The sequence below is a fragment of the Nuphar pumila genome, chromosome 5 (assembly GCF_984573655.1).
Source record: "Nuphar pumila chromosome 5, dmNupPumi1.hap1.1, whole genome shotgun sequence".
Classification (NCBI taxonomy): Eukaryota; Viridiplantae; Streptophyta; class Magnoliopsida; order Nymphaeales; family Nymphaeaceae; genus Nuphar; species Nuphar pumila.
The window spans coordinates 3,986,621-4,124,603 of NC_143253.1; the positions used below are offsets into that span (position 1 = coordinate 3,986,621).

Sequence of the window (137,983 nt, forward strand, 5' to 3'; positions counted from 1 at the left end):
CAAATCTTTTGAACTTGTGCACTCGGATTTATGCTGCGATGCCACAGATCGCTCTCCGACTCAAAGCACGAAGTATCCAGCGATGACAACAAATCCTTTCCTTATCTATTGATAATTTGTATCGCTGTAATCAGCGATGGCAAACAATCGCTGTATTTGTCTTCGCCAATACTTTGCGCGCTATTCTTTCGAGGCGAAGACAAATACAACGATTGCGAAGACAAAGATCTCTGTAATAGTAATTTCAATTGAAATAATTGCATTTTTGGAAAAATGAGAAGCTTGACTTTTGAACCAAGATATGCGTTTACAAACAAATCTTTTGAACTTGTGCATCGGATTTATGCTGCGATGCCACATATCGCTCTCCGACTCAAAGCACGAAGTATCCAGCGATGGCAACAAATCCTTTCCTTATCTATTGATAATTTGCATCGCTGTAATCAGCGATGACAAACAATCGCTGTATTTATCTTCGCCAATACTTTGCGCGCTATTCTTTCGAGGCGAAGACAAATACAGCGATTGCGAAGACAAAGATCTCTGTAATAGTAATTTCAATTATAATCATTGCATTTTTGGAAAAATGAGAAGCTTGACTTTTGAACAAAGATCTACGTTTACAAACAAATCTTTTGAACTTGTGCACTCGGATTTATGCTGCGATGCCACAGATCGCTCTCCGACTCAAAGCACGAAGTATCCAGCGATGACAACAAATCCTTTCCTTATCTATTGATAATTTGCATCGCTGTAATCAGCGATGGCAAACAATCGCTGTATTTGTCTTCGTCAATACTTTGAGCGCTATTCTTTCGAGGCGAAGATAAATACAGCGATTGCGAAGACAAAGATCTCTGTAATAGTAATTTCAATTATAATCATTGCATTTTTGGAAAAATGAGAAGCTTGACTTTTGAACAAAGATCTGCGTTTACAAACAAATCTTTTGAACTTGTGCACTCGAATTTATGCTGCGATGCCACAGATCGCTCTCCGACTCAAAGCACGAAGTATCCAGCGATGGCAACAAATCCTTTCCTTATCTATTGATAATTTGCATCGCTGTAATCAGCGATGGCAAACAATCGCTGTATTTGTCTTCGCCAATACTTTGCGCGCTATTCTTTCGAGGCGAAGATAAATACAGCGATTGCGAAGACAAAGATCTCTGTAATAGTAATTTCAATTGTAATCATTGCATTTTTGGAAAAATGAGAAGCTTGACTTTTGAACAAATATCTGCGTTTACAAACAAATCTTTTGAACTTGTGCACTCGAATTTATGCTGCGATGCCACAGATCGCTCTCCGACTCAAAGCACGAAGTATCCAGCGATGGCAACAAATCCTTTCCTTATCTATTGATAATTTGCATCGCTGTAATCAGCGATGGCAAACAATCGCTGTATTTGTCTTCGCAAATACTTTGCGCGCTATTCTTTCGAGGCGAAGACAAATACAGCGATTGCGAAGACAAAGATCTCTGTAATAGTAATTTCAATTGTAATCATTGCATTTTTAGAAAAATGAGAAGCTTGACTTTTGAACAAAGATCTACGTTTACAAACAAATCTTTTGAACTTGTGCACTCGGATTTATGCTGCGATGCCACAGATCGCTCTCCGACTCAAAGCACGAAGTATCCAGCGATGACAACAAATCCTTTCCTTATCTATTGATAATTTGTATCGTTGTAATCAGCGATGGCAAACAATCGCTGTATTTGTCTTCGCCAATACTTTGCGCGCTATTCTTTCGAGGCGAAGACAAATACAGCGATTGCGAAGACAAAGATCTCTGTAATAGTAATTTCAATTGAAATAATTGCATTTTTGAAAAAATGAGAAGCTTGACTTTTGAACAAAGATCTGCGTTTACAAACAAATCTTTTGAACTTGTGCATCAGATTTATGCTGCGATGCCACAAATCGCTCTCCGACTCAAAGCACGAAGTATCCAGCGATGGCAACAAATCCTTTCCATATCTATTGATAATTTGCATCGCTGTAATCAGCGATGGCAAACAATCGCTGTATTTATCTTCGCCAATACTTTGCGCGCTATTCTTTCGAGGCGAAGACAAATACAGCGATTGCGAAGACAAAGATCTCTGTAATAGTAATTTCTATTGTAATCATTGCATTTTTGGAAAAATGAGAAGCTTGACTTTTGAACAAAGATCTACGTTTACAAACAAATCTTTTGAACTTGTGCACTCGGATTTATGCTGCGATGCCACAGATCGCTCTCCGACTCAAAGCACGAAGTATCCAGCGATGACAACAAATCCTTTCCTTATCTATTGATAATTTGCATCGCTGTAATCAGCGATGGCAAACAATCGATGTATTTGTCTTCGCCAATACTTTGCGCGCTATTCTTTCGAGGCGAAGACAAATACAGCGATTGCGAAGACAAAGATCTCTGTAATAGTAATTTCAATTATAATCATTGCATTTTTGGAGAAATGAGAAGCTTGACTTTTGAACAAAGATCTACGTTTACAAACAAATCTTTTGAACTTGTGCACTCAGATTTATGCTGCGATGCCACAGATCGCTCTCCGACTCAAAGCACGAAGTATCCAGCAATGACAACAAATTTTTTCCTTATCTATTGATAATTTGCATCGCTGTAATCAGCGATGGCAAACAATCGTTGTATTTGTCTTCGTCAATACTTTGCGCGCTATTCTTTCGAGGCGACGACACCCGTAGTATCTAAGGGAGGATTTGCTTACTATGTTATTTTTTTTTATGATTAGTCAAGATTTTGTTGGATATACTACCTTAAACATAAGCATGAAGTCTTTGCATCGTTTAAGACATATCATATGATGATTAAAAATCAATTTAATGATAATTTAAAAATCTTTAGAGTTGATTCCGGAGGAGAGTATCTTTCAAATGATTTTAAAAACTATCTTGAAAACCATAGAATAGTTCATCATAGATCTTGTCCAAAAACACCACAACAAAACAGTCTAGCTGAAAGAAAACGCAGGTATATTATTGAAACAACTAGAACTTTACTCATTTCTCAAAACATTCCAAAAAGTTTTTGGGCCGAGGCGGCTCTTACATCCGTTTATCTTATAAATCACTTTTCTTCAAAAAATCTAAACAAAACTTCAGCTTTTAAAATTTTATACCAAAAGGAACCCGACTAAAATAGGTTAAGAATCTTTGGATGTAAATGTTTTGTTCTTACTGACAAAAATGACAAACTCTCACCAAAAGTCATTCCTTATGCATTTCTTGGATATTCTGAAACTCAAAAAAGATTTAGATGCTATGATGTTAAGAACCACAAACTATACGTTTCTAGGAATGTGACTTTCTTAGATAACGTTAGTGGTTTTGAGAAGGATGAATCCCATAAAGAGAATATGGATTACTCTTTCTTGTTTAAGTTACTATCTAGAAATGATGATATTTTTAGTGATGATGAACTCAATTAGTTTAGTAAAAAAGAAAATATAGATGAAGGCAACCATCCTTCTTATCAACCTACTAATCCTCCCATAGAGGAAAGTTTATTTATTACCGAGACCCAAAGTCGAAAAGATGTAATAATAAAGAATTAAAAAGTAAAAGAATTTCACGTTACCGCAACTCATTATACAATTACAACAAATGTATAGCGTGATAAAAAAGAAAATCTAGGATTTATTCCGAGTCACTGGACGAATCTAATGAAATTTCGTAGACTTGTCTCTCACTTTTTATTTGTGGACCGTCTATCCTGGGTGGCCTCCACATTGCGAAACCTTGTCTAAGAAGACTGGTCATCATGTCCACCACTGCATTCAATTGGGTCCCCATAGTGCTTACTTCTGTCCTTAATTTCTTATTCTCCCTCTCAATAAGTTCGAACCTTGCGGCAGAGTCAGTCTTCTCTTTTGGAGCAAGAGTTCGGTTTTCCTCGTGATTTGTTACTGATGGACTAGTCGTATTAACCTGATCGAGGCGACGTTTTGGTTGTAGAGGTTGGGCTACAACATGAGAAGGGACAGTTGGGAGGCATGGGTTGACAATTTTCTCAATCTTCCAATTTCGCCGCATTGGTTCCCAATAGCTTTCGAAATAGAAGGGATCAAATTGTCGTCCTTCATGATCATACGGTACGGCAGGGACACCACCTGAGTTCCAATTAAATAATTCGACCCTGTACCGATCGCTCCAATTCACGTGTCTGCCCCCACCATTATTCATCTTCCTTCTCACCTCCAAAGGCTTATTTGGGATAGACTGCCCCAAGCCAGATTGTAGGAGAACTCGACTACCTTGCTGCATCTCGGCTTCAAAATTACAGAATAGCCACAAATCGCGGCCAGACAATCTGGCAGCCTCCGCAACAACGTCTTCATTATCGTCCTCCCCATCTCCATAAGGTCTCCACAAAACCTGTACATTGATAATTCTTTTTAATAACGAATGACAAATATATTAAAATTTATTTACGCATGATATGACAACAACGATATGCACTACGGAAGACAATCCTACAGCGATGTATACTTAAGAATGCTGAACATTACAACGACTTATAATACTCAATGGTAAATGCTGACGCGATTGTAAACAATTTTAGAACGTTTACCTCGTTTAATTGCAGCCCATCTAAAATGGACTTAGCATTATAAACTGCGACGTTTATTCTGGCCCAGCGACCGATCTTTGGAAAACCACAAATCGGAGGGCCACACCGTGGACGCAATGGGATAATATGTTCCAACACCCAGGCCTAACAAAAAAAATATTATTAGCAACGCCACAGACTGCAATGAGATTTGTCTACAAATACTAAGTATGTAATCAATAAATACCTGAACAAATGGCCAAAATCCGCCAACTGTTTTCGTACCATTACTCGCACGGTGGAGTTGGCTGTACAGGTGTGCGAGCATAGCGGCACCCTAGGCATAGTTGTCGACTTCATCTAAGTCTGTCAGGTACTGCAGCCACATGGAACTTATTCTCGAACCAGAACAATCGGAAAATAATGTAAGAGCAAAAAAATATAGAAGGAAGCCGCGCAACTCTTGGTCAGCTGTTTCAGATGCACAAGTAGCGGAGTGGCCTTCCCATTTATTACGGAAAACTGAGACCTTCATTGATGTGGAATTGCTTCCACCAGAAATACATTGACTCCATTCGTCCATCGACATTCCTAGAAGGGCAGTGCAGTTTTCCCTTGCGTTATAGTTTGAATGTCGTAATAGGACAACACTGCCATCGCACTTAAGGCCAGTGATCCTCGCCACATCTTCTAGAGTCATGGTGATCTCAAAAGAATCAAACTGGAATGTGTTAGTCTTATCATTCCACTTATTTACTAGGTGAGTCATGGTATTCCAGCAAGTTTCAAAATATTGCTGGTCCAAAAGGCCACCGAAGTGCATATTTCGTAGTCGGTCCTTCTGATATGCACTCAGTTGACCATACCAAGACAGAACTACAGGCCATTGACAGCGACCTCCGAGCTTTTCACCTGGTGCTCTACTTCTCCTGTGACCTCCCTGTAACACAAAATAACATATTATTCATACAAATTATAAATTACTTCCATTTGTACTTATAAATACTATTATACTAACCGCTATAAATAATATCGGTTGCAGACATACTATCGTAGTAATCGCTATAAATATCAATACCTAACACAGTAATCACTATACCAAAATCGCTAAACATATTATTAAATCTTCGCAGACAGGACGGATATATTTACCTTGGTCACTATTTTCTGTTGTTCTTGCTCCAACCTGGGACTTTCTGGTGGGTCCACTGCCTCGAACTGGCTTTCAATCTCCATCTCTACCGGCTCCACCGTCGCCTTCCTTTCTCTCGCCTTCATTTCTCTCGCCTTCCTTTTCTCATCCTCCTTCTGCTTCCTTTCTCTGTCCCTATTCTCCTCCTCCTCCTTCTGCTTCCTTTCTCTCTCCTTTTCCGCCTGCTCCTTCTGATTCCTTTCTCTCTCGCGTTTCTCCTCCTCCTTCTCCTTCCTTTCTCTCTCCCTTTTGTCCTCCTCCTCCTTCTGCTTCCTTTCTCTCTCCCTTTTCTCCTCCTCCTCCTTCTCCTTCCTTTCTCTCTACCTTTTCTCCTCCTCCTCCTTATGCTTCCTTTCTCTCTGCCTTTTCTCCTCCTTCTCCTTCCTTTCTCTCTCCCTTTTCTCCTCCTCCTCCTTCTTCTTCCTTTCTCTCTGCCTTTTCTCCTCCTCCTTCTCCTTCTCCTTCTTTTCTCTCTCCCTTTTCTCCTCCTGCATCCTTTCTCTCTCCTTTTTCGCATCCTTCTCCTTCTCCTTCCTTTCTCTCTCCTTTATCTCCTCCTCCTTCTGCTTCCTTTGTCTCTCCCTTTTCGCCTCTTCCTCCTGCTTCTTCCTTTCCCTTTCCTTTTCTTCCTCCTCCTTCTCCTTTAGCCGCCTTTCTTTCTCCTCGATTTCTTGTTTCCTTCTTTGCAACAGTTCTTCCACATGCTTCTTCCTTTCCCTTTCCTTTTCTTCCTCCTTCTCCTTCCGCCGCCTTTCTTTCTCTTGCAGTTGTTGTTTCCTTCTTTCCTGCAATTCTTCCTCCTGCTTCTTCCTTTCTCTTTCCTTCTCTACCTCCTCCTCCTTCTCCTTCCGTTGCCTTTCCTTATTTTCCTCATTCTCCTTCTGCTGCCTTTGCATTTCCTTAGCTTCCTCGAACTCCAACTCCCTCCTTCGCCTTTCCTTTTCTTCCTCAAATTGAGGAATATTCTGTTCCTTCTCTTCCTCCTCCTTATTCATTTGCCTTCGCCTCTCCTCCGCCTCCTTGTGTCGCATTGCTCTACTCTCCAAGTTTCTCCTACGAGCCTCCGCCATCATATTGCTAAACTTCATTTCCCACTCCTCTGCCTTCTTCTTCCTCTTTTCCATCTGCTGTGCGTTAATCCTCCACCTTCTATTTATATTCTCTTCAATATTTCTGGCCTTTGCCTTCTCTTCGTCATCCTTGTTCTGCATCTTTCGTTCTTCAGAGTTCTTCCTTTGGTCCGTAGCCTCGATATCTGATGGATAATCCTCCGCAAAATACGATTCCAAGGCTTTTCCCTGTCTTCATCGTTCTCAATCTTAAGTATATTTTGGTATCTTTCAAAAATTTTAGATAGATGGGACTGGCGGATCACTTCTCTAATAGACAACCCATAGAACGACGGGGTATCTCTAATCTGATGAGGCGCAGACATTGCTAACCTGCACAACACAATACACGATCATCATCATTAGAAATCGTCGGAATATTTGGGTTCATAATACAAATCCTTGTATAAGAACCAATCTTCAGATTGAAGAAAGAAAACTTACACGAAACTCACCGAAACGATGGGAATTTGGATATTCCAACTGTAGAGTAAGCAACAGTAACAACTAATACGCAACAGAAGGTGGCAACGATGCTGCGACTGCGCGTAAGATGGAAACAGATGCTCTGGTAAAAAGGAAAGGATGCTCCGGCAACTCGAGATGAAAGCAAAGAATCTTCGGTAGAGTGCTTAGAGCGAGAAAGGATTTTTTTGAACTATTTGTATCATACAACATAACGCTTGCTACATACGCAAACTCTGCGAAACGTTTTCCCACGATATCGATGGAGGGTAGTTTTGTCATTTTCACGAACCGGCGATTCAGTTTTCTAGAAGGAGGGCATTTATGTCCGTCCGAGGAAGAGGGACCGACGATTCGTTTTCTAGAAGGAGGGCATTTATTTCTGTAAATTTTCAGCGATATCTATTGTCATTTCATTCCCCATTTTAACTTCAACGATACATTACAACCACCTGCGGAACATTTTCCCGCGATATCGATGGAGGGCAGTTTTGTCATTTTCACGAACAGACGATTCAGTTTTCTAGAAGGAGGGCATCTAAATGACGATGTCCTTAGATGACGGGAAAACGTCATCTAAAAAAAATGAGGGCATCTAGTAGTAGTAAAAAGATTTAAATAATCATCTTCGGGGCACTTAAGTCTTTACAACCACTCCTTTTCAAGAACCGTCATTTTTTTTTGCACCAATGGAGGAGCGGGTACTTAAGTCTTTGCAATCGCATCAAACTCCAACGCTAATTAATGGTGACAAACATGGGGATACGAGACACACATGATTACATACGTGGTGCTCTTTGGGACCCCCGATCATGAGATGTAGCTAACTGCCCTGTTCGGGGGGGGGGGAACATATAACCTGCTTTGAACTTTTTCTTTTTAAAGGAAAAATTAGAGAGAGAGGGGTAAGGGAGAGAAGAGCACTTCAAAGTGGAACGACTTTGGGATTCATGAACATAGGACAAGATGAATAAAGGATCGAGTAATTAGAGATGCTTTGCTCTTCAATCAACGGCAAAATTTTCTTCTTCAGCATCTTCTCTATCACTTGAAGATTCTTCGCTTGATTCTTCAGCCATGAATGCAGGACACTTACGCTCAGTCTTGAACTTGGCGGCTCGATGCTTCTCCAAATTCTTTTTCAACATCTCCATTCTTTCCATGTAAGTCCTATGAGCCAAACTTGTCATTAGCAATAAGAATCAAACTAAAACACAACAATCGCATTCCGGCTCACCTTTGCTCCAGAGAATTTGCCACCTCTCTCCATTCCGCAGCATCGAACTGTCAAACACGCGAATCTTGTCAACATACTCTGCATGTGTTTGTGATAATGTGTCCGCATTTGTGTAACTAAATTGCGTTGATGATACCTCTTCTTCTTCCAAGTGATCATCAAATTCCTGTAGGTCCTATTGAATTACCTTCTAGAATTCTTTGTACTCATCTCTGCGTTGAAGAATGATTTGCTCATATCAGATATAATCAGAAAAATATGCATCGACTTTTGTACAGGGTACACTGTATGACCACATTCTGGAATGCATCTTGATGATCTTTTATCAAAAATAGTTACATAACTTCCATGATATGGTATTTTCTCAAAAAGTCGGAACACACACACACACACACACACACACACACAGAGAGCACGTCTGATTGACATCTGACACTGTTATCTCTCTCCCCTTTTTCGCTAAACCAGATTTTTCTGTCCCATAGTCAAATATAAGGATCCATGAAAATTGTTAATGCAATAACAGCCTATGAAAACAAAACCAGGTTTCTCATATATCAAGCAATGGTGTACTGGACTAACTTCAGTTCATTACAAGGAGTTTATAATAGCTAATTTGCTACAATGGTTCAATACAACAATATTTTTTTAAGAATAAATGTTGCTTCTGTCAATTTGTCCTATTCATTAGTTAAAAAGAGTGTTAACATAAGCATGATGCTGACGTAACCTGAATGAGGAGATCATGTGAGACTCTTATACGTGTAGTCCGATATTGTCATCAAGATACATGGTACATAAAAAGGTTAACACATTAAAACCACAACATGCATCACAGGCTAATGCAACACACACAAGCACCAAACTCTTAGCGAAAGTTTAATAGTGTTAATTTATCAGTTAGTTCATCTTCAGCAAAGAAGGATGAAGTTTGATGCCACCTCTCCAAACCCTTGGGAAATGACACCCAACATTCATCTAGACCACAAATGAATCATATCCAGCAAAAAGCACAGTTCAATGAATTTTTACACTGCAGAAGTTTCCTAATACTTGAAAAAAGATGCAGTATAAGAAAAACTACTACTACACAAGACTTACTTGATGTCAAGTTTAACAGGTTCAATACCAGGAGCACGGGGATCAGCATCCTTGTTATAAAAAAACCCTTCAGGAAGAGCTCCCTTAGCTTGCTCGACTTCTGAACCATGAACAGTTCTTGACACAGTACCAAGCGGCTGGCTGGGTATGCCCCCTTTCCCTTCATTTGTATCTGATATACCAAGAATGGCCTCCTTGCCAGCCGAACTTGATAGTATGGGGGCTTTATTTGAAAACAGAGATGCTTTCTTTCCATCTACCGAAGGTGATTGGACATCCACTGGCTTGACTGACAATTGTGGAGTTACAGAGTCATTCTTACCTCATGCCGCCTGCCGCCAGACATTCAAAAATTAGGATGCAGAACTATAACAAACTGCTGAAGTGTGTGCTCAATGAAGGTGTGATTACAAGAATTTTAAAAGAAATGAACAGTACATCCCTATCAAAAGGAAATTGTCAACCAGAAGGAAAGGCAATAGGAAGATATACAATATCATTTCAGGTCATTCAGATTTAGAATGCATAGAAACATTCAACCATATTAATTTGATAGAAATAATATTTCAAAAATAAGAAAAGGGGGGGGGGGGGGGAGAACAGAGAGAGGACTTCTAGCCGGCAGTCAAGAAAAGAAAACCAGCTACCAAGTACAACCTTTTTTCTCTTCTTTTCTTTTTCTTTTACCTTCATTAAGCATAGAGTTTCCAATATATTATACCCTCTGAAAAAAGAACCATACATTTAAAAGTAATGACTAATGAGTAAATACTCAATTGAATTAATAGTTTAATATCCATCCTCAGATCGTACATTGTTTCTAAATACAGCAAAGCTTATCCTTCGAAAACTAAATGTCTACTTTCAACCCCTCCTTTAGGGTGGACTTGCTCACATAGAAAGAGTGCTGCTCCATGGACCCACCTCATCAAAACACAGCATTGCAAACAGGGAAAAATAACAGTCAATACCTTCTTCTGCCAGATCTGGTCGGGTTTTCATCTGAATCCTAAACAATTTTGAATCTGATCAACAGGTGAAACCCAATCCTGTGAAAAATGGTATCAAGTAAAAGACCAAAATCTAAACAGATTTGGATTCGATAGGGGCTCTCACTGTAAGTGCCCAAGGCCAAATTCAAATACAATTAGGCTACACCCAGTCATGTTTGTTGGGTAATGTACAAATACAAACCAAGTGCGGCCCGTCTATATCCCCAATCCAGAGGAAATACTGTAACCACTTTGAAGTCTTTCACATAAATTTTCTATAACCCTGAAAGAAACATTTGAACCACAACATAATCTACATAGAATGAAGATTAAGCTAACATTTTCAGCTATTGGGTCAAATTTGACATATGGAGTAGCCCGATCTTTGACGGTCTTGATTCCACAGCCTGAAGTGGATATTAACGAGCTCAACAGCGAAGGCATCTTTTTAGCCCAAATAAATTCTGAAATGCCAGGATGGTTCCATGTATTAATTGAAATTACTTGTTATTCATAAATGTATTAAACTACCCTAGGCTTATTAAACCTCTCTCTCTCATGTGTATGGCCTTTCGCTTGCTGGACCCATAACCCATCCATTCTGATATCATTGAACTCATGCTTGATTCTTTGTAGTAATGAGTGAAAACAGGAACACCTAGAAACTACAGACCTCGTACCCAGAAAAAGAAGGAAAAGGAAGTTATAATTGTTCTGAACACTCACAAGACCATTTAATTGAGCGCTAAAAGGAACACAACAAGCACCGGTTTATGTTTACAAATATGCAGGATGAACCATGAGCTATGCTACAGACACTTGGCATGTTTCCTCCTGCATTGTCATGATATGACACAGACACACCAGGACCCCTCAAGGACACAGTCAACATTGCATGATTAACTTTATCTGTTTTCTTTTATGGTATTGATTACTTATTCTGTATTATTCACTTGTGTTTTTTTTTCTTTCAAAATTTGACATCAATTACATTACATTTCAATTTCAACTAAGTTTTATTATTTAATGCTTTTAATTATAGTGGTTTATATTTATTGTTAAAGAGTTTGCACTTGAGATAATATTTATATTTTATTGCTTTAGCTTAAGAATTTTACACACACACACACACGTGTTTGTTTGCACAGTGCCCCCAAGTCTTAATTTTGAAGTGTCATGTTGTACCAAGCATACCCACATTGTGTTCAGTTCCAGTATCCATGTGACATAGACCATGAGAGCAAATACTTATGAAAAGATGTTTTGCTAACTAAATAAAAACAAGATATCAAAGATCATGAAAATCAGTGTGTCAAAGAAACTTGAAAACAAGCCTCAAATTCACACTTAAAAAAATCTGATTGGTTCTAAGAAGTGTCCCATGTGTGATACAATTCCAATGAAGAGCATACCAGTGTTTGGACGCTTGGTATCCCGCATATCAAAGAAGTCAGCAGGGAGTGAGGAAGATGGTCGGGTTTTAGAAGCCTCCTCAGCTACAGCTGAGGTAGTCTTCACATTACTAACAGAAGCAGAACCAGGAGCATGAGCAGCACAAGCTTTAAGATTGTTAACAGCCTAAAATTAATAAATTCTTCTTTCAGCATTTGGTCACAACTTCAAGTGCGTTCAGTGCATAGAGTGACAATGACAATCAAATGAAAACAAGCAGGCAATCTGCAATCTTATGCATATGGTGTAGGAACAAACATAACCAATATTAACAAAATCATCATGTAGTTGACATCTCTCTCTCTCTCTCTCTCTCTCTCTCTCTCTCTCTCTCTCTCTCTCTCACACACACACACACACACACTAACGCGTGCAGACATATATGAGAAAATCTATTGTGGTTCTGAACTACGATATCTTATGAGTGTGTACTCTCTTGTTTGATTTTATCTAGCCACCTATGTCACATAGGTGCGGGTGCGGATGAGGCACTTTAAAAAAACTTGGGTGCGGGGAGGATATATATATATATATATATATATATATATATATATATATATATATATATATATATATATAATTTTTAACAGTTTTAAGTTAACACTACATGTATGTGTGTGCATTCATGTATTTATATATATAATATAGATAAAACTGGACTTGATTAGGGTTAACTGAATCTACTTTTGGACAGAAATGAACCTCATTGTGATTGACTTCACCAACACAAAGGAAGCTATGTCCAAGTGTCCCTGGGTGTGGGTGCAACGCGGGTGCAGTGCCTGTAAGAAGAGTCTGTGTTACATAGCCAACCACCAAACATTAGTTCTAACCTTACAAATGTGCATGACTATTTACTATCTTATTAGGTTCATTGATCACAAAATGTCTGATAAAAAATCAACAGCTTATCATTCATGATGACAAGCATGGTTTAGAAATGGCCCAAAACACCATGTTGAAGTCAACTTTAACACACAATTATAGTAAATAGGATATGCCAAACATGATCAAAGCCTTGGTTATTTTTCAAGAGTTTATCTATGTAAATCAAGATACATATATATATATATATATATATATATATATATATATATATATATATATATATATTACTAATGAAGGTAAGGAACTAATGAGCTAGAAATCATAGGTGCAAGTTGTATCGACTCAATCTAACCACATAGATGTGTTCAACATGGTTTGTGTGCTAAGGATCAAGCCTTGGATCTTGCTTTTTTGATGTAAAGATGTGATCTTTTGAGTTATGAAATTTTGGCACATTGAGGGCCGTTGATTTTTGGACCCCTTTAAAAACCTAATTATTTGTTGTAATCACATGATTGAAAACAAGTTTCCTACTAAACAAACCATGTAGATCACATCCGTAACATTTGATCTAAAAAAATTTGAAAATTTTTGAAGAAAAAAGTGATTTTTACTGATTAGTTTCTTGCCTTCATTAGTAGCCATTATTTACACACACACACACACACACACACACACACACAGAGACATATATGAGAAAATCTATTGTGGTTCTGAACTACGATATCTTATGAGTGTGTACTCTCTTGTTTGATTTTATCTAGCCACCTATGTCACATAGGTGCGGGTGCGGATGAGGCACTTTAAAAAAACTTGGGTGCAGGGAGGATATATATATATAATTTTTAACAGTTTTAAGTTAACACTACATGTATGTGTGTGCATTCATGTATTTATATATATAATATAGATAAAACTGGACTTGATTAGGGTTAACTGAATCTACTTTTGGACAGAAATGAACCTCATTGTGATTGACTTCACCAACACAAAGGAAGCTATGTCCAAGTGTCCCTGGGTGCGGGTGCAGTGCCTGTAAGAAGAGTCTGTGTTACATAGCCAACCACCAAACATTAGTTCTAACCTTACAAATGTGCATGACTATTTACTATCTTATTAGGTTCATTGATCACAAAATGTCTGATAAAAAATCAACAGCTTATCATTCATGATGACAAGCATGGTTTAGAAATGGCCCAAAACACCATGTTGAAGTCAACTTTAACACACGATTATAGTAAATAGGACATGCCAAACATGATCAAAGCCTTGGTTATTTTTCAAGAGTTTATCTATGTAAATCAAGATATATATATATATATATATATATATATATATATATATATATATATATTACTAATGAATGTAAGGAACTAATGAGCTAGAAATCATAGGTGCAAGTTGTATCGACTCAATCTAACCACATAGATGTGTTCAGCATGGTTTGTGTGCTAAGGATCAAGCCTTGGATCTTGCTTTTCTGATGTAAAAATGTGATATTTTGAGTTATGAAAATTTGGCACATTGAGGGCCGTTGATTTTTGGACCCCTTTAAAAACCTAATTATTTGTTGTAATCACATGATTGAAAACAAATTTCCTACTAAACAAACCATGTAGATCACATCCGTAACATTTGATCTAAAAAAATTTGAATTTTTTTGAAGAAAAAAGTGATTTTTACTGATTAGTTTCTTGCCTTCATTAGTAGCCATTATTTACACACACACACACACACACACACACATATATATATATATATATAGAGAGAGAGAGAGTTACCAGAAGCGCCTAGGTGTATGGGGAAGCATGCTTCGGAAGTGTAAAACGTCGCGCTTCCGAAACGTGTGAGGAAGCATCCCCCTTTTTTAGGAAGCGCGCTTCCCCCTCACTTCCCCCATTTTTTTCATTTTTTTTCGCTTCCGGTTCGCTTCCTAAGTCGCTTCCGAGACGGTTCATAATTTTCTTCTAAGTGGTCCCACGCTTTCCCGCTTCCTAAATTTTTGAAAGTGCCTTGCTTCCCGCTCCCGCTTCCTCGACTGGTAACTCTGATATATATACATATACATATACATATACATATACATATACATATACATATATATATATATATATAGAGAGAGAGAGAACTGAACATATTAGGCCCCATTTCTCACTTTGCCCCGTTCTTCCCTATAGGTTTTAACTTTTAAGTATTTTATGATAGATCTGAACAGTTAGATGTGTTTAGCATGATCGATTTAGTGGGAATCGACTCTTGGATCATGCTTTTTCGATGAAAAAAATATGTTTTTATGAGCCGAGAAAATTGATACCTTCATAGCCATTGATTTTGGATCACCAACACTAAACAAAACGTATAGATCACATCTACGGTGTTAGACGTGAGAAAAAATACTTAAAACTATGATTTTTGAAGGGGCCTAACAAGACCTAATGAAAAAGGGGGCCTAAGGAATGCATTACTCATATATATAGACACACACAATTTTCTAACCTCAAGGGTACCATACTCTCTAGTGGAATGAGTTGATTTTTCAAAGGTTTTCACTGATGGTTTTGCCAATTTAACTGTACAAATGTGAATTTATGGTCCTTTAATGCATAACATGCATTAGATCTGTTAAGATATATGTACGTATTAGTCAAGAGGGCATTCATTATATTCCCCATGCTGTAGATCAAAATCTTTTTTGGAGGTAGGTCCATTGATCTTATTGAAGAGAAAACCCAATGCTTATATTTTTGAGAGATTGATGCATTAGATTTAAGATCAAGGCATTTATGTCTCAGTAGTGTTCAACTATTTCTAGTGAAAGAAAGATACTTGAGTTCAATAACTTGCAGCTAGAAACTCACTTCTTGATGTTTACGAGATATTTGGTGTGCAGGCCAAGCAGATTCAGATTTCAAAAGAACATTACAGACTCTACATACTGGTTGATCAAGTTCACTGTACCTGCAAGAAGTCTCAAAACTAAATAAGAAAGGAGTCCTTTCAATCGTGGACAACTTCATTGTAATATCAGATTAAAATATTCTAATTTAAACAGTTAAAAGATCATTTTTGACATAATACCTGAAACAACACATGCTATTGAGATCCCCTCGACTTAAAGAAAAAAGGAGCAGAACCTGAAAAAGAAAACATTTTAAAAGTTGGTTATTTCTAAGAGAGAAAATCTCAACAAGTAGGAACCACATTTCTTAAAGCCACCATCCCTAATTATGGAACTCTCTGTGAAGCAACCCATTTCTTGCTGAGCTCTTATCTCAGCCGAGTAAAATATGAACCCATTCAAGATAATCTATCTTGACGAAGAAATCAAAGATTATTTTTTTTCAAAAATGTGAAATGCAGCCATGCATTAACTGAGGTATGGAAAGAAGAATAAAGAACACAAAAGCTGTTTTAATCAGTTTAACCTTCAAAATCAAGCAGCTGCTCTAACGAATGAACCATGGTACTCCAGTGACTAGTAAATAGTGGAATATTGCAAAAGGGGGTCCATATAGTACAACTAACAAAGATAGTTCTATAATGATGATAAATGCCAGAACTGCATGTCCTATTATAATTGTATATTCAAGTTACAACTTACAACTGGGTTGCATTAATTTCAATCTGTTATAATTATATTCAAGTAATAGTATGTCCTTGCAACTCCTCAGTCAAAAGAAAACCACATCCTTTCGATCAATCAGTTCTCAGATGATGCAAATGACAAGTTGTTTTAACTCCTGTTTTCTGTTAAGAAATTCAAAAGGGGAAACACCAAAAGGTCAACGGAAATAGAGGTTCTTGTAATATTAAGTTTTATCACCTCATTCTGGCATGATCTATATAGATATTGAGATAAGTATTTTTTGTTCTGCAGACATCGGGAAGAGTTTTTCTGCAACAGAAGGGACAATTGCAACCATCAAAGGTTACCACATATAAATGAGGGTACTGATTCCGTTGATTCTTTATAATGCTGCACTTTATTCATAAACACAGGAACGTGCTCTAGTGAAATCTTTGTACGGGCATTGGTCTCAGATTCTCAATATTGTGTATTCTTCACTGATTATGCAGCAAGAGTTACCTAAGAGCCATCAAACTTTACAGAAGGCCAAATATGGATATGTTAGTGGGACTGTGGATTGAAGACAAAAACAAATGCATTCCCAAGTGGTAGAGCTAGCAATATCGAATCCTGCTGGATGAAACAACTCCATCTCCGCCACTATGATCATCCTTCACACTCTTATTGTTGTTAATTTTACACAAGGGTCAACTTTTCCCCAGTACGTACCTAATGTTCTTTTATATAACAATTTGGATTACAAAATATGTGTGTAGCCTTCTCCTGCTTATTCCACCTCCCAAAATTCAACACATCAAGCATGGCAGCCAGGTTTTCACATCTAGCTGCTCAATCTCCAAGTCAAGGCTAGCAGCAATACCTAGAGCAACACAAATAGAAGACATTTTAACAACAGGAGAGAAAATCTCTTCAAAGTCAATACCTTGCTTTTGACCAAAGCCTTTCACAATCAATCTAGCTTTGTATTTTGATTGAGAACATTGTTCTTAAGTCTTCAACCTGAAAACCCACTTGTTCTTCAAGGCCTTTCTGCCTTCTGGTAGTTCAACCAAATCATAAGTGTGGTTCTTCTGCAATGCATCTATCTCATCGTGCATAGTTATTAGCCATTGCTCTTTCTGCTCACACTCTTGTGCTTCCTGGTAACTCTTTGGTTCACCTGCATCAGTAAGCATCACATACTCATGTGGAGAATACCTTCTGGAAGGTTGTGACTCTCTGGAAGATCTTCTCAGTTGGGGTTCTGGAAGAGGTTGTTCTCTAACTTCTTTCTGCTCAACATGGCCTGCAGGTAAATCAACATCCGCCTCTGCATCATCTTCCTGCATTGTTCTTCCTTCAACTTGTGCCACTGGAGGAGTAACTGGATCTAAGTGGATAGATCCACCTGCAGAAGTCTGAATTGACACCTCTTTTTGATATCTTCAAGTGTCTGGTCTTCAAAGAATACCACGTCTTTGGATCTGAATATCTTCTGCTTCTCTAGATCCCATAGCCTGTAGCCGAATTCGGCATCGCCATATCCCAAAAAAATGCATTGCCTCGTCTTATCATCAAGCTTGGACCTCTCCTCCTTGGGGATATGTGTAAATGCCCTGCATCCAAATACCCTCAGGTGCTTATAAGACACATCATTTCCTGACCATACCCTATATGCAACATCATTTGCTAAGACATGAGCAAGAGACAAGTTGATCACATCAACTGTTGTCCTTAAGGCCTCGCCCCAAAATTTCTTTGGCAGCTTAGACTGTGCAAGCATACACCTGATTCTTTCTGCAATTGTACGATTCATCCTTTCTGCAATTGTATTGTATTGTGGGGTACCTAGAACTGTCAACTCATGGCGAATTCCATGAATTTTACAATATTCATGGAATGGACCTGTGTACTCGCCACCATTATCTGACCTGATGCATTTTAGTTGTTTTCCTGTTTCTCTCTCAACCATAGCATGGAATTGCTTGAATACATCAAGAACCTGATCATTGGTTTTCAGAGGGTATGCTCAAACCTTCCTGGAGAAATCATCTATAAAAGTAACAAAATAAAGTGCACCACTGAAAGTTTTCACATCAGTAAAACCATTAACAGTTTTTGTTCTTAGAGAACCACAAACATCAGTATAAACTCGCTCCAGAATGTGAGATTTTCTATGAAAGGCATTTCTAACAAAGGATACTCTATGTTGCTTACTAGCTAAGCAATGAACACACGGGTTTAGACGTGCACCTTTTAACTCTGGGAGTTGCTCCCTCTTAGCAAGAATCTGCAAGCCCTTTTCACTCACGTGGCCTAATCGACTGTGCCACAAATCAATAGAAGAGTCCTCAGTTGTATTCAACTGCCCCTTGCATACCTTGCCTTGCATCTTGTAAAGAGTACAACATCTCTTTCCTCTGGCCTGAACCAATGACCCGTTGCTGAGTTTCCACTGTCTTTGGCTAAAAACACTGTTTTTGCCCTCTTCATCAAGCTTTCCTACTGAAAACAAATTCAACCTAAGTCTGGAACATGTCTGACATCCTTGAGCACCAACATGTACCCAAGACTGGTCTGGAGATGAATATTTCCAATACCTACAATTTCTGATGTTCTTGTGTTTCCCATTCGGACAACACCAAAATTACCGGTCCTGTATGTACTGAAATATTCTCTCCGTGGTGTGGCATGGTACGAGGCTCCTGTGTCTATGACCCAATCTATATCCTGACATACACAAATACATGGATCATTAGTAGTAGACAAAATCATAAGCTCACCTTCAGCTGTGGCTGTGGTATCTTCTTTGGTTTCTGATGATTCTGTCTCTTTCTCTTTTTTTTTATTTTTCTTTGGCTATTTGCACTGATTCTGGAAGTGCCCTTTCTTTCTACAATTGTAGCAAGTGGTGTCCTTCCTTGACCTGGACTTGCTCCTATATCTGCGGTCATTTTTCCTGTCATTTGACCGACCACTGCCTTTGGATGAACTCACCATCAATCCTTCACCAGAATCCTCATTCGGTGATGGTCTTCTCCTAATTTCATTGGAAATAAGCGTACCTGTGACCTCTTCCATATCCAATGTTTCTTTTCCATAAATTATGGTTGTCACAAGATGCTCATAAGATGATGACAATGAGATTAGTAATAACAAAGTTTTATCCTCATATTCAAGTTTAACATCCAGACTAAACAAACCAGCAATAATCTTATTAAACACACTAAGATGGTCAAGAATGGGAGTACCTTCCTTCATACGAAGACTATAAAGTTGTTTCTTGAGGTGTAACTTGTTGGACAAGTTCTTGGTCATATAGAGGCTCTCTAGCCACAACCACAATCCCGCTGCTGTCCTCTCTTCCATCACGTTACACATGACTTCATCTGATAGACACAACTCAATCACACTAGCAGCCCTCAAGTCAATATCATCCCATTCATCATCGGTCGTGCTTTCTAGCTTATTCGCCTTCCTGACAAGAGCCTTGTGCAACCATTGCTGTGCAAGTAAAGCTTTCACCCTTCTTTGCCATAAGGAAAAGTTTCATTTACCATCAAACCTCTCCACCTCAAACTTAGAGCTAACTGACTTAGAAGACATGATTTTCCACGAACCTGCTCTGATACCACTTGTAGAGAAATTAAGATAACAAAAAATATGCGGAAGCAATATAGGATCTAACAAAGGCACAATCAAATCACAACACAAGGGTTTACGTGGTTCGGTCAACACGACCTACATCCAAGGGGCACGGAGAGAATAATCCACTATAATGAAAGTAGAAAGTACAATGTAGAGAGTACAACGTCCAATAGCTTGCCCAAAGATAAAGATAATAACAACAAAGAAATCACAGGAAGAAATGAATACAAGATTACCTCTCGGGTGCACAACCCGAGTCAAAGCCCACACCACAACCAACACCTCTCTCTGAGGATCAATGCGTGGTGACAAACCTTCTTCCTTCCTTTTCTTCTTTCTACTCTCTCTCTCTTACTTCTTCTTTCTCTGCACACTGCACACAGCCACTCTACCCTTCTCCCTCCAGCACACAGCCTCTGCACCCCTATTTATAGATGGCATAGAGTCTTCTAGATATGAACCTTCTAGAAGTGAGCCTTCTAGACTCATCCCAGAAACCGAAGGGGTTTTAACCCTTCAACTTCCTGCATTAATGGGAGTTAGGTGGCTATTTCACTTCCCCACATCATTAATGAGGGGGATAGGGCTGACCCTTCAACTTCTCCTGCATTAATCAGAAGTGGGTGGCTATTCCACTTCCCCACACCATTAATGAGGGATAAGGCTGGACCCAACAAGCACCATTGCACTTTTGTTTCTTAGGGTCAGTTTAAAGGAGTGCAGGTGGAGACATTGAGGAAGCAGTTCTTTAGGCGTATGATCTTGGAGATTGAGTAGTGAAGAAACATACCTCCAAATTCATGGAATATCATCTCGAGCTGAAGAGGAGTTCCAAACGCCCCCGAGAGAGAGAGAGAGAGACCTCGACGCATTTAGGGAAACTTAAAACAGTTATAACAATTTATGAATCCACTCCCAATTTTTGGCATATTTTCAGATATACGCTTGACGTTTAAAAGTTTGTGTTCCACCGCCACTAGGCTAAAAAAAATCGCAGCTTCACTCAACGACGGGGCAAGGCGGGGGACAAGGTCTCCACCCCCGCCCCACCTCAAGATTAGCCATCCCCGCACAGGGATGGATTTTAACCTCCACCCCCGTCTTCATCCCCGTTTCATATCCTCCATCCCCGATTCAAACAGGGATGGGCGGGGGTGGGGAAAAGTGTACGTCCATCCCCACCTCCATCACCGTTTCATACCCTTTATCCCCGGTCCAAACGGGGCGAGGCGGGGCGGGGGCCGCTTTCCCCCGGTCCACTGCCATCCCTACGTACCGGTAGGGGTAGGGATGGCAGTGGACCAGGGCGGGGGACAAGGTCTCCACTCCTGGCCCGTTTCAAAATCCGAATCTCCATCCCTGCCTCCATCTATGCATGGGGATGGATTTTAGCCTCCATCCCGGTTTCATGTCCTTTATCCCCTGTTCAAATGGGAGCAAGGCAGGGCGGGGTTAGGCGGGGATTGGGACGAAGATGGGGTGGGGAAAAGCGTAAGTCCATCCCTGCATCCGTCCCCGCATGAGGATAAATTTTAACTTTCATCCCCGCCTCCATCCCTGTTTCATGCCCTTCATCCCCAGTTCAAATGGGGTGAGGCGGGGCAGAGCCCCGTTGTCTTCCGGTCCACTGCCATCCCTTGGTAGGGGTGGGCAACCGACTCTCCGGCCCGTCATGGGGCATGATTTTAGGCTGAGGCTCATTAGGCACAGAGACGAAACCCAGCCCGTTATATAAGTGAGCCAAGCTCGGCCCAATGGGCCTGAGTTATTTATTAAATTTTTTAATTAGATAAAATTTTTATAAATTAACTTTTACATTTAATTTATTTTTTATTAATTTTAAGAATTGATAGCTATTATTAGTTATTAATTTTATATTTTTATTTAAATTATTTTTTGTATTTTAAAAATTAATGTATTAATTTTATTAAAAAATAACCTACAAGCCCGGACTCAACCTACTTCACATTAGCCTATTGGGCTAATGGGCCGGGTTTTGACTCATCCCATTAGTAAACAGGTCTGGCCGGCCTGGCCCGATGCCCACCCCTAGGTAACCGGAAACTGGCATTATTACACTTTAATCTATGGCACAATAAAACCACATTTTAATTAAACGCATGTCACAGGGCAGTTAGGGTTCAATAGCGTAGTTGGAACGGGCCTCGACTGTCAGACGGGCAGTCAGGTTCGATTCCCTCGGGCGTTATTCTCTCTGCCTAAGCTGAAGCCGATGGCTCCTTTCGGGTCAAGGGGTGCACATCATTTTGGTGGCATGTCATTAGTTGATACTTTCAAACATTATGACATGATTGCACTTCATGTATTAACATATAAACATAATTTTTTATTGATTAAAAATTTAAAAGCCCATGTTTTCATGGAGTGAGGATCATGTTAGAGACACGCAGTTACTGTCAGAAGTAGAAGCAGTGGCCGAGCCAAGAATCTAAAATAAGGTGAGCACAAATTTATAGTAAAAAAATCAAATCAAAACCTTAAATTTCAACACAAAAAATTCCAAACAAATATGCAAACATTCAATATATATATATATATATATATATATATATATATATATATATATATATATATATATATATATTCAATTAATCAAAATTCCGTTCATATTTCATGTGCATATCAGTCCAAGACAAATCAAAACTAAAAACAAAAACAATTTTTGTTCTAAACAGAAAATTTCCTATGAAACCGAAATTTACTCATAATGATCAAGTGAGTAATTCAGTCCGAAACAATGACATTCACAGCAAAATAGAATAAATCCAACCGTACACACGGGCAGAACAATGCAAACAGACAAAAAAAAATCAGGGAAAAGGGGGGAGGTCAGCCAAGGGGGAAAGAGGACGCTTAGCTCTGGCGACGTTCGCTGGCCAAACTCCACAGTCCTTAGCCTTCGACTCGGCACCGGCTGAACCAACGGCCTCACAGCTGGCCGACTTCCCAGATAGCGGCATCCACGGAGGTAGCAACCACATGAGGCACCAATAAGAGAGAGAGAGAGAGACAGAGAGACAGAGAGAGAGAGGCGCTCGACTCCTATGTCTTCTTCAGATCAAGGCGTTTCACGAAGGAGAATGGCTCCAAAGCAAATAACAAAACTTCTTTTTCTCACAGTGGGGAGGCGTACAAGTGCACCCCAGTTGGATCTCGCAAGTGGTCCTTAGGTCCAGATCCAACCCAAGTTGGATTCAGCTTAGCTGGGCTAGCCAAACTAGTTAAAATTTATATATATATATATATATATATATATATATATATATATATATATATATATATATATATATATATATATATATATATATATATATATATATGTATATAAAACTACCCAGACAACCCACAACACCTGTTGTTGACCTAAATAAATCCTAACGGCCAACGAAACTAAACCTAATAAAAATAAAAATTATAAAAGCGTAAAATAAATCTAATCTAGTCAAAATTTGAGACCCGGATTCCCCACACGTGGAGTGAACTCAAGGTCGCTGCATCAGCTGTCCCGTTGCCCGCCCCCTCAGCACAACAGTTTAAGGGCTTGTTTCTTAATCGTTCATCTTTCTAAACAACACAAATATCATTCTCGGAAAAATGTTGGCATGTAAGACCTGGCGACAAATTCATTTTGTCCAAAGAAATCTTTGGCTAAGTATCAGTGTATAAATGTGAAACTCATAAAAAACATCAAGCAAATACAAAAAATATAAGACATACAAATTTATTTTTATCACATTAATGTCAAGATAATTTTGCATATTAAAAAAGGTGATAATTTGAAAATATCACGTATTTTTCGGGGAATGTTTCTGGTCTTTGATAATGTCACGATAAATTCACTATATTTTCCAAACAACACTGGTACTCGTGACATGGTTTCCAGACCATGTGAAACTAAGGGTGCAGATGGATTGTATTCGGTCAAAACCACTTGTCTAAATCCAACACTTCGTTTTTTCTTAATGTATATATTGAAATAGGACCTGGACATGCATTCAGACTAGATCATAGACGTATCTTATCTGACCATTTGAAATTCACACACCAATTCAAAATTTCCTGTCAGGTCTATATATTTGGATCTGAAATAAATCTGACCTGACCATTTGAAATTCACAAACAAATCTCGTTGGGTCTGCATTTGTATCCAAACTGAATCTAATCTATCTGCATTTTTTTTACATGTAAAATGCTTCATCCTAACTTTTTTTTTTCTAACTAGATCCAGCTTTACCATGTAAAACTTGGATCAACATCCAATTCTACTTCACTGAATATCTGGTTCAAATACGAGTCCACGTTCGAACTTACTGTGCAACAGATTCGGGTTCGGATCGATCCGTTTGCACCCTACATCGTGAACACACGCCCATACAATGTGTACTGAAGATTATAACAAGGCACGTCGATTTATGTTTCGAGAACACAAGAGATCACATTGTGCCAACCCACAAAGATTTTTGGCTCATATGTTGAGTCAATGGTAGCACAGGGCCGTGGGCCCCACCGCACCTTTCTTTGCCTAAAAAAAGACAGGCTAGAACTAGAAGGTCACCTCGAGGCTTGAGGCTCTCAATATCCTGACATTAATCTGTAGATTGATTCTTCTTGAAACAATATCTTCAGGGACCAACAGGAACTCAAATATTCTCTAGTGAGGTGATTATAAATGTGATCGCTTGCTCTTGAAGAAGAACTAAGAAATTATTTTTGTGGTAGTACTTGCAATTAGATTGCTTTCAAGAAAGAAATATTCTGTTTTTTCCTTTTTGAGATTCGGTTCATAGACTTTCCTTTTCATTTACTTTTGCACCACTTGATATTGGATTCGTCAAGGAGATTTGTGAGTTTCAATGCTCCACCATCCTTTTGTGCCTTGTTGAGAATCTTGATATGGGTGGTTGTTTAATTGCGAAGAAAAAGAGATATTTTTTTCTTTAGAAATCATTTCTAGTAGTAGTTTTCTGTCTTCTTTTGTTTCAGTTTTCTGATCATTTGAAGGTTGCCCAATTTTAGCTTTTGGAATACTGGAATTTTGTCTTATTTGTTGTTCTATAAACGTTGTCAAAGGGGGTCTTGTTCTTGTCTGCATATATCTATTCCTAATGTATACTGATCTTTCATCTGAATTAGTGCTTTATTTGCAGGTGAACCAGATATAGTTTTTGGCTTCTTCTTTCGTAGTGTTTGTGTAGAATTGAATTCCAGAACTGATTCTGAGATGAAGATTGTCTGATGTTCTTTTCTTGCTGCTATACATCTTCTGTTTATGTATGGAAGTTCTCCTATGCGAAGCTTCTAGAGTTGCATCTTGTTTTCACATTAATTTCTGTTAAACTGAAATTTGGTGGATTTGGAGTGCAGGTATTTTGAATTTTATGTGTGAATCTGTTAGTATGAACATGTCCACTAAAATCTCTTGAATTGGATCTTACTCCAATCTCTGCTAGAAATTTGTGGCTAGGTTACCTTGATTACATAGTAAATGGAGCACAAAACTGTGCCGACTGCCTGAAGTGGGGATCTTTCTGAATAAGATGGTTGTTGGGGAAGCCAAATCTTTTGATGATGGACTGTTGCCTGATCATGAAACTGCTAACAGTTTTTGTGGGTCATCATCAGAAGACCTTCTGCTGGATCAATTCTTGAAGAACACAAGAACTTGTACCCACACACATGCATGTAACCCTCCCGGACCCGATTCCATGCACAGACATACATGTTATCATACACACACCCAAGTTTTCGCCACAGGAGGGGAGAGTGTGACAGAAAAGAAGCAAAACCCTGTGACCAAGTTAAGGAAGACCTCAGGGAACAAAGAAGCAGTGAAGAAGTATAGGGAGAAGAAGAAAGCACACACTGCTTACTTGGAAGAGGAGGTCAAGAAACTGAGGGCTCTGAACCAGCAGTTAATTGGAAAATTGCAGAGTCAGGCAGTGCTGGAGGCAGAGGTGTTGAGGCTAAAAACTTTACTGCTAGAATTAAAGGGTAGGATTGATACTGAACTTGGCATTCTTCCTTTTGAAAGGACTTGCACAAGCAACTTCAAGGAGGGAGGTTGCAGCCTGCAACTTGCTGATGCAGATCGAACAGCGAATGCGGGCCTGCAAGACAGAATATGTGGACCTCTCATCGCCAGTTGTGCAGCTAACACAAATGGAGATATTGCACATTGTTTGGGGAATACTGGAGCTCACCATGACCAGATGATTCCAAGTTATTTCTGTGGGGATTAGAGGTCTTGACTGCATCTTAAGACCAATTAGTAACTGGTGCATAATGCCTTATACATGTCGACAATAACAGGGTTTTACTTGCTCACAGTTGTCAGGGGGAATTGTAAATCTGAGCACGTTCAAGCTGAATTATAGTTTGCAGAAATGGATGTTCTACGAGGTAACAATTACCCCTTTCTGTGGACAAAAGCTGATGTAGTAAGAATGATCTTGCAAAACTGAGTTTTGCGCATACCTTTTCTTCTTTTTCATAACCAATCTTGGGGATACCCCTTGGGATAGGAGCCCGAAACCCCTTGGTTATGATAGTGTGACCTAACCATCAAGCTTTCTCATTCAACCTGAATCTTTGTGAGTACTTGAGTTCATTGTTCAAAGTGGAACTTGCATACTAGTCTCATATCAACCCAACTATAAATCAATGATCTGTGGTTATAGATGTGATCTGGTTTTTACAGTTGACCCTAAATTGTTACATTACCCAAACACATCATATCACATCTGCTTCACTTTGCATTTTTTGTTAATTATAAATTTATATTCGACTAAGGAGGGTTGACTTGGGACTCCCATCCCATCAAGCATACAAGGTTTGGTATGGCCAACTTAGATTAACTGGGTCAGGGATGATTTGGTGCCATATATAGTCAATCTTAAAAAACAATTTAAGTTCTGTCACAGCAGGTGCCAAGTTTTTTTTTTAATTTGCTATGACTAGCATTTCAAGCTTGAAATCAAGTTTTTTTCAATAGAAGTGTCCATCTTTCTTATCAGTTCTCTAAATTAGTGCCACAAATTGCACTGTAAAAAAGTGTGTTTATTTCAATAATATTGCGTTAAGAACATCCTTGGCTTTCATGACCGAAATGATCCCTTTTTTTTGTCTTGGTCAAAAAGAAATTGAGATGAGAATTAAGAACATGATATGTTCAAAATAGGTGATATTTTAATATCAATGTGTATTTGAGAATGCACCATTCAAAAATATCCTGATAAAATAGCGATATGTTTGCTTGGTCATTTATGATATTATTCCAGACAGGGTGCGCTGTTGATCATCCTTTTAATCCTCTTTGTGCATGTCACGTTTAAGGTCATCCAACGGTGATTGGACACTGGTTGGTTGCACGCATACATCATGGTATTTGTTTTAATAAAGTGACATTGACTTCAAAACACGGAAAATGATAGTATTGTAAAAAAAATGATATGTTTTCACAAAAAAACTACAATTTGTCAAAATCCACCTGATGTCCAAGATCACAAATAGCCAACTTCTTTAGAGTCTTTTTACCTTTCACATGTGCAAAACTCACAAAGTTTGCACAATATATCGCTCTACTCATCAGGTAATGCAAACACCCAATTAAAAGAAGGTCCACACTTTTTTTCAAACATCACGAAGTTCACATAATAATATTTGTGAACATCCTGTTAAACCCAAAATCTAACTAACCTCGAAACTTCGTAAACATCTGACCAAGTTTGCATATATAATATTAATTTCGCATAAAAAATCTATGAACTTCTTGTTAAACTTAACCTCGTAACCTCGCAAATATCCTACTTAATCCGCATATGTTTCACAAAATTCGCATAAAAATATTTGAGAACCTCTTGTTAAACTAAACATCATAACTTCGCAAATATTGAACTGAAGTCGCATATATGTAGTGATCAATACATATACCTCATGAAGGTCTCACTCCTAAACGATTGAGTACAAAAATCAATTTTCTGCACCCCAAGGCTATTTTGGCATAAACTAGGGTTCTTTGTGGTCTTCAACATGTTTCTTACAGATGACTTTTCGAGTAACTATTTTCGATGATTCATCGACATTTCATCGTCGAGTATTTCAAGATCATCGACGATGATTTTTTCTGATTAACACATCTTTAATGGTCGAACCCATTATTTTTTTAAAACAACGGCATGAATTAGTTATTTTTTTGAATTGATATGAGTTAGTTATTTTGTAAAAGAATTGCATGGTGTTCAAGTTATCTTTGCATGTTCAATATCCTATTACATTTGTTTCAATGATTTGTATGTCTATATTATCTAGTTTGGTTGTTTATATGTTGTGTATCTTGTATGATAAGCATGGTTTGTTAGGATCATTGTTTGTTTGTTTTTTGTTACAATTCAGGTTTTTGCATTGTCAATAAAATATTTATTTTGGTTTTTGCTATGCTTTTTCAATAGCCTATGTCTTGTGTTTCTATTGTTTGTCTGTTTACCTATATTTCATGTCTTGTTATTGTAAGAAATTCTGAAATTGTTTAATACAATATGGCCACTAATAAGACTATGTGAGAAGGGTTCACACTTATATCATCTTCTAGTGTTAGAGCACAACAGAAGAAACCAAAGAAGAAAATTTATGAACCGGATCATCCTATGTACTATAAAGCATGGTGTAAGCTTGACACATGGATAGAGAGGGAGCCATATCCAATGCCAAGAATCTAGGTGTCCAACATTTTCGATAAAAAATGCACCATCCTTCTATAAGCTAAAAAATTTGTACTCAAACAAACGCCTTCAATGTTTGTCAAACAACAACTAATAATTTTAAAGTAGTCCATATTTAAGGCATAGTGTGTAAAAAATATTGAAGGGTTTGTGGTCACATGCTTGTCTCCCATTGCAAAAGCATCTAAGGAGGGGAAGGGTGACTCAGTGGTAAAGAAGAGTGACTCATTTGCTCACTTGGATGTTGTTGTTAACCTCAATGCATGGATAGATTATGCTAGAGATATGATCACCTACAGTCATAGTGGTGAGATAAAGATAAAGAGTGTGGATAATAGAGGTGAAGGGTCATGTATAAGGGCGAAGGAGGTACCTCACCAGGGGGAAGATGCAGACCCTAAGGCTAAGGTTAATGTGGACCCTCCTCAGGAAGTGGATATGAGCGAGGGTCCTTTGGTTGGATTAGATATTCAGGGTGATGTTTAGGCTGGGTTGGAGAATGCATTGGGCGACTATAAGGGGGGATCATCCTCAGGACGCTGAAGATGAAGTCCTGAAGGAGAAAGTGCAAGTTTCAAGGAAGAGGACGCAGCATAGGAACAAGGTTTGGTACTCGTAGACAAGTACTTTATTTATTATCAATTTTACATTTGATCATTGATTAAATTATCATATATGTATGTGTATCTAAAGCATGTTTTTAGGATAATTAGTTTGATTCTTTCAGTTCAATGTGCAAATTGCTCATCTGCATAATATGTTGACCTTGTGAAATTTTATAACTTGAATGCCCTCTCCTTCATGTTCATTTTCCAAAGAACCCAGTGGTAGTTACCTAAATTGATAGGAATTAAGAGTTTCAACATAAATTGAGTTTAAGGTCATTATGCACATGAAAATTTAAGTTTTGTAAGTATACAAAGTTGTCCAACGTATACTTTGTCAGCTTCAAAGAATTGATACGACAACTCATTGCTCTTTAGTTGCAACCGTTTGTGGTGAACAAAAAAACTTTGTGAGTTTTTATTAGTCGGTAGAAAAATGACAGAATCCTTGCTTTTTCAGACTCACAAAAAATTATGGGTAAGGTAAAGGGTTCTTGCAGTTTTGTTTATCTTTTCATGTCATCATTGTGGACCGCTTGGAATCTTTCTATAAATCTTGCTAGATGCTAAATAGTCAAAATATGTGGTACATTTATGTTAAATTAAAATGAGTCTATATACGAATGTAACAAAAGAACAACTATACAAATAAGCTAAACTAATACTCACTTCACTTGCCAACAAAGTTTCTTTGCCAAATTCATACTCTTTCAGCTCTTTTGTGTTTTGTTGCACAACTTCTCCTTCTTTATTAACATGTTTTCATCACCAATTAAAATTGTATATAAACGCATACATGTATAATAGAACAATTATATACAAATGATTTGGGACATTGATTATACCTCAGGCACCACAATTGGTTCCTTGCTTAGAGGTAAGAATGAAGGTTCAATTCCCTTTCTGCCATGTTTTTCTATATGTTTATACATAAAAAATATACCTATCTTATACATATAAGACATAAGATATTGAAACAATTTATTAAAAAATAATATATAAATACAAAGAAGCAATTCATTAAACAACTCTTGATAATTCTTATATTTTGCAGAGTATACGTACTCTAACATAACTAAAGACCATTCATATATACTAAAGACGAACCACACAATATATCATTCATTTAATGAAAATAGCATGTGAGAAAAGATCATCCATATATGCTTTATAAATTAAATTAACATAATTAACTACAACAACCACTTTGAAAACCTTATTCAATGTTTGTGCATAGTAAACTTAGCCCCATTACACCAACACAAAAACACTTCATATTAACTAAAGACAAACAAACAAACATAAATCATCTACAACATAAACAAATATATATATATATATATATATATATACCCTAAACGGTAAATCCGATGGCAAATATTAAATAAAGCACAAAGAAACATACAAAAATATCTACAACAACAACCAAATACAAATATGCATGGGGCTATTAAATGTTCACATCTATAAACAAAGAAACATGTTTGGAATGAAATAATACAAATATGCAAGGGACTCTGGAACTCACTTTTCGACCTAACCTGAGAAGTCGATGCAAAGGATACTGAAACTTCATCAGAATGCAAAAAAAAAATTTAATGAAAATCACCAGAATTTCACGAAAATCACCACAAGGGGAGAAAAAAAGTGTTGATGGTTCTAGAGGGAAAAGGGTTTGGGTTCTTCCATAAATAAATTAGAAAAAAAAAAACAACATGAACAAAAACGACTTTATGCATGATTCAGCAAGCATGTGAATGTAAGTAAATTCGCATGCAAAAATTTGTGCATATCGTCCTTATTTGTGGATCTCCTTGAGTTGCTTAATTGAAATCTACATGTTTTTATGCAAACTTCAAAAATAGTGAAATATTTGCATTCTTAGTCAGATATTTCTGAAGTTTAGATGTTAGTCAGATTTTGGGTTTAACAGAATGTTCATAAATATTACTATGCGAACTTCGTGATGTGTGCAAAAAAATTGTACAAACCTTTTAAAAGGGAGTTTGCGATACCTGACGAGAGTGATATATTGCATGGACTTCATGAGTTTCACACATGCAAAGGGTAAAAAGGTCCTAACAAAGTTGGCTATTTACGATCTTAGATGTCGGGCAAATTTTGACAAATTATAGGATATTTGAAGAAATGCATCATTTTTGTCGTACATTGTTGTCATTTTTTGTTCAAAGTATTCTCCTTTTGTCTTTGCAAGTTATGAATGATCAAAGCCTTCTGAGAGTAGAGAACCTCAAAGGTCAATAAATATTTAGTTAATGCTTCATTAAGCATCACCTTAATATTTAAGAAATAAAAAATGCATCCCTCAACAAATAGTGGATGGCACTTCTACCTCGTATAGATGGTCTTTGATGTTAGCTACTTAGCCATCCTAACTTTTTAAGTTATTATCCTTATAGACATGCTTAGTTCATCAACCTTCAAGACAAATTATTGTTCCAATGTTCTTTTTGAGCGTTTACAATGTGAATAATTTGCTTGCCATCAGCATTTAGTTAGTCTGTCATTATGAATATATAACCATAAATAATAATATTCCAACAAATACCATTAGGAATCTAGGATGTGTTTGGATATAGAGACCAAAATCAAACACGTGTGAGGCTAAATGTGGGAGAAGCTTTTAGTTTCTGCCTGAGCAGATAAGGCTTGGTGGTTGCGTTCTCAACATCGAGTTTCACCAGCCCATTAAGTGACACATTTCTCGGTGAGGGTTTATTATTAAAAAAAATGTGGCAAGCAGTCGTACGGACAATGACGTAGCATCCAAGCTTCATCCAATACATCTCTTAGCAAATAGATAAAAAGCTTGCACATTATATGGTGCAACCGACTATGGGGTGGGTTCGCGAACACCCTCTAATGTAAGATTTGAATGTGAAAGCAACTACTACAAAACAAAATCTGAAAAACAAATTTTTTGATTAAATACACAAACAAATAAGATTTAATAAATTTTCTAAAGTACCTATATTCAATCACAAAATATGTATATATATATATATATATATATAGAGAGAGAGAGAGAGAGAGAAATTCTCAAGTTTTGAAATTCAACGTGCTATAAGAATGCCTTGGATAAAGCATACATAAGCATAAAACTTTCAAAAATTGTATCTTTCAAATTCAACAACACAATAAGCAAAGCACACTTCTATTAAAGCCTATGTCTATGCACAAAACACGGTCAGCCTTAACAAGGTTCGGAAATCAGATTTAGTCACTTGAGCAACACCTAAACAGGTTTGTATTCAACTCACAGAAAACTGATTTAACATGCAATGGATAAACACCAATTACTATTTGATGCAACCGAACGAAAAAATCTCAACATGCAAAAAACTCGACATTAAATATGAAAATAGGGCAGAACTTAATCAGATGTAAACGATTATGATTTAATCATTCAATCAACGTTGGCACTATAGAATTTGATTTCAGGAACAATAACAACGATTTGGATTTTAATCATACTGATTTTTGCAATACAAAGCTAACATCGATTTCATCAAGTTTCCAGCATAAACTTTATCAAACAATGTTCAATCAGGTCTCCTTCTCCACCCAGATTGGTAAATAAATTCCAGCAAACATGTTGTAGCAAACAACCAAGATGCTAATCAGAAAAAAAAATCAGTTTGACGATTAAGAATGATGCAACATGTAAAAAAAATTCAGTTCAACCCTATAAATTTTGATTGAAGCAAACCAACACCAAGCTGAACTTCGCGGTAGTCCAGTCCACTCCAAGGAGACTTTGGGTCAGCTCCATGGTAAATGATATGCACAACAACTTCAAGATGACGTTTTGAACTGTTGTTGAGAATAAACGACAACAGCTACAAGACGTCTTAGTAGATTGACAACCAATGACGAACCAAAAAAAGAAGGTGTGAAGGAGTCATCCTCCACACACTCAGCTTCAACCTCCGCACCCCAGATCCAGGTGCAGATTGACACAGCAGCTCCAAGATATCACCAACATCAAATGAAGAAAACGTTGAAGAAGGGTGGATGACCTCTTCTTTCTCAACCCCATTGTTTCAGCTTGATCATAGGTTCACTCTCAAGATTAAGACCTCCATGTTCATTCTTTCATAATTTTTTTCAAAGTTTAGAAAATAGCTAAAGACCTCTCTATATGTTTTTTAGGTTGTTTTTAAAGGGAAGGAGAAGGTAGCCCTTGCTCCCATTGGTGGAAGCATGGATAGTACTTTTGTCCTACTCTCCTCCTTCCTAGGCCAATAGGTCCTTCTAACAATGTAGAGTGTGGCTCATTTGATAGGCCATCTCTCTTTTGGCTACTTAAAAGCTGGTGACGTAATTACTTTTAGATTAGACACTCCAAAAGGCTACCTCCGTTTGGGCCAATGAGGATGATCCACTTGTGAGTGAATTGGATCTTCTAAAAACAAAATTAAAATGGATCAAGGTTCAGATCCATTGCTGAAAAAATTAAAACCTATCCAAAATACTCTTACACCTTCTAGTACCCAAAATGGATCCTAACGGGTACTAGAACTATTCAGATCTATAGAATTTGACTCCTACTAAAAAATATATATATTTTTTTCTAATTCCAAAAATTCTCACATTCAAAACTAAATTATCTAAATAAATTTATGAGATATTTATAACAAGAAATCTAAAAAAAGAAAGTAGAAAGATAAGAATACCCTTATACCATGTTTTGGCCTGAATAGGTCGTTTTGGATTTGGGTATGTGAGGGTATGTCTTCTCGAAGCGGGTCCTCAATGGTGGATCATCCTTCAACTCCTCGCATGTGTCAGAATGATCAAGATGTGTTGTATCATTCCCACTTGCTCGAAAGGCTTTATCCTCGAAGTTGGGTGTTCACTAAGCAAGTCTCCATGGTACTTCTCCAAGTGTTTGAAATTGAACATGCCCAAGGTCCTGAAGCGAGTTGGTAACTTCACCCTTTAAGCATTATCATTAATTACATGAGTAACTTGAAGATGACCAATACGCCTATGAGATAGTTTTCCATGGATATCATTAGGCGTGCATTACTTAGTTAAAGTAACCCAAACAAAGTCATTGGGTTCCAAAGTTACCTTTCACTGCTTCTTATCCTAATGAGTTTTATACTTACCAATACTTTGTTGTAACTTTTATGCACTGCTCATGAATGTTATGGAGAGAAGAAATATAATCTTGAACAAAAATTAAAATTAGACCCACAATAGGAATATGGACTAAATTCGCAGGAGAATAAGCATTAGACTTATATAAAATAGAAATTGATTGTAACTAGTGGATCTGTTGACATATTTATTAAATGCAAAGTTAGCTTGTGCAATGATATTTGGTCATGACTTAGATTTATTTTTAACTAAAGCTCTCAATAGGTTTCTTAAGGACCTATTAACTACTTCAGTTTGGTCATCTGTTTGTGGATGGTGAACTGTGATAAAATGCAATGAAGTACCTAACTTTTTCAGCAATTATCGCAAAAAATGTCTTACACATTTAACATCTCTATCTGAGGTGATGGTTTTTTTAATACCATGTAACTTATAAACCTCTTTGAAAAATAAATCAACTATGTGAGAGGCATTCATGGTTTTCCTACATGGTATAAATCTAGCTGTTTTAGTGTATCTATCCATAATAACAAAAATATAATCTAACCCATGAGATGTTTTGGCTAATCCTAGGACAAAATCCATGGTTATGTCATGTCATGTTTTTTAAGGTATAGCTAAGGGTAAATATAATTCTGCATTGATTACACTACCCTTAGTTATATGACATGTATGACATTTCTCAACAAATCTAGTAATATCTCTATGCATATAGGGCTAAAAATATGTTGATGACACTAATTTTATAGTCTTATCTCTACCAAAATTACCTTCATTATGTAAATTAGAGATAATGCTATATCTAAGTGAACAATCAGGTATGCAAAGCAAATTACCCTTGAACAAAAATCCATCAATAATAAAAAATTCATCATGCTTTCAATCATTTACTTCACTAACAATTTTGAAAAAAAAAAATCATCGCTAGCATATAAAGAAGCAAATTCTTCAAAACCCCAAACAAATATTTTCATTATAGTTAGCAAGAAAATTTTTCTACTTAATGCATGAGCTACTACATTGTCTTTTCTCGCTTTGCACTTAAGAACAAAATTAAGTGCTTGCAAATACTCGACCCACTTAGCTCTACGCGCATTCAACTTATGTTAGCAGTTTATGAATTTTAATGCTTCATAATCGGTATGCAATATAAACTTCTTATGAATGAGGTAATGTTTCCAATGCATCAAGGCTCTAATGATAGCAATAAATTCTTTGTCATAGGTACTATATTTCAATTTGGCCTCATTAAGTTTTTCACTAAAGTAAGCAATGAGTTTGCCTTCTTAATTCAAGACAATATGTATACCAACTCTTGATGCGTCACAAGACAACTCAAACACAAGCTCAAAACTATTAAAGCTAAGATAGAAGTAGACATAGTTGAGCTTTTAACAACTCAAAAGATTTTTGGGCTTCACGATTCTACTGAAAAGTTTTTTCCTTTATGCAATATGTCAAGGGAGCAACTATGCTACTAAAATATGGTATGAATCTTCTATAAAATGATTCTAGCCAATGAAAGCAACTGACAACTGTGATAGATTTTGTCACTGGTCAATCTCTAATGGACTCTACCTTAAAAGGGTCAACATAAATACCCTTCATGAATATGATATATCCTAAAAACAAAACCTCGATAGCTAAGAACATGCATTTATCAAATGATGCATAAAAATGCTCCTACCTAAGCATGTAAAAAACTAACCTCAAATTATGCAAATGCTTATGCTCACTCTTGTTATAAATGATTATGTCATCAAAATAAACTACCAAAAAAATTCTTATGTATGGCCTAAAAATTTGGTTCATGATTTGCATGAAAGTGCAGGGGCATTGGACAACCCAAAGAACATCATGAGTCATTCATATAGACCATCACGGGTCTTGAATGCAGCTTTTCTCTCATCTCCTTGCCTAACTCTAATATGATGATAACTGCTCCTCAAATGTAGCTTAGAAATTTTTTTTGACTCCATCAACTGGTCTAACAGGTAATCTGGCCTAGGGATGAAAAACCTATATTTTGAGTGTATTCTTATCAATGGTACAACTATCGATGTACATTCTCTAAATATTATTCTTCTTCAATACTAACAATGCAGAGACAACACGTGAGCTATGACTTTTTCTAACATATCCATTTTCTAACAACTCTTCTACTTGACTTTTTAACTCCTCACACTCAGTAGGACTCATCCTATAATGAGGTAAATGGGGTAAAGACGTTCCTGAATGCAAATTTATATGATGTTTGACATCTCTAAGGGATGGTGGCCTTGGTAAAAGTTTTCAGGAAAAACATCTTTGAATTTTTTCAACAATGGTGAGACTCTAGGGTCTACTGGCTGAAACTAAGACTCACTCAAAGTGAGGTCTACTGCCAAAAGAAAATAATAGGTCTGGGTATGAGCTAAGGCTTACTTCAATTCATCCCTAGCTATCAATGCAGTAGACAATTTAAACTTAGGTGCAACAAGCTTAGATGCACTAGGTTTAAATGTAATAGGGTTGGGTTTGGGTGTGGATGATATAGATAACAATACTAATGGTGGCAAATCCCTAGAAGGTAACAAAGTGATTTTTCTAACTTCAAATGAAAATGAGTACGTGTTTGTCCTACCATTATGAACAACCGACCTATCGAACTACCAAGGTCTCCCTAAAATAAGGTGACTAGCATTAATAGGAAGGACATCACACCAAACCTGATCAAAGTAGGAGTTTTCTACAAAAAACTTCACTAGACACTGACTATCCATATTAACATCTACACCCTTTTGCAAACATGATATCTGGTAGGGTCTAGGATGCTTCTTAGTGTTTAACTTTAACTTGGGCATTGCCTCTACTGAAATGACATTCTTGCAACACCCATAATTAATGATAAACCTACATATCTTACCATTTATGGTGCACACAAACTAAAAAATATGGTGCTTAAGCCACCTATAGCCTAGGTCCTACCTAGGGGCTAAGCAAATCTTCTTAAAGATGAGAGCCTCTCCTCTATCAGGTAGTAATTGATCATCTACTTCTTCATCAATAGCATTTATCTCTTCATCATAGTGAAGCTCTAGCTTAGGGTCAAAACTAGGTTATTCTTCCTCACACACTTCCTCTATGAATAAGGCCTTGCTCTTACACTCGGTAGACTTGTGTCCTATCTTTCCACAAGTATAGCACTTAATGGGTTGCTAGAACTGGACGATGCAACTTGAGATGACCCTTGAGTACCCTGACTTGGGTTCCTAGATCAGGAACTCACATGTGAGGGTCTATAAGGAGGGACAAACTTGCTAGCTTGTGCATTAAGTGCATGACTAGCGGTCTTCATAGTTTGACTTACTCTACCTATGGTCTTCCTTTAAGAGGATCTCTCCCATTGCTTAGCTCATTTATGAGCTTCATACAAGGTCAAACACTTTACAAAGTTTAGCATGTCCTGCAATGGGTAGTTCAAACCTCCTATGTACTTAGACACTAATTGTTTTTTGCTCTCTAATATCATTCCTACCAACTAGGTCATGAAACAACTTAGTATACTGATCAACTAACTTTGTAGTCTGCTTGAGGTTTTAGTACCTCTGGTACAACTTTCTATGACAGTTATGGAAAAAGAACTGAGTATGAAGTTTATATTTTATATGCTCTCACATGATTATGGGGCTTCTACCCCGATGGACTCGGGTCTGCTTAAGCTACCTCCACGACTAGGCCTACCCTCTTGTGTTCAAGGACCTCCTTAAACTCTAACATATCCTTAATCTTGCCCAACCAATCTAAGAATTCCTCAAAAATGCTAGAACCATAAAACTCTGTGATTTCAAACTTGATTTCGGCTTCCCAATTGGTTTTTCTAGGCGCATCATGGGATCTACTCAAATGGGTTCAAGTAGGGATATCAAACTCATTGTCATAATCAAACCGACTATGGTCTTGAGATTTGTGTGATCCTTGAAAATGGTTCCTATTGCCCTGCTAAAAGTGCCTAATTTGCTCTTGGTCATGCTAATTGTCTTGGTTCAACTCATGAACCAAACGAATCTCTAGCATCGTCCATCGTTGTTCACAGGTCTTTAATCCTCATGCCTATGATCCCTAGCATCATTGGCATCATCAAAACCACTTCGATCATGACCACCCTATCGCCAAGCCATAGCAAACTATGTGTAAGATCGATGTGTAGGACACCTACCCTACGCTCTGATACCAATAATGGTGCAACCGATTACGGTCGTCAGTTCGTGAACTCATATATAGAGAGACGGATTCTCAAGTTCTGAAATTCAACATGCTATAACAATATATTTTGGATAAGTATACATAGGCATAAAACTTTCAAAAATTTGCATCTTTCAAATTAAGCAACACAATTACCAAAACAGACATCTATTAAAACCTATCTCTATGCACGAAATGCGGTCAGCCTTAACAGGGTTCGGGGTTCGGAAATCAGATTTAGTCACTTAAGCAAGACCTAAACAAGTTTGTATTCAACTAATAGAAAACTGATTTAACATGCAATGGATTGACACCAATTGCTATTTGATGCAACCAAACGAAAAAAATTCAACATGCGAAAAACTCGACTCTAAATATGAAAATAGATCAGAACTTAATCATATGCAAAAGATTATGATTTAATCACTCAATCAACGTTGGCACTATGGAATTTGAATTCAAGAACAATAACAACGATTTGGATTTTAGTCAAACCAATTTTTTTAATACAAAGCTAAAATTGATTTCATCAAGTTTTCAACATAAACTTCATCAAACCATGTTCAATCAAATCTCAGGTCTCTTTCTCCACCCAGATCAGTAAATAAATTCCAGCCAACACGTTGCAACAAACAAACAAGATGCTAATAAAAAAATATTTTAGTTTGACGATTAAGAATGATGCAACATTTAAAAAGAAATCTAGTTCAACACATTCATAAATTTTGATTGAAGCAAATCAACACCAAGCTCAACTTCACGATAGTTTAGTCTACTCCAAGGAGACTTTGGGTCAGCTCTAAGGTATATGATACACACAACAACTTCAAGATGATGTTTTGAACTGATGTTGAGAAGAAACGGCAACAACTCCAAGATGTCTCAATGGATTGATGAACAATGACAAAACACAAAAGAAGAAGCTGTGAAGGAGTCATCCTCCATTCACTCGGCTTCGACCTCCACACACTAGATTCAGCTACAAATTGACACGACAACTCTACAACACCACCAACTGACACCAAATAAAGAAAATGTGGGAGAAGGGTGGACAACCTCTTCTTTTTCAACCCCACGATTCCAACTTGATCATAGGTTCACTCTCAAGATTCATACTTCCATGTTCATTCTTTCAGAATGTTTTATAAAGTTTAGAAAATAGCAAAAGGCTTCTCCATACATTTGTGGGGTTGTTTTTAAAGGGAAGAAGGTAGATCTTGCTCCTATTATGGGAGGCCACCTCCCATGAGGCTCAATAGGAAGCAAGGAGAATACTTTTGTCTTACTCTCCTCCTTCCTAAGCCAATGGAGACATTCTAACAATATAAAGGGTAGCTCATTTGAGAGGTCACCTTATTTTTTGGCCATTAGAAAACTAGTGAGGTAGTCAAAAAAAGCCACCCCCAATTGGGCCAAAGAGCAAGATCCACTTGTGAGGTGGATTGGATCTTCTAAAAACAAAATTAAAATGGATCAAGGTCTAAATCCATCACTAAAAAAATTGAAACTTTATCCAAAATACCCTATATTGTGCAAAATGAATCCTAACGCATACTAAAACTATTTGAATCCATAGAATCCAACTCATACTAAAAAAATATAAAATTTATTTTTGTAATTCAAAAAATTCTCACATTTGAAACTAAATTATATAAATAAATTTATGAGATATTTATGACAAAAAATCTCAAAAAAAGAAGTAAAAGACAAAAATACACTTGTACCCCAATTTGGCCCGAATGGGTTATTTTGAATTTGGGTGCATAAAGGTATGTCTCCTAGAGTGGGTCTTCAATGGTGGATCATCCTCCAACCCCTAGCATGTATTGGAATGATCAGATGTGGTGCATCATTATCTCTCTTTTTCAAGCCATATATTTACTTCATTCAGTGAGCAAACTTTTTATCTAATCATGCATTATAACATATCTTCAGCCAGTGGCGTAGGGGGGGGGGGGGGGGGGGGGGAACAGGGGCGTAGGAAAAAAAACTGATTTGATTGTGGGGGGTTCGGGGGCAGCACCCTCGAAATTCTTTTTTTTTTTAGATAAAATAAAAAATGGCTACAATTATTAATAAAAATCTATTTCATATGGACAAATCAAACTATTTGCTGCAGTCAGGGCTGGGCTAGGACTGGGCTTTTACAAAAAAAAAACTGTTTCGGGAGGCAGGCCCAGTCCTGCCCCCCCCCCCCCCCCCAGCTCCGCCTATGTCTTCAGCTTCCCACGAGAATTAGTGGGGCCTTGTTAGTCCAGAGGATATCTTTTTGCCATGAGTGATAAAATAGGAGAGAGAGAGAGAGAGAGAGACTAAATGGTTTTTGCATCAACGATTGAGGAATAAAAGAACAAATATCTTAAATAAATAAATAAATTACAAAAGTACAGTTCAAAAAGCCAAATCTTTAATGCTATAAAAATCCTAAAAGCATTCTCACGAAGCGCCAGCCCTCCGGAGTGGCTATTGTGCAGTATGGAAATTTTAATAATACGTTCATACCATCATAAAGCATATAAGCCAACCTTCCAAAATTGCTGGTCTGGACAATAACTGCGACCAGCAAAAGTTATTGCCAAGAAAATGCATTCAGATGTCGCCATTTTCTTTTAGGTCACTCGTGTCCCTGGAAAGTGGCCCGAGGCCCTTGTCATCATCTCTGGACTACGGGCTATCAATGGATCGGATTCAGTTGGATCCAATTTTGACTCGTTATCCATTTTTTCCTAGCATGATTTGCATTAAATAAACAGGAGCTGATGAGACAACAGGCCACAACCAGAACGTGATTGTCTAGTGTTCAGAGTCCAGAATACATGGGAGAGCGCTCATCGAATCTGGAGACATTCAATCAGAACCAGATCCAAGTACAAGTACTGGATCCACATCCAGTTAAAGATTCTAAAGCCCTGGCTCTTGCCTGCTCAAATCGCGTATCAAATCAAGTACTTTCTCCCTATTAAAAAAAACAAAACCTTGTTATCAAATCAATGCCAAAAACTCGTTATCAAATCAATGCCAAAAACTCCTGTTATCAAGAAAATCCCCCCAAGGAAAAAATCTCACAATATTTTGAAAATTTTGGTTCCTCTTAAGAAAACCCCAAGGAAAACATTGTTGTATAACATAATACATAGCAAATAAATACAAGTGTAAACAAAAATAAAAACATTTAATTCAAAATGCCATAAAATCCACCGAGGTGGTATCCCATATGGTAAGCAAGCACATCCAATGTTCTATGAAAGGCTCTTGGGCGTCTTCCACGCCCCCACATGCCTTGACCACTAACCAGAGTTCAAATCTCCATTTTCTTAATTGCCAAACCAAATGATGCATTCCAGTGGAATCCACGTCAGGAAAACATTTCAGGAAAAAAAATCTAAGATCACTCGTGCGGATGAAACAAATGACAATCTGCATGCGATATACATCACATATCCGAAGTATGCATGTGCACGTTTTCAACAACCCCACAAGGCAAAACAGATTTCACCGGATTGGAGCCACCAAAAGTTGAGACTCAACAGCAGTTTCTTAGAGCAGTAATATGGTGACCAACAAGTAGGACCCAGAAACCAAGTCCTCCCAGTCATGCTGCTGCTTATACTAAATCAATAGTATTCCTGGAATCAACAGAAAAGATGGAGAAGAGACCAATCACGACTGACATGATGGCAAAGAGAAGTGTGAGACCTTTGCCCTTCAAAACCTGCCAGGTGATCATTTTCCTTTCGAAGAAACAGTGTGTTTGGCAAGTGGTGCAAAGCGCAAAGCCAATCATGCAAGCACCGCTAGGGAAATAAGACCTGTCTACCCATGATCAGCAGCCAATAAACTTGTCTCACCACCAGAAAAAAAAAACATTCAGACACTTCACAATAATTCCTGGATTCTGTGACTTTTGAAGCAGAAGATTACAAATCAAGCAAATTCTATGATCACGGAAAAGGACTAACCCTGCATCCTGACATCAATTGCTTACTGAGCAGTAAACACCACAACATGGCCAAGTATGAAAAGCCTTACCCAAGATAGCATTAGGCGGCAGTTCTACAAGCACCAGCTTTTGCAAGTCCGCAACAGTACGACCTAATCTGCTCTCTCGAAACAAAATTTTCAGAGCCAAATCGGAAAATAGACTACAGATGGCCTAATGAAAAGGGGTGCTGCAAGCAAATCAAACAGAAAATACATCCATAGACAATCCATGAATCATACTTTCAGCTCCTAAATCATCCCTTCCTTTCATAAGCTTCGTGCCACCTTCTCATATAAATCCTGAGGCCAATTCTGGGTCATATGGTTTGCCACAAAGTTCGCAATCTGGAATATATGAGCAGAAAGATAAATCACATTGGTCAGTTGATTCCAAAGCATTAAAGAATTCACATGGCAATACATCATAATAAGAAATATGAAACTTCTAGCGAAAACAAGTAAAATGACATAACAATCCTGTCAGAGGATTTCAAGAACTTAGATGGCTATGCTTGGCAAAGGAGTTCCTCAAATTTATTTTCGTTTATATCCTGCCTATATAAAATCTCTAAAAACTCCACAGTTCATGACAACTATCAAACATGCAAAGGCCCATAAGCATATGTCAAACAATTTAAGGGTTTCAACATATCATACAAGGGACTATTACAAAGTTGAATTTCATAAAGCACACAAGTGCATAACAGTAAGAACCCAGGACCAGGATAATTCATGAAAGCAAATGTAAAGCATTACCTTAGCCTTCAAAGCACGAAGCATACCATCTGTATCTGACACATTGTCCAGACAAGTGAGGGCTACCTTTAATAAATCAGGCACACATGCTTCAACAAAAGGAGATAAATTTTGAAATACATCAGTTGTAGTATATGGAACTCGCGGATCTAATGGAAGAAATTGAAGCTTCGCAATCTCCCTAAGAGCATCTGAATGATGACCATTTCTAGCTAATTTATGAATAAATAATATTGCTTCCAACTGCCGTAATACCAACTGCTGCTCGGAAATATGGTCCCTTTCCTGGATGCTACATTTGTAATCAAGACGTAAATTAGACCTGATAACAAAGCTTAAGGCCAAAACACTTCACAAATAATTATTGAATATATTATTCATCAAGACATGCTTGGCAAGCACACAAATCTTCCAGAACAATTATTTGAATGTTTTATCCACGGAACCATGTATAACAAAAACACAAATTCCAAAGGTAGGACCATCAATTGGACAAATGAAAAGACATATTTAAGCAATTTGAGAACAGACAAAAAGACGACTAACAGAAAACGGCTTGTACCCAAAGCATATGAAGAGCAAAAGATTAGCGTGGATAAGGGAAAAGAATACCTTGAAAAGAACCACTTATATTGAATTTCTGTGTTATAAACACATCCTTCAAATAAACAGATTATGACTCTGAATTAGCCCATCATTTTAAGTTAGTGGTCAATCTTGCACAACAGAACTGGTTACAATTGTTGATTCCAAAAAGGACACTACTTTCCACAAAAGGATTTAACTTCATTGATATTGCAGTTGATATTACATACTCATGTTAAGTGGTTACTATCACTTGAGTTTGTGTGCATGTGTGTATAGGGCTTAACTTTGGTACCCTTGGGGGGTACCATATTCTCTAGTAGTCTCTTACATTTTCTAATGTCAGTATTGAATGTTACATAAATCTAACCAGTGAGATGTGATCTCCATAGACTTTTTTAGCATATAACATGCACCAATAAAAAGATTTTTATGAATAGATGAAGTTTTTAAAAGAATCTAAAAACCAACAGCCCACAATGACCACAATTCTTGTGGAAAATAGAACAATTTTTACATATAAACAATTAGATCCAAAGTATGTTTCTTACTAAAATAAAATAATGGAAAACACATCTACATAGTCTGATTGACTAAATAAAACCTGCAATCATAATTTTCTACTAAAGAGTCCAGTAGATATAGAATATTTTATTCCTAGAGACTGTGTCACATGGATATGGATGTGGGAATGGAACATGATGCAGATACACTTGGTACGATATAGCAGTTATAAAAAATTATGATATAGGTGTGAAAGTACTTCAACAAGATACTATGATCAAGACTTCAATATTCTTGATAAAGAATGGCACACATGCACAATAAGAACACTTGTGCATAAAAGCACAAATTCACAAATGCACAAAAAGCATAAAAATAAATACAACAACTACGCCTTCATCCCAAAACAATTGGGGTCGGCGATATGAAGCAACAAAGAAAATCATTCTGGGTATTCCACATGAATCCTTCTCCTCCAATCATTTCTATCCAATGCCATGTCCTCGGTGAGGTTCAAAGCATTCATATCCTTTCCTATCATCTTCATCCAAGTCTTCCTAGGCCTACCCCGACCTCTTTTAACTAACATATTTTTCCATTTCTCCATCCTTCTAACTGGAGCATCATTAGGCATTCGCCGAATATGCCCAAACCACCGTAAATGATTCTCTCTCATCTTATTTTCAATGGGTGCAACACCTACCTTCTTACGTATCTCCTCGTTCCGAATCTTATCTTTTATTGTATTTCCACACATCCATCTAAGCATATGCATCTCAGCTACACTCATTTTTTGAATATGATGTCTCTTGACAGCCCAACATTCCGTACCATATAGTAAAGCGGGCCTAATAGTCGTCCTATAAAACTTTCGCTTCAACCGCAATGGCATTCTACGATCGCACAACACTCCAGTTGCACTTTTCCATTTCATCTACCCAACATTTATCCTATGATTTACATCTCCATCAATTTCTCCATACTTTTGAATGATAGATCCCAAATATTTGAAACAATCATCCACCGGTATTTCTTGCTCACCAAGCTTCACTACACTCCTATCACTACTTCGTTGCTTACTAAACTGACATTCCATATATTCTGTCTTACTCTTACTCAACTTAAAATCTCTTGTTTCCAATGTATGTCTCCATAATTCTAAATTAGCATTAACCTCAGCTCTAGACTCATCAATCAAAACAATATCATCAGCAAACAACATACACCACGGCACATTTTCTTGAATTGATCTCGTAAGCTCATCCATCACTATAGCAAATAGGAAAGGGCTTAAAGCAGATCCTTGATGTAACCCAACCGTTATAGGAAAATTGGTTGTCACCCCTCCGCAAGTGCGGACATTGGTTACTACTCCTTTATACATATCCTTAATTATACTAATGTACTTGAGAGAAACACCTTTCCTCATCATTGTCCACCAGAGAACGTCCCTAGGTACTCTATCGTATGCCTTCTCCAAATCAATAAAAACCATATGCAAATCTTTGTTCCTCTCTCTATTTCTCTCAATAAGTTGTCTAAGAAGATGTATAGCTTCCATAGTTGATCTTCCAGGCATAAAACCAAATTGATTCTTTGATATCATGACAATCTTCCTCAACCTAGACTCAATCACCCTCTCCCAAAGTTTCATAGTATGACTCATGAGTTTTATAACACGATAGTTTGTGCAATCTTGTATATCACCATTATTCTTATATAGAGGCACCAAAGCACTTTTCCTCCACTCATTAGGCATCTTATTTGTCAGTCAAATCTTGTTAAAAAGATTTGTCAACCATTCTAAACCTTTCCCTCCCAAGCATTTCAATGCCTCGATAAGTATACCATCTGGGCCAACTGCCCTTCTTGATTTCATTTTCTTTAAAGTCTCTGCAATTTCTTTCTTTTGAATCTTGCACATGAAGTCACGATTCATCTCATGAAAAGGAATAGACAAGTTTCCAAGATCCTGAGCATGACTTCCATTAAATAGCTTATCAAAATAATCTTTCCATCTCTCCTTAATTTCCTCATCTTTGACTAAAACCCTTTGTGTTTTATCTTTGATACATCTAACCATACCAAGATCCCTCGATTTCCTATCTCTCATCTTAGCAAGCCTATAAATATCCTTCTCACCCTCTTTGGTATCCAACTTGTCATAAACCTCCTTATATACCTTATCCCTCGCGTTTCAAACTACTTTTTTTCTCAAAATTCTCATTATCACGACTCTTAGATTTCTATAACACTCTCTTTTAACCTTAATATCTAATTTGACATCCTCGTTCCACCATGATGTATTCTTACCTAACGGTGCACCGCCTTTAGACTCACCCAATACCTCCTTAACCACCTTTCTCATGCCACCCGCTATCTTATTCCACATTGATTCTGAAATCTCCTCGAGACACCAATCAGCTTCCTTAACTACTTGCTCTACAAACATTCTTTGTTTAGCTCCTTTCAGTGCCCACCACTTAATTCTATGATCTATCCTATGTCTATCCCTTTTGCGGCATAAAAAGCATAAAAATAAATAATCAAACTTTATTAGGAACTTGGGCTTTGACCCAAAGCCAAGAAAAAATGAGGGGAATGCCCCTTTTTATAGAGGAATGGATGCCTTGGAGGGGCTCCACTTCTAGTCGTTGCAGCCCCTCCAATGGTCATAAATGTGACCGTTGGAAGGGGCCCAACGACTAGATGGTGGGCCCTTCCAACGTGTACACCACCTTTTACAAAAAGAAAGAAGAGAAAAATAAAAGAAAAAGAAAAGAAATAAAAGAAAAGTAATTACAAACATGGGTATACATTATTAAAAACAAATCCGATGTCTTCAATATTTTTAAAGAGTTTCATGTTCTTATTCAAAATCAATTTCAACACAATATAGCTATATTTAGATCCGATAATGGAGGAGAATACATTTCTAGAGATTTTCAAAATTACTTTAAATTAAATAGAATTTTACATCAACGTTTTTGTCCTAAAACTCCGCAACAAAATGGTCTTGCAGAAAGAAAACATAGACATTTAATTGAAACCACAAGAACAATTCTTGTCTCTAAAAATGTTCCTAAAATTTTTGGGCTGAAGCTCTTCTTACCGCAACATATCTTATCAATCGTATGCCCACTTCTCCATTAAAGAATGTATCACCTTTTGAAAAATTGTTCAAAATTACTCTCGTTTTTAATAGACTAAGAATCTATGGATGTAAATGTTTTGTGCTTGTTCAAGGACAAGACAAATTATCACCAAAGGCTCTTGAATGTGTATTTATTAGCTATGGTGAAAATCAAAAAAGGTTATAGATGTTATGATCTTCAAAACAATAAACTCTATGTGTCAAGAAATGTAAACTTTCTTGAGGATCAAAATGGTTTTGATATTCACACATCTAAAGAAGACATTGATTATTCCTTCCTATTTGATTTAGCTCCTACAATTGAGTCCTTAGATACAACTATTTGTGATAATACTTGTGATGGGACTTCACGTCATAATGACATACCTCAACATGATGAGGTTTTTCAAAATGAAAACCCTAATGATTTAAATGTACATACCCGGCGGTTAGGAAATGAACATCAACCGGCCCTTGAAAATTATTCTCAAAACTTAGAAGAACCTATTCATGACAACCAACCTAGAAGGTCTTCTCGTAGTAGTAGGTCACCACAAAAATTTGTATCTTATGAATCCTTTTCACCCAATTATATAACTTGCCTAATGATGATACATTCGTATCATGAGCCTACTTCTTATAAAGAAGCTAAGGATCATCCTCATTGGATTGAAGCAATGGGAATTGAATTAGAGGCTCTTAACAAAGCCCAAACTTAGAGCATTATTCGTCAACCATTAGAAAAAAAGGTTATTGGGTGTAGATGGGTATATAAAGTCAAAACCAAATGTGATGGAACCCTTGAAAGATACAAAGCTCGTTTGGTTGCAAAAGGTTACGCCCAAGAATATGGGATAGATTATGAAGAGACCTTTGCTCCAGTTGCTAGAATGACTAGTGTACGAACGTTAATTGCCTTAGCCTCTATTAAACATTGGTCGATTTATCAACTTGATGTTAAAAATGTCTTTTTAAATGAAACTTTATGTGAAGAAGTCCTTATGGATCCTCCGCCAGATCTTGAAATTGGTAAATGAAATATTTTAAAATTAAACAAAGCTCTCTATGGTCTCAAACAAGCACCAAAAAGCTTGATATGATCCTTTTAGCAAAGTAGTTCTTTATAATAGGTTTTCTTCTTGTTATACCGATATTGCTTTGTTTGTTAAACTTCTAATGAAAAGATAACAATTTTGTTTCTTTATGTTGATGACATGATTGTCATAGGTAATGACAAAAAAGGTATTGATCTTATTAAAAATATTTTGAAAGAAAATTTTGATATGTCTGACCTTGGTTTTCTAAGATATTTTTTAGGTATTGAAGTTGCATATTCCCCTAAAAGGTATGTCCTCTCCCAAATGAAGCTTGCCTCCGATATCAGTGCCCGGTCTGGGCTCATGGATAACAAAAAAGTGGAGACTCCAGAAATGATCAACGCCAAGATGAGAGCCAGCGATGGCACTCCTTTAGAAGATCTCACGCCTTATCGTCACTTGATTGGGTCACTAACATATTTATCTATCACCGGGCCGGATATTTCTCATGCAGTTCATAGTGCAAGACAATTCCAGACTGCTCCTACCATTCACATGGTTGCAATCATGAGAATAATCAGATATTTGAAAAACACCATAACTAAAGGATTATTCTTATCTTCTTCTTCACCTCTTACTTTACTTAGTTATACTGACTCTGATTGGGGTGGTAACCCCGATGATCGTATTTCCACCACAGGTTATTGTGTGTGTTTTGGAGTCACTTATTTCATGAAGGTGTAAGAAGCAGCAGAAAGTATCCCTCTCTTTTACAGAGGCAGAATATCGTGTGATGGCCACAACCACCACTGAGATAGTATGGTTAAGAAGTTTGCTTAAAGATATGGGCGTTTCATTCTCAACTCCTTCGAAGTTGTGCTGCGACAACAAGAGTTCTATCTACATTGCCTGCAATCACACCTTCCATGAACGAACCAAGCACATTGAGATGGACTGCCATTATGTTCGTGATGAGTTCCTCTGAGGCACTATTCACTTGCCATATGTTCCTACCGAATACCAGTTGGCGGACTTCTTCACCAAAGCTTTGCCATCACCTCGCTTTTACTTTCTTCTCAGCAAACTCTCGGTGATCTCCCCGTGTGTTTGAGGGGGGGTGTTAAAATATATATATATATATATATATATATATATATATATATATATATATATATATATATATATCTCCTTTGTAATACCCACTAGGGGTAAAATAGTCATTTTACCCACTTCACGCCATGTACATTTTTCCCCTTTCTTTTTTCCTTTTCTCTTTTCTTTTCCTTTTCTCTTTTCTTTTCCTTTTCCTTTTCTTTTTCCTTTTTCCTTAGAAATGCCCCCCTTGAGGGACGTTGGAGCCTCCAACGGTCACATTTGTGACCGTTGAAAGGGCTCCAATGTCCCTTAGGAGCCCTTCCAAGGGTCCTCTTCTTGTGCCTATAAATAAAGGGGTTCACCCCCATTGTATGCATGCTTCTTTGAAGCCCTCTTGAGTGGAATATATTCTTTCACTTTATTTTATGTGTTTTTACCATGGTTGCCAGTTGAGGAAGCGGGAAGCGAGGCACTTTCAAAATTTTAGGAAGCGGGAAGCGTGGGACCACTTAGGAGCAATTCAGAAATCATCTCGGAAGCGAACCGGAAGCGACCTAGGAAGCGAGGGGTAAGCCAAAAAAATTAAAAATAAAAAATACAAAAAAAATTGAAAAAAATGGGGGAAGCGCGCTTCCCATTTAAAAGTGGTGCTTCCCCGCACGTTTCGGAAGCGCAACGTTTCGCGCTTCCCCTTTTACTTAGGCACTTCCGGTAACTCTGGTTTTTACCACTTTTGTAGTTTGTTGTATTTTTGCCCAATTAGTGGCTACTTGTGTATGTGCGTGTTTTGCTCTTTGAGATATCGCTTCACTCATTTGGCACTTCATTACATATGTCCGTGCAGGTCATTGGGTTCGAGCAGTGCAAGGAGTTGTATCCGACGAACCCTGATTTTCAGCAGGTCTAGGAAGGGTGCCTCTCCTCTGCTAGCACAGCCAACCCACGTTTCAGTTTACATAATGGTTATCTCTTTCGAGGTAATAAGCTATGTGTGCATACATTCTCTCTTAGACTTCAATTGATTTCTGAGTTACATGAAGGGGGGCTAGCTAGGCATTTTGGACATGATAAGACGTTCGCACTGTTAGATGAACGATATTTTTGGCCCAAAATGTGCAAAGACATCAAGTTTGTTCAAAGTTGTTGAGTATGTCAAGTGTCAAAGGGTCGACGTCAGAATAGTGGTTTGTATACTTCGTTGGCCATCCTTGAGCGGCCTTGGGAACATGTTTTCATGGATTTTATTATGGGTCTTCCCAGAACCTCGCGTCGTTTTGATTCCATCTTAGTTGTGGCTGACCGATTTTCCAAAATGGCTATCTTTGTCCCGTTTAAGTGAACCATTGCCGCCTCATTAGTAGCATCATACTACTTCAAGGATGTGGCCCGCTTTCATGGATTACCTCACACGATCACCTCAGATCGTGACACTCGCTTCATGAGCCATTTTTTGGTAATCCTTATGGGCTTTATTGAAAACCAAGATCCAGTTCAGCAGTGCCTACCACCCATAAACAGATGGCCAAACCGAAGTTGTAAACCGTACATTATGCAACCTATTGAGGAGTCTAGTTGGTGAAATGTAAAAACTTGGGACCTAGTCTTGCCGCAAGCCGAGTTCGCTTACAATAGTTTCATCAACCGGTCTACAGGCAAGTCTCCTTTTCAAGTGGTTTATGGGCGGTCACCAACCCATGTAGTAGATCTAGCACCTGTGTCTAATCTCCCAGACGTGTTTGATGTCGTTGTGTACATGCGTGATATACATAGACAAGTCTGCGCCAAACTTGTTGAGAGTTACGAAGCTTACAAAGCTTTCGTGGACCAGGGTCGTCGAGATGTCTAGTTTCAAGTTGGTCAGTTAGTATGGGTTTACCTGTGTCCTGAGCATTTCCCATTAGGTACTTATGGTAAATTGAGTCCTAAGAAATACGGCTCTTTCAAGATCATCCGGCGATTGGGCTTAAATGCTTACCTCCTTGAACTGCTCGAAGATTGGCACGTTTCGTCTATCTTTAATGTGTCTGATCTATATGCTTACTGTGGAGACAACAAGTCGTCAGAGCTGACTTCTTCCCAGCCAGGGGAGAATGATGCAGAGCAGGACCAGATCGGGCATGTACCACGTGACCCAAGCACGGCCAGGGAACCCAACCCACAAGGGATGGGTGATCGGACCCAGAAGCTGAATCTGATAGTAGGTAAGGTGACCCGATGCAGAGACGTGACCCTGCACACCTACTCCAAACGAGGGAAGGCTCGGATCGTCCCAGATCCATCTGCAGAGTGAAGATGTCTCGGGTCCAGAACTGGACCTGAGACCCGGGTCCACTTACATCCTTAAATACCCTATTCTAGGGTTGCGTGTGGCAAACGTGGTTCAAATTTCAGCAGCCTTCTTTGATATTGCTTTTCTGCCGTTTTCCCTTTTGATTTCTTCATTTCGTTCATTGTTTTCTTCTGATTGTTTCATTTTATTGTTCGGTTGAAGTTTCATTGAAATAAAAACCAACACCGTCATTTCCGGTGATCTTTCTTCTTATTTCTGAACATCGCACGACCGTGAGGGTCGTGCCCTCATCTGCTGAAGCCAAGAACGTGAAAGTCGAATCACTCGCTGCATCATAGTGATATTATGCTTAGATGACAAACAATATCCCCTTCAACACTACACCAATTAGACATCCATTCCAGATCTACAAATATCAACAGCATTTATACTTAAAAGAAAATACAGAATAACTCAGCTATTAATTATCATGTTGAGAATATCAATTTAACTTTTGGGTTTACTTATATCAACTCCATTGTTTCCATATTTGTGTTACCAATAGTTACATTACTTACATCAACAAAGATATGATCCACCCTAGTTCCATATAGTAGGCAATACAAAAAACAAAAGAAAAAAAAAAGAGACAGAGAAGGGGAAATGGGTCAAATACCTGAACTCAGGCATGTACTTGTATGCCTCCAAAATATCATTACCAGCATGAATAAGACCTGCAGTACGGCTGTCACCATCCAATCTACCGCGAAACAAAGCACAAATAGCTTCAGAAAGGCACTTGTTTATTGTCTCCAATGCTGTCCCAAAAGCTCCAACCCTTTTTTGAATTTCCACAGACTGTAATAATTGAAAAGAAAGAATTACGACGTCCCTGAAAAAGAATCCCTATAGCCAACTAAAAAAAGGGCAGCAAACTCGAGATACTAAAAATTAAAGGTGAGAGAAACATAATATTGATTCTATATTCCAAATTGTTGAAATATATGATATACCTTCTTGTACATTACATTCTTATTAGGCGTATTTGTCTTCTTATCCTACGACATTGTAGTCTCTTTCTGAGTTTACATGTCCCTTTAGTCTATGGCTACATAAACGCATTTATATCTTTCATCCCTTTATTTTATGCACTTTGTTGTATATTTTTGTGAAAAACATGACAGAAAGGAATGAAGACCCAAACCTTTCTTGTGCCAGAAGTTGCAAATATAAACAACACTTCTCTTATTGCATGCCTGGATTGCCAACACCTAATCAATTACCAAACATAGCCAAAATAAAAGCGAAAGCACTGCATGAAAATTTTCTATTATACCTAGGTTTGATGTAGAAAAACAATGTGCACATGCATTTAGAATTGATTAATTAAAAAAGGAAAAAAGAAAAACTCGTTATTCACATCAATGTGCACCTGTTTGGTTTTAATCTAATGAAGTATAGTATGCAAACATCTAATTTCACACAACGGACATTATGGATATTTGCATTTTTTTATGTCCTTCTTTGTAAATGTTAAATACAGGAACTGGATCTAGAAAAAAAGAAAGTAAAGGTGCAACAAGATTGATCCTTAGTGATCATAGAGGCCATTCTCCTTTGCCTGCTTATTTCCCTAGGTTAAACCAGATATGTGCTCATATGGTTAAGAGGCACTGACTATGCAACGTCAGTGGTATATTTTGTAAGAACTAAAATTACCCAACCTTGTAACAACTGATCTTTACAACAAAACCGGTTGTGTTTAAGTTGGTGATTATCCTCTTAACATGAGACAATGATGACATGGATAACTCACTGGTTATTAGCCACCAATGGGATGTTTGTGGCTTAAAAAATACACGATTATTCATTTATCCATGTTGTCCAAGAACTATGTAAGTCTTTGTGGGTCAACGGTTTGCACTCAGCACCAGCGTTCAACTGATGATTTTCAGAATTCAGACCTACTTTGGCTTGTAACAAAGTCTTTGGCCACCTATTGATGCTAGGTCAAAAGATTTATCCTGCTTTAGTTAGAGAATATTCAGAGAAGCATGCAGGCATGTTATGTTATTGAAGATACCAATAGGAGAAAGAAGCTAATTTGCTTCTATGCCAAAAAAGGGAAAAAAATAACACAAGGACAGGGAACTATACCACCCTACAGACAGCCACCCAGATAAAGCTTCCAATTTAATCCTTCACAAGAAGTTACTTACTTTGTCATAAAGCCCAGACTCCTGACATTGGTGAGCAGCTTCAAGCAAAAATTTCTGTTGTGTAACCCTATCACTAAAAAATCGTCGTAATGCACCTTCTTCTCCATAACCTCTTGCACCAAGCATAAAAGCAATACCTCCATCCCGTAGCAAGATCTCAGTAAGAAGCTGTTTTAACATCACGTTTCTTTGTCTTTGCTGATCTATATTACCACGTCCAACCCATGACATGCGACCACCACCCATTGCAGCAGCAGCTTGACCATAATACTCCAAGGCCAATGGAAGATTACCTTGATGAAGATATAGAGAACCATTCTGTCGAATGATGCTAGCAACCTCAGCAAATGCATCCATCACTCCAAGTTTATGCCTCATGCTAGTATCTTCAGAAAGGACCCCATGATCTGCTAGCGAGATTGAAATATGTACAGCATCTATATTGTATCCCTCATCTCCAATTTCCTTAAACAGGTATGATACTGCTGGAAGCAGTTGAATGCTTAAAAACAATACATATGGGTAAACTAGAGGATCCTTTCCATTTTTAGTGTAGTATGATGGTTCAAACTTGTTCAGGTACACTTGCAAATCTTCTAACGTGTATGGCACCAAGTTATCATTTGGTACTGCAGAAGAGAGACTGCCTGGACCATCTCGTACCGCTGAGAGCATGAACCACAAGAAATCATCTATAGTTGTGAAAAGTGATGGAAGATCCCGAAGCAACCTATCAACTTGACGACGACATCCGGAGACTATAGCATAAAGGAGCAACTTTTTTTTATCATAACCAGGTCGACCAGCTCGATCTCCTATTCTTAACATCTTTTCACATTCCTCTGATGCAGCAGCTGAAGTTTCAGGAGAAACAAAACCTCCAGTCATGATCCATTCAGCAAGCTGGCAAAAAAAATAGAAGTAAAAAATGGATTTTTTACAGGAGCAGAATAAAAATATATGACCTTACTCAAATAATAATACCTGAGAGGTGAACTGATAAGAAACTCTGGAAGACTGAGCAATGTTTCTCGCTTCATCATAATAGCCAGTTCTCAAGCAAAAGTAAATCTGAAAATTGTCATACAGAATACAAATTACAGTCAATTTCAAACAATCGGCTCAAGATAGAGACAATTGAATGTTCTCACTGAAGTAAGTAAATGCGAAGATGCCGAATGATCTCCATGATTTGTTTTTTTTACCCTTTGCTTCCAAATTCACTGAAACTGAAAGAATGCCTGTTCAATCAAGATTTTCTTACAGAATATGCAAGCAATTGGCAATGTTCATAGCTCAGACTTTGGTGTTCATCTTTCTGAAAAAAATGGACTTAGGATCTGATTTTCACTATTTTGTTACTTACATAGACTTCCCCATGGCCATGTCATCAAGATGGGTCTTTACTCTTTTTAATCTTTATTTAAGTACTTTTATTTCCATTAAAATTTACTGAATTTCATCACTTGCATATTGTTTTGAAATTGTTCAGGTGCAGCTATTCCATGATCTGTTTGATGAAAGGCTTAGAAAAAGTAAGAGGCTTCCATTGCCTTGCATGTTAGTATCAAGAAGAAGCAAAGGAGAGAGAGGAGGAAGAAGAAGAGAGAACAATATTGCAGTCTGCAAAAGGACATCCAACCATGTCCAAAGAGTGGGAACATCCTGAAGTAATTTCACCAATGTTTTTGTAGGGGTGCGGGGGTGCGGCAGGGGCAAAAATGTAATATATATAAGGGGGGTCCAGGGGTTCCCCCCGGCGTGGTCAGCGGGCGGGGGTCCAGGGGGGGCGCCCCTGGCGGGGGGTTATAGGGGGGCAGCCCCCCCCCCCCCCCCCCCCGAACTTTTTTTTAAATTCCACAGCCCATTTCATAGGGCAAAATTTAAAAAAAAAAAACCAAAAAAAATGGACCATCTGCAGCCCATTTCATAGGGAAAAATTTAAAAAAAATGGACCAAAATGACCCTGGGTGCGGTCAACGCACCCAGGGTCGGGTTGACCGCACCCGCGTCGAGTCGCATCGACGCGGGTGCGGCACCCTGCTAGCCGAGTCCCTGTGACACACTGCCCTTGACATCAACCATTCTTAAATTACTACCCCCCCCCCAAAACTGTAGAAGGATTTTAGAAAACCAGTTTGCTTTTAAATACCAATGTCCAGATACGTTGAGAGCTTTAGCAAATAGATCAACCACTCGATTTTCTCCATTTGTAATGGTTGTAGTTTACTTTCAACATGCTCACAAACAAAAATGTTGATCTATTTCAATGTGCTTCTTTTTACCATGTTGCACAAGATAAGTTGGTATGGTGATTGCATTTCTATTATCACAATAAAAAAGAAGAGATATTTCCACTTTCTGGTGTACTTCACACACGCACGTAGGCATACATATTATATATAGAGAGAGAGATGCATAAGTTTTAGCTACAACAGTAGTTATTCAAAGAAAACTTAAGCAGATCTCAATGAAGAATGGTGATCAGAGGAAAGAATGTCCATCACCAAGACAGCAAATGATGATCCTAAGAATGTTTAACCTTGACAAAGCATACACAGTCCATAATCCACACAAATTTTCAGAAAGCTACAGGATCCCTGTAGAAAAGCTTTTTGCATGTTTCCAGCCTAGGCCTTTTTTCTTGCAGCATTCTTGGACCAAGGAACTTGTATAGAAAAGTTCCTTCTCTAAATAGCATTTTCTTCTTCCCAATGTATTAGTAACAGAATGTCCCTCTACTAACAATGAAATTTCTTTTCCAAGGGATGGCCGATCCCTTCAATTTATGATGCAACATGACATATCTTAATGGTTGGACCTATTCTAAGCCATATGATATTCTACCTTTTGGTAACTATAGAATAAATCCTTAAATCATTGATGAAGAAACAAATTTCCCAGCAATGTTTAGGGGTAAAGCTATGTAACATGGGTATTTCTACCAAACCCCTGTACGTGTCATGCCATGTCGACACTGTTACTGATTCTGGATACTTCCAGGTACGGGTCAACTAAGTTTTGAATCTAAACCAACAAATTTATCCATTTTATGTTTCTTGTTAACTTGTGATCAACTTGCAGGTTCAAAAGTGCCCTATGTAAACTATATAGTTTTTTATTAAATTGCTAGTTAATTATATGTCTATGACATGTTTCAGTTTTTCAGTTCATGATCAACAGTCTATAACTTCATAGTATATACCTAAAAGATTTTGCAAGATGTAGCATAATTGTTTAGTTGTGTGTGTTTGTAACTTTGTATCAAGGTTGCCAGGAAGGGAAACAGAAACAAGAAACGTGTTGGGAAACGAAAATGGGAAAAGAGACTTTCTAAAGTTTACGTGAGAAATGTGATATTATATATATATAGTGTGTGTGTAGCAAAAGTGCAAATGTCAACAATATGGAAGAAGAATATTATAAGTTTACATAAACTTTACTTTTTTACTAATATTATGATCTATGTCACAGGGATTCGGCCAGACAGGTGCCGCACCCGCGTCGACGCGACGCGGGTGCTGGTGCGGGTGCGGCACCCAATGCGGTCAACCCGACCCTGGGTGCAGTCAACGCACTCAGGGTCATTTTGGTCCATTTTTTGGATTTTTTTTAAATTGCCTTATGAAATGGGCTGCGGAATTTAAAAATCCCCCTTTTGGATGCTTACAAATCTCTACAAAGAAAACCGATATAGAAATCCCACTCTATAGTGTTCAGTGTTTGTGAAAGTGATGTTTTACAACCCGTACATAATTCACTGTGTACTGCTTGTTTGGGGTTTTAAAGCCCCCTTCATATATTTCTTCTTTTTACTCAAGAAATACCATGGGTGACACTAAACAAAGTACAACATTTTCATTGACAAGAGATCCTTTAAAAAAAAAAAGAAACCCATGAAACGGATTAAAACCAAGGAGAAGCAAAAGAGAAAAAAATAATAGAGAAAACAAAGATGGAGAAGAAGAAAGAATGAACAAGTAGGAAATTAAAGAGTACCAGTAAGTTTAGGAAGGGAGCACCAGCTGCCATGGCCATTCTTATTGATGTAATCGACCAAGATCTTGTCTTCTTCAGCCGTCCACAGACCCTTTTTCAACCCTTGCTTTTCACAACATGGAGCTCTCTCTCTCTCTCTCTCTCTCTCTCTCTCTCTCTCTCTCTCTCGGACGAAGGAGAGCCAAAAGAGTGTTGTGTGATCGACTCCCTTAGCTATAAAATACTCAAAAGTATTCCGTAGGATTCGAAAACCCCAATTGCTGCTCTTTCTTCCTCAGGAAGCAAAAAGATCACAAGCAGCACGAAAACAAAGGCGACATAGAGAGAGCAATGAATGAAAGGTGACCCAGACTGGTTCAATACTGCGCTCTGTCAGGCATGAATTAAATGACTGGTTCAATGCTGCGCTCTGTCAGGCATGAATTAAATGAGTTGTACAGACTTCACATTCACCTCTCCAGCTCTCCACCTCGATCATCGCGTCAGAGAGAGAGAGAGAGAGAGAGATTATTATCACTACTCTTATGAGTGCGAAGCGCTGGCCCCGCCACATTATCGCTCGTGGTTAGGCCCACTTTCAATTTCATGGTGTCAACGGGTTGGGTTGGGTTTGGTTCGGATTTAAGTGAAATCAAACTCAAACCCTATATGAGATAATGGTACCGGGTTATGGACTTGAGTCTAATGGAATCCATCATAAGAAACCATACCAGGATCCTGGACTAGAGTTTAATTGAACTCATCATAAGAGAAATCATACCCGAACCTTATAAGGTTACATAAATGATAAATCAGATCCAAACCATACCTGCTAAAATAATATTTTTTATCATTTTTACATTGAAAAATACTAACTTAATTGGAACTCGGGCCGAGCCATGTGAAATTTCACAAACTTAACACTCTTAGGCATAAAAAAGAAATGGTTGGTTAAGGAAAAACCATGAAAAGACCCATTTTTGCTTATCACAAAAAACATGTTTATTTTATCACAAGAATTTAATGAGAAGAACCCCCTGACCCCCCTTTATATATATATATATATATAATTTATTTATTTATTTATTTTGCCGCACCCAAGATTTTTTAAAGTGCCGCATCCCCGCACCCGCACCCATGTGACATAGATTATGATAATATTAAGGATTGATAAATATATGATTACATTAATTACAACTAAAATAAGTAATTAAATTTTTAAATAACACATATATCTCAACTTTTCATTGAAAAATATTCTTATTTAAGGAAAACTTGTAGAAAACATACAAAAACATGTTTCCCATATAATGTAAGCAGGTTTCTCTTGTGATATGAAACAGGTTTCCCATGTTTTTTTAGAAGTTTCCCACAAGTTTCGAAAACACATTTGTTTTCGGTTTCGAAAATGGTTTCCCAAGAAACGAGTTTCACACATGTAAGTGGAGTTTCCCGTAACTCTAGTTTGTATGTATGCAGTTTCTTTTTAGAAATTTCGGTATCGGGTCCAGACCCTTGTAATGAAATAAGTGAAAATAAACACAATGTCTTATAACGGACATTCACAAACAAAATGCAAAGAACAAGTCCACAATGGACAAACACAAAGCCAACAATGGCTTGCTAAAAGGAAAAATCTTATAAAGCAAGGAATGGGTTGCAAAAGCCTTTTATTACAAGGGGGGTTACCCCTCTATTTATAAGCAAAAAGAGTGAGAGAGAGAGAGAGGGCATTGGGAGGCCCAACAAGGAGTCGTTGGGTCCCCAATGGTCACATTTGTGACCGTTGGGGGTCCAACGACTCTTAGTTGGGACCCTCAATGCATTATGCATCTAACGCATTTACAAAAGAAAAAAGAGGAAAAATAAAAAATAAGAAAAAGAAAAGAAAGAAAAAGACTAAAATGCCCCTATTGGGCAGAATTACATAAATACCCTTTATCGGGTATGATGGGATATCATCAATTAGTGTGTGTATATATATATATATATATATATATATATATATATATATATATATATATATATATATATATATATAAAACCCTCCCTCAAGCTTTACGAGGACATGACCGAAAGCTTGTTGAGAAGAAACATAAAACGAAGAGCAGCAAGAGCTTTGGTGAAGAAATCTGTCAATTGGTACTCGGATGTAACGTACGACAATGCTATTGTCCCTCTTAGATATTCATCACGAACATAGTGACAGTCCATCTCAATGTGTTGAGTACGCTCATGGAAGGTGTGATTGCTTGCGATATAAATTGTGCTTTTATTGTCACAACACATATTCGAAGATATAGAGATGATTATGCCCATATTACTGAGAAGACTTCTAAGCCACATAAGCTCCATGGTTGTAGTGGACATTGCACGATATTCAGCTTCCGTTGAGGACAATGATACTTTGTGTTGCTTCTTGCATCTCCAAGAAATCAGAGTCACTTAATAATACACAAAAACCAGTAGTTGATACTCTATCATTGGGATTTCCTCCTCAATCATCATCAGTATAAGCAATTAAGTCAAGTGTTGAAGAAGAGGAAAGAAAAACTCCTTTGGTTATAGTATTTTTATTGTATCTGATGATTCTTAAGACTACACTCATATGTACTGTTGTAGGTGCATGTTAAAACTGACTGACTGAGTGAACTACATGAGTTATGTCTGGCCGAGTGATGGATAAGTATGTCAGAGACCCAACAAGTTGGCGATAGGAAGTGGGATCTTCAAGAAGAGTTCCATCTTCCAACCTCAACTTTGCATTGATAACTTTAGAGGTTTTCGTCTTCTTGTCATCTGTGATACCAGACTTTAAACAAATGTTAGCTGCAAGTTTCATCTGAGAGAGAATGTACCCTCGTGGAGAGTATGTTACTTCAATACCTAAAAAACATCTTAAGAAACCAAGATCAGACGTGTCAAAATTCTCTTTCAGAACTTTCTTAATATCATTAATTCATTTATCATCACTTCCAGTGATGATCATATCATCAACATAAAGCAAGAGAATAATTACCGAAGACCTTGCACTTTTCACAAACAAAGCAGTGTCAGTATAGCAATAGCGAAAATTCAAACTTGTAATTACGTTACTAAATTTATCATGTCAAGCCTTTGGAGTTTGTTTTAATTCATACAAGGCTTTGTTAAGTTTAAGAATTTTATCATTACCAATACACACTCCTTGCAGAGGGTCCATGTAAACCTCTTCATTTAGTTCTCTATTCAAGAATGCATTCTTAATATCTAATTGATAGATAGGTCATTTTTTAACAGAAGCAACAACAATAAGAGTCCTAACACTTGTCATCATAGCTACGGGAGCGAAAGTTTTCTCATAGTCAATACCGTATTCTTGAGTGTATCCTTTTGCTACTAGTGGAACTTTGTAGCGTTCTAATGACCTGTCGCTCTTAGTTTTGACTTTATAGACCCATCTACATCCAATGGACTTCTTTCCAGTGGGCAATGAGGTTATTTCCCAAGTTTTTGCCTTGTCAAGAGCACTAAGTTCCAAGTTCATGGCTTCGACCCATTGAGGAATATTTTTGGCTTCATTATAATGAAATGGTTCATGAAATGAGTGTAACGCAATTAGGCATGACCTATATTTTGGTGATAGAGACTCATAGGAGACAAACCTATTAGGAGGATTAGAGACTCGATCGGATCTTCTCAAAGAGGTTTTTTCTATGTTGGACCCTTGAAAGTATTTTTCTAAAGCGTTTATGGGAACTTGTTGACCATGCCGAACATAGGTTTGAATTGGTCTACTATCAATGACAGCATTTTCGTTTTCATTTTCAACATTGTCGAGAGGAATGTCCTCTTGGTCATTCAACAAATTATCATTAGAAATTATCTCTTCTTGAACAGTCACTTCTTGAGGAAGATCAAACAAGAAAGCATATTCGCTTTCATCAATATCTTTAGTTTTCTCAAATCCATTTTCATTTTCTAAAAAGGTTACATCTTTAGAAACATATAATTTGTTGCTTTTGGGGCCGAAGCATCTAAATCCTTTTTTATTTTCTTCATATCCTAAGAATATGCACTCAATAGCTTTTGGAGATAATTTATCTCTTTTACGTGAAAGAACAAAGCATATGCACCCAAAATTTCTTAATTTATTCAAATCGGGAGTTCTTTCAAATAGTTTTTTATATGGAGATGTATTTTCTAAGGATGAAGATAGCATTCTATTTATTAAGTAGGTTGATGTTAAAGTGGCTTCAGCCCAATAGCCTTTTGAAATTTCTTTAGCAATAAGAAGTGTTCTGGTGGTTTCCACAATGTGTCTATGTTTTCTTTCGACTAAACCATTATTTGGGGGAGTTCTAGGACAAGATTTTTTTATGGCAAATTCCATTGGTTTCTAAATAATTTTGAAATTCATTTGATAGGTACTCTCCACCCGAATCGGATCTAAGAATAGAGATATTACTTAAAAATTGATTTTTGACCATCATATGAAATTTCTTAAAAAAGGCGAAGACATCGGATTTTAAGTTAAGAAAATAAATCTATACATATCTAGTAAAGTCATCAATAAAGGTAACATAATAGGAGTATTCACCTTTCGATATGACCGGAGAAGGGCCCCAAACATCTGAATGAACTAACTCAAATGGTCTTTTAGTAAAAAATGTTCTATTTGGAAAAGGAATAGATTTCTATCTTTTCAAAAATACAATTCTTACAAACAAAATGTTTCTCATTACAAAATTTATTTTCAAAAGGAAAAGAATACATTTTTTAGAAGCTTGGATGTCCAAGTCTTTGATGCCAAGTTTCAATATTTTTATTTTGGACATAGCTACAAAAAGGGTTGGTAAGAAGTTTCAAGTTGCTCATGTAATAGAGATCTTTCTTCATATGGCCTTGCCTAATCTGCTTCCCGGACCAGAGATCCTGTATAGAGCAACCCTTAGTTGAGAAGGAGATTTTACATCCATGATCACATATTTGAGAAACGAAAAGAAGGTTCAAATTTAGTTGAGGTATCACCCTCACATTTGGCACAAAGAAATTTTTGAAAAAACTTAAAGTTCCAAAACTTTTGATTTGTAAAGGCGTGCCATCGACGGTTGAAACATAAGAGGTTTTTGAATTTGGACATAAGTCGGATAACCCATTCTCATGAGTTGTCATATGAAAGGATGTTCCGGAGTCAAGGATCCAAGAGGACATACCTGGAAGAGAGAAGGAAGCAATAACGGCACCCGACGTAGATGGAGATGAAGATTTGAGTAGCAATTGGAGTGCTTCAGATAGTTGAGCAAGAGAAAAGGAATCACTTCCTTTTGTTGAATCTTCCTTCCTTGGTGTGCTTTCTTCAATGGAAGCAACTCTTGGCTTTGAAGCTTCATTTATCTTTGGACAATTTAGCCTTAGCTGCCCCGGTTCTTGACAGTGATGACATATGGCTTTCTTATAGTTGCCATTATAGTTATTTTGTCTTCCAAAATGAAGAGGCTTATAAGTCCTAACATGATTTTCGGGTTTGGAAACGGCGAGGACTTCATCCCCCCCTTTAATCATACCAAGACGGGTTTCTTCTTGGCATATTTCGGCAATGGCATCTTCTAGGAGAAGAGGCTTAGATCTATGGAGCAGAGAAGATCTAACTTGCTCATACTCCGGTCTAAGCCCATGCAAAAATTGAAAAAAGTGTTCTTTTTTCATTTGTTGCCTTCTAAGTTCAACATCCTCGCTATCTACCCATTTGGGTTCTAGGAGGGATAGCTCATCCCATAAGGGACTAAGAGAGCTAAAGTAATCCCGGACACTCATGTTCCCTTGTTTAATGGTACGATTTTTTTCTTGGAGGAAAAATTGCCTAGCGAGGTCTTTTTGAGTGTAGATACCTTTCATGAAGAACCATGTCTCGTTGGCTTTGCGAAATTTGGCAATGTTTGCACAAATTTTTAGCTCCACGTTATTCATAAACCATGCAAGTATTTTTGCATACTTACTTTCTCAATCTTCAATCACCAATTGGTGTTCTTCAATGGATTTAATTCGTGCTCCTCCTTTTAAAGCTTTCTCTTGTCCTCCTTCCATTTTCGTGAGATGAAGTTGAGGTTCCGGAATGGTGCCCATCACATAACCCCAAAGCTTTTTGCCCTTGAGGTTGTTCTCCATAGCGGATGCCCATACCAAGTAGTTGGTACCATTTAGCTTGAATGTGAGGTCAATCTTATGTTCACCTTCCATGGTGAAAATGAGATGGGAGAAGCAAGAAAGGATATGTTAATCTTTCAAGGAAACACAAGTGAAAAAGATATTAGACAACAAGAGCACAACCTTGCTCTGATACCATGTAATGAAATAAGCGAAAATAAACACAATGTCCTATAATGGACATTTACAAACAAAATGCAAAGAACAAGTCCACAATGGACAAACACAAAGCCAACAATGGCTTGCTAAAAGGAAAAATCTTATAAAGCAAGGAATGGGCTTGCAAAAGCCTGTTAAAATATGTGTACTCGTACACATATATGTATATATATATAAATATATACATATATGTGTGCAATACCCGATAGGGGTATTTCTGTCTTTTTGCATTTGCTATATAGTTGTTTTTAGAAAACAACTATTCATTTTTTAGAATTAGTTTATATTTTATTTTTTATATCTTTTTTTTGTTTTTTTTCACGCAAGTGGGGGCCCACATCTCTATGGGGAGCCCCTTTTGGACTCTCATTTTCCTCTCTTCTTTGTGCATAAATAGGGTCTTTCCCCTTTGTATTTACTATTTTTTCTTTTGAGGAGTTTTTGCTCCATTGTAATGGGTGTTACACCCTTCTTCTCTTCAATAATATTAACTTATGCCTTATAGGCATTTTTGCCCCTTTCGTGGGTTTATGTGTTAGCACATTATGTGCTTGTGTTTTCCCCTTTAGTGAGTATATCCGCACTTCATGTGCATGTGTATTGGTTCATTATTGAACCTAATGTATTCAAAGTCGTTTCCTAACATGGTATCAGAGCAAGGTTGGGATCAAGGTGCTCTTTGTTGCATCGGGAAGCATGCTATTCAAGAAATTTTAAAGAAAAATGGTGAAGTCCTCATTTCTCTCTTTTGTTTCTTAAAATTATTCGATATGCAATATATTTCTTTAAGTATTGTGCATTATGAAGAATTAGATATGTTGTGCATATGTGTTCTCTTTGTCATTATGATTTTGGGTTCTTAACATTTCATTGAACTTTTTTCATATATTATTCTTTTTCGTATGTCTTTTCTTGAAAATCTTTTATTGGTAAATTCTAAAATCGGTGAACTTGTTTCTCGAATAATTAAATATGTGATTGCTCAAAACATGGTCTAATGGGTCGATAAAAAAAATTTATGACCATTGGAATTTTTGAATTTATACCTAATTTTGGTTGTAAGAATACCGTTTATATGAAAAATAAGTCTTAAAAAAGTTATGTTAAAAGTAAAATGTTTGTGAGATATGTAGCATTGCTCACATACTCTCATCATAATTGTTGGTTCATATTAAAGGTATGTGTTTATCCACTAAAATGTCCTATATGAGGTTTTTCATAATATCGTGTGATTGACATATATTAACTATGAAAAATTCCTTATTACTTTTTTATTTTCCTACCTAATGAGTTCTTTTCATATGAGCAATATTTGATTAAGAAGACATTTTATAATACCGGTTGAATTAAGTTTTAAAAATGATCTCATGAAATATGGTTATTTTCTTTACATTCTTCAATTCAATTTCAAGAATATGTTTTATTATAAAATTTATGGTCTTAGTTAATGTTTATTGCATACCTATTACATTAGGAGTTGGTTATATAATCTATTAATTCATATGTTTTTAATAATATTATGAATTTTTGTTTATAGATTTATGCCATAACGCAATCCTATTATTCTTTTTTGTTGGGATTTTCTCTACTTTAATGAAGTTTTCCCTCTTCCTTTCGTATGTACCCTCTTTTGGGGATTTGTTTTTGTGTTGGATCTCTTTTTGAGAGGCTTTTTGATCCTTGTGAATCTTCTTATGAGTATATACTCTTTGAGAAGATTTCATGATTGTTATAAGCTCTTTTTTTTAACAATATTGGTTTTTTATGAGATTTTTTAAATATTACCATCTTTATGAATGCTTGGGAGCTCTCTCTCTTCTTTCAATAAGAGTTGTTTATATTGTCTTCTTTAGGGCTTGTGTTTGGTTTGTCCCTTAGTGGACTTATGAGATTGTTTCTTTTATCGTTGTAAGTGCTTCCGCAATATCTTGTTATATGTTGTCCTAAATTTGTTATTTGCTCATTTTAAGATTATTGTCATTCGACATCTTGTATTGCGTAAAAATGCATCTATTATCATTTGATGTGCATATAATTGCACTCTATATCTATCATAGTTAAAGGCTTGATTTGATTCTTGGATCATTCCAAATTGGTTCTTGCACATGACGTTGCTTAATATTCTATGTTGTGTTTGTGGCATAAATAAGCCTTTTGATATAAATGACTTCTTTTTAAAGATTTGATCATGATTAAGCATAATTCGTGTTTATGCAAAATTATTGTTGTGACTGATTATATTGGACCTTTGATTTGATTTTTTTAATCGGTCCTCTTTGTAAAAACTTTTATTTGGAAAATGTTTCCTTAAGTGTTTATTGCCTTTTTGTGGCATTTTTATTTGACCATCACATATTATTTAATGCATCATTTGTTTGGCCTTATTATTGATTAGAGATGTTTGTTAAGGTGATTTATGTGCACCTTGTGTTATGTCATTTTAGGTTGTCAACTTGAAGTTTGACCCTAAAATGACTTGTTATGTGATCTCTAATTATGAGTGTGTTACTCATTTATTTTTTGCCATTGTTCGTATGGATGCTCTTTATTGCGTGAAACTGTGATGGATATATGATGGTTGGAACCTTAAATGTTTTAAGGTATATTAAAATCAATGTTTATTTGTTATATGTTTATCATTACAAGTCTTATTGCCTCAAAAGTCTTCTCCTTTTATAACACTTATCTAAGTGTCATCATATGTAGACAAGAATTTTATTACACCTTTGTGTGTTGGTAGCCCTTTGTTGGCTTTATTCTCTTGGTTTAGTAGCTGAACACACTTGTCTTGAGTGTTATTATATGTAAACAAGGCACGTTGATTCACACCATGGTGTGTGATTTTAATCCATGTTGGCATTTGTGTCCTTGTTCTAGTCGCTGAGATATATGCCCATGGTTGGCTTCTTTCACTCATTTCAAGTGTCATTTTATGTAGACAAGAGATGTATTGTGCTTTAGTCCATGGTTGACTTTATACTCTTGTTTTATTAGCTGAACATACTTGATCTTGAGTATATTTTTACGTAGACAAGAGATGCTTTTGGTCCATGTTGGCGTGTATTCTCTTGTTCTTGTCGTTGATGCACTCATTTCAAGTATTATTACATGTAGACAAGAGGTGTTTATACACGCCTTTGTGTGTGTCATTTGGCCTTTAATGACATTATGATTATGTTCTTGTTCTAGTAGCTTATACACTTGATTTGTGGGTTTTGGAGGACTAATGAGGTAGTTGCTTGTAGTGGATGAACTATTGTTGAAATTTATGAAATTTCATTCATATTTTGTCTTTTAAAGATACAAGTGAATAATATCATTAATATGCATGTTTTAAAATCAAATTGATTTTTTGACATTTAATCTACATACTATGTGTTTATGGTTTTGAACACCTTTGTATTTGATATGCAAAATGAGTTTTTGAAATTGCCATCATTTGAGTAAGATGTTCCTAAATATGTAAGGTTCTCTACTCAAATAACATTCATTCTTGAATCTTGGGTGGATGTTTTAATATACTTAGTCAAATCATACTTCTTATATATGACATTTGTTTGACATAGATCTTCTCCCTAAAGATGTGAAAAAATCTATTGTTGATCTATGCGTGTTAAATATGCTTTTATAAAGCCCCCCTTATTGAAGTTCATATTCATCATGCCTTTGGACATTTGTATCCGTGTTCTTTTGTACCCACACTTCTTCCTTTCAAGTATTGATAAATTTCTTTGAGTACTTATTGGGCCTTTGTGCAAAACGATTTGTGGAAGTTGGTGCACTTCATATGCATTGTCTCTTTGAAGACATTATACATTTTTTTTGAAGACTTTTTCACATAGTATTGAAATGATTATCCTATTATAATCTTCCATTTAGATATCCTTCTTTTGGATTTTGTTTTAAATGTCTCTTAATAGACATATTTCATATTAGTAAATCATGATTTACCGTCATCCTTAAGGAATGTTGCCTCTTATCTAATGATTTGAAAAGTTGTTACTATCGTGTTTAAAACCACTCTTGGTTGTCAATATATTATTGTTGCAATTCTTGGGTTAGAATATTTATTTTTCTTGTATACTTTGAGTCTTTTCTTGGTTTGTTTGTTTTTTTTCTCTACAGGATCGCTAAGATGTGGTACCTTATATACATCATGGATTCGATCAATGGAGGTACTATGGGGATGATTGTCAATAAAGACATTTGTTTTTTAAGACTTACATGTGAAAGCATATGTTGAAGATGGAATTTTCCCTTGAAGACTTTTGAAGAATTGGACTCCTTTTCAAGACTTTATTTTGTTTTTCCAAACTTTCGGGTTTTTCCCCGCAAAGTTTGAGGGGGGTGTTAAAATATGTGTACTCGTACACATATATGTATATATATATATATATATATAAATATATGCATATATGTGTGCAATACCCGATAGGAGTATTTCTGTCTTTTTGCATTTGCTATATAGTTGTTTTTAGAAAACTATTCATTTTTTAGAATTAGTTTATATTTTATTTTTTATATCTTTTTTTTGTTTTTTATTTCACGCAAGTGGGGGCCCCACATAGATTCGTTGGGGCCTCCAACGATCACAAATGTGACCGTTGGGGGCTCCCAACGTCTCTATGGGGAGCCCCTTTTGGCCTCTCATTTTCCTCTCTTCTTTGTGCATAAATAGGGGCTTTCCCCTTTGTATTTACTACTTTTTCTTTTGAGAAGCTTTTGCTCCATTGTAATGGGTGTTACACCCTTCTTCTCTTCAATAATATTAACTTATGCCTTATAGGCATTTTTGCCCCTTTCGTGGGTTTATGTGTTAGCACATTATGTGCTTGTGTTTTCCCCTTTAGTGGGTATATCCGTACTTCATGTGCATTGCATGTGTATTGGTTCATTATTGAACCTAATGTATTCAAAGCCGTTTCCTAATAGGTTTACCCCTCTATTTATAAGCAAAAAGAGTGAGAGAGAGAGAGAGTGGGAAAAAGGTAAGAGAGAGGGCATTGGGAGGCCCAACAAGGAGTCGTTGGGCCCATTTGTGACCGTTGGGGGTCCAACGACTCTTAGTTGGGACCCCCAATGTAATATGCATTTAATGCATTTACAAAAGAAAAAAGAGGAAAAATAAAAAATAAGAAAAAGAAAAGGAAGAAAAGAAAATAAAAGAAAGACTAAAATGCCCCCTATTGGGCAGAATTACATAAATACCCTTTATCGGGTATGATGGGATATCATCAATTAGTGTGTGTGTGTGTGTGTGTGTGTGTGTATATATATATATATATATATATATATATAAACAACCCTTTGTACCCATGTTGTACCCCGTCCCCACACCATTACCTATGTGACATAGGAGCGAACCTTCTTTTCATTCATTTATGCCAAGTTGTTGGCAGTTCCACTGAATTTCCAACAGAAAATCAACTTTACAAAAGCCCTTCCATCACATATTTCTCCTTACCAATAGACAAGCATCAGCTTATTTGATAGGAACTGATCATCCAAATGAGGAGAGAGAAATAAGGGTTCCCTTCTCCCTCTATCTTCAAGAAATAGATAATTTTCATTGCCTTTTTTCTTATAAAGATAGCATGAGGACTTGTATAGTTTTTCCACATATCATTAAAACGTTCTTTCTCATTTCCACATTTTTTCAATTATTTTATAAACTATTCAGCTTAATATTTGTTTTTCTAATGAACATTGTGATTTCTCATGTTTGTCTTATATTTGCTGCTATATACAAGAAATGGGGAAGAAATACCAACTATATACCAAGTCACCATGACAACCATAAAATCCCACTTCTAATCCAACTATGGATAGCAATCTACTAGAAAACTCCAGCTATGTACATGAAGCATGCTGTTGGCGATTTTGCAACACAGAACCAAGGGAAGTCCAACCAATATGTTCCCATGATTGGACTGTGGAGCACAACAAAAGTGACAAAAGAAAAATACTATTCAAGCAAAAGTAAGCTAAAACATTGTCCAAAGCACCATATACTAAAAAATTAAAAGCTAAAATTCAAAACTGGTGCAAAAGAGCAACAATCTAGCCATAATGTTTGCAAAATTTTGGATTTTGGCTGTTATTTCCACAAGAAAGTGAGCACAGTACTGAAACAAATCTTCATTTGAATGTTCACACATTTGAAGTTTCAAGCAAAGTACCCCTAACTTAGAAAACTAGCAATGATTACTAATAAGGAAATCAAAGATCTGCTTAAAGTACATTAATGCAAAGAGTTTCAAAATTGGTTTGACAAGGTCCCACAATTCAAGTAAACACCACGAATATAAATATGCAAACTGGAAGTTAACATTGAAGGAGTTAAAATTTTAAATATCATAAACAAAAATAGCACAGACCTGTTGCCAGGTTGTATCCACAGGAGGTTGCATGCGTGCACCACCTGCATCAAAATCTAGCATGCCATAATCCCTTAATCGTATCTGCAAACATAATTACACTTGTAGATTAAGAAAGCTGTGACAGGGATAACCACTAATGGATGATAAGGTAAAAGCAAACAAACCCTGAGAAAAGCCCGCACTCTTTGTAAATTTCCCACTGCCCCACCAAGAGCAGCCTGCAATAGAATTGACACAATCCAGATGGTTAATGCAAAACAACCCAAAACCTAGCAACTTAGCCAAGGATCTTTACTTTTTTGAATTATTTTTTACTTTTTAAGTTTCTGAACGTTGTACGTTGGAGAAGAAAATGTATCATTCACCTCAGTCTGTTTGCAACAATTGACCATTAACATAAACAACAAGAAAGGAGCAATTCACATCCATTGTGAATCAAGAACGCTGTAATTTTTCCTTTAAAAAAATGGTACCTGAGCAGGATGACTTTGAATCATGTCTAGGATATATTTCTCATGCCCCCATTCTAGGTGTCGCCTTGCACCTATAACCAGAGACATTTTTCTGGAAACTTCATTAGGCCTAGCAGCATTCTCACCTAACAAAGTCTGAATTAAGCAAGCTACCATCAAACTGGAAGTTATGCTAAGACAGCATGCATAAGTATGAGAAAATGTGCAATGAACATGCAATGTGTGCACATATAACCCTTCACATTTAATTGAAGAAATCCTTTCAAGAAGTGATTTGTTCTTAAAAGGTACAATAAATAGAAACAAATGGAATTGTAAGATGGGGGAAGGGGGAGTATGTGTAAGGAAGGTTTGATGAGTTGTTAACTTGTCATTCTGATATCAATAACCCAATTTTTTTTTAAACAATGGATCTAAGGTTGGATAATCTGAGGTAACATCAAAACTCACTCGATGCTCCCATCCTGATAGGGTAAACTCGGCATCAGATTAACTCACAAAGAGGACAATAATTAAATCTAAATGAGCAAATCCATGAGAGTAATTGGTGTGTTAGAATGGTCAAGCAGTGTCATAATGACATAGTCGCCATTATCAGTACTGGCAATATCTCAGGGAGGCAATCTCTCAGGATATTTTTCCTTTTGCTACAAGGCTCAGATAAAGAAGGCAAAAAGCAAATCTGAAATCTAACTCTTATTAGGCAGAGTGTTCTTCCTCAATTCATTTGAAAAACAGCATCAAACATTTGGAAAGGTACTGTTAGATTGTAATCCATAATTGTATTATCCCATATATATTTTATATATATAAAGAGAGATACATATCAATATATATTTCATATATATGTACATCTCTCTCTCTCTCTCTCTCTCTCTCTCTCTCTATATATATATATATATATATATATATATATATTAGCCATAAGGGTATTTTAGTCTTTTCCCTCTTTTGCGCATATTCATATTTTTTAATATATTTGTAATTTTCCTTTTTATTTTTATTTTCTTTCTTTTGTACTTAGTGTACCTTGGGGGCCCACACAATAGACGTTGGGCCCCTCCAACGGTCACATTTGTGACTGTATGTGACCGTTGGAGGGGCTCCAACGTCTATGTGTGGAGCCCCTCCAAGGCCCACTCAATGCATTATAAATAGGGGCTCCTCCCCTTGTATTTGTTAAGGCTTTGAGTCAAAGCCCAAGTGTTCTTCAATAAAGTTTTTTTTTTATTCTTTTATGCCTTTGTGCATTCGTGAGATTTAGTGAGTTGTGCTTTTGTGCACAAGTGTTCTGAGAGTGCTTATTGTGCATGTGTGCACATGTTTATCATCAAGAATATTAAGGTCTTGATCATAGTATCTTGTTGAATATACTTTCACATGGTATCAGAGCCTTGTTGGAGAAAGAAAGATCGGGTGGATTCTACTTTTTTCTGGTGCCTCAAAAAACGTGCTCTCAATTTTTTAGAGATTGGAGTGGATTTTCTTGTTCATCCAATATTTTAGAAGACTCTTCTATCAAGAAAGATCAAAAAATCCTTTGCGGTACATATTCTTTTTCATCATCTCTCCTCTCTAATGGGTAAAAAAACTTTCATTTCTCTCTCAGCTTCAAACTCAATGGATCCAACTATAACGTTTGGGCTAGAAACATGGAGGCCCATATCAAAGGAAAAGGGCTTTGGGGCTATGTCCAAGACTCGATTCCCGAACCGGAGCCAAAGATAACCTTGATGGAGGAAGGAGAAATAAAAATCCTTAAAGGCAGGCTCTTGAAAACTACACCAAAAAGCATGAAGAATGGGAGATGAGGAATTTTAAAATCCTCTCATGGATTTTCTCATCCGTAGAAACAAGAATTAACGTCAATATTATCAAGTTTAAGAAGGTTTCTCAAGCGTGAAAATACCTTGAGAAGATGTACACCTCTAGGGACTTGTCCCATAAGTATTACCTCCAAAAGAGGGCGCTAACTCTCCATCAAGGGGAGATAACTATAAGGGAGTATTTTGCCAAACTCTCTTCTATTTGGGACGAGTTTGCTATGCTCGAACCCCAGTGGAGTGGAGAAGCCATAGTGCTTCGTCATAAACAATTGAAAGAAGATAGATTTTTTAATTTCTTGAATGGGCTTAGGCACGAATTCGAACAAATCCGGTCTTCTCTTTTATTCGCCTTCACTTCCCCCTCTCTTGAAGATGTAATCAATAAACTAAGTGGGCTAAGTGGGGAAGAGACTCGTATGAGTATAAGCAAGAACAACCCAAGTGTTCTTGCTACACCTTCCAATAATGAAGAAAATGAAGGTGCTAATGTCGTTTCAAGACTGGGGAGTAACTTGAGGACCTACAAACCTCCTCGCTTCAATAATCAAAACTCAAGTAGTCAAGTAGGAAAGATAGATTATAGCAAGCTTTTAGGCCATTTTTTTAAGAAACCGGAGCACATTAAGCCTATTTGCCCAAAGTGGAAAAAGTTACTAGCCATGGCTACTACATCCCAACCTCAAAAGAAAGAGTGATTGTCATCTTCAAATGGAGCTCTCTTATTGCAACAAATCATGGATGCACTTCAACCTCTTCTAAAAGGGGCTATTTTCGGAGCCGCCATGTTAACATCTTCTCCTCCCGGTAAGACCTCTTGGCTTTTATATTCAGGTGCTTCTTTTCACATGACTCCAAGTTTTAGCTCTTTTTCCGAATATTCAAAAAATCTCTCTCCTTCTTTTGTTTCAACCGCGGATAGAACATCTCTTGAAGTAAAAGGAATAGGAAATTTTGAAAAACAAGGGTTCTTTATTCCAAAAATTATATTTATACCCAAATTAAACTTAAATTTGCTTGTTGTTTCTCAACTCTCAGATCATGGGTGTGATATAAAGTTTTCATCTAACAAATGTTGGATACAGGATCGTCGGTCCGGAAGATTGATTGGGAAAGGCTCTAGGAAGAGCGATTTATACTATGTTGATTCCCTTCAAATTTCAAAGAACCTGTTTTGTAATATTGTCCATCAAAAGAATATTAATGTGCGGCACAAGAGACTTGTACACCCAAATATTATTAAAATTTCTCATTTACCTTTTGTTAAAAATCTATGTAAAAGTGATTTCACTTGTAACGACTGTATACTTGGGAAAATGAAAAAATTGCCTTTTTGTCAAAGATCAATGTTTACAACAAGACCTTTTGAAATTGTCCATTCGGATGTATGGGGGCCGGCACCCGTTTTATCAAAAGGAGGCTTCGCTTATTATGTCATTTTTGTTGACGACTACACGAGATAATGTTGGATTTATTTTCTTACACACAAATATGAAGTTTTCTCGATCTTTAAAACCTATCATATGATGATTAAAAATCAATTTAATGAAAATCTAAAAAAATTTAGAACTGACTCCGGAGGAGAATACCTTTCAAGTGAATTCAAAAATTATCTTGAAAGTCATGGTATTCTTCACCAAAGATCTTGTCTGAAAACCCCTCAACAAAATGGATTAGCCGAAATGAAGCATAGACATATAATAGAGACAACTTGAACTTTACTTGTTTTTCAAAACATCCCAAAAGGTTTTTAGGCTGAAGCGGCTTTAGCATCTGTCTATCTGATAAACCGGCTACCTTCTAAAAACTTGAACAATATCTCGCCTTTTGAAAAATTGTATACCAAAAAACTTGAACTATAGTCGATTGAAATTTTTTTTTTGTAAATGCTTTGTTGTTACTAACAAGAACGACAAGCTTTCACCAAAAGCCATTGCCTGCGCCTTTCTTAGATATTCTGAAACTCAAAAAGGGTTTCGTTGTTATGATATTAAAAATGATAAGCTATATGTTTTCGGAAATGTGAGTTTTCTGAAAACTGTTAATGGTTTTAAAAGGAGTGAACCCCTTGAAGATAACATGGATTACTCTTTTTTATTTGAAATGTTAGCACATGATGATAGTGATGACGATTTTATTCATGACGACGTCAATGATAAAGAAGATGGTTCTTCTCATCTCCTTATCCCCCAACATAGTAATGAAGAAGCATTGAGAGATCTTATAACATATACTCATAGAGATAGAAACAGTTTTAGGAGTGCAATTGAAAAATACAGTGAACCTAGTGGTTTCAACTCAACAAATGATGAAAACCTACGAAGGACTGAGAGAAGTAGGAAGATGCCCTCTAGGTTTATTTCATATGATTCCTTTACTCCTAAATATAGAGTTTGCCTCAACGTCATTCATTCTTATATAGAACCTAAAAACTTCGAAGAAGCCAAAAAGCATGATGAATGGCTGAAAGCAATGGAATGTGAGCTTTCGGCTCTCAACAAGACAAAGACTTGGGAGTTCCAAGATCTCCCTAAGGGTAAGAAAGCAATAGGATATAGATGGATATTTAAGGTAAAAACTAAGAGCGATAGATCTCTTGAAAGATATAAGGCTCATTTAGTTGCAAAGGGATATATTCAAGAGTACGGGATTGAGTATGAAGAAACTTTTGCCATTGTGGTCCGAATGGTCATTGTCTGATGTCTCGTCATTGTTGTCTCAACTAACAAATGAAACATCTATCAAATGGATGTTAAAAATGCCTTCCTAAATGGTGATCTGAATGAAGAAGTATATATGGATGCTCCACTAGGAATGGAGACTCCCAAAGGAAAAGTGTTTCGCCTTCGAAAAGCACTTTATGGTTTAAAACAAGCTCCCAAAGCTTGGTATGATAGGTTTAACTCTGTAATGTTAGAAAATAGTTTTTCTTCCTGTTTCACTGACACTGTCTTATTTGTTAGAAAAACCAATGCAGGGATTGTCATTCTGCTTTTATATGTAGATGATATGCTTATAACCGAAAGTGATTCTAAGGCGGTTAAAAGCATAAAAACCATTTTAAATGATAGGTTTGAAATGTCTGATTTGGGATTTCTAACTTATTTTTTGGGTATTGAATTAACATACTCATAGAGGGTACTTTTTATCTCAAACTAAGCTTGCTTCTGAGATTATTGACAGGTCAGGTATTACGGATGATAAGGTTTGTGAAACTCCTGCTATAGTAGAAGCCAAAATGAAGACTGATGATAGTATTCCTCTCTCTGATCCCACCCCCTACAGACAGCTTGTGGGATCATTAATGTATCTGAGTATTACTAGACCAGATACCTCTCATGTAGTTCATACTACAAGTTAGTTTTAACATGCACCAACATCAGTCTACATGAGTGCCATCTTGCGGGTTGTAAGATACATAAAGGGCACACTAAACAAGAGAGTATTCTTGTCATCTTCTTCTGAATTAAAGTTAATTGCTTATACTGACTCTGACTGGGGAGGTGACCCAAATAACCGTCACTCCACCTCTGATTTTTGCGTATTTTTACGAGACTCACTGATCTCACGGATATGCAAGAAGCAGCAAAAGGTATCTTTATCCTCAACTGAAGTTGAATATCGTGCCATGGCAACTACTACCATGGAAATTGTATGGATTCGTCAGCTGCTAAAAGACATGGGGATCAATGTAGACAGGTCAACCAAGCTATGTTGTGATAACAAAAGTGCAATTTACATTGCCAAAAATCATATTTTTCATGAGAGCACAAAACATACTGAGATGGACCGTCACTATGTGCGAGAAGCATACTTGAAGGGAGTCATAGATCTTTCATATGTAACATCTGAATATCAGCTGGCAGATTTCTTCACCAAAGCGTTGTGCTCACCTCGCTTCAACTTTCTTCTGAGCAACTTTCGGTCATCATGCCCTAAGTTTGAGGGGGTGTTAAATTGTAATTCATAATTGTATTATCTCATATATATTTTATATATATAAAGAGAGATACATATACATATATATTTCATATATATGTATATGTATCTATCTATCTATATATATACAATATATATCTTAGTCATAAGGGTATTTTAGTCTTTTCTCTCTTTTTGTGCATATTCATATTTTTTAATATGTTTGTGGTTTTCCTTTTTATTTTTATTTTTTTCTTTTTTTATTTTCTTTCTTTTGTACTTAGTGTACCTTGGGGGGCACACAATAGACATTGGGCCCCACCAACGGTCACATTTGTGACCGTTGGAGGGGCACCAACATCTATGTGTGGAGTCCCTCCAAGGCCCACTCAATGCATTATAAATAGGGGCGCCTCCCCTTGTATTTGTTAAGGCTTTGAGTCAAAGCCCAAGTGTTCTTCAATAAAGTTTTTTTATTCTTTTATGCCTTTGTGCATTTGTGAGATTTAGTGAGTTGTGTTTTTGTGCACAAGTGTTCTAAGAGTGCTTACTGTGCATGTGTGCATGTGTTTATCATCAAGAATATTAAGGTTTTGATCATAGTATCTTGTTGAAGATACTTTCAAGGGTACAATAATAAATGTATATGATGAAATTTTCCCAAGACATTTACCTATCTTTCCAACATTATCTCAATATTCAGCATGTTGATATTCATAATGTTTCATTCTCAAAATCATTTCTACCAACTTATAGCACTACCACTGCCATATATTTAGAATACCAGTAACATACGTTACTATGCTTGATGAGCAGAATGAATTCAAATGCTACCTGAATCAGATGCCATATCTTCTGCATACTGACGGACTTAGTGCCAGAGGAATCAAGATTCAGTCCTTCGTAAGCATTCTTAAATGCTGTAGCAATCTAACATAAAAAAAAACACACATAATCAAGGAAATCAGAAGTGCAGTTCAAATCTTCAGCACAATGCAGAAATTTCACCACCACATTAACATCAGTGAAGAAATTCACAAAACAAAAGCAAAGCAGCAAATTTAAGTCGTACATCCTCCTCGTGGAAAATGTAAAAAGACAAGTAAAGAAAGCAACTTATGCTGACCAGTGACCACACAGAAAAGGAAAGGAAAGAGACAAACATGCAGAAGCTCAGACAATAACACTCTGGTAGACTCTTGAAACAATCAGACCCACAAATAAGAATTTTGGACACTAGTTAAACTTTTGGCCTTACATTGAAAGGTAAACCACGCTCTCTTGCATCATTGAGATTCTTCACAACATCCGAATAAACAGAAGCCTTTTTCTCGAGAATGTTCTTGTCAGACAAAGGCATCAGTTCCATACCCGATTGACCAACAGAAACCTGTGGTTTAGAAGCTGTTGATGGCATCTGACTTGGACGAGTAACAATGGTTCCTAAAGCAGCACTGTTTGTCCTCGGCATCGTAGATATGCGGTTCAAACTCTGCGAAAATTCTCTCTTTTCTTTTTGCCAATCATCCTGTTTCAAGATAGAGTTATCAGAAATAGAGGATTCCGTAAGAAATGCAATGTTCCTTTCCTATGATATGTATGAAAATGATTTGCATTTACCAACGTAGCAACAATACAAGAGACGGCTGAAAACAGTGACTCCAAAAAGAACTAACTCTTTTTCCAGCCTTCCAGACTATATAACCAAGTTCTGGGGGGATAAAAAAAGGGAGTGATGATACAAACGTGAGCAGTCACAAAGAAGACATCCTAGGAACTAGCGAAAAGTAAAAGCTTTAGCCAGCAAATGTGCAGATATAGGTCAAAATCAGAGCCAATGACTAACAGAATTGCCCCTCACTCCCTAAGTCCAGCTGTGCCAATGGCACAGATGTTTTGCAACAGCTGCTAAGCCACTATGAATGCACATTGAACCTAATGTATTGGGTCAAAGGAATTTGTCACCATAAAAAATATTGTCTGAACCTTACGCCATAGCATATGGGGAAGCGTGCTTCCCCAAAGCGCATTTCGGAAGCGCGAAATGTGGTACTTCCGAAACGTGTGGGGTAGCACAAAAACAAAAATTTGAGAAGCCCACTTCCCATTTAGGGGAAGCATGCTTCCCAATTTAAGGGAAGCTCGCTTCTCCTCATTTTTTTTTTCTTAATTTTTTCTCTAACCTCTCGCTTCCTAGGTTCCCTTCCGAGACGATTCCTGGTTCGCTTCTAAGTCATCCTGCGCTTCCCGCTTCGTAAAATTTTGGAAGTGTCTCGCTTCCGCTTCTTGAATCGCTTCCCGCTCCCACTTCCCCGACTGGCAACTTTGGTCCGAACCATGAGGATCCAAGAAGAGGTGACTATTGATACGTCACAAGTTTGGATCCAAATCCAATATTGGATCCAAATCACAGCTCTACATCACGTCCCAGTATGTTATATTTCAATGTATTATATTATTTTATCTATTTTACCCCTATTAATTGTTGTTGCTTATTTACGTGAATTAAGGGCATATTTGTAACATAAAAATATGATTATGTTGATTAAAAGAAAGCCCACAACCCTATCGTGTGTGGGAAAATTTTTGCTGCAGCCCCTTTGTCCCATCTTCTCTCTGATTTTCTCTCTAGTGTTTCAGGTGACGTGATCTGATTTTCATGGCATCAGAGCACGGTTGGAACTCAATCTTCTCGTTGAGGTAAGTCTGGAAAGATCTGATTTACTTCCTCTCCTTCCTAATCTTTTATTCCCTTCTCATTCTTATTGTTTTCTCCTTCCTGGTTTTTTATTCCCTTCTCATTCTTATCGTTTTCTCCTTGTCTATTTGGTTCTAAATCGATTTTGGATCTCTGAGAAATCACAGTCATAACCAAAATCGATTTGAGCTCCAGAAAATCAATATTGATTTCTCTCTGTGTTTCTTGTTCCAATCAATATCGGTCTCTTTTCTGTTTTTAGAAAAAAAATATCAATTTACTTCCTTTCCCTAATTTTTGAAAATTGATTTTCATCTTCTTCAAATCGATTTGGGTTTTAGCTGTCGATCCCACTTATTGTTCATCCTAGTTCAGATTTGATTCAAACTTAAATCAGATCTGATTATTGTTGTTCTCAAATTTGTTATTTTGTCTCTTGATTCACGTTTTTCCTAGGTCTAAATACAATCGTCATTGAAATTTTGGATTCTCGTCAAATTTCAATTCTATTTGCGTGCTAATATTTCATAATGATTTCAAGTCCAGCTGACTTTATATTGCACATCAGTGTTGTTAAAAACGCGCCTCAAGGCGCAAAAAGCGCGCCTCGCCTCAAGGCAAGGCCCTTTTCGCCTTGAGGCGCACTTAAAAAGCGCAACAGCCTCAAGGCGTACGCCTCATGCGCCTTGAGGCGTCCGCCTTGAGGCGAGGCGCGCCTCAAAATGAGGCGCGCATTAAGAAATCGGATGGCCCGGACCCGAGTTCGACCTGAATCCGGGCCCGTATTCTCGAAAGATCGAGAACCTGTCTTTAAAAAAGACAGGCGCTTGGGGCGAGGGAAAGCCCTCGCCCCTTCTCTCTCCACTCCGTCCCCTCTCGTCCCCCGCCATTGCTCGCCGCTGGCCACCACTCGCCACCGGCCACCACTCGCCACCGGCCACCACCCGTCGCCGGTCATCGCCTCTTCCACCTTCTTCTTTCCTCTGCTGAGAAGGCATCGGCGACCCGCCGGCCACCACTCGCCATCGGCCAGCGACTCACCGCCACCGCCGTCCATTCCGGCGACCTCTGCGTTTTCCGGTGACAGGTAAACTTCTTTGCTTCTTCTTCTTCGTGATGGGTCGACGAAGATCTATGTGTTTTTCCCCAGCTTCTTCTTTTGTCATTTGTTCTTTGTGAAACCGTGTAACCTACGTTTATGGGGAACCCGGCTCCACTCATCCCTATATCATCCTCTGTGGTCATAACTCCCTTTGGGATCTCATTGGTACTAAGTTATTTTGATCAATCTGGCCCTATCGATGGGTTCAACACGTTTGATTTAATAGAAATCAATCTTTTGATAGTGTTCTTTAACAAAAAAAAAAACATGATTTTCAATTTATTTTGACAGTGTTCTTTAACAAAAAAACCATGTTTTTATTAATGGTTATTGATTTTTGAATCAGCAAAAAGTCTTGCACATAAGTCGGATTCTGTCTATTCAAATGTCGATCTTCACTAAATGGATGATGTAGATCACATACACAGGGTCCAATTTGATGAAAACAACTTGCATCAGTGAGGTCCTAATGACAGGAATGGCGATATGGATGACTGGAACCTAAATGTGGTTATGGGTGCCATGCAAAACACTATGCTTGTTTCACTAAATGGAGGAAAAGAGGGATTGAAAGTGTGTTGTTATAGCCTGGCCACGAGCAGGCTGATGCCATGAAGGCCCTCAGAATGATGAAACCACGAGCAGGCCGATGCCATCGGCTTTTTGGATGTTAAAGAAAAAAAAATTTGTGTATGTTTTTGTCTGTGAATTAGTATAAGTCTGAATTCTCTCTTCATGATATGAATTTTCAGTTTGTAGCTAAAAATTTAGAAGTTTGTTTCTTTGATTATTGTATGACAAGCAATATACTTCTGCCATACTTCTTGTTATGAATTGGATGTCTCTGAACTTCCAGGTGACAGATAATATTAGGGCCTTAGGAGATTTGAAGTTAAGTCGATTTTTCATCTGCTTAGCTTTTTGCTTTGTTTTACTGTTCCCATCTTCTTTTTTCTTTTTTTCTTGAGAGATTATTTTACTCTTCCCATCACTCTTTGGTTCTCTACTATGAAAGGTTATCATGTCAACTATTTAGACCACTAGACGCACTCGGCCTAATTTAAATTAAAAAGTAGGCTTATTATATGAATATTTTAATGTTGGCTTTTGTTCCTGTTGTCTTATTAATGACTTTTTTGCCATGTTGTCACTCGTGTTTTTCTTGTCACCTTTTAGCCTTGTTTGTATTTATGTATTAGTTTAGTAACTACGGATTCAAAATATTTTGGATGTTATTCCTTGCATCTTCAAATATAGAAATACTCTAGTCTCTGGACATGCACAAGTAGCCATCTTTTCGCTTTCTTTCAACTAAAAGAACTAAAGAGATCACAATCATGGGTTTGGTTTACAAAACCTGCAACGGACCAAACCTGGTTAAGATGGACAAAATACTTAAAGAACCTTTCAACTCACATTATATTTTGATAGATTTGCAACTTCCTGGCTACTATGCCTTCAGTTAGCATGTTGTATATTAGTATGTTACATTACAGAAGAGTTATGTATGTCGTCATTGTTTTGTTTCTATTACTTTGGCACACATGAGCAACGTAGCTCCTGTTGCTCAATTATGTTTTTTTCTAGGATTCGTATATAGCTTCTACACCAAGATTGTCTATTTTGCATTTGTTTTCATGTAATGTGGTCAGCAGAATGTATGATGTTAATATATATTTTGTGTTATGTATTTTTGCAGTTGAACAATGGCAAAAGATGTAGGATGGGATCATGGAGTTAAAGTTCCAAATCCTACTAAAGATCCCAAACTCGTAGGACATGTAATTTGCAATTACTGTCATAAACAGACTACAGGAGGCATCTATAGGCTAAAACATCACTTAGCTGGCACAAAGCATGGTGTAAGCATGTGCGAAGCGGTTCCACCTGACATGAAAAGATTTTTTCAGAATCATCTAAAGGATCAGAGGCTAAAGAAAGAAGAGTTAGAACAAACCAAGTTCGATATCGGGAGAAGTGTTTATTTTGGATCATCAACCGGCGATAATGTGAATAAAGAAGCTAGTGGATCAGGTAGTGATGCAAAAACAAGTGCAGCTGGTCCTATGGACCTTTTTGTAAACAAAGAAGCACGACAAACCACAATAAACACTGCTTTCAAAAGGGATGAAAGAAAAAATGTATGTCGTGTCATTGGTAGATTTTTTTATGCAAATGCCTTATCATTTAATCTTTGCAACAGTCCATATTTTGGTGCAATGGTAGAAGCTACTGCAAATTATGGGCGAGGGTTCAAACCACCTTCTTATCATGAGATCAGAACGTGGATTTTGAAGGACGAGGTAGATTATACTCATGAAATTTTGAAAGAGTTCAAAAAAGAGTGGCCAAAGGTTTGTTGCAGTATTATGGCAGATGGTTGGACAGATGGGAAAGGAAGAAACTTAATTAATTTTCTTGTGAACAGCTCATCTGGGACAGTATTTTTGAAGTCCGTTGACATCAGCGACATGGAAAAAACTGGTGCAAATTTGTGTCAGTTGTTTGAACAAGTTGTTAAAGAAGTTGGTGAAAGTAATGTGGTGCAATTCATTACAGATAATGCACCAAATTATGTGGCAGCTGGAAATATGTTAACAGCAGGAAAAACATGTTTTTGGATACCATGTGCAGCCCACTGCTTGGATCTTATGTTAGAAGATATTGGAAATATATCAATTTTTAAAGATACAGTGGAAAAGGCAAAAAAAATTACAAGATACATTTATAGTCATGCATGGGTATTAAATTTAATGAGAAAATCCACAAAGAAGAAAGAACTTCTGCGTCCAACCGTCACTCGTTTTGCCACAACATATCTTACACTTCATAGTATTGGATGTTATAAGAAAGAGTTAAAGTCGATGTTCTTATCTTCGAATTTTAGAACATCTAATTACTATAAAAAATCTGATGCTAAGAACATTTCTTGTATTGTTCTTAATGATCATAAGTTTTGGGCTGTCAAATCATATGCAATTAAAGCTACACTACCTCTCGTCAAAGTGTTGCGACTCGTTGATGCAGACGAACCTGCTATGGGATTTTTGTATGAGGCAATAGATAGAGCGAAGGAGGAAATTGCTTCAAACCTTGACAATGTCCAAAGAAAATATAAACCTATTTGGGATATCATTGATAGACGATGGGACTTGCAACTTCATAAGCCTTTGCATGCAGCTGCCTATTATTTAAATCCACATTTTCATTATGCTGACAACTTCAACCCTGATGGAGAAGTTATGGGTGACTTTTATGATTGTGTTGAAAAAATAGTTTTTGATGCAAATATTCGGTTGAAAATTACAACATAAATTGATGCATTTAAAAAGGCAAAGGGCTTGTTTGGCGGAGTTGTTACAACAAGAAAATTAAAAAGTCCTGGTAAGTTTGCAATTATGTTATTATTTGTCAATATTTTTTTATGTTTTTGTTAATTATGACATTCTTAATGTTTTTATCAATTTTTTATTATTTTATTTGAATGCAGCTGATTGCTGGAGTTCATTTGGGCACGAAAATCCTGAGTTGATGAATTTTGCAATTCGAATTTTAAGTTTGACATGCAGTGAATCGGGCTGTGAGAGGAATTGGAGTACTTTCTCATTGGTTTGTGACTTTGTATTTTATTTTTGAAATACATTTTTATATGTTTAATTATCTTATATTTGATTATCAATAATTTGAAATTATAGGTGCATACAAAACGAAGGAATAGACTTGAACAAGAGAAGATGAATGCATTGGTTTTTGTAATGTACAATATGAAATTAAGAGAGAGAAATATGAAGAGGAGGGCTACCAAAGACCCTATATGTCTAGATCATATAGACTCAGACGATGAGTGGATTGTGGAGAAGAAAGATCCAGTGTTGCCAAGTGATCCCAATTGGTTGGAGGATTCATGGTTGGATCCGAACTTCGACATAAATGCCATTGAGCATGTGGCTATTGAAAAAGTCACTTCACCTCATGTTTCACAAAGTGGTTCTAGGCAAGACATGTCTTCAAGAGATCGAGGTAAAGTTATATTCCTTTTACCTAGCTATGAATATAAATGTATTTTTTAAATTACATAACATAAATATTTAATACATAATTTTTTATTGAAGGAAAAAGAAAAGCAAAAGAAGTAATTGAGGACGTGGATGAAGAAAGTGTAGATGATGAAGATAAAGAAGAACCTATTTATATGGATTCTTCATATGATGATATTGAAGACTTAAATATTGATGATGACGAGACACAACAAGAGCCTAGGGCCTAATTCATATCATAGAGTTATTGGCCATTTATATGTTTTTTGGGACTTTCAGTTGTAATTGTGAATGTTAACACTCTCATTTTGAAGAATTCTGGACAAATACATTATCATTTGGTTGTTAATGTTAACATGCATTTTTTAATTATGACATGATGTTGTTAGTGCTAATATGCATTTTGTTAATGTTAGTTTTTTATTGAATGAATGCTCATATTTATGCAATTAGATACTTATATAGATCAAGTTGTTGCATTAATGTTACTTTTACATGTTAATCTCATGTTTTTTTCGTATTTATTTGAGATTTTTTATTTCGTGTTGGTTGGCGCTTCATCAATAAAGCATTTCTTATTTATTTATAATTTTAGATAATTTTTATAAATTTTTTAAGTTTAAAAAAAAAAATTTTTGAGGCTTACGCTTTGCGCCTTGAGGCTTACGCCTCGCCTCAGATTTTGGTGGAGCGCCTCGCTACGCCTCAACGCTTTTAACAACACTGTTGCACATTATTGTTGTGACCTTATCTATTCTTTAAAGGGGGGGCAGACAGATTTGTGCTTGAAGTATTTGGGTCAGCTGCCGCAATTTGTGTGCATGCCTACTTCCGTGTTCTCATTTGATATGGATTCTCAGTCTTCTTCAACTCTTTCAGCTAGTTTTCTAAATCAACTAGCCTCTGAAAAATTAACTCCTTCGAACTTTCTCACTTGGAAACGGTAAATTCTACATTTCATTCGTAGTCAAGATCTTTTTGGGCACATAGATGGGTCGATTAAGATCCCACCAGAATTCATTCTACGGGAAGAAAAGGACAAAAAAGGAGTTGTCATCACTTCAATATCGGTTCGAAATCCAAATCATGTTTCTTGGATGAAGTGTGATCAATCAGTGTTGACTTATATCACGTCCACTTTGTCACAGGAGGTTTTAGTGAACATTCCTGATGACTACACAACTATGGAGCTATGGGCTAGGCTGGTGCAAACCTATGCGCATGTTTCAGAGGCAAATATCATGTTTTTAAAGAAGAAATTCTTGAATCTTAAAAAGGGTTGTATGTCAATCATGGAGTACCGTAATAAGATGAAAGAAATTACAGATCAGTTAGCCATGGTTGGATATGAGGTCCCTGATAAGGACAAGGTGCAGCTGGCTCTCAATGGATTAGGACCTGATTATAATGTTTTCTACACCACCCTGTCGTGCTTTAATGAGTTGCCTACCTTTGAGGCTTTGAGCCGAAAATTGCCTCAGATTGAGATGAATCTAGCGAGAATGACTAAGCACTCATCAGCCATAGCAGATAGTCATAATGTGCTTATGTTGAATACTCAGTATGGAAGAGGCAGAGGAAGCATACGAGGAGGACAGGGAAAAGGTCGATGAGGTAACCAAAGAGGTTGTGGGTTGCTTCGACTCCCTAATACTCCTCTCATTCCTTATCAGGGCAAGAAAATACCCACGTGATATATTTGCAAGAAACCAGGGCATGTTAAGGCAAATTGTTGGTATAAGGATGATCTGAGATATGTTGGAGAGCAGAGTTTCCAAAAGAAAAGTGCACCAAATGTGGCTAAAAAATCAAGGACAGAACCGGTAGATAAACAGCTTCTATTACTAGTGTTAACAGGATTGAATCTGAAACAAAATGACCAAGGAGTTTGGTATATTGATTCCAGGGCGACAAATCATATTATCGAAGATAAAGGTAAGCTTAAAAACTTATCTCCTTATTTTGGTAGAGATAGAGTCATTACTAGAGATGGCACTTGTCACCCCATCACGCACACCGAAAAAGCTTTCATTCCCTTGTCCAATTTGAGTCTTCAATTGTCAAATGTCTTTCTTGTTTCAAACATTAAGAAAAATCTTGTGTCAGTCTCTAAGCTTGTTGAAAACACCAATTCCTGTGTCGTTTTTACTCTTGTTTATGTGAAGGATCTCCACTTGAAGAGGACGTTCGCTGAAGGAGAAAGGCGAGGTAACATGTATCTCTTCAGGGAGAATCCATTGGGGTGTACTCATGTCCAAGAAGTTGAAAAGTCACGTTGTTTGGTCAATCAATTAGAGTCGAATAAGTCAAATGTTTGGCATGATCATTTAGCCCATTGTAATAAAGCCTTTATTGAGAGGCTTGTTTCTAGTGAGTTGATTGCAGCGTCCAGTTTGAGTCATAAAATAGATAAAATTTGTCCTAGTTGTCAAGTGTCAAAGAGTCATGTACTTCATTTTGTTTCGAATAATGAAAGAGTTTCTAGATTGCTTGAAATCATTCATTCTGGTGTATGGAGAGCGGCCCCAATCAATTCTCCTTTTGGGAGCCGTTATTATGTAACATTTATTTACAACTGTTCTCGATACACTTGGATATTCTTTATGAAACATAAACATGAAGTCTTTTCAATTTTTAAAAATTTTCATGCTATGGTTCAAAATCAGTTTTCTTTACCCACGGAGACACATTGTTGAAAGTAAGTTGGTCATTATGAATGTGGGATCAGTTTCTTTGTTCCTTCGAACAGAAGCCTTTCATTCAACTTATAAATATGTTGCCTATGAAACTGCTGAAATATAAATCTTCATATTATGAATTGTTTGGAAAACATCCTGATTATGGCTTTCTAAAAGCATATGGCTGCACATGTTATGTGCATATTGACGCCTCTTTTCGAAATAAATTTGACAAAAGAGCCTATGTCTGCAAGTTTATTGGATATGTGGATGATTATAAAGGGTATAGGCATTATGATGTTGAACAAAAATGCATTTGTATTTTCAGAAATGTTTTTTGATAAATCTGATTTTGATTTAAAAGGCAGCAAGATACAAAGTGTTTAATTGCTGGAAAAATGTTGTATCAGCCATGGTTAGATGATGGTGTGCTTCCTATTGAGGCAGCATCAGCAAATGATTCAAATTGGGATAGATTAGAAGGTGAGCATGCGGAATTGGATCAGAAAAATGTTGATGGACAGTAAATTGGTCAATCAGATGGCGTAGGAGGAAGGTTTAAAGGGATTGTATATAGCCGTAGGATGCAAGATGCTGCCAAAAATGTTGAATCTGAAAATGTATCTGAAAGGAGCCCAAAAGAAGAAAACATTGAGTCTAGAAATGACCGAACCGGAGAATATCAAATAAACAGAAGATCTGGAAGGGTGCGACATCCCATTGATAGATGGGTAAGTTGTGAAAATTTCAGCATGGATCGTCAAATTTTCTTAGTTGTGTCTCAACAGGAAGAACCACGGTCATATAACCAAGCCTCAAAATCCAAGGCCATGAATGAAGAAATGTAGGCTTTGTATGAATGTAGAACATGGGATATTGTAAAAAGACATGTTGGAAAGAGTGTTGTCGAATCAAAATGGGTCTTTAAAATAAAATGCATGCCAGCATAGAGTGATACAAGGCAAGATTGGTTGCAAAGGAGTTTACTAAGGAACATGGATTGGATTATGATGAAACGTTCAGCCCAACGGTGAAGATGGAAACCATCAGAGTAGTTTTTTCTCTAGCAGTGGATTATGGATGGCATTTAAGTCAACTAGATGTTAAAAATGTGTTCTTGCACAAAGATCTTAAGAAAGAGGTGTATATGGAACAGCCGCAGGGATACAATGACAAAGAACCAGCTAGTTATGTATGCAAACTAAACAAGGCTATATATGGACTGAAAAAAGGCTTCGCGGTCATGGTTTGAGAGTTTTTCTCTCAAAATTCAGCAACATGGATTTTGTCGTTCTTCTTTAGACCATTCTTTGTTCATTTGCAAAACTGATAATTGGATTACAGTATTACTTATTTATGTTGATGATATCATCATTGCAAGAAACTCTGAAAATCATATTAATGATATCAAAGGAATGTTGAATAGCATATTCAAGATGAAAGACTTGGGAAAACTCAAATATTTCTTGGGTGTTGAGGTTGATCAAAAACAAGACTCATTGGTGTTGACCCAACACAAATATACTATTGATTTACTCAATCGAGCTGGAACGAGGGATTGCAAACCAATATTTACTCCAAGTGTCTTGCAGCAACAACTTGGACGCGAAGAAGGGTATGTTTTTAGCGATCCTACAAGATATAGAAGTATCGTGGGTATGCTTCAATACCTCACATTTACTTGGCTTGACGTTGCTTATGTTGTCGATCAAGTTTCTCAGTTCATGCACCGCCCCCCCCCCCATATCTCATGTTGAAGTTGTCAAAAGAATTCTTAGATATCTAAAAGGTACCCTTGAAGATGAGTTATGTTATCAAGAGGGTGACTGTGGAGAACGTGATTTAACAATCATGGCCTTTTAAGATGTTGATTGGGCAGGGGATCCGAATGAAAGAAGGTCTATCTCTGAGTATTGTGTTTTTATTGTTAATAACTTAGTTTCATGGAGCAACAAGAAGCATAAAGCATTGGCTCCATGGTTGCAGTAGCATATGAAATTACTTGGATTAGATATTTATTGTCCAATCTACATCAAAAAATGTCAAGTTTCATCTTGTTTTGGGATAATCAAAGTGCAGTCAAAATATCCCTCAATCCTATTCAGCATGGAAGAACAAAGCATATAGAGATAGATCAGTACTTTATTAGAAGCAAAATTGAAAGTGGAGAGATCTCTACGCAAATTGTTGGGACCCAGGATCAAGTTGCAGATTTGTTCACAAAGGGATTAAGTAAAGAAAGGTTTTGGTACTTGAAGAGCAAGTTGTTCATGGTTCTTACCGTGCACAACTTAAGAAGCGTATTGATACGTGACGGGTTTGGAGCCAGATTCAATACTGGATCCAAATCACATCTCTACATCACGTCCCAGCATGTTATATTTCAACATGTACTATTTTGTCTATTTTACCCTTATTAATTGTTGTTGCTTATGTATGTGAATTAAGGGCATATTTGTAACATAAAATATGATTATGTTGAATAAAAGGAATCCCACAACCCTATAGTGTTTGGGAAAATTTTCGCTGCAGCCCCTTTGTCTTGTCTTCTCTCTGATCTTCTCTCTAGTGTTTCAGGTGACGTGATCTGAGTTCCAGTGACTTCACGTTTGCCCGGTCTGAGCTGAAATAGGCACAACTCAAACCAATCGGAGCTTGTATTGCATCTTAAATGGAACTGAATGCATGCGAACTTAAGGTTGAGTCAAAAGCTAAGTTCAAACATATATGATTCATACCCATAAGAGTTGGATCTAGTTCAACCCATGGATCATGATACCTCGGAGTTGAACTTATATGATCTTGCAATAACCCATATTAGCTTATATAGTTGGATCTTTTACTGAGTCAAATCGAGTTGAAAATGATTAAAGTACAATTAAACAAGAGAATAAGAATAATTGAATAAATAGGGAAAAAAACACCTCCACTACCATGAAAACTAGGTGCTGTTTATATTTTTCGAAACAGATAATAAACAGTTCATCCAAACAATAATTGTCCTATTTTAAAATAAGCATGAAGAAAATGAATTGAAACAAATACATCCAAACATTAGTTTAATATCAACAAATAGTTCTTAACATTAACAAATCAATCAAGTAACTAATCACCATCACCATCATCATAGGTGAAGATTGGGCACTAGGAGAGCACCTATGGGGCAATTAAAAAATATAATTTTTCAAATATTTTACATATTATGTTAGCAAAACACAAAATCACAAAATCGTAGGATTGAAATTTTAGCTATTTTTCAGATTCTCCCGATTCAAAAATTTTATGCAAAACTTAATTTTTTATTTGGGGTTTCTCGACATTGCCTAGGCCTCACCTAGGCACCTAGAGAGGCAGACCACTTTGGGCTATAGAGGTGCAAAGTACTAGAACTTTAAGATACATAGATCAACTATACATATGCAATATCAATAAAAGAAGAAGCTAAAATTGGCCCCAACTTGGACCACAGAACCCATCCATGTTACTTTCTTGGAACATGTGGAACTACTAATAATACTATCATACAAAAGTTATAGCAGCAGCCAAACATGTTTACTGTACAAATTCACAAACCATCAGTATCACTTATCAATGAATGCAAAATGATATTAACAAATCCTATGATAAATGATAAGTCACTGACCTCTAAAACTCGCATCATGTAATCGTTGAAGCATCTTAAGTTATCCTTTTGGGCTTCCTGTACAGCTGAGATCATTGCCATTTCATGAACCTGACAAGATCCAGAAAAATAATCAATTCGAATACAATACCATCAGGTAATCAAATTTTAACATATTTCTATATCATTGAGCTATTGTCTAAACAGAAGTAAAATGACAAAAAGGACTAATACCAAAATTTATACATAGCATAAGCCTGTATGTGCTAAATATAAAAGTTTGAAGGAAAAGAAACAAATTATAGAAGCAAGAAAATCTCATGTGATGGATGATGGCGCTTGTCACACGGATACTCCAATTTACTCCAATATTTTATAGTATTACGTGCCATTTTCTAAAGAAAAATTGCACAAGAACAGTGTCTCATGCAGGGGCGGAGCCAAGAATCTAAACTAGGGTGGGCACAAACTCTAAGTAAAATAAAAAAAAATAATTACTAATAAGCTATACCAGTATGCATTAATGACATTATGCCAAATGGTGAATAACAAGTATTTAACAAATGAAAGAAAACTTGATAAAGTGAAAACAAAGATGTTTGTAAGCATTGATGAGCCACATTGTTCTAGTCTCGTAGGGCTTTTTGATAAATAAAGTCCCAAGTATACAATATCAATCCAATGTCTACACTGTATAAATATTTGAATGATTCAAACTACCTTCACAAAAGTATAGCCATATGAAAGACCAGAACAAACCATGAAAAAAAAAGTATAAAAACACCGAAATCATAACCAAATCAAATATGAAATTGTGATTATTGCTAATTGAAAAACTCAAATAAAAACCTAAATCTTCATAGAAATCAAACACAAAATCATGATTATTACTAATTGAAATGCTAATGTTCAATAGAAAAGCATTTTCATTGCAATCAGAATGTTCAAAAACTATTCAATTATGTCAATACACTAATGATTGGCTGACAGAGAAAGCGATATTGAATACAAGTTACAACAGACATATATTGCCATACTAAAGTTATCTCACCTATCTTGCCAAAATGTCAACCATCTTTGTCTTCATCCCATTGATTTTGAGTTGTGGCATGCTAGGACATACTCCCCCCTTACTAACTTTTTCTTAAATGTTCCAAGCCTATAAACGGAGGTCAGGCTATATTGATCCAGTCCCTTGATCCTTTTTCTACCTTCTTTTTTTACCAATGGGACTTTTCCTAAACTTATCTTAAGCTAAAACTCTGAAAAGCATTCAAAATCTTTTTTACATGCTTGAACACACAAAATGGTCATGCTATTAGTTTCAAATAGGCCACTTCCATTGTGTTCTCAACATGCACATTGAAAATTGAAAAGAATATTGTATGATCAGATTTTTAAAAGAGTGATAACATTTTTAAATATCAAATTAACTGTCTTCATGCTGAACTAATTATCAAGTCCTCATAAAATTATTCATCAGGGTCTCATTGTAATCAACAAGGGCTCAATTTAGTTGGAAAAAAAGGAATCCTTTACGGTATTTGTATCATGTAGAACATCATTCTTTAATTTATTAACAAAGGTAGCAGCTTTGCTCCCAAAGTCCAATCAGAAATCTGCATGTTTTGCATATATAAGGTACCAATGTGGTAAATATGGATATAATTCAGACAACAAAACCTAAAATAAGTCACCTAGAACACCTGAACCTTGAAACTAAACAATCTTCTACATGCTTAACCTTAATAAAATGAAGTAATAAAACAAGGCACCCATACTAGGCTAATTGAATGACTGAAAATTAAAAAATTAAGGCTCGCAGTCCTGGGACCTGTTACGCTGATAATTTCCATCTTAAGATAGAAAACAACCTGTTGCAAGTACTCCTCCACACTTGTTTCCTCTGAAGGAAAAACATCTTCAAATGTTGTCTGTAGTAAATGAAAAAAGAAAACGTCAACTCTACAAGACATAACCAGAACATGCCCAGTGACCATTAGAAGCCCTTAGCATTGGAAACATTTCAAGCGAGGGAAAATAATAACAGAGAGCATAAGCAGAGTCTACAGTAGAATTATCCTACATGAAATTGAGGCATTTTCTATTAGGTTTAGTTCTACCAAAAAACCATGCCAACACAGACAAAGTTTTCAATGAGAGAAAGATGTCATTAACTAACAGTGTTCAAATTTCAGATATTGCATTCTACGTAACACTTTGGTGATTCCAATTGGACATCACATGCAAACACCTTCAAACTAAAAAAAAAAAAACAACGCAAGAATTCGCTTTTACTCAACAGATATACAGAGATGATGGAAGACGACTAAGACGAATGGCCATGACTACTGACTACCTTTATCTCAAAAGACTTCAAGTCACGGGCAAGTTGCTCTGCATTTATTCCTTCACGAGCTAATAACCTGCAGAACCGGAGAAAAAGGATAAAAGGAATAAACAATGCGGAACTTCAAATCAGATGATGACTTAAGCAATGAAGCCGTGTTACCAAACGGTCATTGAGTTCAATTGGAACTTTGCAATTGACCTCCAAACAACAAAATTTGGATCAGATAACTTAAGCAACAAAGCTGTATCACCAAAAGGCCATCCAATTCAATTGACAGTTTTTAATCGGCCTCTAACCAACAACTACCACGCCAACTCTAGCACGGACAAGAGCTTCTCATTATTATTGTTACAAAATGAATATCCAGCGGGGAAAGTTAAATAAATCTTTGATCAACATAGAGCATCAGTTTTGCCTTACATGAAATAAGGACAACAATTTTAATGAGAAACAAGTCCCTAACGTAAGGTAGAGGGAAGCTGGACTGAGGACTAACAGTGAAATCCTGCCGCATATCAATGATCATTACGCAAGCCCTAATTCTAAAACTATTCAACGACACAAAGGCCAACAGAGAAATAACCATCAAAGCATGGATATACATCGAAAATTATCATAAACTCTACCTCGTGGCGGCAATCGACTGGCTGGGAGCCTCCGTCCGCAAGGTTTTCGCCCTGAGCTTCTTCGAGAGTGCCTCTAACTGATCCAAATTCCTCTGCAAAGAGAAATCCGACGAACAGGCATGAGAAGAACTCGATACTCCAAATACAATAAAGAAAACCCTAGAAACCGAGTCGACGAAGCAAAGGAAGAACTAGACGGGAAACCTGCAAGGGAGGGAACTGAGAAGAAGGAGTGGCTTGCTCGAGAAGCTTGGAAGAGGAGTGGAGGAGATCGGACCAGCCGCTCATGTCGGCGTCGGAAGCCATCTGCGGTCTCGATCTGCGTGGAGGAAACGCCCCGCGCCCTAATCTCTCTCTCTCTCTCTCTCTCTCTCTCTCTCTCTCTCTGAGGCGGTGGAGGGAAACGCTCTTTCCCTCGCAAACTTGAAACAAAGAACACACGCTCTGAGAGAGTGAACGAGGAAGGCTTCGGCGGAGGGCCGTGTGAGACCTTTATATACTCACGTGTATTCGGGGAGTTATCGTTTGGTGGTCGGAATAATATGAACGATATTTTGAAATCCCGTGATATTATTGTGATTTGTGAGATAGTCACTGGCATTCTAATCCCAGTAACATTGCCAGATTTTCAAAGCCTGGTGCCTAGGGATGTAGACAGAACGAGTTTGGATCTGTTACCTGACCGAACAGAACCCATTTACTCGGGTTTATAGGAAACCTAGTAACCGATTAATAATCTGATGTGGGTTTGGTTTTGAGTTTTGCATTCAAACCCGAATCTGAATCCGACAAAACTTGGAACCCGATTAAGTGTAAATGTCGAGTTTTAAACTAGTCAGTTCTGGGTTTGGTTTTATCAAATCTTATCCAAACCTGAATCCGAAACTGAGCCTGATCAGGCAATACCCGATTAAGTAGGACTCGGTAATGCCTAAACCCAACCCAACACTCTGTTCGGAAGCCCTGCGTTGACATGGAAACATCATTTCCATGTGTTGTCGAGGATGGAGTTGCTAAAGCAATCCTCTTGTCCATGGTGTCCAAATTAAGATTGCCAACAGGACAGGTGACTGACCCATCAAGGTGTACCCCAACCCACTCAAATAATTAACAAATTGTTAGATTCGGGTTCGGGTTTTGCCGAGTCAGAAAAATGAAATCTTAAACCCGGACCTGTGTCATTCTAGAAGCTTAGTCCTAAAATATATGTAAAACATTTGATTCAGGTCAGACATCCAGTAAAAAAGCCATGTCAGGTCGAATGCCCCGCATAAATCACAGCCCAAAACCCGGCCCCCATATTACTTGGGTCGGGTTCAGGATCATCTGGCAATTTTTATGCCCATACCTAAAAATTCAGGTTCAATTCGAATGGAATACCTGACACAATCTGTTAGACCATGAATTTTTCATCGCAAAATATTTTGATGCTAACAACCTAAAATCATATACTAATTAGTCTTGCAAGATGTCAAGTTGAAGTCCTTATAAATATTTGCATCTAAAAAACAAGTTTGCTCAGATCTCATGATAAGTTGAAGGCTGATATACACAAGTAATGAAGAATGATGAAGAAGATGTACACATGTAATTCCAAATCAAAGACAAGATGAAGACTTGAAGAATTGTAAAAATATTTTTATTTTCTTAGACAAGATGTCAAATGACCTTGAAGGAGATACGCATCACTTACTGTTTACATAACTATATATATGTATATATAATAAAACAATGTGTCTGCCTTAAATGAAATATTTTATTTAAACAAATGATTTTTTATTACAAAATTAAATAAAACATGTAGTTTTGTTAACGTGTTTTGTTTTAGATATTCTGATTCACATGTTTTAAAAAAAATAGATTAAGAAGTTTCTGTTTATATGATTTTTTTTTGGAAATCATTTTAAGAAAGACGTTTTGAAAAAGACGTCTTTTTTAGAAAGACATTTTGAAAAAGACGAATTTGGAGAAAGACGTCTTTTGAGATAAACGAGTTTTGAGAAAAGAGATTAAAACAATTATGTTAGTTGAAAAACAGAAGAAAAATACGCGTTTGGTTTTTTAAAGAGAGACCCTTTCCACGTCTTTTTGTTGGAACCTTAAATATGCATTGATTTCTGAAAAACTATACACAACTACTGCAGGAGAAGAAAGAAGAAAAAAAAACTTGTTTTTGGGAAACACTATAAGCCTTTTTTTGCTGTTCCTTTCAAGTGGCTTATAGGATCCCTTTACATGTTCTGCAATTTTTTTTTAACTGCTGTAAAGCCTCTCAGGCTGTGAGAGAAGTTGGAAGAGGCAAAGGGTGGTTTGATCTTGGGTTTCAAGATCAAGTTCAGTGAAATCTAAAGTTAGGTTGTGCTTGGAGACTGTACGTAAGTCTGGATGACCAACAAGGATAAAAATATGTTGTGGTATTTATTTTGATTTTTTTTATTTATTTTGTAGTTTCTTTCATAAACAGATCTATGTATTTTACATTTTGTATAAGAGCAGGGTCTGCTAGAATCGATCTCATCATTAACTAGCAAACATGACAACGTTCCCTTCAGTGCAATTCCAAGGACACTCAAACACAGCCAACATTTTGACGGATCAAACTATAGCTACTGAAAGTGCTGGATGATGATCTACCTGCAGTCAATGGACTATGAATTGTGGAATATTGTTGAGACCAATTTCGAGAAGCCAAAACCACCCTACGCAAAGTGGATTGGCGAGCAGAGGAAGAAGGCTACACTAGATGCAAAAGCAATGAATGCATTATTCTGCACAATGAAAAAAAAAAAAAAGAGTTCAGACTCAACATCAACTACATGGCAGTTTTGACACACTCTACGTATAACTCATGAAGGTACAACCAAGGCAAAGGAAACTAAAATTGCATTACTTGTTCATAGGTTTGAATTATTCAAGATGAAGGAGAACGAGACACTAGAAGAACTAGTTGGAAAGTCTAATAGCGTATGAAGTGAAATTACAGGAAAGAAGGCTAGAAGAGGCTCCTAAAAAGAAAGCATTAGCTTTCAAAGCTTCTTTTGATACCCAGTCTAAAAATGTTGAATAAGATACAACACTCGTAACCAGAAAATTCAAAAAAAAACTTGAGAGGTAAATTCCAGTGTAAAGGTAAGCAAGAGCAAAAAGAATCTTAATTATGTTGTAAATGCAAAAAGTCGGGTCACATAAAAAAGGATTGTTCACTTTTGAAATCTAAAGGTAATTTTAATTTTAATAACTCCAAAAAAAAGAAGGCATTGTAAGCCACTTGGGATGATAGCGATTCATCATCCTATGAAGAATCAAACGAACTGGCAAACATGTAATTCATGGCATAAGAAGATAATGTATGTGAATCTATAGAAATTGATGAATTACTTGATGTTTTTTAGGAGTTATATAGTGAATCTATAAAATTAAGCACGTAAAAAAAGAATTGAAAAATGAAAATGACATTTTGCAAAAAGGAAATTTTATGCTGAAATTTGAAGTAATTTCTTTAAATTCCAGAATCACGGCTCTTGAAAAATGATATATTATGTCTTTAAAAAAAAACTGAATATCTCATGAATATTGTCACAAAATTTATAGGAAAAAAAAAAAGATAATTTTAAAAATTTGTTGTCTTATTAAAGAGTCTAACAATAGATTTGGACTTGGATATAGTTACTTTGAACAAGAGTAATGGCTCAAGGATATAATCAAAAAGAATAATTTGACTTCGATGAAACTCTTGCACTAGTTGCTCGATTAGAATCAATTTGTATGTTTTTAACTTTTGGATGCTATATGAATTTTAAACTTAATCAAATGGATGTAAAAAGCACTTTCTTAAATGGTTTTATTTATGAACAAGTTTATGTCAAACAACCTCCTGATTTTCAACATAAAAGTTTTTCAAACTATGCTTTCATAATTAAAAAGGCTCTCTATGGTCTTAAACTAGCACCTCGTGCATGGTATAATAGACTCAAAAAATTTATTTTAAAATCATGTTTTTCTATTGGACAAGTTGATTATACTCTTGTTATAAAGTAAATAAATAAAGATATATTGATTATTCAAATTTATCAACATTATTTTTTGTTCTACTAATAAAACTTTTTGTTAAGCTTTTGCTAAAGAAACACATCATGATTTTGAAATGAGCTATATAAAGGAATTAAACTTTTTTTGAATTACAAATAAAGTAAATAGAAGAAGAAATCTTTATCAACCAAAGCAAATACACAAAATGCATTGCTCAAATGTTCTGAAATGGAGACTTCTGTAGGTAAGAGGACACCCATGAGTACAACAATTATGATAAATAAATCTGAGAGTGAAAAAAAATGCAGATACTAAGCAATATAGAGGCATGATCAACTTTTTACTTTATCTTACTGCTAGCAAACCTGATATCATGTTCAGTGTTTGCTCATGTGCTCATTTTTAATCAAATCCTAAAGAATCTCATCTTGTTAAGAGAATTCCTTGATATTTAAAAGAAACTACTGATTTTGGTCTATTTATCTCAAAGTATTTGTAGTTAACTTAGTATCTTATAGTGGTATTGTTTTTGTCAGAAGTAAATATGATCGAAAAAAATACTAGTGAAACTTGTCACTTCGGTCATTTTTAGTCTCTTGGTTTAATAAAAAGCAAAATTATATATTTTTATCAACAACTGAGGCTGAATATATTGTTGTTAGTATTACATATGCATAGATTTTATGGATGAAACAAACATTAAAAGATTTTGGAATTAATTGTTCTACATCTCCTATCATGTGTGATAATACAAGTGCAATTAATCTTTCTAAAAATCTTATTAAATACTTATGCACTAAGCACATAGATATATGACATCATTTGTAACACCCTGAAATTTTAACCCAAAAATATGTGAGATTTTTTTTTAAACATTAATTTCAATATATAATGATGAAACGGTCTTACCAATGTTTATATTATATCAAGGAATTACCTTATTAAACAATGAAAAATGCTTTGGTTAGAAATCTTAAGTGGTTCATGTCATTCACAAATGATTTAAATCATCCATTCATTGGTTTATAAATAAATGTTAAACAATTTAATAATTTAAATAAATCATAAAGTATTGACAAACGCAAATCCAGAATCCAAAATGTTGGTTCTTGGCACACCCCCGTAGTATCACGTCATCACTCCAGAATATCTAATCATTATATATATGATTATACATTGAGGTCAAACTCATTTCGAGCTTCAGTAGGACAATATTAACAATGAACCACATACAAAACTAAGCACACATGAAACATGCATTTAAAACAATAATTATGATACCATTTAAACATACAAATATTATGAACATTCATGCATAGGATATCAAATCAAAACATACTCATGCTTATCATTCAATTATTCAAGGTGTGTTTGAAATCCATATGCAAACACATACATAATCAAGTGTACACAACCAATTGTGCATAAGCAATAAATCAATGCACGAACAATTAACAAATTCACGAGCTTACCAAAAACACTAAACCACCCTTGTATGCATGAGTAGCTTCTTATCTATATTATCTTTTATTATATAAATGATGTATGTCATGCCTTAGCATAATGCACAACACAAGATTTTTTTTTTTACCAAATCTGTGGGTACTACACAGACAACCCAGACTCAGTGGCAAAGGCCCAAGGTATACATTCAAATAACTTGTGCCTTATTAACTTGGCCTTACACACCTCTCAAGTCTCGAGTTTGGGGCAATACATTCAAATATTTTTCATACAAGTTTGGTAAGTTGTAAATTATGTTTTAAACCATCCACATCTAAGACATTTTCAATTAATGGGTTATTTGGATTACCAATATTTTCTATACCAATTATTCTTCTCCTTTTATTTACTATTTATAAATGGATTTGGGCCAGTTCGGGCTGATCTTCAAACATGAGTCCGTTAAAAATTGGGCCAAAATCCTGATCTATTAGTAAATGGGCCAGTCTATTTCCGGGTTGGGCCACACTTAAAGCCTGACAGGCAGAGCTCTAAATGGGCCCGGGTAGGGCCAGGCCTACCTGATGCCCACCCTTAAATGTAGGTGGCTATGTCACGATGTCACATCATTTTGGTTGTGTCCTTGACGACACGACCAAAACAAACTATCACATGCTAATACAAACACAGACACATATTGATATTATTTTAATATTTGAATAGTTTATATTGTTTTCTAATAATATTTCAATAAAAATTTATGTTTATGGATAAAAAAGTCAACAAAATATTTTTTTATTAAAAAAATAATTAAAAAGTTTGAAAAATAATCGCACTGTATACCAAAAATGACATGTTTAAAAAAAAAAACCCCACAATTTGCCATAATTTGCCGATGACCAAAACCACAAATGTTGGGTAATAAATTGATCATTTTAACCTTAGAATGTGCAGACCTCCTGAGGATATGTGAATTTCATCTGTGACAGATTTTACTACTGATTTCAACCAAGAAAATGAAGGATTTCAGATAAAAATAAAAAAAGCAAAGAAAGTAGACATAAATACCTTTTCAATAACATTTGAAGCGCTAGAAAATGATGAACAAACACTGAGATACAACCCCGACAAAGTTCCTAAACAAATGAGATAAACAAGCGAGGTTGCACTAGCCTGGTTATTCTATGTTGTTTTGCAGCTACCTACACACAAAAAAGAAAGCAATTAAAAGGACAGACAGATCACTGCATTAGCTTTCCAACACCGCAAAGATCGCCTTGATCTGATGAGCGGTTTGGGAGAAACATCATCTAGAAAATAAACATTTTGGTTATATCACACCCTCTGACTAAAGGTAAATTCACACGATTTTTTTTTTTGCAAAACTTACAATGACTACGTATTAAAGCATGGCGAGCTATCAATGACACAGGCAAGAATGTTGTCTTTCGTTCCATCTTTAGTGCAAAATATATGCAAAAAATGACCAATATTTGTGATGATGAAGTATGCATAAAATATAAACGGGGATAAGGAAGTCTGCATATACTTTATGCAAGAATGAGGAAACCCACATATATTTTATAAGGAAGACCTCATGTAGTCTGCATAAAATATATGCAAACTTCCTAATCATCACATAAAATATATGTGAACTTTCTCATCCTCTTATAAAATGTATGTGAACTTTCTCATTATCGCATAAAATATATGCAAACTTTATCATCCTCGCAAATATTGAATATTTTTTTACCTATATTTTATGCGGACTTCATGAGGTCTGCAAAAAAGCATGTAAATCTACCTTTTAGTCAGATGGTGCAATACAACCAAAAAGTCTATCTTGTAGAGAATGTTTTTCTCAAACCACTCATTAGTCAAGGTGATCTTGGTGGCTTTGAAAAGTTAACACATTGACCTGTCTCTTCTTTTTATTGTTTTTTTGAATTTCTGGTGCATGTGATTAAAAAACAACATAGAATAATCCGGCTTGGCACAACCACACCTGTTTATCTTCATTTTTCTGAATGTTGTCGAGGTTGTATCTCAATGCCTATTTGTCATTTTTCAATGTTTTAAATGTTAAAAAGGTATTTTTGTTTATTTTCTTTGTTTTTTCTGTGTTTCTTCACAATCCTTCCATTTATGGGTCAAAAATCAGTAATAAAGTCAGTCACAAAGAAAATTTCCATATCCTCATGAAATCCTCACATGCGAAGGTTAAAATGGTTATTTTAACACCCACAATTTGCAGTTTTGATCATCGGGCACATTTTGACAATTTGTGAGATTTTTTGGGAAACTCATCATTTTTCTTTAAAAGATTGTATCCTGGTGTCCTTTCAAACCTTATTTTAATGACGAGGAGCTCTCACCAAGAACAGGGTCACTTAATGACCCTATTCCTGCAAGATAAACCCCGAGTAGGGAGTCACACAAGTATCTTTGTGAGGCTATTAAATAAAAAACTGTCACTTTGTCTAGCTGGGACAAGGGACCATATATTGACATGTCTCTGGTTAATAAAACCCTTGAGGTGTCCCCTGCTCACTAGGGAGTACACCCAGCTTTGACCTTGAGACAAGGGACAAGGACGCCCCCTGTGGGTTTCGAACCATGGTTGTCCCATGTAGGTGACACACCATGGTCACCCCTAGGTAGGAAGGGGAACCTTTTGTGGGCTAGAAAGAGTAATTCTTACTCAACACTGTCATAGCCTTTCTGAATTCTCAGGGTAAGCAAATTATCTTGCTGTCATAACGTTTATCCCTGAGTATTCTAGTCAGATTTACAATAATCATGCATGCGTTGTGGTTGGGGTAACATGCAGAAGAGCTTTAGCAGACCGCTTGGTCACTCGAGATTCGAGATTCACCTGCTTCCAATGTGGGCTTTAATCTTCACATGTTAAAAAGATCGGAGTAGCCAATCCCCTCACTAACCCGATTTGAAGGGAATTTTCCCCCCATTTATTACATGGTGAAACCGCATAGAGGATTAAAGATCTGTCCGTGGTAAATTCACCATGGTTATGTAAATTGATCAATATATGCAAACATTTGTAATCTACTAGCAAAGTCAGATGACTTTGGATCCCTTCCCCTACAATAGCTAGAGTGGCATTTTTCTGAATAACTACAATGTTAAAGATGACAAGGATACAACATGAACTGCCTCACGCATGCTTGAAGAGTTTCATGCTCAGCCAATGCAAATAAACAGCTACCACAAGAACAGGGAGAGTAACAGGCACCAAGAGGCAATAATACCTACAAAGGGAAAAAATAGGAATAAGCTTTAGGATAAGCTACATCTAAGCAAAATGAGTAAGGGTTCCTCTTACCAAACAAACATAAGAACCATAGCATGCAAAATAATAACAACAAAACCAGGAAAGAAACTTGAACCTAATTGATTAGAGTTGCTGAGGAACCATAGAAGTTTATTGCCCTACAACTACAAGTTAACAGCACCAAGAAATCTCATACGCATGCAGGAGGGAGAGAGAGAGTCCATACTCTGAATCTTATAACTAGATTTCTCAGAGAAATACAATCACCAGTTAACCATCAATGACTTGTGGTAATGAAATCAAAAATTTGGGAATTGGTGCAATGTAAGGAGAAAATGGCTGCAATTTTCAGTAACAGGTAACAACCAAAGAGAATAAAAGAAACATCTGAAATTTTCTTATCATAAAACATGACATCAGGATACAGGGAAACAACAAAATGAACCGCCATATTGGTGTTATACATGCACTGGGCGCTTTCCTGCATTGTTCTATGTTTTCAAGTCATGAATGATACATTGTTGCGCTGTCATTGGAGGCATTATGGACATAATTAATACCCACCTGTTTGGAACTTTTTGTATAAATGTCATTAACTCAATTGATCTTAAACAAGAATCACTAGATTTTTGGTGTTGCAGTGAAGTACATGTTCTCTCTCAAGATTCCAATGTCTCTCAGGTTTACATGGTACCCCCCTTGATGAACACTACTTGATTGCCACTGTTTAGAAGAAGAATCACTTGGTATTGGAGGGTTTTGGGATTTATGAGTCCACACCATATAAGCCCAGTGACAGTCTACAATGTCCAGTTGATTGTATGTCTTGCATGTGCGTGTGCACACACACACAAATATGCAGCTTACCAACTTACCATATATTCATATTCTCCTACTTCTGGAATTGGATTTGGTTGGTCACCGGGTTATTAAAATAAGACGTGTTTTCCATGGTTGTCCCATGTCAACTTTCATATCAATTTGAACGATCTGGTGACAGCATTCTTTTCCTTTTAGAGTACAGCATTTTGAGAGCTCAGATCGTTGCACATTTAAACAGATGGCCAAGGATAGATTCTGAAAAATGAAATAAAATTGATGCTGGAATATGTTCCTCTTAATTTTACTAGTTTAAGGACACATGAAGCATCACCATCCCAAAAAGAAAAGGTTTGTATCACCAAACTGAGAAGAGAGTTCGACTGTTGTCACCCACTGCTACTTGGTCATAGTACATTCCAAAGTGGCCAATGACTACCATTGAACATTACTAGAATATTTTTCCCCTTTAAAGATCATACTTTCCATACTTAAGCAGATGGCCTAGGAGAAGTTCTGAAAACCACTAACTTATGGACACTTGAACATGCTATAGTTAGCCATTGCTAGTTTAAGATCTATGGGAACATGAAGGATCACCATCCTGAAAATAAGGAAAAGTTTTGATGTGACCCACTGCAACTTCATATTAGTATCTTCAATGGCAAATAATGATCAGGTCAGTCGATCTGTGTTTTCATAGTTGCTACTTTCACTTCTGTCACAGAAGTCAACTAGAGCTTTATCATTACTCTACATCATATCACTATCATCACTTCCCTGGAGGCACATTTCCTGGAGTCATCTTCACTAATGTCGTTAATGGGGAGAAATGGAGATTACAGGGAAATGTGGCACACTTCAGCATGGCGGTACCTATGGCTCAAAAGGAATAGCAGCACTTTGAAAGATGTTGAAAATGATTGAAAATGATATGGTGATTCACTCAAGAACACAACAAGATTACAATATGTGCAGCAGAGACATGGAATGGAACACCTTTGAATTAGATTGGTCTTAGAAGAACAGGGCAGCTGGGTTGATCTTCTTATTCTTCATTTTTTTCTTTCTTTATCTTGTGTGTGTGTTTGTTGTTTTCCCCTCCTGTTTATGTCTAACTAATCTTGCATTGGAGAGGTGGCATCTTGACATTTTTTTGCTCTTGTGCACTACATTTTGATGGAAGACATCTTTCCTCTCAAAAGATAAAAAAATCTGATGTTTGAGATATTTAACCCACCTCAGATGCTCGGTCCCTAAGAGGGCATTTGTTTGATGTCCTTTCCTATGAAAGAGCCCAGTCCCTAAGGGGGGCATTTGTTTCATGCCTTTTCCTATGAAAGAGAGCCCTCTTTCATAGGAAAGAGAACCTCCCTCCTAAGGGGTGTGAAACAAACATCTTTATGGGAAATATGTGGTGGAACCCACACAATAAATGCTAAAAAAACTCTTTCCTATCAAAATGGAGTCAAACCTCCCCCCATGGGGAAGCATTTTCCTGCCTGAGCATCCCTTTGACAGAAAAGTGGCTTTCCTTGGGTGGGACCATAACAAATGGCCCCTAAGACACTGGAGAGGATACTTCAATATTGACTATGGGTACTGAGAAAATGGCACATGTAGGTGCTGCCATTTACATTGATTACTACAGTTTAGGCAATCATATCATAAACGCTGACAGGATTACTTTTCATGTATTGACATAGAATTAGATTGATGGGAACTTTTTATGAACCAACAATGGATAATACTCGCACATGCAGAATAGATGCTTCAATGGCTTCCAAGAAAAAACATCTCTGGGGCTTTCTTATTCGGTGAGAATGTTCAGCTCCTCAAAGAACATTACTCAACTAATAAGGGTCTGTATCTAGACAACCTATTATTAATTGTCATGAAATTGTGGGGGGTGCTTCAAATGGTATTTCATGCCACATTTTCTAACCACAATAGGGGATGATCTAAAGCTCAGTACTAGCATTTCTAGAAGTGAAAAGTCCCATAATGTATTATCCTAATTTAGTTGTTATGACAAATTAAATGCTTTTTTACTCGACTGTCATTTCACATAAGTAGTTACTTGAATAATCCCAAATAGATGCTTCTTTCCAAGCTAGCAAATGCAATGGTAAGTGAATTTATGACAAAGAAGCTCACTTTGGAAAAACCAGGCCGAGAACATTGGAAACATGATAGACATGGTGATGAAAAGGAACTTGGAGTATTGAACACCAAATACATCAAGACGATTATGATCAGAAGTACTCTCATGGAGAAACTTTGAAAAGAGATTAAGGCAAGAGCAATCTAGTTTGTGGGTGTGAGACCAGACAGATTTTCATAGCACACATGTTTCCAGTTTGAATGTGCTATGAACAACAAGCAACTATAATCCCAGCTTTCCTTCCTCACAACAGCCACAAGTATGCTAATTTCACCAACATAAGATGAAAATAAATGAACAGAACGGACAGAAAACTAGTGATGTGTATAGGAAACAGAGGAAATAGAAAAGTGAATGTTCCCTTCAATATTATTGTCTTCTTCACAGTTACATGTTTCGGTTCTTCCAATGAATGAAAAGGAAGAAAGGACAAAAACAACTCTGAAGGAGAAGAAAAAAGGACACTCCCCATAACAATGTGCCCCCATAGATATATTATAGTAAGCATGAAAATAAATCATAATAAAAATACCAATCACAAGACTTCCCAAAGAGCAAACATACAGATTATAATATAAATCCCAATTACAAGACTTCTGAAAGAACAAATAAATAGATATAAGGAAAAATGAATATGGTAAAACAAAGATTGGCAAGCAGAAAACAAATTATTTGACCACCACGACCAAACTGCAAGTACAATGCACACAGCGGTTTATTTCATGCACAGAACAACTAAAGGAATCATTCAAAATTTGCATCAACCAAAGAAATCATTGCCCAGAAAAATCAAATAATTCCAAGAGGACGCAGCAAAATACTTTTAATTTCACAATGACCAAAAGACATACCTGTCATTTTGGATGGCAGATATGATCTGATTTCCAGATGGCGGTAGCAGCTTAGATAGAATGGCAGCATAGAAGAATCCCAACAAAGAAATGAAACCTGATATGAGCAAAGCCAATCCCCAAATCCGCCTCTGTATGGATATGCTGAAGCAAAATTTGGAGTTTAGGCATAGTTGCTTCAATCACAAATGCTCTGCTGTATTATACATAATATTCAGTGCTCCCTGCTAGTAACTGAGTCATCATTAGCATGAGATAGAGTGCTGCTTAAAACACTAGCTACATGAAGTGTCATCCAAGAACATCTAGTGTTAGCCCCACTCGAGGAAAAAAGATAAGTAAAAGAATGCTGTAGCCATGGTATATTAGATCGACAATAATATGGATTGACAGCTTAAAATTGACTGTAGGATACACACTTCATAATATTCACATGTTTCTGTGTGAAATGTGAGTCCCACTTGAAGCATGCTAAATGTGGACCAACAATTCTTAAATCAAGCCGCAAGCCCATCTAAGAATATGTCACCAGTTTGGTCTATATACATATAAGAGGTATTTTAGTCTTTTTACTGTTCTAGTCACATAGTATTGTCAGTTTCTGGATGTGAATATGAAACAAAAGGGAAGAGTTATATCAGCAACATTAGTCCAAATGATAATGCAACGAGTTGGTCAGAAATGTTTGTATTATTTATAACCGAGTACAATGCTAGCTTATCTGAAAGCAAGAAAACATTGTTTGTATTATTTATAACCGAGTACAATGCTAGTTTATTTGAAAGCGTGTAAATATCATTAACAAAAAAAACAGTGCAAGAGATAAATAATCACAACAATAAAGGAAGAATATAAACTATCTGTAATTGAGTACAAAATTCAATTATTGGTCAGTTATTTACGTATGATAGCAACTAGCCTTGATTATCAACATTTGAAAATGGCTTTTACATGACATCTAAGTATGTAAAATGGTGGCCTTTTGCCAAATAGAACAGTAGAAAATTGTCATAAACAATTGGCAAATTAGGCACATTTGGGCTGGTCATCACTTCCTAACTTATTGCCACAAATCACAAGCCTTTTATACTTGACTTGGACAAATCAGTCACTTATTATTTTAGGACTCACTATCATCATGAATGGTCAATGTTGACATTCAAGGCCTAAGATGAACGCTGCACATCTTTTAGCAATTTTTTTGTATTATTTAGGAATGTTTATCAAAATTATTTCCAAAACCCTATTACCATTTGATTAACATAAATTATAAAAAAATAACTGTATTTCTAGCAATCCTAAACTATATCACCAAACACACGATTCCCCTTCAAAATTTAAGGAATTAAAAAGTTCATAAATTACCTTTTATATTAATAGAATCACCTGCTAAAATATAGAATCTATGATTTCCCACCATTTCTTTTTCAACCTTCCTCTCAAGGCCGATTAGATTCTAGTTTGCTTCCATTTTTTTTGAGTTACTGTGCTGCTTCTCATCAAAAACTTTCACAAAGATCACACATACTCATGTAAGACTTTTAGGTTCAAATGTCCAGACTGAACTAGTACTTCAAAGATCTTAGCATGTCCAACATATTGGTCTATAGAAGCCAAATCCAAACTCCAGTTATTGGTTAGGAGCCACGATCTCTTCTACATCAAATGGATTGGACAGTGAGTTAATTCAAGGAAATGCAAAATAACTTAACAAAGTGCTATTCTTCTCATTCTACAGCATCTGTAAGGACATCACTTTCTGCTATTTATAAATTGTTACCAATGAAATTTTCAAATCCATAATCACCATTTGGTTAATAGAAACTACCAAAATGAACGTCCTCAACTCTATCTCCTAACCCACAATTCCCATTCAAATTCCTAAGAAATTAAAGTTCCTAGAATTTTTAAACCTACGATATGTCATACCCAGCGCCTTGTAAGTTTCAATAGTCCTACATGCATTGATATCCATGTAAGATAAGCAAATCACTACACTAAAACTCAATGACCCTTTGGAAGAGCCAAAACACTAGCTGCTGGTTGCTACTATTGGGAAGAAGATCACCCATTTGGCAAGAAGAAGCTGAACATGGACATAACCTACGCCCATCAAACTCACCTTTATTAATCCTTTCCATATCTCTTCCAATCGTCTCACCAAACAACCTCTCTGCACGGACAAGCCCTAGAACCGATCCTTCCTCAGTCCCCACCTCAAACAAGCTTCTGCACCAAAAATGACACCTACTCATTTCCTCCCACTCTTCAAATACGCATCTGCACCAAAAACTGACACCTACCCATTTCCTCACACTCTTCAAATACGCATCTGCACCAAGAACTGACCTCTACCCATTTCCTCTCATTCTTCAAATACGCATCTGCACCAAAAAATGAAACCTACCCATTTTCTCCCACTTTTCAAACAGCTATCTGAACAAAAAAACGGCACTACCCACTTCCTCCCACACCTCAAAAGAGCGTTTCGTTCATTCTTTAGCACGCAGAGAGTGCCTTCTGACATTGGTATAATGATTTCTCCAGGAAGAGTTCTTTCTTCCTCTTTTTTTTCCAAGTTTCATATAATAGATAATCAGACGCACATCTGAACGTTTTCTGTTCTGATTAAGATAACATGAAGGAAAAGCAATTCCGAGATCTTGGTATCACGTTTCTTAGGGACGCAGAATCGAGGAAAACAAATGGGAGAAGAAAACGTACCTATGTTGTTTTCGGTGCACGCGCATTCTGACGCGTTCTTTTGCCGCTATCAAGGAACTAGCCGAGAATAGCGTCGCCAAACCTTGTGGCGATATCAAACTGCATATGCTGAATCGTGCTCATGACAACGCCAGCGAATGGATCGAAAACGGTTACACACACATCAGCTATTTTCTGTGTTTTGTGTGGCCAGAGTACTTTGGGCACGATCACTCAATCGGCTCATTAGAATAGGTACTTGGCTCTGCTTGATCCGTACAATCTCGTTAGGTAGTAAAAAATATATTTTATAGTATATGTAAAACATACGATTAATCTATTTAATTTGCATAAAATAGGTTTAGTGGTAAAATCTTATTACTTTCATCTTTGAAACAATGCATTTTTCATTATCCTATTTCTTCCATATCTAAAATAATGATTTTTTTGGTTGCTAAACAACTTAGCTGGAACTCGACTTGTTTAACTTGGATCAATTACGAGTTTGAACTCAGCTTGCTTAACTTGATTGATTATGGACTCCAACTCGGCTTGGCTCGCCACAACAATGAGCAAGCTCTACTCATTTACCACCCATAGTAGTTTGATATGCCTTTGTGCGGACCCCACACCACATCGATGTTTCTTTGGCCATGTCAAATCCTTATGCTTGCAACATCTTGTAGAAGTTTCATTTCCTCAAGTCGGCAAGTCATAAATAGGGATGGCAGTGGATCGGGGCGCAGGACAAGGTCTTCACCCCCGCCCCGTTTCAAAATCAGAACCTTCATCCCCGCACGCAAAGGCGTAGCTAGGGGGGGGCAGGACTGGGCTGTAGCCCAGTCCTGCCTCCCGAAACAGTTAAAAAAAAAATTAAAAGCCCAGTCCTAATTCCATATGAAATAGATTTTTATCCATTTTTGTAGCCCAGCCCAGTCCTAGCCCAACCCTGACTGCAGCAAATAGTTTGATTTGTCCATATGAAATAGATTTTTATTAATAATTGTAGCCATTTTTTATTTTATCTCAAAAAAAAAAAATCGGGGGCACTGCCCCCGAACCCCCGACTATCGCACAAATATTTTTTTTTTGCTACACCCCTGTTTGCCCCCCCCCCCCTCACATGAATCCTAGCTACACCCGTGCCCGCACGAGGATGGATTTTAACCTCCACCCCGCCTCCATCCCCGTTTCATGTCCTCCATCCCCAGTTCAAATGGGGGTGAGGCTGGGCAGGGCCTCGTTTCCCCTCGGTCTATAGTCATTCCTTAAAGGATTGGGGATGGGACGAGATGGGGCGGGGTGGGGGAAAGTGTAAGTCCATCCCTGCCTCCATCCCCGCACGGGGATAGATTTTAACCTTCATCCCCATTTCATGCCCTTCATCCCCGGTCCAAATGGGGCGAGGCGCGGTGGGGCCCCGTTGTCCCCCGGTCCACTGCCATCCCTAGTCATAAATACAATACTTTAGAGTTAGGGATGATTGAACGGACATGAAACAGAGAATGGACTGAGAATGGAGGCTAAATCAAAACTCATATGGAGATGGAGGGCAAAATTTTGAGATGGGGCAAGGGTGAAGACCTTATCCCCTGCCCCCACCCCAGTCCACTGCTATCCCAATTTAGAGCCAACAAAACATGAAAAAATGAAGGTAGAGATCAAGGTTAACGAAAACAGAATAAGAGAGTGGCAAACAAGTTTTCCAGAAAATCATTTTTGAAACAGAAAACACAGGAAACACAATGTTTTTGAAACATTTGGGACTACAAGAAACACATTTCCCAAATGTTTCTCTTTCACAGATGCTTTTCATTTTTTTCATTTTATTAATTTGTGATGTTTTCCATGCAGTGGCTAAGCCACATTGTGGCCAGTGTGGGTATCTGCCCACCCTGACCCAAAAAATCCTCCATTTGAGGTACACTGACCTAGAAAGTGCCCCGATGCTCCTACCCAAAGGCACAAAGTATGACTTAGGCCCTCTCTCGACGTTCTCTCTGCACTCTCCCCGTGACCCCGCCCAACCCTGACCTCACATCTCCCTCTCTCAAGTCTCGATATTCTCTCTGGTCCCTCAAAGGTTGGCCCGAAGCACTACCACCTTCGATCAGTCACTATGATCGTGACCTCGTGTGCGCGCTCCGCAATGTGCTAGGTTATCTCTCTCTCTCATCATGTTTAAACTGAGTCAAGGACTCATGTCCTCAACCATCAACCTTAGGCATGCCACCTATGCGGCTACTCCCTACTTTGAGCGGCCAGTCATCTACAGAGGCGGAGCTTGGGAGGGGGGGGGCAGGACTGGGTTGTAGCCCAGTCCTGCCTCCTAAAACAGTTGATTTTTTTTTAAGCCCAGTCCTAGCCCAGCCCTGATTCCATATGAAATAGATTTTTATCCATTTTTTTAGCCCAGCTCTGACTGCAGCAAATAGTTTGATTTGTCCATATGAAATAGATTTTTATTAATAATTGTAGCCATTTTTTATCTTATCTCAAAAAAAAATTGGGGGGCTGCCCCGAACCCCCGACTATCACACCATTTTTTTTTTGCTACACCCCTGTTTGCCCCCCCCCCCGCCTCACATGAATCCTAGCTACGCCACTGGTCGTCTGCCATCCTCTCTACTCTCTGGTATAGGTGCACAACAACACACCTTCTTCCTCTTCTAAGTCTTCTTCTTGGGTTTTTTTAAGGGTTTATGTTTCTTTCAATTAACATTTAGGTTTTTTATTTTACTTTTTAAGTGAGATGAATCATAAATTGTTTTACTTTCAATTAACAAGAAACATGATTCCACATGATTCATAATTAAGTTAGGATTAATTGAAACATTTTTTTTCGTGCTCCCTCTCCAACTTCGTCAAGTGTTTTTTCAAAACCCTAGGGAGACCCTTTATTGGACGTGCTTAGGTAGGTCATATTCGGGGATTGGAATCACGGTTGGGTCGAATCGAATTGGATGACATCGAGTACCTTGGAAATGGAAAGACTTCTTCGTACCCCCAAAACTAGGAACTTCCAAAGCCTCCTCTCCTAGTGGTCTTTATCCGCATGAAAATTCCTATCTCCCTCCATTCGAAGAACAGATGGAGATGCGCAGAGGACAACCCAGTGGCAACGAAGGCAACATCCAGGGAAGAAGTTACTATAGGTGTAGAGCCTAGCACTTCGCCTAGATTTAGCCCACGACGAGTATTTCCTCTTATTCTATAGAGCCTACAACTTCTGCTACGATGCCTACAAATGACATCAATTTGTCATATCAGTGGATGAAGATAGACTTTTAACAAACTAATAAGGATGACTCAAGAAAGTTAGTGCCGCATTTAGATAGCGACATGTCATATTAACATTAGGATTGTTAAAGTTCTATGATTTCTTTTTTTTAATTATCATATAATATGAAATTATTGTTAGGACTTAGGATTTAGTTTTTTATTCACATTTTTTTAATAGCATGAATATCTAATTAGGTCTTAGGGATTTTTGTTTTTTAATTAGCATTTAGGTTTTTTATTTTGGTTTTTTAATGTGATGAATATTTAATTATATATTTTTGTGTTTTTAATTAACATTAAACATGATTTCTTATGCTTAGTTTTGGGGGTTTAGTTTTTTTTTTTGTTTCAAGTAGCCTATGTATGAATAATGTTTGTTAGAGTTGAGTTTTTTTAGTTAGTTTTTTTAAACAACGTGAATATTTAATTAGATTTTAGGTTTTTTTTTTCAAATATCATTTAGTTAATTAGTTTTTTGTTTGTTTGTTAGGACTGAGGTGTTTTAGTTAGTTTGTTAGGATTGAGGTTTTTCAGTTAGTTTTTTTTAAATAGAATGAATATTTAATTAGATTTGCTATTTTATTTTCAAATAAGATAAATATTAATTAGTTTTTTGTGCTTTTTTAATTAGCATTCAAAATTATTCCACATGCTTGATTTTGATTAGAATTTTATGTTTTTTTCAAGTAGCTTATATGTGAATGGTTTGTTTGGATTAAGGGTTTTGATTTGTTTTTTTATAAAATAACATAATTTTTTAGTTATAATTTAAGGGTTTTCTATGTTTTTTTTCAATTACCATTAGGCATGAATCCATGAGTGATCAATAATAAATGCTTGATTTTTTGTTAAAATATTAAGAGTTTTAATTGTACTTTTGACAATTAGCATAAATATAGACATTGTCAATTAGCATAAATGCTATAACCAATAATTAATGCTTAATCTATATGTTTGCAATGTAGAGATTGGGTTGATATTTTATACGTGGGACTTCATTTATCAAAAGGGTTTAGGAGACTATATCAGCGAGACTCATCATTTTCAGTACGTTTATAAACTTGATTATTTTCACTTTACATATCTTAAATATATAAATTGATTCAAGTTCTTATTCATTTATTAAATATATGTTAGAAATCATTAATATATGATTTTTTTATGAATACTTTAAAATATTTTGGTTGCTTGGTGATTTGATTAAATAAATAATTAAGCATGTTTTATTTAATTATATTATTATATAAATACACATTAATGCTATTTTAATAGAAAGCATGTATTTACATGATAAATGATTCTTATTTTATTATTTTTTTCTCATTTGATTCCTTAATTTATAGGGATGGCTAAATTTGTTATAAGAAAACCCGTTTCTCATGAATCTTATTTAAATCAAGAAGAAATAAGATGTGACGAAGGAAAATCATGTGAAAAATAAAGTCAAACAAAAATTAATCTAGGAGAATTGCCCGCAGATCTTGGGTTACATATTCCTATTTCTTATTATCATCCCAATAAACAAGATAATATCTATAGATAGTGCATTCAAAGGGGTTCATAATAAAAAAAAATTGCAAAAGAAGTTTGATAATAATTTGTGATGGTTTAACAATATTTGATTTGATGAGTACAAAGGTTAGTTAGAGTACAGGAAATCTAAAGAATCAACATTTTGTTATTATTAATGTGCATGTTGAAAGTCTTGACAGTTGTCATAACAATGGGCAAATAAAACAAGCACAACATATTTAAACAATGTTTGACAAGCAATCTAATAGTCAAAAAAATGAATACCGAGTTCATGCAAATGCAACCATTTCTGTGATCAGATATTTACTGAGGCAAGAATTGACATTTTGTGGACATGATGAATTTGAAGAATCTCTCAATAGAAGAAACTTTCTTGAGTTGTTGAAGTTTTTGTAGATATTAATGATGATATAAAACATGTTGCACTAAAAAATGCTCCAGAAAAATCTCAAGTTAGTATCACCTGACATACAAAAAGTTGTTATGAGAGTCGCTACTATGAAAACAACAAATGTCATTATCAAAGAACTTGAAAATGCATTCTATTTTTTATTTTGATTGATGCATCTTGAGATATATCAATTAAAGAGCAAATGACTATTGTTTTGTGATTTGTTGATCGAAGATGTAAAGTAGTCGAACAGTTTTTAGGGCTTATACGTGTTTATGACACAAGTGTTATATCTCTTAAAACAATAGTTGAAGATGTATTCTTTAAGCACAGATTAAGCCTAACAATGTTGTGTGGTCAAAGTTATGATGAAGCAAGTAATATGCAAGAAGAGTTTAATGGACTCAAGACACTTATATTGAGAGAAAATGAATCAACTATTTACATTCATTGTTTTGCGTATCAACTTCAATTAGCAGAGGTTGCTCTCGCAAGAAATAATTTATAGATTGATTCATGTTTATATTCAATTTCTATTTTATCAAATGTTTTTACAACATCATGCAGACGACTTGACCTTAATCGAGAGGGACAAGCTGTTAAGTTTCCTGAAACACTTGATTTAGGTAAAGTTGAAAGTGGGCAAGAAATAAATCAAGAAAAGATACTCAAACAACTTGGTGATACACATTGAAGTTCTCATTATAATGCTTTGATAAATTTAATCGATATGCATGCTTCTGTCATTAATGTGTTAGAAGTTATCGAAAAAACTTCAAGTTCAAGAAAAAGAGGGAACACACTTACCTTATTAGGTATTCTACAAGACTTTGACTTTATATTTTATTTACATTTGATGAATGCTATTTTGAGAATTACTCATGAACTTTTACAAGAACTTCAACAACAAGATCAAGATATTATCAATGCTGTGAGTTCGGTTGCATTAGCAGATGAGAGACTTCCAGAAATGGGAGATAAAGAATGAGATTTTCTTTTGAAAAAAAATCTTTACATTTTGTGAGAAACATAAGATTGTCATTCCTAATATAACTGATTTGTATAGGCTTCGTGGACGATTAAGACGTAGGGCTAAAGATATCATAGTATTGCATTATTACCATATTAAATTATTTTATACGGTTATTGATATGGAGTTGCAAAAGTTGAACCGTTTTACAAAAGTAAATACAAAGATACTTCTTTTTGTAAAATGTTTAAGAAATTCATTTTTTGTATTTGACAAAAAAAATGATAAGTCTTGCTATATTTTTATCCTAGAGACTTTTCTATGTTAGATTTATTGATTCTTGACAATCAACTGCAAACAAATATTATTGATATACGGCACAATATAGAATTTATGAATTTAAAATGCTTGACAGAGCTTACAGAAATGATGATAATGTTTAAAAAAAATAATGTATTTTGTCTGGTTTTATATACTTATCACGTTAGCTTTAATTCTACCGATCACAAAAACAAGTTTTGAGAAGGCATTTTCAGTTATGAATATTTTCAAAACTTGATTGAGTAAGTGAATGAGAGATGAATGAATGCATGATGCTTGGGTTACCTATAAAGAGAAAACATATTTGACACTATAAGCAATGATTCGATTATGAATGATTTTCAAATTTTGAAAAACCAATGAGGTCAATTATAAAAGGTATGCTTTAGAATATTACTATTTGATTTTTTTAATATGTTGTATAGTTTATTAGTATTTGTTTTCCTTTTCATTGTGTATCTGTGCCCCCTAGTTTAAATTCTTGACCCCACCACTGTTCCTATGTGTTTCTCAATCATTTTCCGCTTCTCGTTTTCACATGCACAGGAAAACCTCGTTTTCCATTGAGTTCTTCGTCTCTATTTTTCCTTTATGGCAACCTTGGTTGTGATTGTGATTCTCACTTGTGAACCATTCTTCTTTGAAACTTGTGAAAGTGGTCACAAGAGTGACCTTGTGAACACCAATCACAGCATGACCAAAGCAAACACGCCCTAAGATAAAAAAAACTGTCCAATGTGCTCAAGCCTTTCAAGCATGAGCATCGTGCGTCTAGTTTGTGTTTTTTGAATTTCTACTCAACCTGGTCCTTTTGACAGCCAGGTCTTTACTGGTTGGTTGATGCCTTATCACTCTGTCAGCTGGTTGGTCACCCTGTCCCGTCCTATCCCGACCACTTAAAAAAGAAAAAAAGAGAAGTACAGACGGCTAAGAAGAGAAAGAGAGGTCCATCATCATTCGGCCTGGTCCATCTGTGCTGGGTTGAGCAAGTTTTTATTAGATCTTTGGCCTGGACAGCCCCTTGGTGGGGCTGAGCTTCATTGATGGGGCCAGCCAGTCTGTCCAAAATTTGATTGAGACTGACGTGGTCTACTTTCTAGTCCTCAATGAATGATATTAGCACCGATCAACAATTCAATTCTGTTTTACTTTCTTGATATGATTTAGAGGTTTCCCTCTAATCAGATGATAAAAAAACCAGACAAAATTGGGTGTGCTATGCTTACATTATGCTAGCAAACATGGTAGAATTCATGTGTGCAGTAGTAGGGATGCAAATGGGTCGGATCCAGTATTTGGGTTTTGTGATATTTTATTGTTCTGTCCCTATCCGGATCTGACACTCGTATGTAGTTAGCTGAATCCGATCCCTTTAGATCCCTAGTTGAATTTAGAAGAGGTTATCGAACCCAGACCCATTTGGCTACGTGCACCCACCGGGCTGCAGCTATGCATATTATCCAATTTCGAAGTGTAATCTTTTTGCTATTATTATTATTTTTATTTAGCGCGGGGAAATCATTGCTATGGTTTGAACGTCTTTGCTCCTATTATTTATATATTCCTATTCTTTAATGGGGGTGTTTGCATGCCACGGAATGGGGTACCGCGGATTCCACTGCTGCGATCGACTTTGGATCCATATTCGAGAATCGACTTTGGATCGGGATCGGGACCGGGACCGGACCAGAATCATGATGGTCCGATCCTTGTTGTGCGGGGGTCGGGTTGGGATCGGGTCGTGATCATCCCTATGCGTAGGTTTGATGATCATTTTTTGTTTTCTATAACAGAGCTGAGTGAATTAAGGCCTCTCATTTTACCACAGGTATGCAACCACCTTGACACCAGTGGATTTCGATCTTGCAACGTCCCACCACATGGTGATGTGCACTAACTGCTCCTACCAAATGAGTGGAGCCCGTTGGTTGTAGGTTTGACCATAATGTAAAACTTGTAATATATATGTATATATATATATATATATATATATAATATATATAATAAAATTTTAAATTTTTAAAATCATCAGGGTCCGGCTTTGGGATTCTATTTTCGTGAACCGACAAAACCCGAACTTGTTTATTAGTTATATAGCTGGTCTGGGCAATGTTGTTAGTATCGGTATAAGCCCTGAATCGTTTGGCCAATGATTTAGATGAATCAGCCGATACCAATTCTCAAGTGAATCGTTCTGAATCAACTAAAACACATTAAAAAAAATCATGTCAATTAGAATCATGACACGTGTTAAAACCATTAAAATAATATTAAAATATTGATTTTAAATAATTTTTATATTTATTAAAAAAATAACCGATTCAAGTTAGTATCGTATCAATTTTCTACCCATACGTCTGCCGATACACACCAATACTGACAACATTGGGTCTGGGTCAACCATGACCCGACCCGCTGATAACCCTATGCCGACCGCCCAACCGGGTTTAATTTGTTACAAGTTTCAACACGGCATATGGGAATGAGGCGCAGCTTTCATTGGAAGGAGGCATATATTCTTTTATTCTTTTTCGTATTTTTACACTTTGCCAAAAGTAATGTGGCACAACTGGTTAAAGTAGGGACTCTTAAACCTGAATGTTCAAGGTTCAAATCTCAGTGTTGGCACTTTGCCCTGTTTTTAACGGCCTACCATAGCGGGGGAGGCCTTGTACCCGCCTCATACTAGGTGGTGAGTTCAAAACTCGCCCTTTCAAAACTTTAAAATATTTTTTTTACCAATGCGGCTCCACTTGTCGGGCAGGTGCACGTCACCTTGTGTTGGGATGTTGTATGTTCTAATCCCAAATTCCTAATGGTATAGTTGGGTCTGCCTAGGGGTGGCAAAATATGACCTGACCCGCCAACCTGCTTCTTAGCTGGGTTCCGGTTTGGCTTAAATGGGTTCGTGTCGTAAACGGGTTGATCCGCTTAACCCGTTTATTAAACGGTTCATGTTAGGGGTATGCCAACCCTCCAACCCGTTTGACCCGTTTAATAAATGGGTTAGGCGGGTGGGTTAACCCGTTTACACAAACCCGCAACCTGCAACCTGTGTTATAGGGTCAACCCATTTAATAAAAGGGTCGCCGTGTTGTGTAATCATGTCATGTCGATCCAACCTGTTTATTAAACAGGTTAACCGTGTCGGGTCGGGTTACCTGTTTAATAAATGGGTCGTGTTCGTGTTTGCCACATCCGACCCATTTAATAAATGGGCCGTATTTGTGTTGAGATATTCTGACCCGCCGACCCGACCCGATTGCCACCCCTAGGTCTGCCTAACCCCAGCTTTCTATGTCAAGAAAAAGAAAAAACAGAGGCAGCGTTAAATATGTGGAGCCCACACTCCCATTACACATGGCCATAGTGACAAATATCTTAAGATTTATGAAAATCTTGCTATAATATAGTGATAAATTGTCTGAAAGTTTAAAATGACAATTTCTGGCGAGATTTTCAAAATATCATGAGATTTATGAAAAAATGTAAATATCACCATTTAAACATGATATTTATGTTTTAAACGGTTATTTATCATAAAAAAAACTGTGTGTTTTTTTAAATATTTTTTATTAATATTTTATTATAAAAATATTTTTTTATAATTTTAAATTTATTTTTTTTATTGTCAAGATTTTGCCAAAAAATGCTGGATTTTATGAAAAAATTTCAATTTCTCAGAGTTTTTTGCCCATAAAAACGTTTCCGACTATGCACATATCCGATTACATCCATATTAGCTTTTCTCCATCCAAATCCGAGTGTGATTAGCCAATATCCGATTAGTGAATCCGAAACTTTTTTCATCCCTACATTTACAACCTTGTCAACTCGCTACTGTTACTCGTAAGACAAGCAAACACTAAAGTTGGCAAACATCGACGTTAAAAGGGTCCCATTAGAATTAGGCATGTATATACATAGATGGCACAATTTTGGCGCTGTTAAGTGCTTTGGTCGTGACCGAAAAAATATGACAAACATGGGTAATTCATGACTTAAAACATGACAAATCCGGTCAATTGATTTTTTCCTGAGAATTCTATCTTTTCATTGCCTGAAAAATTAGTCATGTTGGTCAAACCAAGTGCCATATAAGTTCTCGCCTGAAAAAATTAGGTGTCATAATTTTGATCAAATAAAAGAGCAAAATTGCAAAGAAAACAATAAATTTCTCATGTTTGTTATATTTTATAGTTCGTGGTCAGTTATAATATTGTGCTAAAAAATAGTGTCATCTATGTATGTACATATACAGGGAAAATATTTGGCAATGGTGTTATTATGTACAAATGCCTTTGAATCTTCATGCGCAAGTTGTTTTGATCTAATCTGACTTTATGGATAGATTCAACATGTTCAAAATAACGAAGACTAACTTTTTGGATCATATTTTTTCGATCAAAAAATATGATTTTATAACCTGAAAAAGTATTGCACATTGTAGGCTGTTAAGTTTTGAAGACTTATAAAAACTACCTATGGAGCTAATAATTCTCCCTAAAACATGCAGATCACATATGTAAGTTTAGTTTCATAAAAACAACAAAAAAAAATTAGAGAAAAACTAATATATATATAAGGGTGTTGTGTGTTCTCTCCGAAACACAAATTCGCGTGTTCCGGTGTGTATGAAGGAATATCTTGGGACCCACGATAATTCATATGTCAATGTTGCCCATGATGACTTTATAATAAAATAACATATAAAAAAGGTAGATATTCTTTTGACGGAAATGTCCTCTCGTAAGATAAATATGCATTGGACGAAAATGTCCTCTCGCTCCCCGTATATAGATTTGCATGTTCCGCCTTTGTTTTTAGCTTGTGCTACAACACATGACCGCCTTCTCGTTCTTGCCTTGTGTTAGATAGAATTTTTTTTCTGGTTCGTTCCTACCTCGTGGAGATAACTATAAATCGAACGACTAGTTCGATCATTGGTGGGCGTCAAAGGGGGATTTGTCGACCATCTCTTTTTACAGTCTTTTCTTCTTCTTCATTTTTGTTAGGCAGTGTGAAAAAAAGCAATGATGCACAAACATTCCAACAAGTGCCATTAAAGTGTCGTGAGTACATTTTCATGAGATCATGTTATTGTTGAAGAACGTATGTCATCGTGAGTGTCATTAAGGTGTTTTATTATTGCAGGTAGATTATATCGTTTCAACGCTTGAAAACTTGAAGATATTTGTAAGGCGGTGGGATCTCTTGACTAGAATGCTTGGTTACAGATGCGAGCAAGGGCCTCTACCCCATTCGGTATCGTTCATTCACTCAGTATATGCAACGTAACCAAATCGCGGTTGTAGTAACATGTATATCGATTTGTGAGATATTGTTTTGTTTGTTAATATCGATTTGTAATATATTATGCTGAATTGCCGTATATCGATTTGTAAGATATTATGTGTTTTCTAGTGTCGATTTGTGAGATATTGTTTTGTTTGTTGATATCGATTTGTAATATAGTATCCTGAATTGCCGTATAATGATTTGTAAGCTATTATGTGTTTTCTAGTGATGATTTGTGAGATATTGTTTTGTTTGTTAGTATCGACTTATAATATATTATGCTGAATTATCATATATCGATTTGTAAGATATTATGTGTTTTCTATTATCGATTTGTGAGATATTGTTTTGTTTGTTAATATCGATTTGTAATATATTATGCTGAATTGCCATATATCGATTTGTAAGATATTATGTGTTCTCTACTATCGATTTGTGAGTTATTGTTTTGTTTGTTATTATCGATTTGTAATATATTTTGCTGAATTGTCGTATATCGATTTGTAAAATATTATGTATTTTCTATTATCAATTTGTGAGATATTGTTTTGTTTATTAATATCGATTTGTAATATATTATGTTGAATCACCGTATATCGATTTGTAAGATATTTTGTGTTTTCTATTATCGATTTGTGAGATATTGTTTTGTTTGTTACTATCAATTTGTAATATATTTTGTTGAATTGCCGTATATCGATTTATAAAATATTATGTATTTTTTATTATCGATTTGTGAGATATTATTCTGTTTGTTAATATCGATTTGTAATATATTATGTTGAATTGTCGTATATCGATTTGTAAGATATTTTGTGTTTTCTATTATCGATTTATGAGATATTGTTTTGTTACTATCGATTTGTAATATATTTTGCTGAATTGTCGTATATCGATTTGTAAGATATTATGCTGAATTGTCCTATACCGATTTGTAATATATTATACTAAATTGTCATATATCAATTTGTAAGATATTATGTGTTTTCTTGTGTCAATTTGTGAAATATGATTTTGTGTGTTAATATCGATTTGTAAGCTATTATGCTTAACTAATTGGTAGCCGTTGTTATATGCATCTTGAATAAATCGTAGTAAACGCATGTGCTGGCTAACACAAATTGATATTTTGCTCATAACAGTGTTGAGCATATCAACTAGTTGCAGTGAAGATGATGTAGCTCAATCATTGGGAAGTCATAGAGCAACATACATCTGTACTATCGATGCATCTGAAGAATTGAATATGTGCACTAATGATGCACATGATAAGAAGGTTGCAAGCATTGGATTCACTCCTGACTTGAATATTCCAGCAAACGAAATGCAATTCGATAATGAGGTAGACGATCATGACAGTGCGCTTGACAAAGGTACAGGCACCTCAAGTCTACATGATAGTACACTTGACTCTCTTCCCATAGAGGGAATGCAGTTTAATAATGAGAAAGCTGCATACAAATTTTACAATGATTATGCCTTAAAAGTTGGCTTCAGTGTTAGAAGGTATTCTTGGGCAAAAAATGCACAGGGTGTCGTGGTGAGAAATGCATATATTTGTTTTAAGCAAGGTTGGAAGAAGTCAAGTGAAAATCCAACAAAGAGCAAGCTAGATTTAAGATGTGTCTATCCAACGAGAATGGTGTTAAGAAGACTTCCGAATGGAAAATATATCGTTCATACTTTAATCAATTATCATAACCATGAATTAGCCGCTTCATTTATAACTCCCATGTTAAGGTCGCATTGTAAAGTAACTGAAGCGCATGCTGTAATTACTGAAATATGTGATAGCGTCGGCATTGCACCAACGAAGACATACAATTTCTGCACGCACGTAGATGGTGGTCTCGAGAGTTGCATATTAGGAGATGCTTTTTTGTATGACCAGACCAAAGAAACCTTTGAGTGGTTGTTCAGAGTATTTACACAGACAATGAATGAGAAGCACCCTGGAGCTGTACTTACAGATGATGATCATGCAATTGCAGCTCCAGTGTCTCATGTATGGCCATATGCACATCACCGCTGTTGTTTGTGGCATATTTTTCAAAATACTGCAAAAAACATAGGACAAATTTTTAATCAGAAGACATGGTTTAATAAAAAGTTTAGACAGTGTATACTTGAGAGCATAGACGAGCTCACTTTATGTCTGATTGAGAGCAAATGATTCAGATGTACGACCTTGAAGACTGTGTGTGGTTACAATATTTATATGCAGACAAAGAGAAGTGGGCATTGACATACGAAAGACAATACTTATGTGCATGTATGATAAGTACATAAAGAGCTGAATCTATGCATGCCACACTGAAAAAAACCTTGTATTCATGTTTCACAATGTTTCATTTTATGGAACAATACGAATTATTTGTAAACGGTCTTAGATAGAATGAGCTTGAACAAGATGTGAAATGCTTCAACACCCGTCCTGTAACTTTGGGCATAAAAATATTGATGCGACCTGCAAATCTGTATACACTAATTGTATTTGAATGGACTAAGAAGGAGATTATACAAGTCATGAATTGCAACATAGAAAGACGTATGCAATATGAGAATATGCACAAATACCATGTTGTATGGGAGGGCGAAGAGCATCCAAAAAGGCAAGAAGCACATGTTACGTACAATGTTGACAACGAAACAGTTGAATGTACGTGCAAAATGTTTCAATTCAAAGGTATTTTATGTCATCATGCATTAAAGACACTTAATCAAGAGAAGATACAAGAAATACCTGAGTCATATATAATGCGAAGATGGACGAGACAAGCAAAGATTGAACTGCTAGATACAATTAATGTCAGTCCATCTAGTGTTAATGAGAAGTGTGAGATAGCCTCCCGTTACCAACAACTATATAGATCACTTATGCATGTTGCAGATTTGACATCGAAAAGCGAAAAAGCCTATGTATGTATGTGAAAAGTGTCAAGGGAATTACTTGAAAAAGTGCAGTTAATTTACCATGAGTCTGTTGCAGCTCGTGAAGACCAATTTAAGAAAATGGGATCGAACAACGTAGGTAAAAATCACGCTTCCTCTGGCCCTTGTGAGAAGTTGCACCGAAGCGTAAACATCATCTTTGATAAGTCAGAAGTAAACATTGTAGATTATGATGGAAATATTCACTTAGCGAAGAGTATCAAAAGGAAACCTACCTCTGATTGCAGTCGTCGAAGGACAAAGGGTGCACTGGAATTGGTTGGCAAGAAAATGTCTAAGAAACAACCAACCCCTAAGCAACCAAGCCTTTCGCATGAACAAGTATGTAATACAATATATTGATTCTCATGTAAATTATATTACGTGCAACCAATCAATATCTAACTTGTGTAATTTCTAACATGCAGCAATACCATACAGACGTGCACTACAATGTTGAAACCTGCAATCCACCCGACCTGTTTGAGTGGAACGATGGCATGAGTTTGACAAGTCTTTTGGTATGTAGCAATTTTGGGAGGATGTTTGCATTTCTTGTTGAACTTAATGTAGTGTCTGATATTGTTGTATTTCATGACAGGCTCCATTCAATTCAAAAGTGAGCATCGCAACACAAGAATCACGTGTGGATTCTTCAGCTACAAAATAATTATAGCATTTAACTTTCATATCTTACAAATCGCTGTAATGTTTAGCATTCTATAATTTTTTGTTGTAGTTCTATAATTCTTTGTTATAAATCGATAATTCTTTGTTATAATTCTATAATTATTTGTTATAAATCAATAATTCTGTGTTGTAATGTTATAATTCTTTTCTGTAATTCTATAATAGAAACCATACTACAAATATCATAAAAATCGATACTAGAAAATACATAATATCTTACAAATTAATATACAATAATTGAGCATAATATATTACAAATCGATATACGAAAATTCAACACAATAGCTTACAAATCGATATTAACAAACAAAACCATATCTCACAAATTGATACTCGAAAACACATAATATCTTACTAATCGTTATACGATAATTCAGCATAATATAATACAAATGGGTATATAGCAATTCAACATAATATCTTACAAATCGATATACGACGATTCAATAAAATATATTACAAATTGATAGTAACAAATAAAATAATATCTCACAAATCGACAATAGAAAACACAAAATATCTTACAAATCGATATACGATAATTCAACATAATATATTAAAAATCAATATTAACAAACAAAACAATATCTCACAAATCGATAATAGAAAACACATAATATCTTACAAATTGGTATACGACAATTCAACATAATATCCTACAAATCGATATATGATAATTCAACAAAATATATTACAAATCGATAGTAATAAACAAAACAATATCTCATAAATCGATAATAGAAAACACAAAATATCTTAAAAATTGATATACGGCAATTCAACATAATATATTACAAATCGATATTAACAAACAAAACAATATCTCACAAATCGACAATAGAAAACACATAATATCTTACAAATCGATATACGACAATTCAACAAAATATATTACAAATCGATAGTAACAAATAAAACAATATCTCATAAATTGATAATAAAAAATACAAAATATCTTACAAATCGATATACAACAATTCAACAAAATATATTACAAATCGATAGTAACAAACAAAACAATATCTCATAAATTGATAATAAAAAACACAAAATATCTTACAAATCGATATACAGCAATTCAACATAATATATTACAAATCGATATTAAGCAATTCATGTGAGTATAGTGAATTAGAACATGGTTTGCTCAATGCATTTGTTCATCTGCGTGGTTTTTAGTTTATAGTGTATCGTCAAGCTTTTCTATCTTTTGCTTTAGCTAATGTTCAGTTTGAGACAGAGGGAAGATGATGATTTTGAATAAAAAGTGCCATTAACGCAATCACGGGTAAGAATCGAGGAACCTCCATCTTCTCCACCCTCTGTTTCACTGTTGTCTTATCGCGACACACCAACATTGTCGAAGAAACCCATGCTGGAGGAGCCAACCCTACCAAGAAGGCGGTTACAGTTGAAATTGGAGCCACCATCTTCCCCACTTCAGTCTTCTCCAAGATTGTCGTACCATGAAGCCTTGTTGTCGAGGAGACCCATGTTGGAGGAACCTCCAAGAAGGTGGTCTGTGAGATTGGAGGAGCCCCCACGTTCACCATCAACATATCTTTTATGCTTGTCATATCGCTAATTCTTTGTTGTAAATCGATAATGATTTGTTATAATTCTATAATTCTTTGTTGTAAATCGATAATTCTTTGTTGTAATGTTATAATTCTTTGTTGTAATTCTATAAAAGAAATCATACTACAAATATCATAAAAATCAACACTAGAAAACACATAATATCTTAGAAATCGATATACAATAATTGAGCATAATATATTACAAATCGATACAGAAATTCGACATAATAGCTTACAAACCGCTATTAGCAAACAAAACCATATCTCACAAATCGAGACTAGAAAACACATATTATCTTACAAATCGATATACGCCAGTTTAATATAATATATTAAAAATTGATATTAAGCAATTCAATATAATATCTTACAAATCGATATACAACAATTCAACATAATATATTATAAATCGATATTAACAACCAAAACAATATCTCACAAATCGATACTAGAAAACACATATTATCTTACAAATTGATATACGACAATTCAGCACAATATATTACAAATCGTTATACATCAATTCAGCATAATATCCTACAAATCGATATACGGCAATTCAACAAAATATATTACAAATTGATATTGACAAACAAAATAATATCTCACAAAATGACACTAGAAAACACATAATATCTTACAAATCGATATATGACAATTCAACATAATATATTACAAATCAATATTAAGCAATTCAGCATAATATCTTACAAATCGATATACGGCAATTCATCATAATATATTACAAATCGATATTAACAATCAAAACAATATCTCACAAATCAATACTAGAAAACACATATTATCTTACAAATCGATATACGACAATTTAACATAATATATTACAAATCAGTATACGTCAATTCAACACAATATCCTACAAATCGATATACGACAATTCAACAAAATATATTACAAATCGATATTATAAAAAATGACACTAGAAAACACATAATATCTTACAAATCGATATACGACAATTCATCATAATATATTATAAATCGATATTAAGCAATTCAGCATAATATCTTACAAATTGATATACGACAATTTAGCATAATATATTAAAAATCGATATTAACAACCAAAACAATATCTCACAAATCGATACTGGAAAATACATATTATCTTACAAATCGATATACGATAATTCAACATAATATATTACAAATTGATATGCGTCAATTCAGCATAATATCCTACAAATCGATATACGATAATTCAGCATAATATATTATAAATTGATATTAACAAACAAAACAATATCTCACAAAATGACACTAGAAAGCACATAATATCTTACAAATCGATATACAGAATTCAACATAATATATTACAAATCGATTTTAACAACCAAAACGATATCTCACAAATTGACACTAGAAAACACATAGTATCTTATAAATCAATATACGACAATTCAGCATAATATGCTACAAATCAATAATAACAAACAAAACAATATCTCATAAAATGATACTAGAAAACACATAATATCTTATAAATCGATATATGATAATTCAGCATAATATATTACAAATCGATATTAACAAACAAAGCAATATCTCACAAAAATCGATATAGTATACTATAAATTATACGATGTGTCGATTTGTAAGATATTTGTATTATAATTTTGAAATGTGTGCCTGCAGAATTTATATTGTTGCAATTTGGGTGCTTGAGGTGGTGATTTGCGTATTCAACATATGTGTGTCAGGTTCGTAATTTTATTTTATGGATCAATGTGAATTTTGTACACAACCTTACAAAATTTGTTACAAATGTTTGTACACCAGAAATTTGGAAATTGAAAGTTGAACAAAAAATTGCTCTCTCTCTCTCTCTCAGCAGTAGAACGTAACCCTCTTCACGTTATCCTTGAGAACATGTAGACGTTTAAAATAATTTCCTCTTACTCCTGGGGGCCTCGCGTCCTTCGTAGCTTTCTAGGTAATCTTGCAGTCTAGGTTTTTGTATCTTCCTCAACTAGAAAATCCTTCAATTTTTCGCATAGTTCTATGCAGAATCCAGGTATATCATCTTAAAAAAAAATTCAAAAGTTAGACCAATATAAAAATGTAACCACCAATAATATAGGATAATAAAACATGTTTAAGTGTACAACATGCAACAGTGAATTCTGGTGCTCGTCCATAGTGTATTGCTTCAATATACTTCATTACAAAGATGTCATAATCGACGCCATTATTTTGTAAAGGAGCATCATCTGCGATGTGAAGCCTCCACAGGCCAATGTCGACACCCAACTTGTCTCTGAAAAATTCAACCTATGGTTTATGCAAAAGCAAGTAAATTCTGGGTCATGATACAAGATACAATAATCTTAAAAATAAAAACTTACCAAATGCACAATGTCACGGTCGACACCAATGTCATAGTTCAAGGAGTTGTATAGCCATATTTTTTGTTCTCGTACATCCAATACATATAAAACCCAATGCTTTTCCGATTGCCACAATGTAGGAATCAATATCTGCAAATTGATTATATAATATTTTAAAAAATGGATATGGAAATGCGTACTGATGCCATAAAAAATGATGTTAAGAATCAGAACAAGTTCTTAAATAGATTTAACATCTTACAAATCGATATGGTCACAAACATTTTTACTTGAACAAAAGTCTGCCATTTGATCATCGATACCTCAATATTGTATTCCGTCTCGAAATTCAGCTGCGTATGGCATTCAACGGACAATACTCTGTTGAACAAAACAATAATAATAGTAAGTTTAAAACATGAAGGTACATTAGTAAATAAAAAAAGAAAATAAACATATAAGATAACAGATATACCATAAAATAAGGGGTGACGACACAGACCGACATGGTTGTTCCCTTGCTTTGAATATACATGACAAAATTGTGTATAGTCTGTTTACAACAAATATGCACTTGTTAATATACATACTCATGGCATACGTAAATGTATAACTGATAGTGGTTTCATACGTATAAAATTACTGATAGTGTGTCCACTTGCTAATTCATCTTGCATCCAGTCGATGTTCTCTTTGAGCAGTTTGCTAAGTTTTCTTGCACCTTACTTTGTAGATGTTGCATTGAAATTAGCTGAATATTCAGTAAAATAATTATAGCATTATATTCAGTAAACAAACTGTAAACAACGTAAAAAAGATGAAGTAGGTTATAGGAATCGAAAATACTCTTTTTCTGGATATTCAACTGAATCGTAGCATCCTTCTTTGACATCAATACAACTTTTGCAACGAAGGAGGTTAGAGAAAACGTTGATTTTTTTGTTCATTGCTCACTAAGCAGGTTATAAGAAAGGCTCCTTTTCTTCTTTAAATGAAATGTCGCCTATTCTATGCTCTTAAAGGAAACGTCTTGTGTTCCTTGCGGAACACGATGCTTTATTCATTTATTCTTCACATTGTTTCACATCCTGCCAATTTTCAAAAATCATGCAAAAAAATATTAACAAATAAATAAACTACATTGCGCATTAATTAAAAGTCGTCGTTTCATTTGCTAGTATCATCGAAACGGTGTTAGTACGTGTAAATGAATGACACATTACATAGCATCAGTAGCGTGTCAGATGACGTCTCCCTAAACTCTAAACCCTAAACCCTAAACAAATGTTATGCGATGTTCCTTGCAACTAAAGGAAACACTATAAATAATAAACACTAAATCAGTAATCACTTAACGATTGAATACACCTAAGTACAAATCGTGGTAACTTCATAATCACTATACATAGTAAGTGCTATTACAAGAATCACTATATGAATTAAAACTCAAAACTAGTAATCGCTATAGGATTTAGCAAACGAAAGTACAAATCGTGGTAACATCATAATCGCTATACCTATTAATCGCTTTACTAAGTAATCGCTATCACAAGAAACACTATGAGTAATAAAACCTAAACCGGTAATTGCTATACGATTTAGCAACAATAAGTATAAATCATGGTAGCTTCATAGTCGCTATACCGAGTAATCGCCGTTACAAGAATCACTATACATAATAAACTCAAAACTAGTAATCGCTATACGATTTAGCAAACATAAGTACAAATCGTGGTAACTTCATAATCGCTATAGCTATTAATCGCTAAACTAAGTAATCACTATCACAGGAAACGCTATAAATAATAAATTCTAAACCAGTAATTGCTATACGATTTAGCAAATATAAGTACAAATAATGGTATCTTCATAATCACAATATTGAGTAATCGACATATTAAGTAATCTCTATCACAAGAAACGCTATAAGTAATAAACCTTAAGCTAGTAATCGCTATACGATTTAGTAAAGGTAAGTACAAATCGTGGTAACTTTATAATCACTATACATAGTAAGCGCTATACAGAGTAATCGCGATACATAATAAACCCTAAGCCAATAAGCACTATACATAAGTACAAATCATGAAAGAATTATATAATTACAAACCTAAGTTTATGTAGTCTTATCGATTTTTTAGTGGCACTTCGGTGTTAAACTTATTAAAGAAAGAATTATATAATTACAACAAAGAATTACAGAATTACTACATAGAATTATCGGGATACACAAATTACATATGTTTATTCACTTGCACTTAATGACTCAGATGGACATAGAAATCGTCTCTTTCTTGGACTTGGTGGAGTCTCTTTATTCGGTGGCTTCTTCGTTCCCTTGATCTTATAAAACCCACTGGTAATCATCTCAACCAGTGACCCAATTTGTTTACTCAAATTCTACTCGTCCTTCTATAACTCCTTATTCTCACTCTCCAGCATCGCTAACCTTTGGTCGGACAATACCTTCTTGAGTTGTGTTTGCTCCTTATCGTGTACCACAACAAAGGAAATCATAGTATCCGCCAAATAGATACGATGGACGTTACGTCTACGCTGGAGGACGACATGCTCGGTGACAAGAGATAACTCACTTTCAGGTTGCTTCTCCTCAATCTGTCGATTTCCACGCATGAGTTGCCAATATTGTTTGAAATAGTTGTTGTCATATTGTCGTTCTTTATAATCATATGGTATGACACGAACACCTCCTTTGTTTCAGCTATCCAATTGTTTCCTGAAGCGTTCATGCCAATTCACGCTTGTGGCCCCACTACTATTCATCTTCCTTTTCAATGCCACAGACAATTTTGGTATCGACTGTCCCAAGCGAGCTTGTAGGAGTACTCGACTACCATGCTGCAACTCGGCTTCACATTTACTAAAGAGCCAAATATCGCAGACAAACAGTCTCGCAGCCTCGGCAACAACCTCATTGTCCTCATCCTCCCCATCCCCATAAGGTCTCCACACAACCTGTACAATCGAGATTGTGGTTTAGATATATACATAATTATTCATGCAAAATATTAAATGCGATAACAATTTATACTAAGGAAGATAAAATGCTGAATGCGATTATTAGTTAAGAATGATAAACATTACAACGATTTACGGTAAAGAAAATTAGATGCAAACGCGATAACAATTTGTACTAAGGAAGATGAAATGTTGAATGCGATGATTACTTGAGAATGCTAAATATTACAATGATTTAAGGTAATGAAAATTAGATGCAAATGCGATGACGATTTATACTAAGGGAGAAAAAATTCTAAAGCGATGAATACTTAAGAATGATAAACATTACAACGATTTACGCTAATGAAAGTTAGATGCAAATGCGATAACAATTTGTACTAAGGAAGACAAAATCCTAAAGTGATGATTACTTAAGAATGCTAAACCTTACAACAATTTACGCTAATGAAAGTTAGATGCAAATGCGATAATGATTTATAATAAGGAAGACAAAATCCTAAAGCGGTGATTACTTAAGAATGTTAAACCATATAACGATTTACGCTAATGAAAGTTAGAGGCAAAGGAGATAACGATTTGTACTAAAAAAGACAAAATCCTAAAGCAATGATTACTTAATAATGCTAAACATTACAACAATTGCTCCCTTTCTTTATCTTCCTCGTCCTCCTTCTCTTCATCGTCCTCCTTCTCCTTCCTTTGTCTTTCATTCTCTTCCTCATCTACCTTCTCCTTCTCTTTCTTTTGCCTTTCCTTCTCTTGCTCATCCATATGCTTCTTCCTTTGTCTTTACTCTTCCATCTTCATCATTTGGCTTTCCTTCTCTTCCTCCGCCTTCTTCTTCTTCAATTTCCTTTCCCTCTCCTCCTTATTCTTTTTTTGCCTTTCCCACTCTTGCTTCTTCTTCTTCATTTGCCTTATCCTCCTTTGCATTTCTAAATATTCCTACTTCATCAGTTGCCTTTCCCTCTCCTCTTGCTTCTTTTTTTGTCTTTCCTTCTCTTCCTCGTTCTCCTTCTCCTTCCTTTGCTTTTTCCTCTCCTCCTCCTCCTCCTTTTTTTGCCTTCGCTTCTCCTTATTATTTGTTTGCTTTTGCCTCTCCTCCTCTTTTTGCCTTCGCTTCTCTTCCTCCTTCTCCTTATTATTCCTTTACTTTCCCCTATCCTCCACCCTCTCCTTCCTTTGCCTTGATTTCCTTTGCTTTTTTTCATTATCCTCCTCCTTCCTTTTATTTTGCTTCTCTTTGTCATCCTTCTTCTTCTTTTTCTTTTGTACTTCTTCCTCATAATTCTTCGTTGGATTATCATCTTCAATATCTGACGGATTAGGCTCTGCTCTATACTTTACCAGTAATTGCTCCCTTTTTTTTATCATTCTCAATCTTCATTATTCTCTAGTACGCTTCTAATTGCTCATACAAAGCATACTGTTGGACGATTTCGTCAAGAGTTTTCCCAGCTGATGATGAAGCATTTCTTCTCTTAGGAATGTAATCTATTGGTAACTTGCACAACATAAAAACTTATTGAGACGCCAAAGGGTGCTCCGACGAAAAAAGATGAAGCATTAGAATTTTTGTGGAACGATTAGGGGGAAATATTGCGAAGAACTCTTTTTATAGCCAAGGAGTTTAATGCTTATGGAACCCGCCAAAGATTTTTTGGCGGTTCACATTTTTAGCGGTTCACATCTTATAATAAAAGATTTTATAATGACATCGTTGTCGGCCAGAAAGATTTGCCTTTGTTACAAAAATATTGTCATAGTATAACACAATTCGCTGATCAAATATCATACATATCGATATGGAAATTACTGTTGATAGCTTATAAATCAATATACAAAATGAGGATAGAAATCAATATTTAGAATCAAGTCAATATTTTGAATCCATATTAAGAATCAAAACATCTTAAATCGATATGAAAATTCCTATTGATATCTTAAAAATCGATATTTAGAATCAAAACAATTTCTTAAATCGATATTAGGAATCAAAACAATATCTTAAATCGATATTAAGAATCAACATAGAAATCGATATTAAGATTCAGAACAACATCTTAAATCGATTTGAAAATTCGTATTGATATCTTAAAGATCGATATTTAGAATCAAAACATTATCTTAAATCGATATTAAGAATCAAAACAACATCTTAAATCGATATAAAAATTCCTATTGATATCTTAAAAATTGATATTACGAATCAAAACAATATCTTAAATTGATATTAAGAATATTATGCTGAATTGTCGTATCGATGATTAATATATTTTGCGATATGTATATCGATGTGTAAGATATTAGATATTTTCTAGTATCGATTTGTAAGATGTTATACCATGTATTGTTTTATCGCGATCTACATGGGCTACATTATAAATCATCGATGGACTACATTATAAGTCGCTTTTACGCATTTGTCTTCGATATACTTTATGACAAATAAGTAAAAGAGATTTATGATGTAGCCCATCGGCTCTTCAAGGGGACAGTGCCTGAGCTGAAGTTTGTGAAGCATATTCTTAAGAGTGCACCACTGCTGGAGTCTCTATCAGCCTCAGCCCGAGGAAAATGGTGCAGTGGGCTGCCATTACTAACGAGCTTATTTTCTTGGAGACGATGTATCTGCAACGACAAATAGAATCGCTTTGCAGCAAGAAATGAACTTGACGATGAACGATACAGATGTTTTGGTGATCGCTTCTATAAAAATGGGAGTCTCATAAAGATAGATATGCGTTTGACGAAAATATCCTCTCATAAATAGCTTTCCACATTCTCGCACCTGGATTGCATTAGAAGCTCATCACTAATTTGGATGTGGGTTTCATACTTGTGATGATATCTATTTTCTTTCTTGATGATGGTCATGTATTGTATCTAAGCCAAACCATTGGTCATGATGTATTGTGTCTAAATTCTAGTATTTTTTGTATATGAATGTGGTTTTAAATCATGTGAATTTGTAGTTACGAAATTGCGACGAAAATGACATGTGTTTGTAAAAGCAAATTGCGATAGCACGTGGCCTTCATATGTCATTGTGTAAATCGTGATGGTACATGTCATTCAGTTAGACAAAGCTCATTGTCTAAAAGGCAGATGTCATTGTGTAAATTGCGACGGTATAACAATTTACACAATGACGTCTATGTCGGCCACATCTGGATAAAAAACACGGTGCATGAGTACAAAGCACGTTTGTGCAAATCGTTTCAGCGTTTATCAAAATGTATGCAAAGCGATTCATTACTAGTAGATTGCTTTTATGTTTCGTAATTCACTGTTTCCGACGTTTATTAACTCAACTATGTAAGTCACGATAGGAATAGCTCGTAAAAGCAAATCAATATCATTTTCACTGTACACAAGGCTAAACGATTGTTTGATTTTTATTTATGAACGCCGATCATTATAATGATTTGTTCAGCGACAACGGTTTAATCCATTTGCCTTTGTTACGAAAATATTGTCATAACATCATACAAATCGATATGGAAATTCTTGTTGATAGCTTATAAATTGATATACAAAATCAGCATATAACTCGATATTTAGAATCATAACAATAACATATAAATTGATATTAAGAATCAAAACAATAACTTAAATCGATATCAAGAATCAGCACAAAAATCAATATCAAGATTCAGAACAATATCTTAAATCGATTTGGAAATTCGTTTTGATATCTTAAAAATCGATATTTAGAATCAAAATAATATCTTAAATCAATATTAAGAATCAAAACATTTTCTTAAATCGATATGGAAAATCCTACTGATATCATAAAAATTGTTGTAATGTTTAGTCAATTTGCCTTTGTTACAAAAATATTGTCATAGTATAATGCAAATCGATGATCAAATATCATACAAATCGATATGAAAATTCCTATTTATAACTTATAAATCGATATAATAAATCATCTTCATAATTGAGGGTTTAGGTATAGGGTTTAGTTTATGAGATATTGTTTTGTATATAGTGCGTAAGTGCATGATCACTTTCAAACATAACCAAAATGAACTTTGGTTAAGTGTCCATCAAGCGCACGATGAACGCTCAACTGAACCATTTCTTCGCTGAAACCTTTTGTGGCGACAAAAGACACCATTAAAAGTCTCATCATAATACCTTTAGCGGCGAAAAAAGCCGTTGCTAAACGTCCGACGACCTTTAGTGGCAACTTTTATCGTTGTTAATGGTATTATTTGATGCAAGCCGATGAACGTTCCGCAAAAAGTGATCATACACACATTATATATATATATATATACACTTTCTCACCGTGACATTATTTAATGTTTGCTTCATTCATTTAACATGGGAAAGGAAAGAAAAGGGTTGCTAGCTCAACACTTTTTCACGAAAATTGTATGAGATCACCTCTCGCACTTGTCAACTTATTTCTGTCCGAGAGACACGTGGATGCAACAGCTTAGTATTACAGATTTGACGTCTTCTTTTTTGCAAAATATGACATAACGACACAAATTTAATTAATCTTAATCAATAAAAATATGTTTTACATTTTGATATAAAAATATTAAAATAGTGACTATACGTGTCAAAGTTCGTATACATGTATCCGGTTGTGTCACCAGGCACGACGGACCGAAAACCCTATGTCCCCCATCAAGAAGTACACCCAGATTCAGCTTCGTGGTAAAGAACATGGGGCTATGTACTTTAAACTGGTAGCGTTCTTTCAGCTTGGTGATGTTAATGAGTCTCTGCTACAGGAAGTGAAGGTTTTTTTGTGGACGAAGGGATGAAAATTTAGAGTAAAAAGGAGAAAAAGAGGGACTTTTATCAATATCAAATGTGTATAATTATTTAAATTCATTAGTTATTGACCATGGTTAAGATAACTCTAAACAAATGGGGCATGCTTTTGAATTACAAAAAGTTTGCATATAAAAGCTAATTGGGTTTTGTTAATACATTAAAATCTACTGTACTTTCCATCAATTCAAATGATATTACATTTTTTTTCGAAAGGCAAGCTGGGTTAGACAGACCCCTATCAGTTATACAACTATACCACTGGGTTTTGAACCTGCAACATCCCAACACAAGGTGAAGTGCACTAGCTGCTCGTACCATCCAAGAGGAGCCCCCGTTGGTCAAATTATATTGATGGATTGGAGACAAGGCGGGGCGGGGCAAGGCAGAGATTGTGACAGGGACGGGGCAGGGCGGGAGAAAGAGTAAGTCCATCCCCGCACAAGAATAGATTTTAATCTTCATCCCCACCTCCATTCCTGTTTTATGCCCTTCATCCCTGGTTCAATCGGGGCGAGGCGGGGTAGGCCCCGTTGTCCTTCGGTCCACGGCCATCCCTAAGTGTCAAATCCTTGCATTAATGAGAGCAATGGATAAACCCTTCTCTCTTTCTGAGTAGAGGCTAGTTACTTTTTTGAGGGCAGGTGTGCCACAGGTTTACATGGTAGAGAACGTGACTAAGTATGGTAGGCTTGGCTAGCGCGACTTGGTATCTGATCTCTACTTTTTTGTCTTTTGTTAAAAAATAGATGTTGATTTTTGAAATGAGGGAGTTTGATTCTGAAAACCAGAATCCTAGTCATAAATACCTCCTCGTGGTGAAGGATTTTAAAGAAAGGAAAAAAGAGGGTTCGGGAGGTTCGATGTGGGTCAGTTCCTTTTTCCTTGAGAGATTCAAAAGATCCGAAAGCGTCGTCTTTATCGCCGTCTTGGAATAGGCGGGTTTTGAGCGGGCGAAGGCAAGCAGAGGAGAGGAGCCGAAAGAAGATCAACAAAATGTTGAACCCATGAACCAAACAAGATAGAAAAATAGAAAATAAGAAGCTAAAAAAAACTACAGACAACAAAGCCAAGCTCAACCA

General features: G+C 36.2%; 2 protein-coding genes, 3 long non-coding RNA genes and 1 pseudogene across 9 annotated transcripts; 2 read left to right on the forward strand and 4 right to left on the reverse strand.

Moving 5' to 3' along the window:
* Positions 1-8,219: 8,219 nt before the first annotated feature.
* Positions 8,220-8,633, reverse strand: LOC149836522 (uncharacterized). The gene is made up of 2 exons (XR_016432028.1): positions 8,587-8,633; positions 8,220-8,519 (listed from the first exon to the last, which is right to left on the reverse strand). It is a non-coding gene; the product is annotated as an uncharacterized LOC149836522 (long non-coding RNA).
* A 1,050-nt stretch (positions 8,634-9,683) lies between these two features.
* Positions 9,684-12,979, reverse strand: LOC149836523 (uncharacterized). Its single transcript, XM_090006938.1, has 3 exons — positions 12,965-12,979; positions 12,092-12,257; positions 9,684-9,976 (listed from the first exon to the last, which is right to left on the reverse strand). Exons 1-3 carry the CDS (start codon positions 12,977-12,979, stop codon positions 9,684-9,686), a joined length of 474 nt encoding a protein of 157 aa, XP_089863064.1.
* An 11,823-nt stretch (positions 12,980-24,802) lies between these two features.
* LOC149836524 (basic leucine zipper 23 pseudogene) lies at positions 24,803-26,653 on the forward strand (annotated as a pseudogene). The gene is made up of 2 exons (XR_016432029.1): positions 24,803-24,855; positions 25,561-26,653. The product of XR_016432029.1 is annotated as a basic leucine zipper 23 pseudogene (transcript).
* Positions 26,654-42,149: 15,496 nt separating this feature from the next.
* LOC149836525 (nuclear pore complex protein NUP93A-like) lies at positions 42,150-94,830 on the reverse strand. Of its 2 annotated transcripts, XM_090005409.1 has the most exons (15): positions 94,686-94,830; positions 94,482-94,573; positions 93,862-93,928; positions 93,377-93,436; positions 91,524-91,613; positions 78,624-78,893; positions 78,200-78,295; positions 71,625-71,759; positions 71,316-71,369; positions 71,149-71,232; positions 55,433-55,519; positions 54,449-55,351; positions 52,906-53,087; positions 43,607-43,898; positions 42,150-43,195 (listed from the first exon to the last, which is right to left on the reverse strand). In XM_090005409.1, exons 1-15 carry the CDS (start codon positions 94,785-94,787, stop codon positions 43,118-43,120), a joined length of 2,592 nt encoding a protein of 863 aa, XP_089861535.1. In that variant the 5' UTR covers positions 94,788-94,830; the 3' UTR covers positions 42,150-43,117. The 2 variants fall into 2 exon arrangements, with proteins under 2 accessions (XP_089861535.1, XP_089861536.1); XM_090005410.1 differs by lacking the exon at positions 71,316-71,369.
* Positions 84,729-85,177, forward strand: LOC149836526 (uncharacterized). Its single transcript, XR_016432030.1, has 2 exons — positions 84,729-84,774; positions 84,861-85,177. It is a non-coding gene; the product is annotated as an uncharacterized LOC149836526 (long non-coding RNA).
* An 8,015-nt stretch (positions 94,831-102,845) lies between the features above and the next one.
* On the reverse strand, positions 102,846-109,939 carry LOC149836527 (uncharacterized). Of its 3 annotated transcripts, none has more exons than XR_016432033.1 (3): positions 109,804-109,922; positions 107,080-107,313; positions 102,846-103,222 (listed from the first exon to the last, which is right to left on the reverse strand). It is a non-coding gene; the product is annotated as an uncharacterized LOC149836527 (long non-coding RNA). The 3 variants fall into 3 exon arrangements; XR_016432031.1 differs by having other exon boundaries at positions 102,850-103,222; positions 107,080-107,303; positions 109,804-109,924; XR_016432032.1 differs by having other exon boundaries at positions 102,861-103,222; positions 107,080-107,223; positions 109,804-109,939.
* Between the last annotated feature and the right edge of the window lie 28,044 nt (positions 109,940-137,983).

What these genes read in the sequence shown, in the direction of transcription:
- LOC149836523 (XM_090006938.1), bottom strand. An exon ending in TACCAAGCGTCCAAACACTG is followed by an intron (nt 9,977 to 12,091) that starts GTATGCTCTTCA and finishes CACAATTGTCAG; the next exon opens with TCAAGCCAGTGGATGTCCAA.
- LOC149836525 (XM_090005409.1), bottom strand. Translation starts at nt 94,787, where the DNA reads ATGGCTTCCGACGCCGACATGAGCGGCTGGTCCGATCTCCTCCACTCC. An exon ending in TGAAGTCTTTTGAGATAAAG is followed by an intron (nt 93,437 to 93,861) that starts GTAGTCAGTAGT and finishes CATTTACTACAG; the next exon opens with ACAACATTTGAAGATGTTTT. An exon ending in TGGAGGAGTACTTGCAACAG is followed by an intron (nt 91,614 to 93,376) that starts GTTGTTTTCTAT and finishes GGATCTTGTCAG; the next exon opens with GTTCATGAAATGGCAATGAT.